The 142,478-nt window shown below is 42.4% G+C and overlaps 7 protein-coding genes across 10 annotated transcripts; 4 read left to right on the forward strand and 3 right to left on the reverse strand.

Moving 5' to 3' along the window:
• Positions 1–8,524: 8,524 nt before the first annotated feature.
• Positions 8,525–18,127, forward strand: LOC311103775 (interferon-induced protein 44-like). 2 transcript variants are annotated; one of them, XM_084145427.1, is made up of 8 exons: positions 8,525–8,574; positions 9,998–10,074; positions 12,176–12,209; positions 12,586–12,787; positions 14,622–14,774; positions 16,374–16,566; positions 17,016–17,116; positions 17,521–18,126. In XM_084145427.1, the coding sequence occupies exons 2-8, from the start codon at positions 10,023–10,025 to the stop codon at positions 17,686–17,688; spliced, it is 903 nt and encodes a 300-aa protein (XP_084001553.1). In that variant the 5' UTR covers positions 8,525–8,574; positions 9,998–10,022; the 3' UTR covers positions 17,689–18,126. The 2 variants fall into 2 exon arrangements, with proteins under 2 accessions (XP_084001553.1, XP_084001552.1); XM_084145426.1 differs by lacking the exon at positions 8,525–8,574 and having other exon boundaries at positions 9,977–10,074; positions 17,521–18,127.
• A 25,076-nt stretch (positions 18,128–43,203) lies between these two features.
• LOC311103740 (lipid droplet assembly factor 1-like) lies at positions 43,204–56,088 on the forward strand. Of its 3 annotated transcripts, XM_084145380.1 has the most exons (7): positions 43,204–43,309; positions 50,949–51,031; positions 51,427–51,532; positions 53,787–53,955; positions 54,102–54,240; positions 54,349–54,414; positions 54,550–56,088. In XM_084145380.1, the coding sequence occupies exons 3-7, from the start codon at positions 51,437–51,439 to the stop codon at positions 54,620–54,622; spliced, it is 543 nt and encodes a 180-aa protein (XP_084001506.1). In that variant the 5' UTR covers positions 43,204–43,309; positions 50,949–51,031; positions 51,427–51,436; the 3' UTR covers positions 54,623–56,088. The 3 variants fall into 3 exon arrangements, with proteins under 3 accessions (XP_084001506.1, XP_084001504.1, XP_084001505.1); XM_084145378.1 differs by having other exon boundaries at positions 43,218–43,309; positions 54,102–54,414; XM_084145379.1 differs by lacking the exon at positions 43,204–43,309 and having other exon boundaries at positions 50,945–51,031; positions 54,102–54,414.
• A 1,956-nt stretch (positions 56,089–58,044) lies between these two features.
• Positions 58,045–62,388, reverse strand: LOC311103330 (ER lumen protein-retaining receptor 2-like). Its single transcript, XM_084144881.1, has 5 exons — positions 62,105–62,388; positions 60,415–60,515; positions 59,951–60,109; positions 59,560–59,812; positions 58,045–59,304 (listed from the first exon to the last, which is right to left on the reverse strand). The coding sequence occupies exons 1-5, from the start codon at positions 62,193–62,195 to the stop codon at positions 59,270–59,272; spliced, it is 639 nt and encodes a 212-aa protein (XP_084001007.1). The 5' UTR covers positions 62,196–62,388; the 3' UTR covers positions 58,045–59,269.
• A 1,381-nt stretch (positions 62,389–63,769) lies between these two features.
• LOC311103211 (immunoglobulin superfamily member 6-like) lies at positions 63,770–65,634 on the forward strand (the record flags this gene model as incomplete). The annotated part of the gene is made up of 6 exons (XM_084144754.1): positions 63,770–63,785; positions 64,024–64,365; positions 64,539–64,639; positions 64,796–64,846; positions 65,195–65,305; positions 65,550–65,634. Coding segments are annotated over 6 exons (672 nt in total), but the record flags the coding sequence as incomplete, so codon positions are not given.
• Positions 65,635–66,010: 376 nt separating this feature from the next.
• Positions 66,011–80,917, reverse strand: LOC311103329 (transmembrane protein 180-like). The gene is made up of 8 exons (XM_084144880.1): positions 80,358–80,917; positions 79,596–79,910; positions 79,167–79,463; positions 78,896–79,018; positions 78,532–78,686; positions 78,200–78,283; positions 77,335–77,478; positions 66,011–66,750 (listed from the first exon to the last, which is right to left on the reverse strand). The coding sequence occupies exons 1-8, from the start codon at positions 80,568–80,570 to the stop codon at positions 66,609–66,611; spliced, it is 1,473 nt and encodes a 490-aa protein (XP_084001006.1). The 5' UTR covers positions 80,571–80,917; the 3' UTR covers positions 66,011–66,608.
• A 212-nt stretch (positions 80,918–81,129) lies between these two features.
• On the forward strand, positions 81,130–92,852 carry LOC311103397 (cerebellar degeneration-related protein 2-like). Its single transcript, XM_084144962.1, has 7 exons — positions 81,130–81,299; positions 82,996–83,108; positions 88,733–88,881; positions 89,044–89,220; positions 91,661–91,966; positions 92,050–92,320; positions 92,556–92,852. Exons 1-7 carry the CDS (start codon positions 81,218–81,220, stop codon positions 92,823–92,825), a joined length of 1,368 nt encoding a protein of 455 aa, XP_084001088.1. The 5' UTR covers positions 81,130–81,217; the 3' UTR covers positions 92,826–92,852.
• A 30,388-nt stretch (positions 92,853–123,240) lies between these two features.
• Positions 123,241–138,639, reverse strand: LOC311103377 (putative short-chain dehydrogenase/reductase family 42E member 2; the record flags this gene model as incomplete). The annotated part of the gene is made up of 11 exons (XM_084144939.1): positions 123,241–123,483; positions 130,097–130,170; positions 130,390–130,453; positions 130,548–130,613; positions 130,950–131,087; positions 131,726–131,808; positions 134,648–134,723; positions 135,822–135,940; positions 136,561–136,618; positions 137,222–137,317; positions 138,172–138,639. 11 exons carry the CDS (start codon positions 138,637–138,639, stop codon positions 123,241–123,243), a joined length of 1,485 nt encoding a protein of 494 aa, XP_084001065.1.
• Between the last annotated feature and the right edge of the window lie 3,839 nt (positions 138,640–142,478).

Genomic DNA, 142,478 nt, shown 5'->3' on the forward strand with positions numbered 1-142,478 from the left:
TACCCGCCAAAAACAAAATGCTAATTAGCTGCTAATGTGACTGTCATAAAAAACTACAAATGCCATGATGATCTGGATGAGACTGATAAATCGAGGTAAAGGTTAGAATCTCTGGATTAACGATCTAATGTTAGCTAAATGTAGTAATGAATAAATTGGCAACATTTCTGTAAATGGACAATTCTGTGAACTGCCACGTGCAAGTTTTTTAAATTGCAAAGGTGTCAGCTAGAGATGACGTGCAGGAGCTTGTAGGGATTTGTAGTTTTGTATTATGTCTACTTCGATGCTAATTAGCATTTTTCGAATCTGAGAGTAAATGGAGCTGAATATATTGATAAGTCACCTTGTCTTAGAGATTTACACGGTTGTCAAACCTCACACCAGGGTAAGCCTACATGAAACACAGACCTTATTTTAACCGTGTATTTCCCTGTTTGACCATTAGGTTTTATGGCTATTATGACACCTCCGCTGTGGGGCTCTATACTGCAGTCTCACTACCAAGAGAAGGGTGCAACAGAACTGTATAGCCAACTCACATCAGAAGTCCAGAGCAGTAAAGAGACCCCACAAAATGTGCTAACCCTTTCCTTAGATATGAGACAGAAAATCCTATTTGCCTTACAGAAAGCAGAGTCTGTCCTCACGTATGACCCAGCACTGGTCCAGAGCATGTTCATGCATACTGTCCTGACTGGTCTACAAAATGACAACATAAGAACATACATGCAGCCATATCTCCTAGACACAAAAACTACAGATGAGCTGCTACTAGAGAAACTGAACACTGCATGTGCTAATGAGACAGAGAAACAGAACAAAAGGAAAATGGCTATGCCACAGCGGTCCGTCACCTACAGAACATACCAAACCCCCCCCCCCCCCCCCCCCCCGACCTGGTATCAGAGCTAAAAGAACTGATGTCTGATATGATGATGTTAAAGAACTTGAAGTCTCACAAATCAGAGAATCCATTCAACAACCTGTGTTTATACCGCAGCAATATCCCCCACCACCAAGCAGAGAACAGGACGACATGACAACGCATCATCAAGCACAAGGCCCACCGCAGCAGCCCTGGCCAGCTCGTGGCCTAGGACGGATGAGAGAAACAGCGATATGAACCACAGGTGAGAGAAATAACCCAGCAATATGAACCACAGGTGAGAGAAATAACCCAGCGATATGAACCACAGGTGAGAGAAATAACCCAGCGATATGAACCACAGGTGAGAGAAATAACCCAGCGATATGAACCACAGGTGAGAGAAATAACCCAGCGATATGAACCACAGGTGAGAGAAATAACCCAGTGATATGAACCACAGGTGAGAGAAATAACCCAGTTCAAGCAGAGATACGAACCACCGGTGAGGGAAACAGCACAGTTCCAGCAGAGATAAGCACCACAGCGATACTATGCACCCCCAAACCGTGCCCGTATGAGAAGGTGTTTCCACTGTCAACAGAGTGGATCAGAGGAGTACAGATGTGGCAGCAGCGACCACTTCCTGGCAGGCTGCCGGTTCAGATGGACAAAGCCAACCAGAGAGGTTCCTTTAAACGAAGACAGGTTGCCCCCGTGGGACAGGGAGTAACCAGCCACACAGACACGTTCCAACACTGTACAAATTGTGGAATGAGAGAAAAGGGCCATGGACTAAAATAGTGCTCTTCCTGTAAGAAAACACTGTACGGTTCGAGAGCACGTCAAAATGAACACTGTGCTGAAAATACTGCACACAGAGACCATACTTCTGCATGAAGACGAATGTAATGAAGAAGAACTCTAAGGCAGGGCTCTCCAACCCTGTTCCTGGAGAGCTACCCTCCTGTAGATTTTCAATCCAACCCCAGTTGTAACTAACATGATTCAGCTTATCAACCAACCAATTATTAGAATCAGGTGTGCTACGTTAGGGTTAGAGCAAAAACCTACAGGATATCTCCAGGAACAGGGTTGGAGACCACTGCACTAAGGTAAACCAGCCTTCTACTGTAACTGCCTTAGTAGGAAAACAATGCCTTGTTGAATGCTATTTACAGGATCAGAGAACTCAGGCCTTGTGGGACACTGGCTCTCAGGTGTGTATCATTGATGCACTGTGAAAGATAAAAACGTACTTGGTGTTAGGCTGAGAAATGTTTCAGATCTAATTGACTCACCTGACTCACTACAGATAGTATCTACCAATGGAATGAACATGCCTTATGTAGGTTGGATAGAAGTGACTTTAAAGCTGGCCTCGAGGCAACTGACATTAAATAATTAGTCATCCCAGTGCTCATGATGAAGGGCAGACATCTATCTCATCCCATTATTGGCTTTAATGCGATTGAGCAAATTGTCTACAACAGTGAACCGTCAGGAGGCACATGCATAGAGCAGATAAAAGAGACAGTGAGAATGGCCTTTCCTAGCCTAAAGAAAAACAATGTCCAGGATTTCATAGACCTCGTGAGTGCCTACCAGTCATATGAGTACCCTGGTGAAAACGACAAAAGAGAAGATCAACATACCAAAATGCTGCACCTCTGTTCAGGTTCAATGTCGAGTGCAGACAAGGCCTGTTAAGGTCAAAGGTGATGTTATCGGGACAAGTGTGTGATAGAATGAAATGTGCCTTAATAATAACAAAATAATACAACATCATAATATGTACCAGTAAGCAATATGCTGTTCATTTATCTGAATGTTGAAAATATGATCTGTGTGCTATGCTCTATTGATGTCCGTTTGATCTGAATTTAATTGGTTATACCTAGGAATTAAAAGGGTCTATTAGTCAACTACAACATTTTCAGTCTAGATAGACCTGCCAAAGGGGGCGGAGTTGCAATCTACTGTAGAGATAGCCTGCAGAGCTCTATCATACTATCCAGGTCTGTGCCCAAACAGTTTGAGCTTCTACTTCTAAAAATCCACCTTTCCAGAAATAAGTCTATCACTGTTGCCGCTTGATACAGACCCCCCTCAGCCCCTAGCTGTGCCCTGGACACCATATGTGAATTGATTGCCCCCCATCTATCCTCAGAGTTCGTACTGCTTGGTGACCTAAACTGGGATATGCTTAATACCCTGGCCGTCCTATAATCTAAACTAGATGCCCTCAATCTCACACAAATTATCAAGGAACCTACCAGGTACAACCCTAAATCCGTAAACATGGGCACCCTCATAGATATCATCCTGACTAATTTACCCTCTAAATACACCTCCGCTGTCTTCAGATATAGCCCCTGGTTCACCCCAGACTTGAATGCCCTTGACTAGCACAAAAACATCCTGTGGCGTACTGCATTAGCATCGAACAGCCCCCGCGATGTGCAACTTTTCAGGGAAGTCAGGAACCAATATACACAATCAGTTAGGAAAGCAAAGGCTAGCTTTTTCAAACAGAAATTTGCATCCTGTAGCACTAACTTCAAAAAGTTTTGGGACATTGTAAAGTCCATGGAGAATAAGAGCACCTCCTCCCAGCTGCCCAATGCACTGAGGCTAAATCTACAATAATAGAGAATTTCAATAAGCATTTTGCTACGGCTGGCCATGCTTTCCAACTGGCTACCCCTACCCCGGCCACCAGCACTGCACCCTCCACTGCAACTTGCTCATGCCCCCCCCCTGAAAGAGCTGCAAAATCTGGACCCCTACAAATCAGCTGAGCTAGACAATCTGGACCCTTTCTTTCTAAAATTATAATAATATAATATGATATGATAATATGCCATTTAGCAGACGCTTTTATCCAAAGCGACTTACAGTCATGTGCGCATACATTTTTACGTATGGGTGGTCCCGGGGATCGAACCCACTACCCTGGCGTTACAAGCGCCATGCTCTACCAATTGAGCTACAGAGGACAACGGGACCTTGCTACAATTATTCACCGAAATTGTAGCAACCCCTATTACTAGCCTGTTCAACCTCTCTTTCGTATCATCTGAGATCCCCAGAGATTGGAAAGCTGCCGCGGTCATCCTCTTCAAAAGGGGTGACACTCTAGATCCAAACTGTTACAGACCTATATCCATCCTGCCCTGCCTTTCGAAAGTATTTGAAAGCCAAGTTAATAATAATAATAATAATAATAATATGCCATTTAGCAGACGCTTTTATCCAAAGCGACTTACAGTCATGCGTGCATACATTTTTTTTTGTGTATGGGTGGTCCCGGGGATCGAACCCACTACCTTGGCGTTACAAGCGCCGTGCTCTACCAGCTGAGCTACAGAGGACCACAAACAGATCACCGATCATTTCGAATCCCACCGTACCTTCTCCGCTATGCAATCTGGTTTCCGAGCTGGTCATGGGTGCACCTCAGCCACGCTCAAGGTTCTAAACGATATTATAACCGAGATCGATAAAAGACAGTACTGTGCAGCCGTCTTCATCGACCTGGCCAAGGCTTTCGACTCTGTCAATCACCGCATTGTTATTGGCAGACTAAATAGCCTTGGTTTCTGAAATGACTGCCTCGTCTGGTTCAACAACTTCTCAGATAGAGTTCAATGTGTCAAATCGGAGGGCTTGTTGTCTGGATCTCTGGCAGTCTTTATGGGGGTGCCACAGGGTTAAATTCTCGGGCCGACTCTATTCTCTGTGTATATCAATGATGTTGCTCTTGCTGCTGGTGACTCTCAGATCCACCTCTATGCAGACAACACCATTTTGTATACATCTGGCCCTTCATTGGACACTGTGTTAACAAACCTCCAAATGAGCTTCAATGCCATACAAGGATGTAGTCTATTACAGTGCCATCCGTTTTGTCACCAAAGCCCCATATACTACCCACCATTGTGACCTGTACGCTCTCGTTGGCTGGCCCTCACTACATATTTCTCGCCAAACCCACTGGCTCCAGGTCATCTATAAATCACTGCTAGGCAAATCCCTGCCTTATCTTAGCTCATTGGTCACCATAGCAACACCCACCCGTAGTATGCGCTCCAGCAGGTATATCTCACTGGTCATCCCCAAAGCCAACACCTCCTTTGGCCGCCATTCCTTCCAGTTCTCTGCTGCTAATGACTGGAACAAACTGCAAAAATCTCTGAAGCTGGAGACTCTTATCTCCCTCACTAACTTTAAGCATCAGTTGTCAGAGCAGCTTACCGATCACTGCACCTGTACACAGCCCATCTGTAATTAGCCCAACCAACTACCTCATCCCCATATTGTTATTTATTTTCCTCATTTGCACCCAAGTACAGTGAGGGGAAAAAATAATTTGATCCCCTGCTGATTTTGTATGTTTTCCCACTGACAAAGACATGATCAGTCTATAATTTTAATGGTAGGTTTATTTGAACAGTGAGAGACAGAATAACAACAAAAAAATCCAGAAAAGCACATGTCAAAAATGTTATAAATTGATTTGCATTTTAATGAGGGAAATAAGTATTTGACCCCTCTGCAAAACATGACTTAGTACTTGGTCGCAAAACCCTTGTTGGCAATCAGAGGTCAGACGTTTCTTGTAGTTGGCCACCAGGTTTGCACACATCTCAGGAGGGATTTTGTCCCACTCCTCTTTGCAGATCTTCTCCAAGTCATTAAGGTTTCGAGCCTGACGTTTGGCAACTCGAACCTTCAGCTCCCTCCACAGGTTTTCTATGGGATTAAGGTCTGGAGACTGGCTAGGCCACTCCAGGACCTTAATGTGCTTCTTCTTGAGCCACTCCTTTGTTGCCTTGGCCGTGTGTTTTGGGTCATTGTCATGCTGGAATACCCATCCATGACCCATTTTCAATGCCCTGGCTGAGGGAAGGAGGTTCTCACCCAAGATTTGACGGTACATGGACCTGTCCATCGTCCCTTTGATGCGGTGAAGTTGTCCTGTCCCCTTAGCAGAAAAACACCCCCAAAGCATAATGTTTCCACCTCCATGTTTGATGGTGGGGATGGTGTTCTTGGGGTCATAGGCAGCATTCCTCCTCCTCCAAACAGTAAACTGAGATTAGGAGCATTCCCTTTAAGAGTGTGCCCCTAATCTCAGCTCGTTACCTGTATAAAAGACACCTGGGAGCCAGAAATCTTTCTGATTGAGAGGGGGTCAAATACTTATTTCCCTCATGAAAATGCAAATCAATTTCTAACATTTTTGACATGCGTTTTTCAGGATTCTTTTGTTGTTATTCTGTCTCTCACTGTTCAAATAACCTACCATTAAAATTATAGACTGATCATTTCTTTGTCAGTGGGCAAACGTACAAAATCAGCAGGGGATCAATTATTTTTCCCCTCACTATCTGTTTTTGCACATCATCTTCTGCACATCTATCACTCCAGTGTTAATACTAAATTGTAATTATTTTGCACTATGGCCTATTTATTGCCTCCATAACTTACTACATTTGCACACACGGTATATATATTTTCTATTGTGTTATTGACTGTATGTTTTGTTTATCCCATGTGTAACTCTGTGTTGTTGTTGTTTTTATCGCACCGCTTTGCTTTATCTTGGCCAGGTCGCAGTTGTAATTGAGAACTTGTTCTCAACTGGCCTACCTGGTTAAATAAAGGTGAAATAAATAAATAAAAACATGTACAGGGTTCAAATCAAATTGTATTTGTCACATGCTCCGAATACAGCAGGTGTAGACCTTACCGTAAAATGCTTACTTACAAGCCCTTAACCAACAATGCAGAGTTAAGAAAAATAAGAGTAAGTCAAAAATAAAAGAGCAACAATAAAATAACAATAACGAGGCAATATACAGGGGATACCGGTACCGAGTCAATGTGCTCCGGTACCGCGTGCTGTGCGGTAGCAGAGAGAACAGTCTATGACTAGGGTGGCTGGAGTCTTTGGCAATTCTTAGGGCCTTCCTCTGACACCGCCTGGTGTAGAGGTCTTGGATGGCAGGAAGCTTGGTTAGTTGAGGTAATTGAGGTAATGTGTACATGTAAGTAGGGGTAAAGTGAATATCAATAGATAATAAACAACGAGTAGCAGTAACGGGGGAAAAAGGGGGGTGGGGGTCAATGCAAATAGTCCGGATAGCCATTTGATTAGGGGGGGGTATACAGAAGATAGCCCTATTTGGTAAAAGACCAAGTCCATATTATGGCAAGAACAGCTCAAATATGCAAAGAGAAACGACAGTCCATCATTACTTTAAGACATGGTCAGTCAATCCGGAAAATGTCAAGACCTTTGAATGTTTCTTCAATGCAGTCGCAAAAACCATCAAGCGCTATGATGGAACTGGGTCTCATGAGGACCGCCACAGGAAAGGAAGACCCAGAGTTACCTCTGCTGCAGAGGATAAGTTCATTAGAGTTACCAGCCTCAGAAATTGCAGCCCAAATAAATGCTTCACAGAGTTCAAGTAACAGACACATCTCAACATCAACTATTCAGAGGAGACTGCATGAATCAGGCCTTCATGGTCGAATTGCTGCAAAGAAACCACTACTAAAGGACACCAATAAGAAGAACAGACCTGCTTGGGCCAAGAAACACGAGCAATGAACATTAGACTGGTTCCAACCGCCATGTCTTTGTGAGACGCAGAGTAGGTGAACGGATGATCTCCGCATGTGTGGTTCCCACCGTGAAGCATGGAGGAGGAGGTGTGATGGTGTGGGGGTGCTTTGCTGGTGACACCGGCTGTGATTTATTTAAAATTCAAGGCACACTTAACCAAACATGGCTACCACAGCATTCTGCAGCGATACGCCATCCCATCTGGTTTGTGCTTAGTGGGACTATCACGTGATGTTCAACAGGGCAATGACCCAACACACCTCCAGGCTGTGTAAGGGCTATTTGACCAAGAAGGAGAGTGATGGAGTGCTGCATCAGATGACCTGGCCTCAACAATCCCCCGACCTCCACCAAATTGAGATGGTTTGGGATGAGTCGGACCGCAGAGTGAAGGAATAGCAGCCAACATGTGCCCAGCATATGTGGGAACTCCTTCAAGACTGTTGGAAAAGCATTCCAGGTGAAGCTGGTTGAGAGAATGCCAAGAGTATGCAAAGCTGTCATCAAGGCAAACGGTGGCTATTTGAAGAATCTCAAATATAAAATATATTTTGATTTGTTCAACACTTTTTTGGTTACTACATGATTCCATATGTGTTATTTCATAGTTTTGATGTCTTCACTATTATTCTACAATGTAGAAAATAGTAAAAATAAAGAAAACCCCTTGAATTAGTAGGTGTTCTAAAACGTTTGACAGGTAGTGTATGTTTTTAAAACCATATTTTTTATTTGTTCTCATAAATTACATATTGCCTTTGCTTGTTGGCACAATAAAAGTGGCCCTTTTTAAAAATGTATTATCAGCTAGTGATATTGCAATGTGTTGAAATGTGGGATTGTATTTAGAAGGTTTCCTCATTACCATATGAATGTGATGTCATCAATTGTGCTGCTGGCAGAATAGAACTGGGTGTGACATTCTTGATGCAGATAATACCAAAACAGAAACCAAAACCAAACAAAAACGATCCTCAGAGAGTTATAAAAAGGAGTGTCAGACTTAACCGTGACACTTATTTGGAACTTCATCGAATTATTGACACATCTTATCACTGGAAGACTTGAGGTAGGCTATAGACAATGTCTATCTATTTTTTTAATTTATTTTTATCATTGATGCAATGTTCAGAAATTAAGCATAAATAAGATGGTGGACTTTGCAGATAGGTTCAAGCTACCACAAGCTGACTGATGGATGTACAGTACTGTATCTACAGCCTGTCACTGTATAAAAGCTCCATCTAAAAAAGCCCTGTTCACACCTTGTGTTTACACCTGATTTTTGTGATTCAATCACCATGATCAGATTACTCTCCAACTATGGTTCAGGGGGTCCACACCAGGGTTTGCGTCAGTTCTGAATTGAACTGAGAATACATTTTAAATTCCAATTCACATCTTGAGTTTGAATGATAAATTGTCTGTACCGTAAAATCAACTTTTACCCAATCTACTTACCTATGTGCCTTTACTCTGGGAATGGTAGGTTGAAGTCTGTCTGCTATTTATTGTTGTTAGGGCATTCATTAAACAATAGGGTCAGTCCTCTTTTAACTTTCATAAGGTTCAAAGTTAACTTGTTGCTGTATGAAAGGACTAAGTACCTATGTCTACGTATGCTCATATATATATTTTAAGTGACCCAATTGTTGAAATTGCTGTTATTTGTAGTCCTGGATAATGTTCTGTACATTTACAGACTATACATAAAGACATTCTAGAAAATCAGCATTCCAATGACATGAGTACTGCATGTATTTCCTAAATTAAGTGTAAACTCAATTGCAGATATGGTGGTGTGCAGAACACCTCTGAGGACACAGAAACAGACCATTTGAAAAAGTATTTTAGAAATTGTGTTTTCAAATAGTGATTTCAATAGAAAGTGTTTACACTAAGACATGTGGAACACCAAAAAATTTATGGATTTGGGGGTATGTTTTGCTATTGTTTGTTCAATAGTTGCCTTGTTTACACCTTGAGCTAACATGTTTGTTTTGTGATCTGATTGATATGATCATATCAATATCTGATGAAGGTTTGTCGTCTTTACACATGGTATTAAAATGTGTCTCTTATCCATCCACTGTGTTGCATTGGGACCAGATTTCCTGGTTACACCAACTATTGATGCCATAAGTCAATGGTGCTACCTGTCAATGATTTTAGAAGGCGGTATGAATATGATTTGAATGGTTTGACCATCCAGATCTGTTTACGCTTGATTGATATCCAGATGCAATTGGTCCCTGATTACCTCTGGGGGTGGTCTGGCAGATCTGATCACGATCAGATCACAATGCGTCTTTTAATTGTCTACCCTGTCAAAAAATGTGGGCACAATTATAATGTGGACAAGATGAAGACAAAGGATGCATGTTAGCACCAGGTATAAATGAGGCTAGTGAATCAGCAAATCTCATTGATAATTTTTGTTATTGTGTGTGTGTGTGTTTTTGTTTGTGTAGAGTATTTATTTTGTATTTCAGTTAAGAATAATTTGAGGAGAAAGGCATGGGGTTGTTTAAATCCAAACCTAGCCCTCCACCTCCACGTCCACTACCAGGTAATTAGTATGTTTATACAGTGGGGAAAAAAAGTATTTAGTCAGCCACCAATTGTGCAAGTTCTCCCACTTAAAAAGATGAGAGAGGCCTGTAATTTTCATCATAGGTACACGTCAACTATGACAGACAAATTGAGAAAAGAAAATCCAGAAAATCACATTGTAGGATTTTTTATGAATTTATTTGCAAATTATGGTGGAAAATAAGTATTTGGTCACCTACAAACAAGCAAGATTTCTGGCTCTCACAGACCTGTAACTTCTTCTTTAAGAGGCTCCTCTGTCCTCCACTCGTTACCTGTATTAATGGCACCTGTTTGAACTTGTTATCAGTATAAAAGACACCTGTCCACAACCTCAAACAGTCACACTCCAAACTCCACTATGGCCAAGACCAAAGAGCTGTCAAAGGACACCAGAAACAAAATTGTAGACCTGCACCAGGCTGGGAAGACTGAATCTGCAATAGGTAAGCAGCTTGGTTTGAAGAAATCAACTGTGGGAGCAATTTTTAGGAAATGGAAGACATACAAGACCACTGATAATCTCCCTCGATCTGGGGCTCCACGCAAGATCTCACCCCGTGGGGTCAAAATGATCACAAAAACGGTGAGCAAAAATCACAGAACCACACGGGGGGACCTAGTGAATGACCTGCAGAGAGCTGGGACCAAAGTAACAAAGCCTACCATCAGTAACACACTACGCCGCCAGGGACTCAAATCCTGCAGTGCCAGACGTGTCCCCCTGCTTAAGCCAGTACATGTCCAGGCCCGTCTGAAGTTTGCTAGAGTGCATTTGGATGATCCAGAAGAGGATTGGGAGAATGTCATATGGTCAGATGAAACCAAAATAGAACTTTTTGGTAAAAACTCAACTTGTCGTGTTTGGAGGACAAAGAATGCTGAGTTGCATCCAAAGAACACCATACCTACTGTGGCATGGGGGTGGAAACATCATGCTTTGGGGCTGTTTTTCTGCAAAGGGACCAGGACGACTGATCCGTGTAAAGGAAAGAATGAATGGGGCCATGTATCGTGAGATTTTGAGTGAAAACCTCCTTCCATCAGCAAGGGCATTGAAGATGAAACGTGGCTGGGTCTTTCAGCATGACAATGATCCCAAACACACCGCCCGGGCAACGAAGGAGTGGCTTCGTAAGAAGCATTTCAAGGTCCTGGAGTGGCCTAGCCAGTCTCCAGATCTCAACCCCATATAAAATCTTTGGAGGGAGTTGAAAGTCCGTGTTGCCCAGCGACAGCCCCAAAACATCACTGCTCTAGAGGAGATCTGCATGGAGGAATGGGCCAAAATACCAGCAACAGTGTGTGAAAACCTTGTGAAGACTTACAGAAAACGTTTGACCTGTGTCATTGCCAACAAAGGGTATATAACAAAGTATTGAGAAACTTTTGTTATTGACCAAATACTTATTTTCCACCATAATTTGCAAATAAATTCATTAAAAATCCTCATTTTGTCTGTCATAGTTGACTTGTACCTATGATGAAAATTACAGGCCTCTCTCATCTATTTAAGTGGGTGAACTTGCACAATTGGTGGCTGACTAAATACTTTTTTTCCCCACTGTATGTACGCAGGTGTTTAATCAAAATGTGTCATAAAAAATAGTTCCAGAAAATGTATTAAACTTCCATTGAAAAAAAATAAATAAATCAAATCAGTGATTTAAAGGGATCAGACCTTTAACCTTACCTTGGCTGCTTTCAACTGACCCAGAAAGATCCCCCCCAAAAACATCAGCTACGATATTGTTTCATGCTGTATGTAGGCATAAAACTTCTTAAGGTTCTTTTTTAAAAACTTTGAGTTTGAGGACATTGTCATGCTTTATAGAGCCTCATGTTATGAATATGCCCATTTAGCTTGCATTAAGTTTAGGATCTACTCCAAGGAGGCTAAATGGTGTTGTAAATGGAGTAATGTTGTGGAGGGTCATGCCTTTTCAATTTCAGTCCCGGGAGAGTTTAGTCCAGGGGAGGGTCATGTAATTTGTAATTGATGAAATTTAAATATTTCATGAAATATATTTCATGAGTAGTTGTTTATCAGAATATGTACTGACTCTTTTGTTTAACAGCTTTTGACAAAGAATGGAGACACACATCTTGGGGGTAAGTACAGCATACCCACAGGGGGTATGAAAAATAAAAATGTATGCACTAACTGTAAGTCGCTCTGGATAAGAGCGTCTGCTAAATGACTAAAATGTAATGTAATGTAGATGCACAAAAATATATGGAAATCTGAGAAAAGTGTAAGATTGATCGTAAGTCTAATTTGTTTGGTCTCAGGTCACTACAACTCCAATGTGGATGTTTATGTTGTAAACTACCCTAATACCCCTACTTATATTTGATAATGAACCAGGGAGAGACATATTTTTAAGTAGGTGTGGTGGATTGTTGAATTACGTGCTTCAGAACTTAATCAAGATTTAGCCTAACCCTTTCTCTAACCCTTTCTCTGGTTTTTACTGCCATCTAACAGTCATAAAGAGGAAATGCTGCAGAAACTGAAAGACTATGTGCCTGAAAACCCTCAAGTGAAGACAATCAGAATCCTCCTCCATGGACCAGCTGGAGCGGGCAAGTCCAGCTTCATCAACTCCATCAACAATATCTTTCAGGACAAATGTATGAGCGTTGCCTTAGCTGATAATGCTTCTGCAGGTGCAAGCTTCACAAAAAAGGTACATTCTTAGGTATTACAGTGGATTGCGAAAGTATTCATCCCCCTTGGCATTTTACCTATATTGTTGCCTTACAACCTGGAATTAAAATAGATTTTTTGGGGGTTTGTATCATTTGATTTACACAACATGCCTACCACTTTGAAGATGCAAAATATTTATTTGTGTGAATGAAACAAGAAATAAGACAAAAAAACAGAAAACTTGAGCGTGCATAACTATCACCCCTCCAGAGTCAATACTTTGTAGAGCCACCTTTTGCAGCAATTACAGCTGCAAGTCTCTTGGGGTATGTCTCTATAAGCTTGGCACATCTAGCCACTGGGATTTTTGCCCATTCTTCAAGGCAAAACTGCTCCAGCTCCTTCAAGTTGGATGGGTTCCGCTGGTGTACAGCAATCTTTAAGTCCCACAAATTCTCAATTGGATTGAGGTCTGGGCTTTGACCAGGCCATTCCAAGACATTTAAATGTTTCCCCTTAAACCACTCAAGTGTTTCTTTAGCAGTATGCTTAGGGTCATTGTCCTGCTGGAAGGTGAACCAGTCTCAAATCTCTGGAAGACTGAAACAGGTTTCCCTCAAGACTTTCCCTGTATTTAGCGGCATCCATCACTCCTTCAATTCTGACCAGTTTCCCAGTCCCTGCCGATGAAAAAATATCCCCACAGCATGATGCTGCCACCACCATGCTTCACTGCAGGGATGGTGTTCTCGGGGTGATGAGAGGTGTTGGGTTTGCGCCAGACATAGCGTTTTCCTTGATGGCCAAAAAGCTCAATTTGAGTCTCATCTGACCAGAGTACCTTATTCCATATGTTTGGGGAGTCTCCCACATGCCTTTTGGCAAACACCAAACGTGTTTACTTATTTTTTTATTTAAGCAATGTTTTTTTTCTGGCCACTCTTCTGTAAAGCCCAGCTCTGTGGAGTGTAAGGCTTAAAGTGGTCCTATGGACAGATACTCCAATCTCCGCTGTGGAGCTTTGCAACTCCTTCAGGGTTTTCTTTGGTCTCTTTGTTGCCTCTCTGATTTATGCCCTTCTTGCCTGGTCCGTGAGTTTTGGTGGACGGCCCTCTCTTGGCAGGTTTGTTGTGGTGCCATATTCTTTCCATTTTTTAATAATGGATTTAATGGTGCTCCGTGGGATGTTCAAAGTTTTTGATATTTTTTTATAACCCAACCCTGATCTGTACTTCTCCAAAACTTTGTCCCTGACCAGTTTGGAGAGCTCCTTGGTCTTCATGGTGCCGCTTGCTTGGTGGTGCCCCTTGCTTAGTGGTGTTGCAGACTCTGGGGCCTTTCAGAAAAGGTGTATATATACTGAGATCATGTGGCAGATCATGTGACACTTAGATTGCACACAGATGGACTTTATTTAACTAATTATGTGACTTCTGAATTTAATTGGTTGCACCAGATCTTATTTAGGGGCTTCGTAGCAAAGGGGGTGAATACATATGCACACACCACATTTCCGTTATTTATTTGTTTATAATTATTTGAAACAAGTTATTTTTTTCATTTCACTTCACCAATTTTGACTATTTTGTGTATGTCCATCACATGAAATCTAAATAAAAATCAGTTTAAATTACAGGTTGTAATGCAACAAAATAGGAAAAATGGCAAGGGGGATGAATACTTTTGCAAGGCACTGTATGTGACACATTCAAAGTAGCAATTGTTCACAACAATATATATATATATATATATATATATATATATATCCTATATCTAACATATTCATTACATGAAATCTAAATAAAAATGGAATTAATGCAGTATGATTTTTATACAGTACGTAGTTGTAATTTTGCAATGTATTTTTACAGTATGAAACCCACAAAATTGTGAAAGAAAAACCTGGAACCTACTACCCCTTCCAATTCTATGATGTCATGGGCCTGGAGAATGGTATTGACAAAGGAGTTGATGAGGCGGACATTATCAAGGCCCTGAAGGGGCATATAAAAGAGGGTTACACGGTAAGAACTGAACACAGCAACCTCTCAGTCTGTAAATATGTTTGCTGTATACAGTACCAGTCAAAAGTTTGGACACACCTACTCATTCAAGGGTTTTTCTTTATTTTTACTATTTTCTACATTGTAGAATAATAGTGAAGACATCAAAACTATGAAATAACACATATGGAATCATGTAGTAACCCAAAAAGTGTTAAACAAATCGAAATATATTTATATTTGAGATTCTTCAAATAGCCACCCTTTGCCTTGATGACAGCTTTGCACACTCTTGGCATTCTCTCAACCAGGTTCACCTGGAAGGCTTTTTCCAACAGTCTTGAAGGAGTTCCCACATATGCTTAGCACTTGTTGGCTGCTTTTCCTTCACTCTAACATCCAACTCATCCCAAACCATCTCAATTGGGTTGAGGTCGGGGGATTGTGGAGGCCAGGTCACCTGATGCAGCACTCCATCACTCTCCTTCTTGGTAAAATAGCACTTACACAGCCTGGAGGTGTGTCATTGTCCTGTTGAAAAACAAATGATAGTCCTAATAAGCCCAAACCAGATGGGATGGCGTATCGCTGCAGAATGCTGTGGTAGCCATGCTGGTTAAGTTTGCCTTGAATTCTAAATAAATCACAGACAGTGTCAACAGCAAAGTACCCCCACACCATAACACCTCCTACATGCTTTACGGTGGTAAATACACATGCGGAGATCATCCGTTCACTCACACTGCGTCTCACAAAGACACGGCGGTTGGAACCAAAAATCTCAAATTTGGACACCAGACCAAAGGACAAATTTCCACCGGTCTAATGTCCATTGCTCGTGTTTCTTGGCCCAAGCCGGTCTCTTCTTCTTATTGGTGTCCTGGTTTCTTTGCAGCAATTAGACCATGAAGGCCTGATTCACACAGTCCCCTCTGAACAGTTAATGTTGAGATTTGTCTGTGACTTGAACTCTGTGAAGCATTTATTTGGCTAGTAACTCTAATGAACTTATCCTCTACAGCAGAGGTAACTCTGGGACATCCATTCCTGTGGTGGTCCTCATGAGAGCCAGTTTCATCATAGCGCTTGATGGTTTTTGCTACTGCACTTGAAGAAACGTTAAAAGTTATTGAAATGTTCCGTATTGACTGACCTTCATGTCTTAAAGTAATGATGGACTGTTGTTTCTCTTTGCTTATTTGAGCTGTTCTTGCCATAATATGGACTTGGTCTTTTACCAAATAGGGCTGATTGGCTCAAATGCATTAAGAAGGAAAGAAATTCCACAAATTAACTTTTAAGAATGCATACCTGTTAGTTGAAATGCATTCCAGGTGACTACCTCATGAAGCTGGTTGAGAGAATGCCAACAGTGTGCAAAGCTGTCATCAAGGCAAATGGTGGCTATTTGAAGAATCTCAAATCTCAAATATATTTTGATTTGTTTAACACTTCTTAGGTTACTACATGATTCCATATGTTTTATTTCATAGTTTTGATGTCTTCACTATTATTCTACAATGTAAAAATAAAGAAAAACCCTTGAATGAGTTGGTGTGTCCAAACTTTTTACTGGTAGTTTATAATAAACATTATTGTTTTTCACTATTTTTTCACCAGTTTAATCCCATATCACCTTTAACCGAGGAGAATAAGTACTATGTGAAGGCCCCCACTCTATCTGACACAGTTCACTGCCTAGTTAGTGCAATACCAGCTGATAAACTGCCTATGATGAATGCCAACAAGAATGATGAGAATACTGATGTCTTCAAGAAGATGAGAGCCATCAGACTAGCAGCAAGTTACATAGGTAACACGTTTTTATGGAACATTGTTTATAATATATAATGTTGGTGGCAGGGTCTCATCATACAATTGACTAGTCGGTGCATATCAGCCCATATCAGAGCAGCGTTTGAACCCTTGGGCGCCTTCAGCAGGACACAACGTTTTGGAATGTTCAGATAGAAATATGTAGTGTAGAACAAACATGCCTCTCCGACCTATAGACCATGTAATCATGTCCGCTCTATTCATGGCTATTCTATCTGCAACATTCAACAACGTTTGGAAAATGAATGTTGCCCTGGTCTTGAACCCAGTTTTAAATATGTGTTTTTTCACTAATAATACAGTATATTTTCATGTACAATAAAAAAATTACTTAATACATACACAAACTGACATGATACTTTAGACCTTTAGTAGTAATAAGATGGAAGAGACACAAGATTCAATTGGTTTCCATGTATTTGGCAGGGATTCCCCAAATGGTTATTCTCACCAAAGTGGATTTAGCCTGTCCATTGGTGAGGGAAGACCTGAGAAAGGTCTATCTGAGCAAGTATATAAAGGAGAAGGTAAGTGAATTATATTTTTTAAGTTTACCTAGAAATGCAAGTATTTGCAGATTCGGCGCTCCATAGTCTCACTTGATGAGGAAAACATTTACATGTTATATCTGTCGGGAGACTGTGTAATATGACTGATAATGTGGAACAATTATATTGGTGCGCTGGTTTTGTGTTACTGACTATTTGGATTAATCATGTACGATTTCGCAGTTTTCATTAGTTTCATATCCTGGACTGGTTCTGGGTTGCCAAGATATGCACTCCTGGACCATAGGCCCTGGCCTACAGTATGAAATAAATGGTTTGAGGGAGCACTTTAATTTATGCTTTTTCGTCTCCCTGGGAGATACATGTCCAAATGTATTATTCTACTCATCTGATTGAATTCCAACCATATTCTTTCATTGCAGATGGAGCAGTGTAGTAATGAACTGGGAGTACCAGTAGGCTGCATTATGCCTGTGAAGAACTACCACGAGGAAATCGACTTGGATGATGACATGGATGTGCTGCTATTGAGATCACTGAAGCAGATGGTGAACTTTGCAGAGGGCTTCAAGCTACCACAAGCTGACTGATGTATATACAGTACTCCATCTATAGCGTGTCACTGTATAATACCTCCATCTAAAGAAGCCCTGTTCACACCTGGTATTTACACCTGACTTTTGTGATCCAATCACCATGATCTGATTACTCTCCAACTATGGTCCAGTGCGTCCACAAAAGGGATGGCATCATTTCTCAATTGAACTGAGAATACATTTAGAATTTCATTCAAATCTTGAGTTTGAATTATAATTGTCTGTACCGTAAAATCAACTGCTACCCAATCTACTTAGCTCTACTCTGGGAAAGGTCTGTTGAAGTCTGTCTGTTATTTAGTGTTGGTAGGGCATTCATTAAACAATAGTGTCAGTCCTCCTTTACCTATAATAAGGTTCAAAGTGAACTTGTTACTGTATGAAAGGAGTAAGTATCCATGTCTATGCTCATATTTTATAAAGTGAGTATTATAATTGTTGAAATTCCTGTTATTTGTAGTCCTGGATGATTTACTGTACATTTACAGACCATAGATTAAGATTAAGATCTCTTTGTTGGTCAATTGCACACAAGGTCCAACCAAAATGTTACTTCCGCTTCTAACCCAACCCCTCCGAAAGACACACATACATACACATACAGGTTATGGAGAGGCGTGGGAGCCGGCCACACTGGGTGCCCTGGGAGCTGTTGCTGTGTGTGGGGGGGGGGGGTTAAGTGACTTGCTCTAGGGCACAACGGGAGGCAATGGCATCTGGGAATTGACACCAGCAACCCTCCGGTTGCCAGCTCACTTCCCCCCAGATTTTTCCCGTCGGACCCTGGACTCGAACTGGCAACCCTTAGGTTGCTGGCTCGCCTCTCCACCCTGACATCGTTGAAAATTAGCATTCCAGTGGCATGACTCCTATATATGGGTTTCCTAAATTAAGTGTCAATTAACTCTCTCTATTGCAGATATGGTGCTGTGCAACGTCAACACACCTCTGAGGACACAGAAACAGACCAGTTTTAAATAGTGTGTCTAGAAATTGTGTTTTCAAATAGTGATTTCAACTAAGACAATACACTAAGACAACATGGTCACGTGGAACACAAAAAAATTGATGGATTGTTTGGTACTTTCAAAAAGGACATAACCTGTTCTTACTAATTCTAACTAAGTTTCTCTGGATAAGAGCGTCTGCTAAATGACTAAAACGTAAAAAACGTAAACTAATTAGATCAATCAATTTCCCTACCAGCTACAGGCATGACATACAGTGAGGGAAAAAAGTATTTGATCCCCTGCTAATTTTGTACGTTTGCCCACTGACAAAGACATGATCAGTCTATAATTTTAATGGTAGGTTTATTTGAACAGTGAGAGACAGAATAACAACAAAAAAATCCAGAAAAACGCATGTCAAAAATGACCCCTCTGCAAAACATGACTTAGTACTTGGTGGCAAAACCCTTGTTGGCAATCACAGAGGTCAGACGTTTCTTGTAGTTGGCCACCAGGTTTGCACACATCTCAGGAGGGATTTTGTCCCACTCCTCTTTGCAGATCTTCTCCAAGTCATTAAGGTTTCGAGCCTGACGTTTGGCAACTCGAACCTTCAGCTCCCTCCACAGATTTGTCTATGGGATTAAGGTCTGGAGACTGGCTAGGCCACTCCCAGACCTTAATGTGCTTCTTCTTGAGCCACTCCTTTGTTGCCTTGGCCATGTGTTTTGGGTCACTGTCATGCTGGAATACCCATCCACGATCCATTTTCAATGCCTTGGCTGAAGGAAGGAGGTTCTCACCCAAGATTTGACGGTACATGGCGCCGACCATCGTCCCTTTGATGCGGTGAAGTTGTCCGGTACCCTTAGCAGAAAAACACCATCAAAGCATAATGTTTCCACCTCCATATTTGACGGTGGGGATGGTGTTCTTCGGGTCATAGGCAGCGTTCCTCCTCCTCCAAACACGGCGAGTTGAGTTGATGCCAAAGACCTCGATTTTGGTCTCATCTGACCACAACACTTTCACCCAGTTCTCCTCTGAATCATTCAGATGTTCATTGGCAAACTTCAGACGGGCCTGTATATGTGCTTTCTTGAGCAGGGGGAACTTGCGGGCGCTGCATGATTTCAGTCCTTCACGGCGTAGTGTGTTACCAATTGTTTTCTTATTGACTATGGTCCCAGCTGCCTTGAGATCATTAACAAGATCCTCCCGTGTAGTTCTGGGCTGATTCCTCACCGTTCTCATGATCATTGCAACTCCACGAGGTGAGATCTTGCATGGAGCCCCAGGCCGAGGGAGACTGACAGTTATTTTGTGTTTCTTCCATTTGCAAATAATCGCACCAACTGTTGTCACCTTCTCACCAAGCTGCTTGGCGATGGTCTTGTAGCCCATTCCAGCCTTGTGTAGGTCTACAATCTTGTCCCTGACATCCTTGGAGAGCTCTTTGGTCTTGGCCATGGTGGAGAGTTTGGAATCTGATTGATTGATTGCTTCTGTGGACAGGTGTCTTTTATACAGGTAACAAGCTGAGATTAGGAGCACTCCCTTTAAGAGTGTGCTCCTAATCTCAGCTCGTTACCTGTATAAAAGACACCTGGGAGCCAGAAATCTTTCTGATTGAGAGGGGGTCAAATACGTATTTCCCTCATTAAAATGCAAATCAATTTATAACATTTTTGCAGAGGTGGGTAGAGTAGCCAAAAATTGTACTCAAGTAAAAGTACTGTTACTTCAGAATAATATGACTCAAGTAAAAGTAAAAAGTAGTCATCCAAATAATTACTTGAGTAAGAGTAAAAAAGTACTTGGTGAAAAAACTACTAAAGTACTGAGTAACTGTTGAGTAACGTCTGATTTATTTTTTAACACAAGACAACAATCAGACAGACAAAAATACAAAATAATCATCTTTAATGAATTACAAAATAGCTTAAATTAAAATAATTCAGGTAAATTCAAGTATAAAAAAATTAAATAATAATAAATAAAAAATAAATAAATAAGCACAAGTAACACACATTTCCAAACCTTTATACTTTTTTTTACCAGGCAGAACTAGAATGAGGCAGCCCATAAACTCTCATAAACTGTGTGTGTGTCTCCACAGTGACAGAACAACAGAAGGAAACACACAAACATTTTATACCAGGCATGCTGAACAGAAAACTGCACACCAGAAGGAAGCGGTCAACGTAAAATAATCAATAGGTGTTGATTAGGCCTACTCAGTACCTTTGTATTGCATGGCAAGCAACAGCCCTTTTTCTGTGTGCCTAGAAATGAATACTCTGACCTGTGATTAGGCCACACTGCACATCTCACTGAGCAGAGGAAAAGAGCAGCAGTACACATCAACTGAAAAAGCACCAGTCCATGATAGATGGCCAAATAAAACAATATTGCAGGCCTAGTATCCCAGAACACAAATTAAGCTGAATGCATGTTCTCTAGAAGGCATCAGAGGAGAGTGATGTAGTTGTAGATCGGGCATTATGTTTACTTCCAGTTCCAATATCTAACAAGAAAAGTCAGCAAAAAAAAGTCACTAACTATATTGCCACCCTGTGGTTTGTCACTGACACACTATAATCCTAAATGACAGTAACATTATACAGAGTTATATAGGTCAAGGTCTACTGGTTCACATTTGAATTGATAAACAAGTATATTTACCAGCATTTAAGATGTTCTCCTCTGTGGTCCAGGATGTTCTGAATCTTGGTAGGAGTATTGCTGCTGCAATCAGCTCAGGCTCTTTCATGACGTCTCCAAAACATTTCTGGATCCCTTGCTGCAGGGCGTGAACAAGAGGTGTACACATTTTGCAAGTTGACTCCAACTTCTTCAGCTTGTCCCGCAACTGGTAAAGTGTTGGCAGCAGGAGGCCATATGCACAGATGATTCCCCTTGGAGGATATTAAGGGCCATGGCAACAGGCTTCATCACAGCAGCATACTCGACCAAAAACCCATTTTCAGCTGGATTGAACCTATAAAAGATGTAACGATAAAACAATGACTTATAGCTATTTCTGGTACAATGTCTTTATTATGCATTGTACATGTTAAATACAAAAAATATATATATATATTTCATTCAAGTCATCCACAATTGTCACACCACCATGCAAAGAAAACTTAGTTACTTGAGACAAGTGGATTCACCCATTAATCAGCAAGGCTTATTTACTTTTATTATTCTTTAAAAACAAAATATACATTTTGTCAACTTACATCTTTATCTTTAATGCTGTGCAGACATTGCGAATTGCTTGTTCTCCTTGCTCTCGGTGAATGCGCACAATCCTTTCTACAGCGAGGAACAGGGAGCTCCAGCGTGTCTGATTGGGTCGGAGAAACTGCAGCTTGCATTCACGTTCCACTGTTTCATGAGCCATGGTTGAGCTGCTGGTTTTATTCCAAAGAGCATGACATTTTGCAAAAGCAGACCGAGACAGCCTCTTGTAGGTTTCGTTAGCAGCTCCTCCTGCAGCAGTGGCATCAACTGTGGATATAAGATTGAGGAGATGGCATGCACACTTTTGGTGCCTTGGAAGTTGGTACTCAAGGCCTGTGTTGTCATCCAGAATTGCAGACATCTTGATACTCCACCTCTGACTCACTCTGATCTTCTGTTGCATCATCAAGGGTGGAGTCACTCTCCTCTTGTACATTGATGGCTTCCTCCTCTTTCTCCTCACCATATAATCGAAAGGAAGTTTGAGCCACTGTCTGTTGTCGTCCTGGTCACTTTTTCCCTGATGTGGTACTCAGTATGTATTTCCTCTAATGCAGCAGCAAGGACATCAAACGTGTGCGAGCCTTTGACAGGTCTACAAGCCAATGTGGAGTGCCTCTCCAGTGAGGTGTTGTCTATCCAGTGACAGGTGACACCTAAGTAGCTACGTTAGCAAAAGAGTTCACAGCACTCAGCTTTTTGATGATTATGCTCTTCTTGTGTTTTGCAGCTTCTTGTATTCTTGTGCATAACGTTTTCCTTGTCATTACTGTATGAGGTTGCAAGGTTTCTATCAAAGTATTGAAGGATGGCGTCTCAACCACAGAAAATGGTTGGTTGGCCTCACATACAAAATTTAGCATCAGCTTGTCAAGCGTTGCTTGTGTTACCCGCCCTGGGGCAGCAAAGGCTGTGATTTTTGCATTTTTCACAAGAGTATCACTGGAAGAGGAGGACTTACGCTTTCTGTGGTTCTCTAGTAAGTCTGTGTACTTTGCCAGTTTGTTGGGGTGAATCCTCTGTGGACAAAAATAAAATATGTGAGGCTACAGGGAGATCAAGACATTAAAAGAGACTTATTATCACATCAAATTAGGATATATATATATATATATATATATATATATATATATAGAAAATGTTTAAAACATATGTAACCTAAAAGACAAACATTCGCCTATCCACAGCAAAAAAAAACGAATTTAGGAAACTTACAGTTACATGTTTCCTCAAGTTAGATGTTGAGTTCTTGAATGCTGAAATGTCCGTTTGTTTTGGTAGACACAGAAGACACCACATAATGTAGCTGTTCTTTCGCACTTTTACTAAGGTAAACATGCTTTCAATATGAGGCCAGGGGTGCGGGTGTTCCTCCTCGTCTGTGTCTGCATTGCCGACGGCTAATTCTGACATTTTTGTGTTGCTATGACTGTAAAGCCAACCCGTCCCGCCGCTGAGATTGAGTATGGTAAAGTGACGAGACTGCACAACTACGTTTGATTGGTGAAACACAGTCACGTGGTAGAGCCTTAGCGGAAGTCTCTCTCTCTCTGTCAAAATAAAACATTAAAATAAGGCATATGCGGGGGGATAAAGACAATGACGCGTAGAATACCAAAGAGGTAAAAAGAAAAGTAACGACCTCATTGTAGCCTAATGTAGCGGAGAACGAAGTGCTGCTGGATATGTATAACAAAGCCACCCTCAAAAACGAAACCTATTTGATTAGTAGAGACCCTACTGAGCATTTCCCACCCCACTTTAGCTGAGACAGGTAGAATAGTTATCTCTCTACAACCCAATATGTATCCCATGTACAGTATTGCATTGGGGGCTATGGAGGGGTGGAGAACGAAGTGCTGCTGATTCACTTTCAGTGAAGAAACTCTGGTACAACAAAGCTATGGGGATTGCGCTCTAGCGCCCTCTACTGAAGAATTTTAGAATCATGCCTGACAAGGCTAGAACAACCATGTGCCTCACCGGATGCCCCTCCTTCCATATAATATAACCTGAGGCATGGATGAGGTCGTTCCTTCAATTCTTCTGTTCTTAACCTTGTGCTGATCGGAACGCGAAGTATATCAACCTTTACGCTGATTTAACTGTCCCACTTAAGGGGAGCGTGCTCACCCTTTTGGACTTTGTATGTTAAAGTTGGGTAGTTTCCAAACAAATTAGGTTTGCTAGTTATTCTTCTACCTGTTACGCTGAGCTAACTGTAAGTAAGATGGCTATTAGCCTACGAGTGATTCAACAAAGGCTGGCAAGCCGGGTTAGGGTTCAAGACCATGCCCAAATAAAATAAAGATGCTCACGTTTTGACGTGTATGGCGTCGTGTGGGCGAGCGGTTTGCTGATGTCAACGTTGTGAACAGAGTGCCCCATGGTGGCTGTGGGGTTATGGTATGGGCAGGCATAAACTACGGACAATGAACACAATTGCATTTTATCAATGGCAATTTGAATACACAGAAATACTGTGACGAGATTTTTTTAAGGTATCTGTGACTAACGGATGCATATCTGCATTCCCAGTCTTGTGAAATCCATGGATTGGGGCCTAATTAATTAATTTTAATCAACTGATTTCCTCATATGAAATGTAACTCAGTAAAATCTTTGAAATTGTTGCATGTTGCATTTATATTTTTGTTCAGTATAGTTACAGTGGGGGGAAAAAGTATTTAGTCAGCCACCAATTGTGCAAGTTCTCCCACTTAAAAAGATGAGAGAGGCCTGTAATTTTCATCATAGGTACACGTCAACTATGACAGACAAAATGAGATTTTTTTTCTCCAGAAAATCACATTTTTAATGAATTTATTTGCAAATTATGGTGGAAAATAAGTATTTGGTCAATAACAAAAGTTTCTCAATACTTTGTTATATACCCTTTGTTGGCAATGACTCAGGTCAAACGTTATCTATAAGTCTTCACAAGGTTTTCACACACTGTTGCTGGTATTTTGGCCCATTCCTCCATGCAGATCTCCTCTAGAGCAGTGATGTTTTGGGGCTGTCGCTGGGCAACACGGACTTTCAACTCCCTCCAAAGATTTTCTATGGAGTTGAGATCTGGAGACTGGCTAAGCCACTCCAGGACCTTGAAATGCTTCTTATGAAGCCACTCCTTCGTTGCCCGGGCGGTGTGTTGGGGATCATTGTCATGCTGAAAGACCCAGCCACGTTTAATCTTCAATGCCCTTGCTGATGGAAGGAGGTTTTCACTCAAAATCTCACGATACATGGCCCCATTCATTCTTTCCTTTACACGGATCAGTCGTCCTGGTCCCTTTGCAGAAAAACAGCCCCAAAGCATGATGTTTCCACCCCCATGCTTCACAGTAGGTATGGTGTTCTTTGGATGCAACTCAGCATTCTTTGTCCTCCAAACACGACGAGTTGAGTTTTTACCAAAAAGTTATATTTCGGTTTCATCTGACATTCTCCCAATCCTCTTCTGGATCATCCAAATGCACTCTAGCAAACTTCAGACGGGCCTGGACATGTACTGGCTTAAGCAGGGGGACACGTCTGGCACTGCAGGATTTGAGTCCCTGGCGGCGTAGTGTGTTACTGATTACATTACATTACATTTACATTTGTCATTTAGCAGACGCTCTTATCCAGAGCGACTTACAGTTAGTGCATACATTATCATACTAATCTCTTCAAATTGCATTCAATACAATATTCAGGGTTTCGCGAATGAGCTGCTTAGTTTGATACACCGACCACACGGTTAACAGCTATAGGCAGTAACCTGCCTACCTGATGGTAGGCTTTGTTACTTTGGTCCCAGCTCTCTGCAGGTCATTCACTAGGTCCCCCCGTGTGGTTCTGGGATTGTGATCATTTTGACCCCAAAGGGTGAGATCTTGCAAGGGAGATTATCAGTGGTCTTGTATGTCTTCCATTTCCTAATAATTGCTCCCACAGTTGATTTCTTCAAACCAAGCTGCTTACCTATTGCAGATTCAGTCTTCCCAGCCTGGTGCAGGTCTACAATTTTGTTTCTGGTGTCCTTTGACAGCTCTTTGGTCTTGGCCATAGTGTGACTGTTTGAGGTTGTGGACAGGTGTATTTTATACTGATAACAAGTTCAAACAGGTGCCATTAATACAGGTAACGAGTGGAGGACAGAGGAGCCTCTTAAAGAAGAAGTTACAGGTCTGTGAGAGCCAGAAATCTTGCTTGTTTGTAGGTGACCAAATACTTATTTTCCACCATAATCTGCAAATAAATTCATAAAAAATGTGATTTTCTGGAGAAAAAAAATCTAAATTTGTCTGTCATAGTTGACGTGTACCTATGATGAAAATTACAGGCCTCTCTCATCTTTTTAAGTGGGAGAACTTGCACAATTGGTGGCTGACTAAATACTTTTTTCCCCACTGTACTTCCCTCCCTGAGAAACCCTCGGAGAGTGGGGTCACGGCCAGGGTCTGCCATTATCAACGGCGACCCTGGAGCAATTACGGTTAAGTGCCTTGCTCAACGGCACATCGACAAATGTTTCACCTTGACAGCTGTGGGATTCAGCCTAGCGAGCTTTCGGTTACTGGTCCAACGCTCTAACTGCTAGGCTACCTACCACTTTTGAGTGCGGACACACCACACTTTTTTACTTATCTGGATTCACAGGTTTTATGCACCAATTGAACTTCTGGGAGAGGGCCATGGTCCATTTTAGATGTTTGAATTACAGGTGTGCCAGTGTACAGTATGTGTCAATGGGTGTTGGAACACTAATAACACATCAGGACATATTCTTATTAGCAGCAGTATTATTAATACTATCACTATGCCCTTTTAGATAGTTAATAAATACTCTGAACTGGAAATCTTGTCTTCAACTCCTCCTCATTGCAATATCACTCCTCAACCTAGCCTAAGATACAGTCGACCCTAGTCCTTTTCTTTAACATCACAGACACATTTTACTGCAGCTTTGTTTTGCAAATTATTTCACAGCCATGTGGGAGATAAGGACTGACTTTGCAATTGTCGACTCAAAGGCACTCCAAGAGCAGCAGTGACAAACGACAGTAGGCTGTGGCACAGGATGTGGCTTTTCTGTGAATTTGGATACGGAGGCCGATAGATCAGCATCTTATCATCTGTAATAGAGGAGCTGTTCTTGAAGTGTTCTTCTGCCAAGGCCTAGCTGTCCCTGTTCTCTAGGAACATGGGGGAAGCCTACATGAGCCATGATGATTATGTAATAGAACAGAATTAGTGGGGGATAATGAGGCGATGCACAGCTGTGGGAAGTGAGGATAGCCCACATTTAATATACTTTGGACTGCATTGCTACTGTTTACAAAAACATATCCTCCATTCCAGTGGGGGCTCCTCAGAGGAGGAAGGGGAGGACCATCCTCAGTGAAATGTCATAAAAATAAAAATAGTGGAACATTAAAAAGGTTATCCTTTTTAGATCAAACTATACTAAATATATTCATATGTCACCAAATAATTGATTAAAATACACTGTTTTGCAATGAAGGTCTACCGTAACTTCAACAGGGGGGTAGCACCATGGTGTAGCCGGAGGACAGTTATCTTCCGTCCTCCTCTGGATACATTGACTTCAATACAAAACCTAGGAGGCTCGTAGGCCTCACCCCATTCCATAGACATACTGTACATGGTAATTATGATCACTTCCGGAGGACATCCTCCAACCAATCAAAGCTTTTGCAGTATGAACTGAGATGTTGTCCATCCAATCATAGAATTAGGATCAGAGAATTAACCTAGTGTATTGTATTGGGATTGTGCCACAGAGCATTATGGGGGTTGTATGTGTGAAGAGTGATAGTTGAGCATTTATTTGATATTATTCAATTCAAATTAGTTTTTTTCAAATTACGGGAGACAGAGGAGGTATATTATAAATTGTTTTCTTGGTTTTAGAACTTTATTTTTGTGTCCAGTTAGTGCAATTTCTTTCAATTTGATACCAGCGCAAGTGTGCAGAAACACAGTAGGTTCCTCTTACTGGTATTTTCATGGCTAACTCTGGGCGTGGAAGTGAGTATGAATGTGTGAGACAGGACTGTAACCAGATGTTCTTCGATGTGGGCCCCTGTGGCCCCCAATCCAGCAGTATCTTCTCTCTTCAACTGTTGACCTTGTCTCCAGTTGAGTTCTACATCCCTCATGGTCCTGGTTCTGCAGCAACGGGCCTGCCTTATCAAGAACTGAAACTAGACTGTTGCCCTTTGCCTCCCTCCTTAGCAACATTCATATTCAACAATAATATATTTGAACAGAATATGAACTTTCTGCACTTCCCCTTTTCTCACTCAGTAACTTTCCATATCACTCGGTAACTTTCTACACACCAAGTTCCTCTTTACCCTTCCTTGACCCCTAACATATACATTCCTTATGCATATACAGTAATCAATAAGTTATAGTATGGTAACATGAATAAGTTACCATAATAAGCTAGAATCCAACAATAGTAAACCTATATCCGGGACACTCAAATTGGTTTGATATGTTACGTTTGGTATGGTTACATAACACAGGTGGTTACTTAAGACAAAAACAAAAGTAGGGTGGTTGGGTGATGTATAATGTGAATGTCTAGCAACCCAGCCCAAAGGTTGCGAGTTCAAATCTCATCACGGACAACTTTAGCATTTTAGCTAATTAGCAACTGTAGCTCTCTTCACGACAATAGACACAGGTTGGTTCCTTGAAACTGGCGTTTATTGCCTTGCACGTCTTTTTCTCCGATGCATCCACGTCACGCCATGAGAACTCGTTGGCTGCTTGTCCTGAAAAGAGGTTCTTGAATCCTTAAAGTCTCTTGAAAGTCCCTTTACTGTCTTTCTTGGCCTCTGCCATCAACAATTATAACTCAGACTAAGATCTGCTTAAGTTAGATTGCACACAGTCAATCAACAAATTCCGTAGCAGTAACACAACAGAGAACGTTAGTTCTGGGATGGAACATAAAAACACAAACAATGGCCTAACGTTAATTTTACCTGTTACATCACATTTAAATTCTTACCTATACATCAATAAATCATTTATTTATTTACTACATCAAATAAACCATGAATTATGTATTAATCATGCATCGTGAACACAGCATCTATGTAACACCACTTACACTCCCACCAAATCACTCATTAACTTGGAATGTGGGATTTTCTTTTAAACAAAAATTATGAAAATAATTAATAAAATGTTTTAAGTCTGAATGAACGTGATGAACGTATGTAGCCTCTAGTAAGGTAACTACCGTGTGAATAGGCCTTTCAAGGTAAACTGATCTAGTGTGTGGGTTTCCTTTACCAAGTGTAGTGTCACTGACTAGTAGCTTCAGCTTTCGCACCATGCCGTCTGCACTAGGATGAGCTTCTACAACCCTGACAAGCTTCCACTCGTTTCTTGGTGAGCTGTCAACTTGTAGAATCACAATATCATCTACTTGTGAGTTTTGTGATTTTCTTTGCCATTTCTGTCATTGTTGGAGGTTTAGCAGGTATTTTCGTTTCCATCTTCGCCAGAATTCATTGGCTAGGAACTGCACTCTTCTCCACCTTTTGCACAGATAGAGGTCTTCTTTGCAGAATTGTCCAGGAGGGGGCAGAATAATTGAAGATTTCATAGTTAGTATGTGGTTAGGAGTGAGAGGTTCTGGACCGGTGGGATCGTGAAGATGCTCAACACTTAGTGGCCTGCTGTTGATTATAGCCATTGTTTCGTAAAGGAATGTTCTCAGAGTTGTGGTGTCGAGTCTGCTTGCGGACTTGTCGAGCATGGTAGTCAGAATGCTCAGAATCATTCGAATTTGGCGCTCCCAGACTCCACCCATGTGACTTGCTGATGGGACGTTCATAACGAATTCACAACCGATTGCTCGTTGACGTTCTTGATCCATTCCCTTGAGCAACTCAAAAAACACTCTGTTATCACCCATGAAATTTGATTCCCGATCGCATCTCAATTGGCGTACAAGTTCTCTGATAGCTACAAAACATTCGAAGTGCATTTATGAATGCGTCTGTTGTCAAGTTGTCTAGTGTTTCAATATGCACTGCTCTGGAGCATAGGCAGGTAAACAACAATCCATATCGTTTTAATTCCTTTCTTCCTTCCTTTACGATGAAGGGGACAAAACAATCAAGACCGCAGTAAGTAAAGGGAGGGGATGTCTCTGTTCTCTCACCCGGCAGATCCGCCATTTCTTGAACTTCTGTAGTTCTTCTGTATCTCCTACATTGTACGCACTTGTAAATGTGTGAGGAGACCACATTTCCGCATCCCAAGATCCATATTCCGTTTGCACGCAACTCGTTCATAGTCATGCCTCTTCCTTGGTGGCGCACATGATGATGTTTGATGAGCAGGGCTGACACATGAGATTTCTTCGGAAGTATTGCGGGATGTTTTACGTCATGGTGCAATACTGATTGGGATAGCCGTCCTCCCACCCTGAGGACATTGTTCTTGTCCAAGAAGGCATTCAACTGGTGTAACTTGTTGCGCTTGTTCATGGTGTGTTCTTTCTGGAGCTTGATTTTATGGATGTCTTCAGCGAAGGCTTCTTCTTGCACCAGCTTGATAATGAAGATTTCCGCTTTTCTTCTTTCTTCAAGGCTAGTTGCTTCATTCATTCTTGGTTGAAGTCCTTTGAATTCCCTGACCAATTTCTGTAGCCTGGCGATGGCTCTCACTGCTCTGGACCAGTCAGAAAACTTAATGAAGCGATTCGCTATTGAATTCACTTCTTTCGTCTTGACTGCGTGGACATGGGCCTTGCGAAGCTCAGGGTCGGTTGTTTCTACTTCTCCCACCATTTCCTCTTCACCTGGAAGACTCCGCTGCCAAAGAAAGTCGGTTCCTTTCAGCCAGTTAGACTCTTTCAGCTGAACTGCACTCAGCCCTCTTGAGGCGTAGTCGGCTGGGTTATTTTCAGAGCTGACATATCGCCATTGTTCAGGGTTTGTGCTTGATCTTATGTGTTGGATCCGGTTTGCTACAAATGTGTGAAACCTCTTGGCGTCGTTGTTCACGTAGCCAAGGACCACCTTTGAGTCCGTCCAGTAACACTCTTGCAGGTTTTCAATCTTGAGCTCTCTTTTGACGACATCACCATTACGGACTGAAGTCACAGCTGACGACAATTCAAGTCTTGGGATAGTCGTTAGTTTGGTAGGGGCTACTCTTGCCTTCCCCATGACAAGTGAACTGATGTGTCCTGTTTCACTTATAGCTCGGAGATACGAACATGCACCATATCCATTGAGACTTGCATCTGAAAAGTTGTGAAGCTCGTATCGCTTGACCTCGCCAAAGCTTGATGAAAGGTAGCTTCTTGGAATCTTCAGGGCTGCAAGGTGAGGCAAATCCTTAAGCCATGACTCCCATTGTGGCAGAATGTGCTCGGGGAGTTCTTCGTCCCAACTTACTTTGTCTCTGCATAGTATCTGAAGGATCTGTTTGCCAACTAGTATTAAGGGAGCCACAAACCCCAGCGGATCATAGACGGAAGCGACGGTTGAGAGAACACCTCTCCTTGTCAGTGGATTTTCCTTAACTACGACCCTGAATTGGAATTCATCTGTTTCGACGCACCACTGAACTCCAAGTGCTCGCTCGATGTGAAGTTCTCCTAGGGCCATGTCTAGATCCTTGGTTTGGGAACGTTCTGCAAGTGGTATAGCGGCAATCACTTCTTTGTCGTTGGACACGAACTTGTGCAGCCGAAGGTTTCCTGTTTTGCACAAGGCTCTTGACTCTTCCACCAAATGTATGGCTTCAGCAGGTGACTTTACGCTTATTAAGCCATCGTCGACGTAAAAGCTTCTCTGGATGAACTTGATGGACTCTTCACTGAACCTTCCATGACCCTGTGATGCCAGATAATTGAGTCCAAAGTTGGAGCAGCCAGGGAATGAAGCTGCCCCAAACAAGTGCACCTTCATTCTGTACACAGAGGGTTTGGAGTCTAGATCGCCTTTGTCCCACCAGAGGAACCTTAGGTAGTCTTGGTGTTCCTTTGCAACGTGAAACTGATTAAACATCTTTTCAGCATCACACATTATGGCGACTGGACCTTTTCTAAATCGACATAGCACTCCAACTAATGTGTTAGTCAGGTCTGGCCCGTTCAAGAGATGATCGTTTAGGGAGGTTTCTTGACAGCGTGCCGAACAGTCGAAAACCACACAGCTCTTCCCAGGTTTGTGGGGGTGGTAGACTCTGTGGTGCGGAATGTACCATGCTGGTTGGTTATCGAGTTCAGGCTGTGGAACCTTCTCAGCATCTCCTCAGGTTATTATGTAATTCATGAAATGGACATAATCCTCATAATACTGCTTATTTCTCCTCAGTCGTCGCTCTAATGAGGTGAGCCTATGAACTCCACATTGTTTATTGTCTGGGAGATTATGTTTGTCTGTCTTCAAAGGAAGTGGGAGTTCATAGTGGCCATCTTCCTTCTGCCTTATACTTTCTTTCCCTTTAAACAAGAAGAGAAGGTCTTACTGAGAAACTGGGTTGTCATCTGCAGTGTGATCTGTGAAATCAGATTCGAGGACCTTGATTATGTCTGTTGGATTGATCTCTTTGACTTGAGTTTTGCACACAAAGTGTACTTCTCTCTTCAGCTCAACTGATGGCTGCACGGCAGGTGTCACTTGTCGCACTATGATTCTGTGACTGGTTCCTATTGCATCACCGTAGTCACTTGCTTGAGTCGAGCAGCCAACAATGCTCCAGCCGAGATCAGTTCGCTGTGCATATGGATGATTTTCTTCACTGGACAGGATCTCCCTTGAAAGAAGGGCTTGTTGACAGTTATAGCCGATCAGAAGGCCTACTTCGCAATCCAGTGGTGGTGGAATCTTGTCTGCCAATTGTTCCAGATGAGGCTATTTTAGAGCTGTTTCAGCAGTTGGAATGTGCGACCTGTCTGCTGGAATGAATTCTTGTGTGAAAAGTGGTGGCAATGGGATCCTTTTCTCTAAGTTGTACCCTCTCACTTGTAGACTTGTCTGTTTCTGGCAGGGTATGACTGTTGACCTTGTAGACATTGTGGACAGCCGCAAACTGACATTCTCTTTGTTTGTGTTGAGGTCTTGGGCCACTTCATCTAGGATGAAAGTCGTATCGCTTTGCGTGTCGAAGAGCGCGTAGACGAGAACTTCTTGATCTGGCTGTTTTGTGGACGAGACCCAGACTGGTATGATTGAGGACTTTTGTGTGCTTAGGCCTTCTTGTATGACTCTGTTGGTAATTGCTGCTGCAGCTATTTCTTTGGTGTCTGCTCTGTGCTTTGAGTAGTCGTCTACCTTTGGAGGTGTTGACCTTTGATGTTCCTTGAACTTGTCATCATGCAAACATGTCGGGTGTCTCTTCTGACATGTTATCACACATTCTTGAGTGATGACCAGTCTTCAAACATCCAAAGCAAAGCATTTCTGCTTGCACAAACTTGACACCATCTTGAACCGTCTGTTCACTGAACTTTCTGCACTTGACGAGGACATGTCCTGTTCTTTTGCAAAAAATGCATGATGGGATGTTGCTCTGTGTTGTGTTTGTGGACAGTGTCTTTGCTTGAATGGTTTGACTTCGTGGATGCTTTGGTTTCTCGCTTTCCACACTCTTGAGCGCTTGTATTGAGGATATAGGATTGCAAGCGAGATCTGCTTCCTTCGATAGAAAGTCTACAAACACTTTGAATGGTGGGTTCCCAGCGTTTGCTTGTCTGACTTCCATCGTTTTGCGGATCCAACTGGATACCAGCCGATCTGGCAACTTCAGCAGAATCTTTTGACTCTCATTACAGTCATTGAGAACTTCCAATGTCTTAATGTGGGGCATTGCAGCCTCGCAGCTCTTGAGGAAGTCTGCAAAGTCTCTTAGTTCACAACCATCCTTAGAGCTTATCTTTGGCCATTCATGCAGCTTGTCTCTGAAGGACTTCCCATTTATGAATGGGTCTCCGAAACGTTTTTGCAACAGCTGCCAAGCTGAGTCGTATGCTGCTTCAGTGCCTAGTAGGAAAAATCTTCAACAGCTTTCTTTGCGGCACCACCTAAGTACTTTCTTAGGTAATACAGTTTTTCATTCGTTGGAATGTTTTTCCTGTCTATTAATGTTTCGAAAGATAGCTGCCAGTCTTTGAATTTCTAAGGATCTCCAGTGAATAATGCAGGCTCTGGTGTTGGGAGACAATTGGCACTTATAGCTTCTGCTAGCATGTTGACTAGATCAGAGCTGTTCTGCACTTGATGCATGGACACTGAAGTTGGTGGAGCTTGAGTTACCAATTGTGGACTTTGGGGACTAGGAGCTTGACTTGTAACTGGTAGAGGTTGAGTAATGAATGAGGGACTTGAGGCATAGAGGGCTTGCGTTGTGACTGGTAGAGATTGAGGGCGGTCTGGAGGAACTGTGAGGTTAAGAATTTGAAGTTCTCCTGCTGGTTCAACATCATGCAGAAAGTCAGTTGTCTCAAAATTGTCTTCGACTTGATCGTAGACCTTTACTCGAGCTCTTGCAGCGTTCAACTTCTTCACTTCCTCTAGACGTTCAAGCTTTCTACGCTTGTCTTGCATTGCCTGTTGTCTGGCTAGATTCTCAGATTCAAATTGTGTCAGCCGCTGTTTTCCTTCTGCCTCTAGCCTTTGAAGTTCTATCGCTTCCCTTTCTTGTACATCTAACACTGCCAAAATCTTCTTGGATGCGGCAGCTTCAGCTGCAGCCTCATTTCTTTTGACTGAGTGGATGCTAGAGTGGATAGAACCACATTTTGATCGACGAGACGGTGGCCTTGATAGAGAACCTGTTGAGTCTAGGATCGAGCCAACATCAGGCCAAGGTTCTTCCTCCTCATCTGCTGTATGCCCTTTAAGTTGCCATTCTGCCTTTTGAATGATAAAATCCTGAAAGCGAAATGCACGTGTCAACTCTGCGTCGCAGGTTTGGTTCAGGAGTTTGCATTCTACGTAACTCTTCATAAATGACCTGTACATCAGAACAGGTGCTTTTCATGTTCTCAATCAGCTCATTTAATTCGTCCTCGGAGGCCGAATCAGTCAATATTTCCTTGCCTATTCTTGCATGATACTTCTACTTCTCATGGATGATCCTGTACCGACGTTGTACACTCTTCAGCCTTTCTTCTTGAAGTTATTTTCCTTTCTCTGTTAGGGATCGGGTTCTTTCACTTCTTCGTAGCCTTTCCACTTCTTCTGCAGACTCTGTGTCTGTCGCGTCGGGTTGAGCAGGTGATTTGGTAATTTCACGGCATGTCTCAGTGCTTGTGTCTGACATTTTGAGATGGATGTGGTATATGTGTCTCAACTATTGAGCTTGAATTTGATTTATATTAGGCTATGGGTGAATGTAAGCTACAGTAGGCCTAAATGTGATTAGCCAGGAAGGTTAATAACTGTATGAATTCCTTAACTGTGTGAAGACTAGGTGGGTAGCCTAACTTCTAAATATAAACTTCAATATTGCATCAAGTTAACTATCAGCATTTAAACTTAGCTAGACTTCAAGTTGACTTCAATTTCAAAATAAGATTGAAAATTACTTTGGTACAAATAAATTTAGTATAAATCACAGAATGAATATGCGTATAATGCATTAAATCACGTATCACTTCACATAATAAAATAATTTCACATCAGTGGAGGTACCCTTTAAACTTTGCTTAAATTGCCCTTTAAGCTTGGCTAACACCACTTTTCATAAAAAACTAATCTTAATTTCAATGTATGATTATCTTTTATCTTTACTCAAAACGGATTCACTTGCTTATGGAGTTAAGTTTCCCTTTAAATCTCGTAACATGTAACAACCACAAACACCAGCACATTTGATTTATCCCCAAAACATGTAGGCTAAGCACAGTATGTAAGATTCATAGAGCTGAGTCCTTAGTTGCAATTTCCAAATTGAACCACTTCTCATCCCACCTTAACTTGAATGTTGTGGTAGAGTGCTTTTGGCCTGAAAAGTTGCGCTTTCAACACAGTCCAATCACTGTTGCTTGCAGTCGCTATGCCGACAATGTCATGGGCTTTGCTTATCTGATCTGCTGGATCTTCGTTGCGTCATTACCCGCGGCAGTCTTGTTGTCTCTCCTACCCGTGTTGAGCAGGCGAGTTCTCACTGTAGCTCTCTTCACGACAACAGACACAGGTTGGTTCCTTGAAACGGGTGTTTATGTCCTTGCACATCTTTTTCTCCGATGCATTCACGCCGTGAGAACTCGTTGGCTGCTTGTCCTGAAGAGAGGTTCTTGAATCCTTAAAATCCCTTGAAAGTCCCTTTACTGTCTTTCTTGGCCTCTGCCATCAACAATTATAACTCAGACTAAGATCTGTTTAAGTTAGATTGCACACAGTCAATTAACAAATTCCGTAGCAGTAACACAACAGAGAACGTTAGTTCCGGGATGGAACATAAAAACACAAACAATGGCCTAATGTTAATATTACCTGTTACATCACATATACATTCTTACCTATACATCAATAAATCATTTATTTATTTACTACATCAAATAAACCATGAATTATGTATTAATCATGCATTGTGAACACAGCATCTATGTAACACCACTTACAGCAACTTTTCAACTACTTACTACTTTTTAGCTTTGCAACTACTTAGCATGTTAGCTAACGCTTCCCCTAACCCTAACCTTAACCCTTTTAGCTAATCCTTCCCCTAACCCTATCCTTAACCCTTAAACCTAACTCGTAAACTTAACCCTAACCGCTAGCCTAGCTAACTTTAGCCAGCTAGCTAACATTAGCCACCTAGCTAGAATTCAGCTCATGAAACATGGGACCAACACTTTACATGTTGTGTTTACTGTATATTTTTGTTCAGTGTAGTTTCAAAGACAATTAGTAACAAGCTCTCAAACTACACATTTTACTACACACATGATATTCTGCACGTGTCCAGGCTACCCTCATTCTCACTCTGAAGGTGAACAATTACACAGTAAACACAAGCAAATAGTTATATTTCAAATGCTTGTTTCAATGTATCACATTGTGATTCGTTCAACGGATTACTAGGCTCGAAGAACCAATCACACAACGTCTGTTGGAGACAGACAGGTCGAGTGGCGAATGAATCCTACTGAACTGTTCTCAAGCGAACCGTGAGATTAATGTTGCCGAACGTAGGACTTCAGCTCCTATCGGTAGTGTTGAGTACTGACCGAAAGGAAAGTTTTGCTTAGAGTATAATACATTTTCTACTCCTCAGTCTCCATTTGTAGCTAGCTTCACAAGCCTAGCTATTGAGAATTGGTTAGCCCTCGCTGCAAGGAAGGATGGAAGGCTAGCTAACCACACAAAGAGATAAAGAAAGAATGTGCTTTCTCTGGCTAGCAGTGTGCTAACTAGCTAGTCTATTAACTGTGAGGCAAACTCTACCCCTACACAGGGAGAAACGAGCAGCGTGGCCATGTGGGGCTATGATATTAGGCAAGGATACACACCCCATGTGCATCGTCTGCTTGGGGTTCGAGCATGCTAAGGCACCGCTCGCTAACCCTGAGTACTGTGTGCATTGTAGGGCACTGCCTTCAAACTCCGTCTATCGTCGAGTGCGCAGAGCAGCCCCAAAACAAGACTCGTCTTGAGGCTACTCCACAAACCCTACACTGCTGGGAGGAGGTTATGGAATACGGGGTCCTCAATATGCTGTATCAAGATGAAACAGCGGGCAAGGAGGATGAGAAATACTACAAATCACAGATGAGCAAGAGTCATCAGACTTGTGGGCGACTCGCCGCAAGAGCAGGGAACTGGTGCACATGCACAGTCCAGCCCTGGGTCTTGTCCACAGTCACAAAGGGGTACAGACTGCAGTTCTCTATGAAGCCACCCGTTTTCAACTGAGTTCTGGTTTCGATAGCGAATGGCGACTCAGCCTGCGTGCTAGAGCAGGAAATCTCCTCTCTATTAAGCAAAGGGGCTATCAGAGTAATACCAGTGGCAGAGAGCCATCTAGGCTTCTTCTTCCGGTACTTCCTGATTCTCTTTTGGACCTACAGGTCCTCAACAGCTTCCTGAGGAAGTTCACGTTCCATATGCTTACGCTCAATGTGCTGTCTTGCTCTATTCGTCGAGGCGACTGGTTTACTTCAGTTGACCTCAGGACGCTTATTTTCACATAAGTATTCTGCCAGCACAGGAAGTTTGTTAGGTTCGCCTTTGAAGGCACAGCCTACGAATACCTCGCTGTTCCCTTCGGGCTAGCCCTAGCTTCCCGTACGTTCAGCAAGTGTGTGAAGGGGGCTATAGCACCCAAGCAAACGGTACGAGACACGACTTCCCTTGTAACCCACATCAAAGAGTTAGGGTTCAAGATCAACCAGAAAAATAGCTGTTTGATGCCCACACAGAGAATATAATACTTAGGCATCAAGCTGGATTCTCTCGCTTATCGGGCTACACTATCGGACGGCCGCATCATGTTGTTTCGACAGTGCCTTTCCCTGTTCAACCCTATCCTTAACTCTTACCCATTGGAATGACTGAGACTCTGGATCAGAAGGTTGCGTGTCTTATCCCAGTTGTGGACACTGGTTTTTTATTTTGGGTTTTAACCCTATCCCAAACCTTAACCCTTAAGTTAACCATTCGTAATGAGTGCCTAAACTTAACCCATCACGTCGAAATTTGATGTTTGGAGAAATGGAACAATACAGAACAGCAGGAGCAACAAAAACACTTCGAAATTTGACGTTTGGAGCAACTTCGAAATTGGACATTTGGAGAACGTGGATGAACGTTTAATTCTCCAGTGAGACTGTAAGAGGTTGTTGGGACAGACAATATGACTGTGGTGGCATACATAAACTGGCAGGATGGCACTCACTCTCTGCATCTACACAGACCAGCTGTCAATTATTTTGTGAAGCAGGGCACACCTACTTTCACTACGTGTGACTCATGTCCCAGGCGTACTGAATGTGAGAGCATGTCCAGACGGACAACAAGGCTCCATCCCCAGGTGGTGAACCAAGACTGGGAGAGATACGGTCTAGCCGCCGTAGATCTTTTCGCGTCACACAAAGACACGCACTGCCCGTTGTTCTTTGCGATAGCGGGAGATGTACCACTGAGATGCACTGGCACACCTTTGGCCAAAGGTAATGCTCTATGCCAGGAAATGGGTAACTGGCGGCCCAGCCCGCAAATCACTTTGCAAAAATTAGGAATTCAGTCGGGGTCTCAACTTACTGTTGAGAGTTAGAATAGTAGAATACACAAGGTGCAATTTCGAAATGTGGTTGTGCATCAGCATATTTTCTCTTGTTATGTCTGCCACTGACAGTCACTAATTTAGCCCATGTCAGCAAGTTAGTCTAGCCAGCTCTGGTAAGTAACTCTCACTCAGATATCATATTAACATACCATAAGTCAAGGCAAAATGTGTAGAATTTTGTGCTACATTTTCTCTCCGCCCCATGGCAGAATTAGTAGATTTGCATGAAATGAGTTCTAAATTTGCAAAATCTTCTCTCTGCCCCATGGCTAAATTTGTAGAATTGCATCAAACTTGCTTTAAAACTGCAACATTTTCTCTATGCCCCATGGCAAAATGTGTATAATAGCAGGAAATGAACGCTAAAACATATTTTAGGGCCCCCAAAAGGCTATGGCCAGGACTCTGACTGCATGTATGGGTATAGATGTGGGTAGGATTACTTCTCATTTTGGTAGCCCCTTGATGGCCAGGGAAGCTCTGGTTAGTGGAGATGATTCTCCTCCTTTACAACGAGCCCTGGAAACTAGCGCTATGCAGGGATCTCTTGACCCAGTAAATAGAGAGATTTTCCACCCTCACACAGAAACCATGGCCCTCTGGGCCTGGCTCGTGAGAGGTTAAATGTGACAGGCTTGCCTCTCGGAGTCATTGAGACTATCCAGAGTGCCAGAGCCCTTTCTATAGGCTTACTGTATGGAAACAAGTGGTGCATTTTTGAGAAGTGGTGTGACCTAAAACAGATAATTCCTTACCAATTCAAATCAAATCAAATTTTATTGGCCACATGCGCCAAATACAACAGGTGCAGACATTACAGTGAAATGATTACTTACAGCCCTTAACCAACAGTGCATTTATTTTTAATAAAAAAGTAGAATAAAACAACAAAAAAGTGTTGAGAAAAAAAGAGCAGAAGTAAAATAAAATAACAGTTTTATACAGGGGGGTACCGGTGCAGAGTCAATGTGCGGGGGCACCGGCTAGCTGAGGTAGTTGAAGTAATATGTACATGTGGGTAGAGTTAAAGTGACTATGCATAAATAATTAACAGAGTAGCAGCAGCGTAAAAAGATGGGGTGAGGGGGCAGTGCAAATAGTCTGGGTAGCCATGATTAGCTATTCAGGAGTCTTATGGCTTGGGGGTAGAAGCTGTTGAGAAGTCTTTTGGACCTAGACTTGGCACTCCGGTTCCGCTTGCCGTGCGGTAGCAGAGAGAACAGTCTATGACTAGGGTGGCTGGAGTCTTTGACAATTTTGAGGGCCTTCCTCTGACACCGCCTGGTATAGAGGTCCTGGATGGCAGGAAGCTTGGCCCCAGTGATGTACTGGGCCATACGCACTACCCTCTGTAGTGCCTTGCGGTCGGAGGCCAAGCAGTTGCCATACCAGGCGGTGATGCAACCAGTTAGGATGCTCTCGATGGTGCAGCTGTATAATTTTTTGAGGATCTGAGGACCCATGCCAAATCTTTTCAGTCTCCTGAGGGGGAATAGGCTTTGTCGTGCCCTCTTCACGACTGTCTTGGTGTGTTTGGACCATGATAGTTCGTTGGTGATGTGGACACCAAGGAACTTGAAGCTCTCAACCTGTTCCACTACAGCCCTGTCGATGAGAATGGGGGCGTGCTCAGTCCTCTTTTTTTATCTGTAGTCCACAATCATCTCCTTTGTCTTGGTCACGTTGAGGGAGAGGTTGTTATCCTGGTACCACACGGCCAGGTCTCTGACCTCCTCCCTATAGGCTGTCTCATCGTTGTCGGTGATCAGGCCTACCACTGTTGTGTCGTCGGCAAACTTAATGATGGTGTTGGAGTCGTGCCTGGCCATGCAGTCATGGGTGAACAGGGAGTACAGGAGGGGACTGAGCACGCACCCCTGAGGGGCCCCCATGTTGAGGATCAGTGTGGCAGATGTGTTGTTACCTACCCTTACCACCTGGGGGCGACCCGTCAGGAAGTCCAGGATCCAGTTGCAGAGGGAGGTGTTTAGTCCCAGGATCCTTAGCTTAGTGATGAGCTTTGAGGGCACTATGGTGTTGAATGCTGAGCTGTAGTCAATTAATAGAATTCTCACGTAGGTGTTCCTCTCTGTATCCAAGGTTTAATGCTTCTTTCAGGACCTTTTGGACAGAGGGAAGGCTTTCTCCACTGTTAAGGTCTATCTAGCCGGCCTGTCGATAGGGTTCAACAACAACACAGTAGGGAAACACACTCTGTTATGTCGTTTCATGAAGGGAGTGCATCGCTTACGCCCAGTCTCCAAGCCTTTAGCCCCATCTTGGGATATGTCTATTGTGCTTGAGGTGATTTCACAGCAACCTTTTGAGCCACTGAAAAGCGTGGAGTTGAAATATCGCTCCTTCAAGATGGCTTTGCTGAAATAAACGAATGAGTGAGCTCCACGCACTGTCAGTCCACCATTCGTGCCTACAGTTTGCCCTGGGGTTATCCAAGGTAACGTTGTTACCCAACCCAGCATTTATGCCTAAGGTCAGCTGCAATTACAATTGTATCGCCGTAGAGCTTATGGCTTTCCACCTGCTTCCCTTCACTTCTACAGAGGAAGAGTGTCTCCACTGTTTATGTCCAGTATGTGCTTTGCGCATGATGTAAGAGTGACCAACTCTTTGTGTCTTGGGTGCCCTCCTGTAAGGGGGGTCCTCTTGTCAACTCTGTTCAAAGGCATCTCTTTACAAGAGATTTGTGAGGTGGCATGTTGGGCCACCACTCATTGGCACATACTGTTCTCAGTGTCGGAGCCTTTGAGGGGTGATACTGTTGGGACTACTCTGGCTTCAGAAAGCATGTCTGCGATATGGGAGTTGGCCATATCCCAATGTGAGACATCGAAACAAGTATTTGAAATAGAACAGGGCTACTTGCATAACCCCGGTTCTTTGATAATAGGAGTGAGATGTCTCACTGCGTTTCCCTGCTCACAAGAGTGCAAGGAAGAGAGGCATGCTTGAGAATGACCAGTGGGCGGGCGAGTGGCACCTTATAGGGAGGAGAGGGGCTCATCTCATTTACCACTCGACCTGTCTGGATCCAACAGACGTTGTGTGATTGGTTCTTCGTGCCCAGTGATACGCTGAGCAAATCCCAATGTGAGACATCTCACTCCTATTATCATAGAACCGGGGTTACGCAAGTAGCCATACATTTTCCTTTGTTGTTATGTATTGGCTGCCTATGCTCTTAAATAACTTTCATATTACTTCATATATGATTTCCCAGAAACAGCCGCAGTTCTCATCAACAGTTATGTAATATGATCTGTGACACCATGCACTTCGACCTTTGATGCTATTACCTGGTGTATGGTCTCTGCCAAGAGGTCTGAAGCTTATGGTCCAAGGGATTTGCCTTGAGACTGCAGGGTTGCCGGTCCATGCCTTGATTCTGACTGTTGTCCTTTACTGAATAGAAAAACACCCATGCTTCGTATTAGTATTCAAATAACGTGAAATAGGCTATTGGTAGATGACTGACCCAGCTTCAAACGTTTCAGTTTATGTGGTGACAACAGTTCACGTGCTATCTAGCTCACTGCACTTTAAGTCTTTCAGGACTAGGCCCGGGTAGTGTCCCAGTTGTCTACCCTTCTCCATGGATTTAAGAGCATTGCATTGATGCAAGCATGAGCTGAGGGAGTTTCCACCATTATTTACAGTTCATTCCCTTTCTTTTTAAAAATGTATTAAACAAGATCAGCTTTAAAATCATAACTCTCTGTATAAGTTATTTTTCATAATCTTGTTTTGTTGCTTTTCTGTTTTAGTTTTTCATGACCAGTAAGCATATATGTTTTAGACTGACCACTGCCTATTTGTCTCTGTGTACACTTGAGGGGAAGAGTAGATCATTTGGATGCAACCTTCTTGAATGGGGTTGTCTGTTCTATAGATTCTATTTCTATGTATCAGTCAGATGTGCTTTTCAGTTCTAGTAATTTTAGTTCTATGCATCTCACACCTTTTTGTTAACCTCGCGATAGTTCACACGCAGCTTCAAACCAGTCGGCACACTTTCTGACAGGTAGGTAACGAACAGACTAGTACAGGATTAGATAGGAGGGTTTAGCTTCACTTAATGTTTGGTTCTTTAGTTTGTAAACTGTGATTGACTAGATGTGACAGGTTAAAGGACATATTCATAGCCTGTTATACACTAAAAAGTATTAGTAAGTTCATGGTATGTAAGGATCTTAAAATATCTAAGGTTAAAAAGATCATGCATCCAATACTAGTTCATAGAGATTGATAAAATTCATAAATGTGTTAAAATCCGTCAAGTGTAAAAGGGTAAAATATTGTAAGAGGAATGTGTAAACTTTATATTGACTACTTTATTTTGTGGTGCCTAATTTAAGGGTAAAAGTGTTAATCTGTGATCTACTAAATGCTCTTAATCTATGAGCCTGAGATCGATTGCTCTGGTCTCCACCCAACTTTCTGGGGAAATCGCGGTCTTTTTCTCATTACACTAAAGTTTTCAGTGAGGAAACAACTGCGTCACTTTCGTGATTATTTCTCCCCTTTTTCAGGGGCGTAACATTTTGGAGGCTCCGCTGAGATTGCTGCTCAGATGTCCGGCTTCCACATCCTGGTCGCTGAATTCTGAGCCAGCTAAATCCCTACATAACAACCCAGGCAGGCTGCAGTGAGGAAAGTGTTGCTGTTCGAGGGGAGCTGGAAGTTGGTGGTTAAGTACGTGTCAACTGAGGCCGTTGAGAGACCATCAGAGACAGTAAGGACCATCTAATTCAGAGTCAACTCCTGCACAGTAAAGGTTCCTCCTGACCTGTCAACATGACAACCGCCTTGGAAGAACTACAGGAAGAGGTAGTAGGAGAATTGCAAACCCTGACTAAAGACAAGTTACTAGACGTATGTGATTTCCTTGACATATCAGGCGAACAGAGAAGAGTTATTCAAGACAAATCCCGCATATCATTGATGACTCACATTATGATGTTCCTTGAAAGAGAGGAAGTTGCAGAGTTAGAAGATGGCGGCATGTCGGAATTATTGTTACTTAAAGACAAAATGACAGAGATGATCAGTGGCATAGATAGCAAGACAGGGCAAACTGACCATGATATTGAAACAGCCAGAACACATCACATAATAGAGGGACTGAGAACTGTAACCCCACAACAAGGGGTGGGAAATGAGCAGAGTACTGCAGACAAAGCCAGTGATTCCCCTGCCCATCTTCAGAGGAGCATGCAGCTCTCACCCAGTGCACAGCCCGGCTCATACTGGCGCAAAGAGTTAAAAATTTCTGGTCAGATAGGTGAACCGGGCCAGAAAGATAAACTGACTTTTTCCAGCCTTGCCCATCAGATTGAGAATGGACTTAACAGAGACTATCCTGAGGTAGAAATAGTAGACGCAGTAATCAGGGCTATTTCTCCAGGCTCACAGCTACGCAGCTACTTGGAAGGTAAACCCCAGCTAACTCTTCCCACACTTAGATGCATCCTGCGTTCCCACTTCCAAGAGAAGAGTGCAACAGAGCTTTACAAACAGCTAGCTTCAGAAGCACAGCATAGCAAGGAGACCCCTCAAAGCTTCCTGATGCGCGTCTTAGATTTGAGGCAGAAAGTACTATTTGCTTCCCAGGAGTCAGAATCAGGGCTTAAGTATGACCCTTCCCTAGTCCAGCGCATGTGTTTACACACAGTCCTTACAGGTCTCCAGAGTGACAGTATCAGGATAGACATGCAGCCTCTACTGCTTGATAGCGAAACATCAGATGAGGTTTTGCTAGAGAAGCTTAACATTGCTTGTGCTAATGAGTTAGAAAGACGAAACAAAAAGCGTTTTAATGCCCCACAGCCTGCTACAACTGTAAGTGTAGTCCAGTTAGAAGATACGCCATCTGCAAAGTGTCCTGTGAAGGAAGCCAAAGCTAAGATACCCGCAGAACTGTTAACAGAGTTAGCTGAACTTAAGACAGGTGTAGCTTCCCTAAAAGGTCTCAGTGCAGAGATTGCTCAGATTAAGGAGACATTACAGCAGCCTATGTTTCAGTCATCGCCTTATGCCCATGCCCCGCTTCCAGTTAGGAGGCCAGATAGGGACCCCCAGCCACCTGTTTCCCAGCAGCAGTATTACAGCAACTACAGTCAGCCCCAAGCACCTGACCCTGCGCAGTATCAATATGCACCTAACCTGTATACCAACCGCTCTGCTCAAGCTCCAAGGAGGTGTTTTGTCTGCCAGCAGGCCAAAACAGATGCACGCTGCACACACTGCTTCCGATGTGGGAGTGGAGAACATTTTCAAGCTGGATGTAAAATCCGGGGAGTCAGACCATCCAAAGAGGCCCCTTTAAACGGGGAAGGGTTACCGCTGAGGGACAAGTGTTAACCGTAGCTACCAAAAAGTCCCAGAAATGTGCAAATTGTGCCAGAGAAGAGTCATTTGAGAACCTGAAACAATGTTCATCATGTAAAGAGACACTGTACTGTTCCAAAGGATGTCAAAACCAACATTGGACTAAACATAAGGAAAAATGCACTCACCTGAAAATTGACTCTACCTGTGAAAAGCTTTCCTGTACAGAAGAAAATGCCCACTCTTTACCATCCCTAGCTCAAGGTTGCCACCCCCATAAGGTCACCTCGCTAGTCGGTAGACAGTGCCTTGTTGAGTGTCACCTGAATCGCCACCACCTCCAAGCTCTATGGGACACAGGCTCTCAGGTATCGGTCATTGACGAACGATGGAAAGCGGAATCTCTCCCAAACGCAAGGCTGAGGGATGTTTCAGAAATTCTGGACTCACCTGATGATCTAAGATTGACGGCAGCAAATGGGACTGAAATGCCGTACCTGGGATGGATCGAAACAACTTTTCGGCTAGCCTCTGAAACTGACCAAACGAAGGAACTGATCATCCCAGTGCTGGTAATGAAAGGCTGTCACCTATCTCATCCCATCATAGGTTTCAATGTTATTGAGCACATCCTGACAAGGACCGAAAAGACTAAACGGTACAGTACAGTAAAAAAAGCTTTCCCAAGCCTCAAAAGAAATAAGGTGAGGGCTTTTATACAGGCTGTTAGCGCAGAACAGACAGATGAATACGCAGTGAAAACCAAGAAAGAGAAGGTTGCTGTACCAAAACACAGTAGCATTCAGATTGAGTGCCGGGTAGCTTCCCAGCCTTTCAAAGATGACATGACAATGCTTTTCCAGCCAGACCTGAACCCGCAGTGGCCAGATGAACTTGAGTTCTTTGACACACTAGTCAGAGTTAAGAAAGGTGTTTTTCCAGTTGTCATGCTTGATGTCTCTAACCCCACTGACCACGACATTGCCCTGCTAGGACGCACCATAATCGGTACAGTACAAACCATTATGACTGTGTTACCTGCCCAAGTCTTTGAAAAAGCTGTCACCCCAGCCACAGTGAATCACACCAGTGTTCAAACCCCATGTACTGCTACTGAACAGTGGGATCCACCAGTAGGTTTAAGTCACCTAACCGAAGAACAGAGAGAGGTTGTTAGGAAAATGCTTAGAGAAGAGTGTCACTCCTTCTCCAGATCAGACAATGACATTGGCTGCATTGAACGATTGAAAATGACTATTTCTCTAAAGGACTCTGAACCAGTCAAGCGCACATACATGTCAGTGCCCAGGCCACTGTATCAGGAGATGAAGGGTTACCTTCATGACCTCATAGCCCAGGGTTGGGTTAGGAAGTCAAACTCTTCATATTCTTCACCTGTCGTTTGCGTTAGGAAGAAGGACGGGACCCTCCGGTTGTGTATAGATTACAGAGACCTGAACAGAAAGACACATCCCGACCGCCAGCCCATCCCTCGGGTCCAGGACATCATGGACAGTTTAGGTGGTAATTCCTGGTTCTCTCTTTTAGATCAGGGAAAAGCATATCACCAAGGGTTCATCTCTGAAGAAAGCAGATCACTGACAGCATTTGTGACCCCATGGGGACTCTATGAGTGGATACGTATGCCATTCGGCCTCATGAACGCTCCTGCAGCTTTTCAGCGTTGTATGGAGGAATGTTTGGAAGGGCTCCGGGACAACATCTGCATTCCTTATCTGGACGACACGCTAGTTTTCAGTAAAACTTTCGACAGCCATGTGAATGATGTGCAAAAGGTTTTGCAGCGTCTCAGAGAGTATGGCATCAAACTCAAGCCAAGTAAGTGTGATCTCTTTAAACCCCAGGTCCGTTATTTGGGCAGAATAGTGTCTGCAGACGGCAGCAAAGTTGACCCAGCCGATTTTGAAGCAGTAAGAGCATTGAAAGAGATCAGACCACAGACTGTGGGCCAGCTCAGAAAAATGCTTGGTTTACTCACTTACTACAGACAGTACATCAAAGACTTTTCTAGGAGGGCCAGCTGTCTGTATGACCTCCTGAAAACAGATTCAGAGAAAATACCTGACCACCCACGGAAAGCAAAAACAAAGAAAGTAAGTCATGTGGTGCCCTCAAACAAGCCAATCCTGTGGACTGACCAGCATCAACAGGCACTTGAACAGCTGATTGAGTGTCTGCTTCACCCACCAGTCTTAGGTTTCCCTGACTTCACTCAGCCATTTGTTGTACACACTGATGCGTCACACCAAGGCTTGGGAGCAGTTCTTTATCAAGAGCAAGATGGGAAGCTTAGGGTCATTGCTTATGGCTCTCGAACCTTAACAGCAGCTGAGAAGAACTATCACTACCACTCTGGCAAGCTAGAATTTCTAGCTCTAAAATGGGCAATCACTGATAAATTCCATGATTATTTGTACTATGCTCCGACCTTCACTGTATACAGTGATAACAACCCGCTCAGCTACATTCTGTCTACTGCAAAACTGAACGCAACCACTTCCAGGTGGGTTGCAGAATTGGCTGATTTCCACTTTACAATAAAGTACAGGCCAGGCAGAGAGAACGGTGATGCAGATGCTTTGTCGAGGATGCCACTGGATGTAGAGTCACTGATGAGAGAATGTTCTGAGGAGCTTCCACCAGACACCATTGCCGCCACGATACAAGCAGTAGAGGTACAGAAAGAGCCTTTTGTGCCTTGGTCAATTTCAGCTGCATCTATGTCAGTATCAGCTGAAGGTGAGACAACTACAGTAACAATCAGCTCGATCCCAAAAGAGGGGATAAGAGAGGCACAAGAGTCTGATCCGGTCATCCGTCCTGTGCTCGATTTCAAGCTGTCTGGTTCCAAACCGCCAGTTAAAGAGCAAAAGGAATTCAGTCCAAAGACAAAATGCCTATTCAGAGAATGGGACAAATTGACAATCGACAGTGATGGTATTCTTTACAGAATCACTACAGCCCGCAAGCAGTTAGTTCTACCAGAGCAGTACAAAGGTAAAGTGATGGAAGAGTTGCACAATAACATGGGACACCAAGGTACTGACCGCACTGTATCCCTAGTACGTGACCGCTTCTTCTGGCCTTATATGCAATCTGACATCGAGCACTATGTGACTAAAACTTGTAGCTGTGTCAAGCAGAAAAAGCCAGGCCATGAAACAAGAGCTCCTCTGACAAACATTGTGACAACACAGCCATTTGAACTAGTATGTATAGATTTCCTCCATCTCGACAGATGTAAAGGGGGATATGAGTACATCCTTGTGATTGTTGATCATTTTACACGGTTCACTCAAGCCTACGCCACCACATCAAAGTCAGGAAAAACTGCTGCAAATCTCATCTTCAATGACTTTGCCCTGAAGTTTGGGTTCCCCTCCCGCATCCACCATGACCAAGGGGGAGAATTCGAAAATCAGTTGTTCCATCAGTTAAAGAAACTCAGTGGCATGGCGGGGTCCAGAACAACACCCTACCACCCGATGGGGAACGGTCAAGTGGAACGAATGAACAGAACATTGTTGCAAATGCTAAAGACACTAACTGAGACACAAAAGTCAAACTGGAAGGAGTCTCTAAACAAACTGGTTTATGCCTATAACTGCACCCGTTGCGAAGTGACTGGCTATTCACCATTTTATCTTCTGTTTGGGAGATCACCCAGGCTTCCAGTTGATATGTTCTTTGGATTGTGCACAGAGGCAGGTTCCAGTAACCAGCGAGACTACGTGGAGAACTGGAAACGAGGAATGGAAGAAGCATACGCCATTGCAAATGAAAATGCTCAGAAAGCTGCTGAAAAAAGTAAGAAGTACTATGACACTAAAGTTAGGAGTTCAGTGCTACAGCCTGGCGAGCGAGTTCTGATTAAAAACCTGACACCAAGAGGAGGACCAGGCAAACTCCGTAACTATTGGGAAGATCAAATTCACACAGTAGTGAGACAAATGGGTTCAGACCTGCCGATTTATGAGTTGAGACCAGAAAAGGGTAGGGGACGCTCCAGGGTCCTGCACAGAAACCTGCTCATGTCCTGTGACCACTTACCTTTTGAGAGACAACCAGAAATGACTAAAGATGACAAAAGTAAGAAAAAGAGACATCAGCCTGGATCACAGCCTCTAGATTCTGATGAAGACAGCGGGGATGAATATGACCTTCATCATGAGCCGCTACAGGTCCCCACATCTCCTACAGTACCTGAGAGGTATGCTGAACCAGCGAGAGAGTCGGAAAACAGGCCCCCACCAGTGAAACAAACAGTGGCGGTGCCAGTTCCTGATATGCTACCAGCACAGCCGCTTGTTGAAAATCAGCTGGAGGAGAAAACAACAGTTAAAGAACTGCCTGCTGAGGAGATGAACTTGCCTGCTGAAAATGTGCCTGATGATCGTCCACTAAGTGCCTTTCCTTCATTAACTGCTGCTGCTGAACCTGAGGAACCAGCTTACCAGCTGCCACAAAGAGAGAGACACCCTCCAAGACGTACCACCTATGATCAGCTTGGTATCCCTTCCTGCTACAGTATCCAGCCACAGCCACAGTTGTTCCCTGTCTACCCTGCACCAGGACTGGTTCCATGGCTGCCATCACTACAGCGATATTACCTTCAGCCACCCTACATGTATGGACTTCAGCAAACTTGAGGCCACAGACAGAGTTGACATGTTTGACCATGGACTACTGACTGATTTCACAGACTTTCACGAGACAATTAGCAGACTATGCATATAAATCATTAAAACTGATGGACTGTTGACAATAGTATGAGAAAAGACTGCTTATGGACTGTTTATACAGCTGGTCAACAGATATGGACTGTGAATATAACTTCTTGGTTCTATTTGAACTGTGAACTTTGACCTCTGCTCAAGGACTATCTTACAGAAGAGGATTTTCTACGTCCAGTGCTTATAGACTGTTTAAGAAGACAATGTTGGTAATGTTGGGACAACATTTATTTTGTCGGGGAGAGTGTGACAGGTTAAAGGACACATTCATAGCCTGTTATACACTAAAAAGTATTAGTAAGTTCATGGTATGTAAGGATCTTAAAATATCTAAGGTTAAAAATATCATGCATCCAATACTAGTTCATAGAGATTGATAAAATTCATAAATGTGTTAAAATCCGTCAAGTGTAAAAGGGTAAAATATTGTAAGAGGAATGTGTAAACTTTATATTGACTACTTTATTTTGTGGTGCCTAATTTAAGGGTAAAAGTGTTAATCTGTGATCTACTAAATGCTCTTAATCTATGAGCCTGAGATCGATTGCTCTGGTCTCCACCCAACTTTCTGGGGAAATCTCGGTCTTTTTCTCATTACACTAAAGTTTTCAGTGAGGAAACAACTGCGTCACTTACGTGATTATTTCTCCCCTTTTTCAGGGGCGTAACATAGACACTTCAGTACAGTAGGTGGAGGCATTCACCGACAACGTTTGTTTGAGGACCGCCATAATATTATACAAGAAGAAGAAGAAGGTAACGAACAGTTTTGCGAAACTTTTGGATTAGTAGCTAACTACATGGTTTGCTGTGATAAAATTAAAGCCGTGTAGATTGAGGAGTAAAGTAACTCAATGTGTTGCTTGTTTTTTTATCTAGCAAGTCGTTGGAAATAGTTTGAGCTATTCAGCTAGGCTAACGTTAGTGAAAGTAAACAAACCAAGAAACCCAGCTACTACTAGCTGATGTGTCATCAGGGCGCTTTGCTGAAATAGACTTATAAGTGAGTTAGCTAGATACCCGGTATTCATATGTTTGTCTCCATTAGAGGTAGCTAAACTATGTGACATAGCTACATTTTTTTATTTGTCAATGTAACCCTCACCCCCTCCCCTTATCTCCTCTTCTTCCACTTATTCTGTGCATGACAGAAACCAAACAATGCAGTGCAACAATGTGACAACTATCCCCAAAGGGCTACTGCAGCTTCAGGGCAGTTTGAGTAGCATGATGGACAGCCTGTACTATGACCCCAAGGTAACAGTGCACCCAGTCTCCTCTTCAGCAACACTGTTACAAACTCTTGGCATCAAATTCTGCTTGACAACACCTTTCACAAGTGACCCCACTTCCCAATTTCAGAAAACTATCTTTACTGTCCTAGATGGGTATTTAAGTTCTGGTCAAATGACCCAAAAAGAACACGATTTTTTGGCTATTCAACACCCTAAAATTGCAACTTTCTATACTTTGCCGAAATTACACAAGGACGTTACAAAACCTCCAGGGCGCCCTATTGTAGCAGGCATTGATGCAGTAATAGCCCCTTTATCGACCTTTGTTGACTTTTTTGTTAGACCTCTCGCTGAACAGCTCCCCCCCCCCCTTTTTTTTAAAGGACACCAGCAGTATGATCTCTATTATTGAATCTCTTGATCCTCTCACTGATAATACCTTGTTAGTTACTTTTGATGTTGAGTCGTTATACGAATATTCCACACGAGGGCGGTATTGAAGCCATGGAACATTTTCTTCTGCAACGTGACCCAAATGAACTACCTACCAGTGCATGCATTATAACATTGGCTGAAATAGTACTCACACACAACTACTTCATGTTTCTAAATGATTTCTTCATTCAGACGAAGGGTACTGCTATGGGATCCCCTATGGCTCCTAACTATGCTAATTTGTATGTGGGTTACATTGAGAAACAGTCAATTTTCAATAATCTCAAAATGTTTTCTTGCCTAACATTATTATATGGAAACGGTACATTGATGATCTTTTTGTTCTATGTAGGGGTGATTTAAAACAGCTCCAGTCATTCCATGCTTTTCTTAACTCTTGTTCTGAGCACCTGAGATTTACTATGCAATCTGACACACGTCAAATCAGCTTCCTTGATCTTCTGATTTTGTGAGGATAATGTTCTATACACTGATCTTTACAGGAAACCTACTGATCGTAACAGTTTGAGGGCTGATAGTTGTCACCCGCTTCCCTTGAAAAACAGTTTGCCCTACAGCCAATTCTGTCTAATCAAAATAAATTGTAAAAAACAATCAGATTTCGACCGAAATATGGCTGAGACGCAAAGAAAATTCAAGGAGAGGGGGTACAAAAATTCTCAAATTAATAATGCCATTGAGAGAAAAAAAATAATAATCTAGACTTGACCTCTTTCAGGGACAGTCTCGCAAAAAGAAGCATTCTTGCGTTCTAACTACACACTATTCAAAGTGCTCTGAACAAATTTAGGGAATCGTTCACAAACATTGGCACATTCTAAGATCCGATGACAGTATTGGTAATGTGTTTTCGGACCCTCCCTTGGTTGTATTCTCGCGGGGCAGAAACCTCAGAGATCAATTGGTAAACTCGGATTTACCACCCCTAAATATCCCTGCACAACGTCTATTTTCGCCTCTACCGGATGGAAACTACAAGTGTAACGGTTGCACTCAATGCAATGGCACTTACAAATGTAGATCCTTTAAACACCCCCAAACAGGGAAACAGGTCCCAATCAAAGGTGTTATTACGTGCTCCACTAAGGCAGTTATTTATCTTATAACTTGTCCTTGTGGTAAAAAATTATGTGGGTAAAACAAAGCGCAAATTAAAAGTATGAATCTCGGAGCATCGTAGCACTATTAGGTGCAAAATCTCGACATACCCAGTCGCTGCCCACTTTTTGGAAGCGAACCACTCGATTTCGTCCCTACGTTATATCGGCATCGAACATGTCACCATCCCTAGGAGAGGGGGTGACCTCGACAACTTATTGTTAAAACGAGAGGCTGCCTGGATCTTTAATTTAAAGACCCTTGCTCCCTTCGGTTTCAACGTAGACTTTGATTTGAAGCCATTCTTGTGATTACTGTGATTTTGCTATTCATTGTACATGTTTGACGGCCTATGTAGCCAAGTTGTATATATGATCGTATGCTATCCATGTTTTTTGTATGTTCTGTTTATCTGTGAATTAACCAATGGTATTAGGCCACACCCGGCCATGATTACAGACACCTGCGTGTGTCCTTTGACACTATATAAACTAGTGACCTGCTGTGTTTGTCATTAAACCCTGATGAAGACAGCTTGTCTGTCAAAACGTTGGTTATTAGGTTATTAAATGATTGCATCTGAGCTCCTAGAGTGTGCGGCTTTCCTTTGCTTTTACAAACTCTTGGTCTAACAGTAACAGGCATGTAGGGACCTATTACTTCTTAATAGGACAAGAGGTAATGTGAAGCATGTTCACTTCCCTTCTCTCTCCTTTCGCTAGGTGGCAGAGCTGATGAACACATCAATGGGGCAGTACCTCAATGGCCACCCGTTCTTAGCCCTGGCTGTGTTAGTATTTGGCGCCATGGCCACTGTACCCATTGGGCTTTTCCTGGCCTTTGCCACCGTTACATTCATTGGTGCCACTGTGGGTTTCATTTTATTGGAGGGTAAGTCCCTACACTACCTTTACTATACCCAGCTGTGTAGTATAACAACTAGCCTGAATGCCTGTCTATCAAGGACAATGAAGGTGGCTAATACTGAAACCCCTTCTCGCTCTTGTTTTTCTCATTCTTCCTGCCTCTCCCTCCAGTGTTCCTGCTGTCCCTGGGAGGGGTCAGTCTGCTGTGTGTGCTCTCTGCTCTGGCCATCCTCGCCATCCTGGTCTCCTTGGTCCTCGGTGCCTGTTACATTACCTCTTCCAATGTGCTCAACTTCTACTACAGCCAGCGGTATCAAAACACGCAGCCTGGAGTGAACACACACACAAACATAGGCCCTTCATTGGAGATTCTCATTCTCTCCCTCTCTCACCCGCTTCCTTTCTCTCTTTCACCCAGTGTCAGTAGGTACCGAGTCACTAGGTTGGCGCCTGCGACAAATATAACAGTCATGGAACAAGATAGGTGTGTTCAACATAACACATAATTTGGTTGATGAACAAATACTGCTTTCTAGATACATCATACAATGTTTTCTCATAAATGTAGTGTCCCTTTAATATAATACTCAAGTTGTTTGTTCTCTCCCCTACTTTAAAGTCTGACAGAGAAGAAGATGATGATGAAGAAGCCTAAGGGAAGCCCAAGGTTTAAGAAGCTGCAGCGTCAGTGATGGAGATGGCCTTCTACAGACACAATCATATACTGATCACTGCACTGCAGTCCTCTCACTGGCAGATAGGGGTTCCTCTAGACTCGAGAACTAGAGGAAAACCTCAGCTTGACTTTTCATTAAAGGCCCAATGCAGCTATTTTTATCTCAATATCAAACAAAAATAGCTTCTTAGCAAAGAGCAATTTCTCAAGCAATACTTTTTTTGGTCTGAGTGGGGAAGGGAAAATGGAAAACTAGCGGTTATTGGCAGTCACGTTTGGAACTCTCTGCCACCAGGCAGGCCACATTTTCAGCCCACCAAAACAGGCTGAAATTTCAGGAGGTCTTTTCAAAAAGCTCAGTATTATTCCAACCTCAGTGTGGAAATATTTATAAAACACAGAAAAATCACATCTTTGACTGCCCTGGACCTTTAACTAGAAAAATCTATTATCCAAACAGTCCAATGGAATCATCACCATTTGATACAAGTATTAATATTTCTTTATATGATTCTGGAGGTTGTATGATTTCACCTGACTGAATGTAGACAAGTTGATTGTTGATTTGTTCTTTTATTGCACTATAGCATTTGCACTAACATCTCAATTTTCTTGATCTTTCTAAGGGTTAAGAGAACAAAGATGATAAACACAGTTGAAATTCAAGCTGCTATCGGTTGCTAGTCTGCATGTCAGAAGTTACATGCAATGAATGTACCTTGGTTTTTATTTGTCCTCATCATTTGCAATGGAGGGGATTTAGCACCTGTAATGGTAGAAATGATTTGTTGTTACACAAAGCCCATTTAAAACATAACAAATGACCAGGTAGCAGTGCAAATAATATACCTGACTGTTACATTGTATTTGAGAATAATCAGCTTTGTTTTTTAAACAATGTGTGCAGTATGCTATAATCCATATTGTACATTTGCCAAATATTTTATTAAATGTGTTCCTCTAGTTTTGATCCACAGAGGATTAATAACAGGTCAGTCTTTTGATTAAGTTTAAAATCTGTGGTCCATTTGAACAGTGGGAGCTAGTTTCTGTGACTAAGGTCATGTCAGTTTGTGTAAACCAGAAACACTCCAGATATACAGAATGTAAAGTATGCACTAACAGAGATGATAGTGACTAATGATTTTTATCAAAAATTAAAAATCTGTGTTTTTATATCTGAAGATTAATGGCGATATGTTACTTTGATGGAATGTTACAAGTAAATCACTTCAACTGCACTACTAAATTGATTTGCTCTTGAAAGCCAGTGTCTCAATATTGTGTATTTGTAAGACATTTTCTAATACATTTACCAAAGTGTGCCCATTTGTAATGACTGACCCTTCACCACAGATTTGTAGTTCTGGCCTTGAGCTGTTCTTGTTTAATGTTCTGTATTATGTAATGTTTAATGTGGACCCCAGGAAGAGTAGCAACAGCTAATGGGGATTCTAATAAAATACCAATAGAATACAAGTACTTACAATTTTTTTGCGGAGCTTTTTCTAGCTGTCTGTACCTACATTTACATCATTTAGCAGACGCTCTTATCCAGAGCGACTTACAAATTGATGCATTCAACTTATGATAGCCAGTGGGACAACCACTTTAAAAAAAAAAAATTGTGGGGGAAGAAGGATTACTTTATACTATTCCAGGTATTCCTTAAAGAGGTAGGGTTTCAAGTGTCTCAGGAAGGTGGTCAGTGACTCCGCTGTCCTGGCGTCGTGGGGGAACTTGTTCCACCATTGGGGTGCCAGAGCAGCGAATAGCTTTGACTGGGCTGAGCGGGAACTGTGTTTCCGTAGAGGTAGGGGAGCTAGCAGGCCAGAGGTGGATGAACGTAGTGCCCTCGTTTGGGTGTAGGGTCTGATCAGAGCCTGAAGGTAAGGAGGTGCCGTTCCCCTCACAGCTCCGTAGGCAAGCACCATGGTCTTGTAGTAGATGCGAGCCTCAACTGGAAGCCAGTGGAGTGTGCGGAGGAGCGGGGTGACATGAGAGAACTTGGGAAGGTTGAACACCAGACGGGCTGCAGCGTTCTGGATAAATTGTATGGGTTTAATGGCACAGGCAGGGAGTCCAGCCAACAGCGAGTTGCAGTAATCAAGACGGGAGATGACAAGTGCCTGGATTAGGACCTGTGCCGCTTTCTGTGTAAGGTAGGGTCGTACTCTGCGAATGTTGTAGAGCATGAACCTGCAGGATCGGGTCACCGCTTTGATGTTAGCGGAGAACGACAGGGTGTTGTCCAGGGTCACGCCAAGGTTCTTTGCACTCTGGGAGGAGGACACAATGGAGTTGTCAACCGTGATGGCGAGATCATGGAGCGGGCAGTCCTTCCCCGGGAGGAAGAGCAGCTCCGTCTTGCCAAGGTTCAGCTTGAGGTGGTGATCCGACATCCACACTGATATGTCTGCCAGACATGCAGAGATGCGATTCGCCACCTGGTTATCAGAAGGGGGAAAGGAGAAAAGTAATTGTGTGTCGTCTGCGTAGCAATGATTGGAGAGACCATGTGAGGATATGACAGAGCCAAGAGACTTGGTGTATAGAGAGAATAGGAGAGGGCCTAGAACTGAGCCCTGGGGGACACCAGTGGTGAGAGCACGTGGTGCGGAGACAGATTCTCGCCACGCCACCTGGTAGGAGCGACCTGTCAGGTAGGACGCAATCCAAGAGTGAGCAGTGCCGGAGATGCCCAACTCGGAGAGGGTGGAGAGGAGGATCTGATGGTTCACAGTATCAAAGGCAGCGGATAGGTCTAGAAGGATAAGAGCAGAGGAGAGAGAGTTAGCTTTAGCAGTGTGGAGAGCCTTCGTGACACAGAGAAGAGCAGTCTCAGTTGAATGACCAGTCTTGAAACCTGATTGGTTTGGATCAAGAAGGTCATTCTGAGAGAGATAGCAGGAGAGTTGGCTAGAGACGGCACGCTCAATATTTTTGAAGAGAAAAGAAAGAAGGGATACTGGTCTGTAGTTGTTGACATTGGCGAGTGTAGGTTTTTTGAGGAGGGGTGCAACTCTTAAAGCTCTCTTAAAGACGGAAGGGACATGGCCAGCGGTCAAGGATGAGTTGATGAGCGAGGTGAGGTAAGGGAGAAGGTCTCCGGAAATGGTCTGGAGAAGAGAGGAGGGGATAGGGTCAAGCGGGCAGTTTGTTGGGCGGCCGGCCATCACAAGTCGCAAGATTTCATCTGGAGAGAGAGGGGAGAAAGAAGTCAAAGCATAGGGTAGGGCAGTGTGAGCAGGACCAGCGGTGTCATTTGACTTAATAAATGAGGATCGGATGTCGTCAACCTTCTTTTCAAAATGGTTGACGAAATCATCCACAGAGAGGGAGGAGGAGAAAATAGAGGTGACAATCACAGTAACATAAGGTAAGAGGTGCCCTCCATCCACATAGCCTGAAAATCTAATGAAGATGCATAAAACTGAGTGTTTTTTCATAAAACGTTTATTGGAGGTGAGGTGGTATCCAGGTATCATGCAACTTTTAAAAAGGAAGCTATAGGAATGACTCAAATGAAAAGGCTATGGGGGTGTACTTAGCTGGGATAATGGGTCAAATCTCAACATTTAACTCAAATGCATCCATACCAAACACCATATATCACACACATTCCCCAACCCTGTTCTAGAATATCATTTACATTTCAATGGGTGTTTTATCTCTGTGACAAATGACTGCATCTTTATTTAAACAGCTAAACAGACAACTGACCATTTAAGGCGATTACAGTATTCAATCAATACCAAATTAACCTTAGTCTAGGACTGCGTTGAAAACAAACCAAATAGCCCTATCAGGAAGCACATTTACTGATACGGACGCCTAAATTACTTACAATCATCCATTGTTGAACAAGCTGAGGCTAGGCCGAAGTAATGCAATAAACTCTTCTTTTGGTTGGTGATGTGAAAGGTGATATTTATCATGTTAAGATGGGAACTTCATCTTAGAATGGCAAGTACGTACATAACGGAGGACACCAAGATGAAGAAGGTCAACTGAAAAAAATAATTGGGCAAAGGGATCTATGAACACAAGAACCAGGAAGTGGGCTTTGCAGGATAACTTTTTCAAGACAGGAGTACAAACTGGGATCTCCAAAGGAAAGAGCACCTACAAAACAGATAAGTAAATGTACTTGTGAATAATAAATTGGCCAAGGGGGTAGTCATGTAAAAACAACAATGTAATAGTAAGACATAAAATCATCATTACCTAACACTCCTAGACACATCGCTTCCATCTTAATCATAAAGACTACATTTGTGCATTTCATTAAGAAGTTTGGCATGGTACTTTGCATTGAGTCAACCCTAATCGATACAATGCATGTTGAGCCATCATAAAGAGCACACCTCACATGTCGAAAAAAATATGGTTTCTTTCTATTTTGAACAGCAATGAGAAAAGGTAAGGCAAGATGCTAAACACAGATATCCGAAGACCGCGTGAAGACCTGGGATGACCTCTCATTCAGTTCTGGAGCTGTTTGTTGTTTACAAGTTCAAAGTTACTCATGAAGAAGACTAGTGTTTTTTCCCTTGAGTTGCTCTGTCTCTCAGGCATCTTGTGCTCGCTCGGCGGGGTTCCGTGATGTCATCTCCACGCACCCTGAGTCTGCTGGGAGACACGGGGTCTCCGTCTGAACCTCTCATGCTGGCAGGCTCAGCTTCTTTCCTTTCAGCACTGAGGATTATAGAGATACATGTCAGAGGGCCCAATATTTTTTTTCCAAATGTATTTCCATTGCAATGTGCTGACTCCTGTGCACTACAACATTCAAACTGTATATAGATGGATTATAACTCATTTAGGATATGATGTAGTCCTACAAACTCAACCATCAATTACACACGCATACATAAAATACCAGAAGGTCAAACAGCGAATACACATATGGCAGAACAGAAATCAGAGATGGACATTTAGGTGGACACTCACCTTTAGTGACATAAAGGTAGAAGAAGTCGCAGTAGAGGATGGTCTGCACCACGCCGGCCACAATGGCGATCATGTCAAAGAAACCCTCGAAGTAAAAGCGCCAGATCCAGTTGAAGAGGTACAGGGCCCGGTAGAGACCCAGGAAGAACAGGTAGTGGGTGGTGATGGTCTCCGCCTCGCCCGTCTTACTGATCATGAAGAGCTGTGGCAGGATGGTCACCGACTCCAGGTAGATGGAGAATGTCCACAGGATCTGATAGAAAGACAAACACACAACACTGTATATTAGCCATTAATCTCATCCGCCAGCTCTCTCACAACTGACCATGCGGAATAGGTTAAGTAGCCAACTAGGGGTCTCTCGTTCATATGTAACGTAAATGTCTGTAACCTCTAGGAAAGAGAAGTCATGGTTGACCAGGCAGGCGAGGCCCCCTACAGGAACCACCAGGAACTCCATCCGGAAGCTGTCGTGGTTCCCATCGTAGGTGGCCTTGAACTTCATGTAGATCAGGTAGACAGTGGCGTAGGCACAACCGATGTAAATCACCTGCAGGGAAGAGGAGAGGGAGAAAATGAGTGTATCCCATGATAATGGTGCTGTGAAGAAAATAGTAGCACAGTCTAGACCGTCTCTCCTAAGGACTAGGGCCAGATGAAATCTACAGAGAGATTACTTATCTGAAGCCCTGAAAGATTTGGTGATGACTGTCAAGTGCTTATGCAGACAACTCTGTAAGAGGTTCCACAGATTCCGCCTGGCCCAACTCATAACACTTAATCAATACTATCAGTGGTTTGGAGGTATGGAGAAGGAAAGGAAGGCTCAGTATTAAGGCCCAGCCATCCTCTTACCTTCATGGTGGTGTTGTAGAGGGAGATGAAGGAGGTGAGTAGGTCCAGGTAGCGAGTAGTGAAGACCAAAGCAAACAGGATCTGGCTCTTCCCGGAGATACCTGGAAGAGACAACCAGTTTTACAACAACAGTAGGACGGATAATATCGGGAAGGAAATTATTAAGAAATGATTCTTCTAGTTTTGCATCACTTCAAGAACAAGTTCAGGAAGAAAGGCAAGGTCTTCACAACTTCTAAAATAGTCTTCCTTTGCAAGCCCCTGCCCTGTCAGGGCTGCAAGTGTGATAGTACCTTACTGACTGCAGTTGGAAATGTGAGTGAGTCAAACCTGTCTGACTAGAGGGTAAATAAACTGCATCTGTTTGCTGAAACTACATCAAGAAATGCAGCAGCATCTCAAGACTAGGGTGATCACCTAGCAACTAATTTATCTCCATGTAGGCCTAATCGTAATGTTCACAAGAAATCGTATTTATTCCATATATTAGAGTGACTGGTATTAGAAAAAGACACACCCCTCACAAGACGTTATGAATTTTAAGTTGGAGCTATCAGGATCAGACCAACATGCACTTGCTTCTGTAATAGAATATGTTCACAAAACCCCAGGGTCTCAATCTTACACTGTCCCATCCATAAACTGAATGGGAAGATGCTATAAACCTGAAGATTCTAATGCCTCAAAGGGGCGCCATGCCAATGCATCCGATGCATGCAAGGTCGATGAGAGAAACGTGTGTGAGTGTTTAGAATATAGGATGTGTTCAGCAAATTTGAGACAAATGTAGCAGTGTCGACTACTTTTGAGTGAGAATGCATTGATTCCTTGCCACCTAACCAGTTAATTTCTGGGACTTTGAATGCCACGTCAGAGTCCAGACCAAACAATCAAACGCCAGGCTACATTGAGTGTACTCACATGCCAGACTGTTGCAGAAAACAAAGTTGACACTAGACAGAATGTTTAAACAGTAGTTATTCATAAATACCTCACCTGACAACAAGGTACAGTGTCCAAACTTGCATCACTTTATGATCAATCGATTTTTTATATTTTTATCATCGACTATTTTGGCTGTTACAAGTAGCTAGCTAGTTAGATACCGTAGCTAACATGTTTTGCATAACAAGTTAGCTAGCTAACAGTTACATAGCCTATGTCATAGGTGGAAAACAGATACTCAAGGAAGGCTTTGATTAAACATTAATCCGTTTAGCTAGCTAGTTAACGTCAAATCCAAGCAATCCAAGTTGCCGCGCTAGAAAAGACAGCTAGCAAGTTGACATGCTACTGTGGTTAAGTAGCTAACGTTCAACCAATTCAAGCTAACTAGCTAGCGAACATTTCAGTGCACACATGATCTGCATATACTTTTGTTTCATGATGCATTATATATTGATCAGCACTTAAATGCCATTCGTTGCATGTTTGTTCTGTAGCTAGCAGCTACATAGCTAGCTAGTAGTAGGTTAGGAATATAACGCTAGTTAGCTAACGCGTTAACTATCCATGTTAGCTAGCTAGCGGTCTACAGGGATCTAAACTACAGCCAGCTAACTAGATAGGTTGGAATATGGACAGACGGCTAACTAACTACATATGTAGACAGTACATAGCCAATAACAGTCATTGGAAGAAATATAAAACTTTCAAGTTACATTTTAGTAGGTAATATAACGTTACTCACCAGCACACGACCTGGTTTTCCATATTTTGAGCAGGAGAATGATGATAGCTGCCAAGTGAGAGAGGTCTCCCGTAAACCTGAAGATGTTCATTACTAGAGCTGATGCCTTCTTTTGACACCGGTGAAAATGACTTTTAAGACCCTAAAGTCTACTGTTGAGAACTTTTTCTGGTTTAAACTAGCTTTCTAGCTAACTTATTTAACCGGCTTCACTATCCCTTTCTTGAGGCAACGAGTTGAAATATGGCGATAGGGCAAGTCGACGTGGAAGGGGGCGTAAGAAAAACTTAAATTACAAAGCAAATTGGGTTCGGATTGGATACAGCAGTTTGAGTGACACCAGTACTAAACACGCCCACCAGCATCCATTGGTAAGAATGTCCAGTTTCTTCTTCATTTCAGCCTCAACTAAAATGCTTTACCTGTCTTCCAATTCTCACAGATTTATATTGACAAATCATTGATTTTGAGATTGAGCACCATAGAATATACAGTACCAGTCAAAAGTTTGGACACACCTACTCATTCAAGGGGTTTTTACTGTTTTCTACATTGTAGAATAATAGTGAAGACATCAAAGCTATGAAATAACACATATGGAATCATGTAGTACCCAAAAAAGTGTTAAACAAATCAAAATATATTTTATATTTGAGATTCTTCAAATAGCCACCCTTTCCCTTGATGACAGCTTTGCACACTCTTTGAACGTTTCTTCAAGTGCAGTCGCAAAAACCATCAAGCGCTATGATGAAACTGGCTCTCATGAGGACCGCCACAGGAAAGGAAGACCCAGAGTTACCTCTGCTGCAGAGGATAAGTTCATTAGAGTTACCAGCCTCAGAAATTGCAGCCCAAATAAATGCTATTTTACCATGAAGGAGAGTGATGGAGTGCTGCATCAGATGACCTGGCCTCCACAAAAAAGCAGCCAAAGTAAAAGCAGCCAACAAGTGCTCAACATATGTGGGAACTCCTTCAAGACTGTTGGGAAAGCATTCCAGGTGAAGCTGGTTGAGAGAATGCCAAGAGTATGCAAAGCTGTCATCAAGGCAAAGGGTGGCTACTTTAAAGAATCTAAAATATTACATATATTTTGATTTGTTTAACACTTTCTTGGTTACTACATGATTCCATATGTGTTATTTCATAGTTTTGATGTCTTCACTATTATTCTACAATGTAGAAAATAGTACAAATAAAGAAAAACCCTTGAATGAGTAGGTGTGTCCAAACTTGTGACTGGTACTGTATATAGTTTGGTTTAGTTGTATTCTCATTTATAATATCTCGGTTAGTTATTAGAACAATAATATACGCAATGTGACTGTCATGCCAGGGCCTTGAACTTGAAGAAAGGCGAACAGATTGATTCTCACAACATTTCTCTGATGCTGCAACATTACTATCAGAATACAGTTTGAGTGACAACTGTGCGACCGTGAGTAAAATAGTTTGGGATTACAACACCAAACACATAATGATGAGATACTTGGTAAACAGGTTGGAAAAGTAAGAGAAGTGAAAACATCCATCTTCCTGTTCTGTCTATTACACACTTAGTCATGAGATCATAGCGCGCGCACGCTCTACACACACCCAACTGGTGTCAACGTAATGTTTTCATCAGAACGGACTTATCAGTGTTCTCCTCTACCACGCTAATTCATCTCGACAGCCAGTAAGGACACCAACTTCACTAAATGTGAATGTTTTTTAAACCAGTAAAGCTAAGTTAAATGTCTCTTTATGTCAGTATAATTACTGTAACTTTTAATCAGTTTTAATCTGATATTTTCTCAAAGCACACAATGCTCCTCTTATTCCTTGGTGTAAACTATTTTGATTCCATATTAGTTATACTTATAACGATTGAAAGTACAACTTTATGATTGTACTTGTATCTCTTTTTCCTCCAGACATCATAGGGATCAAGACCGACTGCCACCCAGGGTTATCGTTACACCAGCCAGACGAGGTCATTTGGCAGATAGGGGGTCAGTCAGCCTCTCTCCCCTGTAACATCGCTTATGATACCAATATGGAAATTGACTTAATCTGGTTCGTCTTCAAGGAGGACGCTCACCACTCGGTCGATCTGATGGCCCAGCAACACAAATACAGCCTGGAGAGAAACGCCCTGAATATCAACTCACTCCAGGCCAATGACAGCGGGGTGTACTACTGTGCTGCCTTGTTTAAAAACGTGGTATGCAGCGGGGCACATGAGATAGGACAGGGCACCACGCTGGTGGTGAGAGGTAAGAGCATAGAATTAAATAGAACACGCATCATTTGAAATTATTACTCACCATTTGATGTATCTCTATGGGTAAGAGTGTTTGGGGTAGCAAGGGGGCCTTTTCAATTCTACTCAAGTTTTGCCTTTACAACCATATGAAAACCAAGTGACAGTTCTCCTGTGTGCTTTCAGAGAGGGGCATGCAGATGGCCTGGCATGTTTTGCTGTGGCTGCTGTTTGTCCTGTTGGGCCTGTACAGTCTGGCGGTACTGATTCTGATCATTTGTAAGAAGGAAAGATATTGTATTACACTAGATACATACATATAATGATCATTATGAATTGGATGTTGTTTGAGACGTAACAATGGATAAAATATATTGACCAATCATGCAACCACCATAATCATCTAGTCTACATTGGATTCTAACCCGCTCATTCTACACTAGACTGGGAAAGACATTGCCGTTTGCAGAGGCACACAGAAGAGTGACATCCAGGTGAAGTCTTCTCTTTTGTACTGCCTCACTGAAGTTGTTCATGATGTCTTAAAGAATACTTGATGCCACCACAATGTGCAATGTGTTCACAATATTTAGTTTCACAAAGTTGTGGAAAGCCCGATGTCTTAAACAAGGAACAGTTCTATTTCTAAGCCCTTGCAATCATGGTTTTGTAAGAGGGGGTATTCCTCTTCAGTAAATTCCTAGTATAATCCTCAGTCTCACAATATTGAGACTTCAATGTATGTTTACATTCCAGAAAGACAAGGAAATACAACACTTTTTTGTTGTTATTTACCACTGCGATGTAACCAATTTGTTTGCAGTTCGTTCTATCTCTTACAGAAGAATACAGTTCGAGCACAGTTTGGTGCTGTTGTGCAAGAGCTGTACGGCAAGAGGAACTTACAAAGTAACAAGAAGAACCCCAACCACAGTGGCCCTGCTCAAAACAAGGTACAGGATGGTCAGATTGCATTTTCCTAATATGGCTTATTGGCTTTCCTAATAAATAAGAGAGAGGCTGGGAAAGTGCTTAGATGTTGTGTTATGTTTATGTGTTATGACTCAGTTATATCAACCAGTTTTCAATTTACTAAATTATCATACCTTGTTCTTGAGCAAACTCTTCTCAAACAACACATCTAATCTACACCATGTTGACTCTACATCTGATAAACTCAACTGAATCGTCTTGCAGGTTGAAAGCCCCCACTCCAACCATCCAGAGGACATTTACCAAAACCAGTGACTCAACAAAAAGGAGAACAGCTATTGACAGCTACTTCCCTACACATCTTCAGGCGGGAGAGACTATAAGGACACTGCTGACCTGCAAAACGACTAACCAAAATCTAAAACTGACCCTTACCTTAACCAAACCCTTAACCCTGACCTAAATTTAACAAATTCGGAATATCGGTTTGCAGGTTAGGAGTGTCCGTATAGCCTTTTCCTCTTCAGGCAGCTTAAAATGGAAAACATGCTATATGGAGAGAGTAACAAGACAAAAATAATCCCAATTTGATTAACTTTAAATGAATCAGAAAGAAAAACGGAAATCCCTGTACTGAATCTGAAGTCCGCCTATTTGAATATCAGATTTTTTTGGTTCATGTTTCAGTTTAAAAAGTCAACGTAAATAACATGTGCAAGTTATTTGAATGAAGGCTTATTGTTTTTAATTAAAATGGAAACAGTGTAAAAAGACTTGTAGAAAACATTCCCCAACAAATTAATGCAAATAATTTGAATGAAAAGTAATAGCATATTTGATTGGTATTAACTATTTAGACAAAGGCACAACATCACAATGGTTCAGGTCCCATGATACCAGTATGTAGTATACACAATGTATACACTATGTCAAAGAAAATATCTGTTTTACATTCAATTTGTTTGGAGAACAAAGTCTGCAAACTAATAACCTATTTGAAAGTAATCTGATGCTACAATATATCCCTCAATAAACTTGGTTAAGTCATACAGTTTTCACAGTAACTAACATCATATTATTACATAGTGCATAGAGTAATAGCAGGCTCAGGTAGTGTGCTCCTGATACCAGAGTTAGGGTCAGTACCGTTCCCTTCATCACCACCAGACAAGTTCACCGACAAACATAATAAACACATACAGATGGAGAGTTTTCTTCTGCAGTACCCTCCTGCCATTACACCACCATGTTCCCTTTAGGAGTGCTGCAGCAGCCTGTCAAGTCTTAAAAGTCAGCATAGACAGAGAGATTAAGTTGAGTGACTCAGCCGTCGATATACTTGGTGTCCACGGTGTGACTGTTGCGTATTGAGAAGGGCCTCCAGGCGAAGACTTGCAGGGCGGCGACACACATGGGCACCACACACACCAGGTAGAACATGGTGGTGTGGAGGGCCTCCAAGTCACTGCAGGGGAGGAGTAGGACATTATTCAGACAGTACAGGATATGTTACAAGACATAGAGGAGCTACTGGAAATATGTTGTCATGAATTCAACCAGTATGTCTGTGTATCAAGACAATTTATAAAAAATTACATCTAATAATACTACGATAGAGACACATTAAAGTAGCGTATAATTAACTACCATGTCGTACATTGGTTCACTGACACAATTAATGTAACATGTCAATGCGGTTATTTCACCACTAGGGGAAGTAAGCAGTCATCTCAGTAAGCGTAACAGTAGAGTTCAAGATATAACCCCAGCAAGTTGTCAAACACTACAACTACGGATAACAATGTGTGACATCTGCACCTGAAATGAATCAAATGCTACTTTAATTCAGCAGGTGACTCGCTGGCAGTGAACCAATCCTAGATCATTCCTACTCCTACTCTCATTCCTACTCCTACAGCCCCAAAATACACAAGGCCGTAACAGTAAGACTGGTTTGGTCAGGCTAAAGTTAATTTGCATGCTGCTCCAAACATGGATTATTGCTAATAATGCAAAACACTGAACAGGATTTTAAATGGTCGTTCTTGATAATCTAAAGTGCCTTCCTCTCCTCACTTATCTGAAGACAGGTCAGATACAAGCAAAATGGATGTCTATAGGGACTTCACTTTCACCTGTTCAGTTCTCACCACAATAATACAATTAGTATGGTAGAATGAAACACCTATATACCTTAAATGTTTATGGATTGAGAACCAGTTGAAGGGTTAATACAGAGCAGAGACATTTATGTGTTTTTCATAACTCCCTGCAGCTGGTCTGGGTATGTCAATGACATGTGATGGAGATACAACTCCTCGTGGTGGCTGTGTGGAGATTGGAGTAACAATGGAACTAGTGTTATCATTTGTTTGTGCTTATGACCTGACACATGGCCACATGCACATAATCTCAAGGGCCAGGGAGGATGGTAAATGATAAATGCTTAAATGTATGTGGTTGAGAATGGGTTACGGATGACATGTTTAAACCATGTTTAAATATTAATTGATATGTTTTATAATGTGTTATGAAATAATAAAGGTAAAACAGAATGAACATGATTAATACTTTGTACTTCAGATATATGTCTGGATAGTGAATATAGTCAATACAGAGTGTGATTGTTCTTTAATGTACGTATGTACATAATTTTTTGAGTCACGCCACTAATAAGATACAGAGGCCCCATTTAGAGAAGCGCAAGTAGCCCCCGTGAGTAGCCAACATGTGATAATGAAAATATGTTATTCATTTACATAGAGAGGAGTAACTATGTATGTTGACTATGCATTTGTGTCTGTATAAAAGGAGAGCTCCGGTTCAGGGCAAGCAGTTGCTCCATGGAGCAAGCTCGGCTTTGTTATGCAAATAATAAAAGTCAAAAAAATGTATTCACATGCTCCAGTCTCTTGAGAAATATTTTTAAGTTGACTACTTTTGAGTCAAATATTTCTACGACATAATTGGCGAGCTTGCCAGGAGTTGACAACAGGGGCCAGAGATGGTGTACATCTGCAGTTATGAAATGGCTTGGACGGACCATACAAACAAAAGCGGCCGCTTTTAATAGGTAAGCCAAGTTCTTACTTATATAGTATAAAGTTTGTGTGGTTCGATCCGGGGCACGGCCTCAGCTGCAGAAAACCAAGTAGGTCTCTCCAAATTTAAGAACCAGAAAATTAGAGACTGGGAGCTTTTGAATTTAAGAATACATGTCGATGTCACTCAGTTGTTCGTCTGAACCGTCTGTTCAATTCATTTGATTCATCCTGCTGATCGCTTTGTCTGGGTCATTTCGGCACGGGCGGTTGTCCATCTGGTTGAGCGATCAGACAATAACATGTTAGAAAGTCCTGCGAATACCGCTATAAACGTGTCGAGGAAGTGTATCATTTATAGGCTGCTTAGGTAGGCAGAAATCCTGTGCAATACTGCTTATTTTCTGTGTCGAGGAAGTGTATCAGAAAAAAAAAGGGCAGAATTTACAGGTTGCTTAGGAAAGCGTAGTAGAAGTCCAGGTGTGTCGAGGAAGTGTATCACCTAGGGGGCTAAATAAATAAGAATCCTGTATAAAATCGTCTTTCTTGTGTCGGGGAAGTGAATCAGAAAGGGTTGATCAGGTAAAAAGATAGGTAATCCTCAGTAGGTGACATAAATTGGAGTTAACACCAGTCATCCTGAGTAGGTGAACGGGATAAACAGTCACTAAGGCTTCAAAATATAGAGAAAGTGTTAAATAGAGTAGGTCTGATCATGTGGATGAGTGGTTTGCTTGGGCTACTGTGAGTCATTAAACTGTCTGATTCATTTGGGTACAAGTGGCTGCTCATCTGTGTGAGTGAGAAATCCTGCAAGTAAATAGCCTTTCTGTAAGGAAAGGAAATATATTTGAGGTCGTTTGAAGCTTCTGTCTGATGGAGAAAGGGCGTGCCCAATCTCACATTAGGAAAGAGAAGAATAAATGGTGCGTGGATATTCATTGACCAACTGAGTGTATAAAATTCACGTTACCAGGAGGGGTAGAATAAATCCTGTTGGAGGAACAGGTCACGTGTACCGGTGTGATCATATGACGTCTATGCATTGTATTTTGATCAATCTTTTAGGGTATGTTTCTGACATTATATTTGGAAACTTTAGAGGTGATGTAGTATTATGATAAATTGACTACAGTAAAATAATAACTGGGATAGGGTTAACATTCCAAATTTGGGCTCTTTGGTAGAATAAAATATTCCTGTAGGTTATACAAATAGTAATTAAGCGCGTTTGAGAACAACATTGTATAAATATGGAATAAGAGTGGTATAATGGTGTAAATGAGTCGCACTCTAAAGTTTGAATGATGAGATATAGAGGTGTGTATGATAATTATATATATATACACGTTGGAATAATAAGCTTTTCTTGTAAATTATATCTTGGAGTTTCGTACAACAATGCCTGTCATGGAATTTTGTAAGATCAGTGAATAGTGACCAGCATATACGATTCTGGGAGGATTCTATGACTGGGGAAGGATTTGGGTAATTTGTTGTTCGTTCCGCTGAGACTAGATTGTGATTAATTGATTTGTGGCAATAAAGAATCATTAGAAACATGAATGGTTTGGTAGATGTGAATATATTAGAATATAATGAATTTTATGGGAGTGTAATTTATTACGAGGGATTGGATAACATTATAGGTGTTGACTTGCACGTAGACGTACGTGGGGATGGGAGAAAGTACATAGAGCATGTGGTGGAATTAAGCATTATAATAAACTATCTATTATTTCAGAAGCAGAGGTGATATAGTCAAGGAATTGTAGTATATTAGGGGAAAATATAATTCATTTGGTTAGGTCGTTAGATCTGTTTCCAAATCAATGAATGTGGGGTTTGACTTGTTGACTGCTAAGTTATTTACGTTGAGCGTGTGAGATCTGTGTCCTTCAAAGCTATTTTCTGATAAAGTGTGGTATGTGCCAGATACTAAAACGACTGACCATTATCATTGAAATAAAGGAGGATTAACTTGTCTTTTCAATAAAGCATAGATTCTGCATCGCTGATCAGAGTCTAGGTTTTCTAAGTATAGTTCAACTATGGTTGTGGGTTGTTTAGATTGACGGAGCAGTCAGGATAAGACTGGACGATTTAGCAGCCTGCGTCTTTTCAGACTGAAGGACTCACTTATTCAACGGGAAAGAGGGAGGAGTGTCTATAGTCTGATCAGAAAGGACAGTTACATACATTTGAATAGCGGACTGGCAATTGCGATAGTTATGGCCATAATTTGAATTGTTTAGGTAGACTGGAATGAAAGTAAGGTCTTTTAATAATATGAATATACATATATTAGTAGTTATTGTTGGGATGTGAATAGACTTTACTAATGCCATGAACTAGTTTCCAGGTAAAAGAGAGTCGTACTTGCTTGACTGTATCAAGCTGAAAGAGATATTTGAAGCAAGTTTGAATAGTTGGATGGAAAACATTTATTTGACAAATTCTAATTGTTATTACTTTATTCTATAGTTTGCGTGACACCAGTGATGTATGCGAATAGTTGGTGAATTCTAGAATTATAATTTATTTTCGTTATGTGAACCAGGGGATGCAAGGAGCTTTGGCTATTATGCTGAGGGAATAGCACCAATTTATAGTGGGTTCTAGATTTGTTGAATAAACAAACTTATATTTTAAACTAAAGTAATGCAATAGGCTACAATTATAACATTATCAGAAAAATGCACTATACGCTCATCTGTGGTCCTCTGTAGCTCAGTTGGTAGAGCACGGTGCTTGCAACGCCAGGGTTGCGTGTTCCATTCCCAAGGGGGGCTAGTATAAGTATAAAAATGTATGAGCTCACTAATTGTGGGTCGCTTGGGATAAGAGCATCAGCTAAATGACTAACATGTGAAAATGTTAACGGGTATGGAGAGAAGAGTGCGTGGTAGTAATTTTTTTGGACATTGAATAAGGTTTTGCTGATTAAACGAGTGACAATGGTGGAATATGTCTATAAATAAATTGGATCGTGATAAATGGATGATTTCAATATATGATGGTAAACTACAGCAAGTGTTTGGTGTTACTTGTAGCTTACTTAGAAAGGATAGTTGAATAGATCTCATTCATTCTGATAATGGCGGAGTGATGGTTTAATTGCGTGGCTATGATTTTAGTTGATTACAAGAGAAATAGGATATAGTTTACGACGCATGGAGAAGTGAATGTCTTATATGGTAATAGATAAACTGAACCAAACATGACGTTACTACGGCAATTTAGGATGGTTAATGTTGTTAAGTTCGTTTTTAAACCATATGATAGAGGTAAATGCAGAACGCTGTTTGAAAGTGTGTTTTATTAGGTCTGCTAGCAAAAATTGAAGAATTTCCATTTTTGTCTGCAGGTGTTAACCATTGGGGCTTGCTGAAACGTGAGAGCGCTATAAGGGACATTATGGGTTACATTAGGTGTACAAGGATCGCATTTTTTGTAGGAAGTCGTAGGAGGTTGAATATTATCGGCAGGAAATTGCTAGCTAGTTAGCGGTGAGAGCTAGTGCAGTTTTCGTTGGGTGACGTCACTTGCTCTATGAACTGGAAGTAGTTGCTTTGCGGGGGCCGCGGCTTTTGTGGAGCGACGGGTGGCGGTGCTTCGATGGTGAGTGTTGTCGATGTGTGCAGAGGGTCCCTGGTTCGAATCCAGTAAGGGACAGAAAGCAAATCTTTTACATTGATGCTATTGACGTGAATTACTGGTTTCATTGATAACATTATAGGAAATATGTTGTCCTACCAATCCATGTCGGATAGGATAACATATTAATTAAAATTGCATATCGGTGAATTTGATGTTTTATTGGTTTTTACTATAAATGTAAAATAATTTGTCATCTGTTGAGGTACCGTTATGAGGAAAATTAGCAGTAGAGTATGATAGATATTGTAGAGGGTTTAAAAAATAAGTAAGTTAATTGGGTGATGAGACAGGTTGACTTGATGTTGAATGGGATTGTTTAATATAAGTAATTATTTATATTTAGGAGAATGAGGATATGTTATTAGGTAGTATTGCTTTGTGGAGACGATTTACTAATGAAGAACATGTCTCGATAGTTGAATAAGGAACGATATTTGATCATTGATCATTTTATTATGACATTATATAGTTTGTTTAAACAGCGGTGAGTTATGACGATGGTTCATTACTTCAGATAACGATCATTTGTTTATGGTACATTGAACGATGGGAGGTAGTTGTTGCTGTTGACCTAATGGATTAAGTAGACATCTTTTTATGGGTTTTGGATTATGAAACAATAGGTTTATATTTTTAAAAACATCAATGCAACAGTTTGCGATGTTTAAATTACAAAAAATGGGTTATAGGTTTATAGTGGAAGGTGTAGTTAACTTAATAAAACGTGTTATTATCTAGTGTCTTCTAAGTGGGATAAAAAATTTTTTTTCCAGGATTGATGGGAGTCTCCTATAATATTATGTTAGGGGTAAAGTAGGACACGACGTATCAAACAATTTAAAATCGATGCTGGGGTTAACATATCTAGTCTTACTTAAGCGGTGTACGTGATTGTATTGGAGGGAAGACATTTAGAGGGAAGTTAGGAACAATAAAAGGGGTTACTGATATTTCCTAGGTTGTTGATAATGTAAACGATAATGCTTTATTTGATATGGGATCACAAGGAGCAGATGTAGGGGTTCAATAATCATGATGGGATTTAAAGAGGATATAATCATTGTAAACTCAGAGGAATTTTGAGTGGTTTTAATTTTTCAAAGGTTTGATATAATCTTTTTATGGAGTAGTTCTGAGGAGTGAGATTGATACGAATGATTGTTGATGAGATAGGACTGGGGATATATGTATGATGTTTTGTGTGTAATTACTATCTTTGGATTGTTGATTATATGTTAACGACATGTATACTTTCTCTTCCAGGAACATGGGGATTTCTTTATATCTCATTAGGATGTTAAAAAAGTCTGTAGGTTAGGGTGGAACTAGTTAGTAAAATTAAGTACTTTTATTTTTAGGTTGTCATTAGGGAGCTACCAAAATAAATAAGGCCTGGCCATTTTTTGTTTGTTTATTGTTTTACTATATGGTGTTCGAATAACCACAAACAAACTACTTAGTATGAAATGTTAGCTGTATAGGATTTTTATTTCTATTTTGGGTTTTTTGACGGGATGGAAGTGAAATATCTTAAAAGGGGCATACACATGTAATTGGGGTTTTATTTACTGAGGGATAAGTAAATGTGTGTGATTTATTTTGAAAAGCGCTGTACTAAGGACTTACTGTACACTCGGGATACAACATTTATGAAATGTCTTGATGGTTATTAATGAGTAGTATACTATTGGATGAAACAATTCATTGAATGATTTCAATGACCTCTGAAATCTGTCCTGTCTTTATAGTGTGACCTGATCATCCACACTGTAAATTCTAGAGGCATGCTGAATTAGGGGGTTAGATATAATAAGGATAATTGTGAAGAAGTTTATAATTTGGACAAATTCATATATATATATATATATATATATATATATATATATATATATATATATATATATTAGTCCAAACAGGACAAGGATGAAGTGAGAGAGTTAGTCCTGAAGGAGAGGTATTCCTTGAATAGTGTTATGGGATACAGTTAAGTAAAGATATGCTCAAGGGTTGTCATTTTAAGTTTAGTTATTATTTTTGGTTTAATAGGCAATATTGTTGTTCTTTTGTTTTTTTAACACATGAATCACGATGTGATGCATGTGTCCAAGGGGGGAAGTTGGGCTTACAGAGGTTTTAATGTTTTATAATGGTTTTGTGGGGAAATATGCAAGGTGTATTAAGGATATGAGCAGTAGTAATAATGTGTTATTGGTTAGGTTAAATCTTTTTTGTTTTTGTGATAGGAGGCATGAAATAAGTGGACTACAACAAGCTGGTAGCAGGTGTGCTTCATCATTTCAAGGCTTCTCTTGATGGATGAGAGGACATAAGAAGCATACTGTGTCTCACCTAACCTAACAATGTTCTTCAGATTTTCTTTTCATGGGTGAAGATAACTCTGCCCAACTGAGTAGGAGAATCTGAGTATTTTCTGTGCCCTGGAGACTATGTGATGGCAAAAGACTACAGAAGAAAGAGCTGGAAAGACCCTATGTGGAGGGGCCTGTACCAGGTGTTGTTGGCTACCTTAATGATGGTAAAAGTGGTGGAGACAGATACTTAGATCCATGTTTCCCACTATAGGAGTGTTCCAACCTCAGCCATTGGGTAGCATTGTTGTCTTTTGTGTGTGTCTGTGCTTGTGTCTTTGCAGCAGTAACTCCAAGCTTCCCTATGGGTAAGCTGATAGAAGGACACTCTTCGCAGACTGATGTCGATAGATTGAGAGGGACTCTGGCTGATCTGGAGACCCTAGTGATGGGGAAGGTTAACAGCTAATGTGACCATACATCGTCATCCAGGTTACACCAACGGCGGTACGGATAGAGGGGAGCGTGATCGGGTATCATCTAAACCATTGTACCAGAGTGAGGGAACTGATGACTAGGAGACCACCGAGACTTCCAAGACCTTCCAGACCGCCGAGAGATTCCAGACCACCGAGAGATTCCAGACATTCAAGATGTTATTACGGATGGTGTCATAATGCATAGTAGAAATAATTCGGTCCAGAGCGGTGTGAACCTCAATAAAAACAAAAAACCCTCTACCCGGCTGAAGAGGAACAACAAAGGCGGTGAAGACGCTCCTGTCCGACACCACCTCTGCCAGGAGACCTGAATCCAGCATCAAATCAAAGCAATCAATTGCCTTCTCTTTTGTGCCTTTTCTCTCAAGAATGTGACAGGAGTCCATGTGGAGTGAGCAGGAGGAGAGAGGTCTATGCAAATGCAACGTTCTTCGTAGTTTGGGTATACTGGTTTGCAAATGGACAAAACAGAATGATGGTGGAGGTGGGGCGGCTCAGGTGTGACATTGGAATTGGGACATGGGCAATCCAAGATGAACTATGAAGCTATCTGAAGAACATAATGAAGACGCCAGAAGATTGAGTGCCGGTAGAGTAAGGGAGTATGTTGATTAAGGAGGTATTATACACTGCTAAATTTATAGTAATTTAGACTAGGAATGCATTAAGATAATGATCTGTTGTAATTCTCGTTATGAGGAAGTTAATGCTAGAATTATGATAGTATAAATATACATTCTGCCAGTGTCAATATGTGCCAAGGTGAGAGATTTAACTTTGAATGATGGAACCAAAGTGAATAACTAAGAATTGTCATTCTAAATTTGTTTTGGGTAATTAATCTGATAATGACTATGAATTATAAGGTGACTGATTGATTTGAATAAGTTATTAATGTTAATAACTAATGATGTTGACATTGCAATTAATTGATTAGATATTGATATTGATTCTTTTGATTGTTATAATAATTGTGATATGGGTAAAAAAGGTTATGTAAGCTAAAGATGTTGACACTATTCTTAACATGTCCTAGATGTTATGGTTAAAACAAAGTTGCATTTATTTCTTATATATTTTGATGTGTTAGGATACTACCACGTATATTGGAAATGCTACAACAAAACAAAAAGGGGAGCAATGGTTACAAAGCTCAATAGAACAATTTGGAGGTTAATTTAGAGGAAAACCTTCCAGACTCGTAACCAATACCTGACTGGGCTCTGGGTCCTCATCAGGATGGGTCAGACAATGAGGAAGATACATTGGTCTGAATATATATTCTTATAAACATGTAACCACAGATGGCAAGGCTAAGAATAAGTATATGCACATGCTTACACTCATTTTATGTTAACTTTTGTTTTATTGGTTGGGACTTATAGAGTCCCAACAGGGGGGAATATATGGTAGAATGAAACACCTATATACCTTAAATGTTTATGGATTGAGAACCAGTTGAAGGGTTAATACAGAGCAGAGACATTTATGTGTTTTTCATAACTCCCTGCAGCTGGTCTGGGTATGTCAATGACGTGATGGAGATACAACTCCTCATGGTGGCTGTGTGAAGATTAGAGTAACAATGGAACTAGTGTTATCATTTGTTCGTGCTTATGACCTGACACATAGCCACATGCACATAATCTCAAGGGCCAGGGAGGATGGTAAATGATAAATGCTTAAATGTATGTGGTTGAGAATGGGTTACGGATGACATGTTTAAACCATGTTTAAGTATTAATTGATATGTTTTATAATGTGTTATGAAATGATAAAGGTAAAACAGAATGAACATGATTAATACTTTGTACTTCAGATATATGTCTGGATAGTGAATATAGTCAATACAGAGTGTGATTGTTCTTTAATGTACGTATGTACATAATTCAGTCACGCCACTAATAAGATACAGTGGCCCCATTTAGAGAAGCGCAAGTAGCCCCCGTGAGTAGCCAACATGTGATAATGAAAATATGTTATTCATTTACATAGAGAGAAGTAACTATGTATGTTGACTATGCATTTGTGTCTGTATAAAAGGAGAGCTCCGGTTCAGGGCAAGCAGTTGCTCCATGGAGCAAGCTCGGCTTTGTTATGCAAATAATAAAAGTCTAATTTTTTTATTCACAAGCTCCAGTCTCTTGAGAAATATTTTTAAGTTGACTACTTTTGAGTCAAATATTTCTACGACATTAGCAAAAAGGAGATAAGGAGAGGCCATTTTAGACTATTGAGATGCAGCCCTTACCTGGGGTTTGCATTCCTCCCAGCAGCCCTTATCTGAGGTTTGCATCCCTCCCAGCAGCCCTTACCTGGGGTTTGCATCCCTCCCAGCAGCCCTTATCTGGGTTTTGCATCCATCCCAGCAGCCCTTACCTGGGGTTTGCATCTGTCCCAGCAGCCCTTACCTGGGTTTTGCATCCCTCCCAGCAGCCCTTACCTGGGGTTTGCAACCCTCCCAGCAGCCCTTACCTGGGGTTTGCATCCCTCCCAGCAGCCCTTTCCTGGGGTTTGCAACCCTCCCAGCAGCCCTTACCTGGGGTTTGCATCCCTCCCAGCGTCCTTGAGGTTCTCGTAGCCAAACTGGTTTAGGATGGAGACCACCAGCATAGGAGCCAGAGACTGGGCTGGTTTAGTGAACAGAGCATTGGTCCCAAACACCATGGAGGAGAGGGGGGAGCTGTAGAGGACACAGAGGGAAAGGACACAACAAGGCTTTAATACTTGATCCACTTACATTGATGTCATAAGGAGGATATAACAATGACAATACTAATCATGGATTAGAATGATTGGATTTATATTTTCCATCAAGGGCTCAAGGCATTTTTAGTCATACCCTTGCTAGTGTTTACATCCATCACTGTGTTTACGTGACTTAGAGATGCACATTCATTGTAACATTTTACAATTGAAGTCCAAATAGCATACCTCTTCCACACTTACTTTGGTGGGTTAATATCAATACATACTTAATGTGCCCTACAAAGTACATACAGCCTCAGTTACTTTTGTAATGTTAGGTAGGTGCCCTTACAAGGGAGGCTGTTAGGTACTGTAGCACTGCCTATGAAGCTCAGTGTTAGCCTACAGAACATTTTACATTTACATTTTAGTCATTTAGCAGACGCTCTTATCCAGAGTGACTTACAGGAGCAATTAGGGTTAAGTGCCTTGCTCAAGGGCCCATCGACAGATTTTTCACCTAGTCGGCTCGGGGATTAGAACCAGCGACCTTTCGGTTACTGGCACAACGCTCTTAACCACTAAGCTACCTGCCGACACCCCTGAGGGAGTAGTGTTCTATTACTGTCTGTCTATAATGGATGGCTGGGCGGGTGGAGTTCACTGTGTGCTGATGTGGCACTATTATAACTGTGACACAGCAGACCTGGGTTTACCTGCGCTTGTGTCTCTGAAGGTCTGAGTCGATAATGTCAGCCAGAGGCAGGTTAAACAGACTGAAGGCTGCCTGGACAAGGACCCTTAATGGCGACAAAGATATTTTTGTAATTAATTTTTTTTTACAATTAAAGTGTTTGTGTGATAAAGCAAACAGTTGTAAAATGGCGCTGTTGTATATCCAACTCATGGAGCAAATCATGTTACTGAATTACATAACTGACACTGATATATGTGGACAATCACTGTCATTAATGACAGTGACTACAATAACATATAAATAGATGATATAATAACATTACAATGACAATTCGATAACATAACTTCTTACATGTTAGCGGTCAGGAAGAATGCCAGAATGTAGTAGTGATGTGGCCCCAGCACCAGCATGACGGCAGCCATGCCAGCCTCTACGTAGAAGGTGAGCAGGATGATCTTGTAGTAGCCCAGGCCGTGGAGCAGGCTCTGACTGCTCAGCACCACCAACTGAGAGAGACACACCACAGAGATGACAGTAAGGTACAGTACAGTAAGTAACACCATGGGAATAAATCAACAAGGCAATGCTAGAAAATAGGTGGTCTAATGTGTGGTCAGCACTTGGCAAGGCACTCCATGCAATACACTGGTGGTGCTGAGTGAGGTTAGTGACTCCCTCCACTCAGTATAAAGGGTTTTGAGCTGCGGTATGTTACCTGAGGACAGATAAAGCCAGCTCCATACATGAAGCTCTTGGCCAGTGATGGCAGCACGTTGGGGGGTATCAGATGCTCGGCGAAGATCATAGTGAAGTTATTATAGAATGCCACCATGAAGACCTGGAAAAAGTGCAATGGATAGGAAATATAAATGTAATGGTCAGATGTGGTACACACTCATATATCCCCATTAACAGAACAAACCAAGTGATATGTGCCCACATTCTGTGGCCCCATTGAGCGGCTTTATCCCAGTCTTTTTTCTGACCTGGAAGAAGTTCATGAGCACAAAGAGCTGGAAGTCCCTATTGGTAATGATCTGCAAGGTCATAGAGGTCACCAAGGAGAAGGAGAGAGTTGACTGGCCAGAACCCTGGTCGTTTGACCCCGGTGCTGACTCTTTGGTGTCGAAGCGGCTCTCACTGTGTAGGCCTGTGTAGATCATGCAGCCACAGGCCAGAACAGCCACCAGGACAGTGAAGCCCTGGAAGGATGGGAAGTCATCCATGTTCTGGGAGAGGAGGCCGCAGAATAGAACACTGGAGGAACCTATAAGGGACGCCACCTGGGGAGAGGAGGGGGAAGAGGAGATAAACGTGAGAACACTTTACTGACTTCAGACAACAAAATAAATACCTTATACAGCTAAAATGAAACTTGTAAAAGAAACACTTCACAAAACACCTCCCTTTTCTACCTGGTTGTACTTGATGAGTCTCAGTCTGCTCTGGTGGTGGCCTGATATCTCTGCAAAGAGGGCGCACTGTGCCAGCAACACAAACGTCAGCATCCCATCGAACGCACACAACGCCACCATTAGGTGGACGCCGCTCATCCAGTCGCCGGGGGCGTACTCTCGCCATGGGAACCAGGCGAGCAGGAAGGCGAGTGCGTAGAAGGGAGCACCATACAAGATGGAGAGACGACGTTGAGAGCAGCATGGTACGCGGGAGTTATCCTGCAGGTAGCCGAACAGAGGGTCGTTCACTGCGTTCCACACCATGTACACCACCTGTCAGGATGAAGAGATGACAAAGAAGGATGACATAATAATTGTCTTGTTTGCATAGAAATGTGTATCTCGAAGTTGCTAATATTGCACAATTGCCCAAATTACATGTCTAAGGACTGTATATGCTGTCATGTGTGGTTCGTTCCACTTAATAAAAGTGTGAGCAAGCTGCATGGCCAAGAATACCATTGTGCATACTTTCCTCACTACCATTGAGCATTGACATATCAAGCCAGTTATTCCCATTTTGAATTGACATACTATTATTGGGCAGTGTACAATGTAGGCCTACTATTATGCAAGTACATAATAGTCATAGGGCCCTACGGCTACAGTTGCTGTTTAATAAATAATAATTTGGTTCAGTTACTGGCCCAACGCTCTAACCACTAGGCTACCTAATGCCCATAAAGTTTACAGTATCTGTTACTGTAGTACAGTACTCACTTGTGACTGATGGAAAGCTCCCTCTGATATGTTGTACTTGTTGAGGAACAGCTTGACATAGTAGAAGCTAAATATACTGTTCATCATGCCTGCTCCCAGGGTGGTCATGGAGTAAGCCACTGCGGGAGGGTGAGCCCCCAGACTCGCCAGGTGCCCCAGGATGTTAAGGCCGCCGAAGGTGCGAACACTTGCGGCTGGTTTCTCCACGGTCATGCCTGGTGGTGGTTTAATTTCTCCAGGCTACTCACTTTGATCTCATTTAATTACCACATATTTGCAAAGTGAGTCGAGTGTCATTTGAGTGAAAAATCTATATGACTACACAGCAGGTGAGTTAAAGAAACTGAGTTTACAGCTATTCATATTCCATGGCAAAAGTACTGGAGTCGCGTGCAGGATTTCTACTATTTCGGCTTGGTCAGCAAACAGACTTTACAAATTAAGATAACATCACTGATGAATACACAATTAGAAATATGTGTTAATATAAAATAACAAATTATATGCTCCTCTCCTCGCTTGCAGATATCAAACCTGTTTCTGTAAATGCGGAAATGGGCGGGGCAATAACCCATGTGACCGAACCATAGCAAACAAACATTGGACAAAAAGGTGCTCTGGTCCAACCTACTTTCTAATTATTGGTTAATGAACTGTCATTAAAAAAGTAGTGTCGCTTTTTCCTTAGTGGCTGAGTTCGTTCTCGGGCTGCACAGATTGCCACGTTGCCGCAAACAGACACCGGACTACGCCACTGGAGGATATTGTCCGGTCACTCCAGGCTGTTTATCACACCGGTGTTTTAGGATTCTGCCGGGTGGAGCGCGCACTCTCTATTGGAATACAATTGTCAGGGGAAAATGCTGACTGATATGATAGTGGAGGAAGAGTTTGAGCTCAAGGACGAGGAGCCATGGTATGGCAAACAGGACCTTGAGCACGGTAAGAGACTTGTGTTGCGGGCGTTGAAGGGAGGGATAGCTCGGTTGCGCCCTAAACAGCCGCAACTGGGAGAGAACAACCCCCAGCCTCTTATTGCAATACGATTCCACTATTCTACAGTCTGGATTGATACATCAGATCATCTGAGATTACAGATTAGAAAATCATTACAATTTAATTTTAAAATGTCCTAGACAAAATCAGTGAATAGCCTCACAGTTATTGCTGATGACATGCAATTGCCAACATTGCAACCACAAGCCTCATGATACCCTTTCATAGACCCACATCCATTCCATTAAAAAAAACATATTTTGTTAGAATTTAAACAAATAATCGGAGTGATTTGTATCGCACACATATCTTATTGTAAAGGGTAACACTCTTGTGACACTCACACATAGTCAGTAGTAGTGGGGTCTACATTGAGAATTACTGAGAGCCTTCTTGTTGCCAGGATATCCTAAGGCTGTCACTTCCCATGTGTTGATTATTGTGTCCTGTATGTGTCTTGTGTAGTATGTGTGTGTAGGCTACAGCTTTTGTAGTTTGTTTGGGCACTATTTGCATGTATTTGTGTACTGCATTATTATTGTGCACCTGTATGTTGTTGCAGGCATACATACTGTTAGACCTTGATCATGTCTCGCAGTTCCATTACATTAGCTGGCTGGCTGACTGCAACCTGGTCTCAGAGCTTTTTGTATAATTCTGTATGTAAATCCGATACACTACATTCAGTATGATTCATTACGTTTCGTATGTTATGTATTAATTTGTGGATGTCCATCACCCATTTCGTATGATATGTTACGAATTACAATTTGTAATATATGTTACAAATGCTCAAAACGTACAATATGTTACGTATTCGCAAAACGTATGATATATTACAAATTCTAGGTAGGTGGCTAGGATGCTAACATTAGCTATCTGGCTAACGTTAGCTAGGCTAGGGGTTAGGTTAAAGGTTAAGGTTAGGGGAAGGGTTAGCTAAAAGGGTTAAGGGAAGGGTTAGCTAACATGCTAAGTAGTTGCAAAGTAGCTAAAAAAAAGTAGTAAGTAGTTGAAAAGTTGCTAAAATGCTAAAGTTGTCCGTGATGAGATTCGAACTCGTAACCTTTGGGTTGATAGACGTTTGCGTTATACAAAACAAAAGGTTAAATTGATACACCTTTATTTGGTTAGTGTTCCCACACGGCCATATTTCCATGTTACAGCACTTATTTATGGAAAACAGACGGAAGACAGAGTGGACTACCTGTGCTAATTAGCTATCTCCGTCTCCGAACACCTGTGTGTAAACAGAAGTCAGATGCCACAAACATGTTGTCACTGAAAAATACTGTCGTCTGCAACTGTGTTAAAACCGCTTAAAACGGTGTTCAGTGAGTGTGTATTTTGCATTTTTAAAATCATTTTGATGTGATATGAAAGTAGAGGGATTTATTTATTTTTCTAGAACCATAGCGCAATTGAGAATCAATTCACATTTAGATGTAGTATTTGGTTGTTTTGGCTTCCAGAGCCAATTCACTTTTAAACAAAACATGTAAGGTCCTTGGACTATAAGGAGTAATGTTAGGTTCCTTTAGCCCAATATTGGGCTAACATACTGTGTGTGAAAGTGTTAACTGATCCATGTTTAGTGTATATACAATGAATATGTGTTTTGTTTGCGTGTATGTGTTTACAGATCTCCATTTGGCGGCTCAGCTGGGTAAGACCCTGCTGGACCGGAACCATGAGTTGGAGCAGGGGCTGCAGCAGATGTACTCCACCAACCAGGAGCAGCTGCAGGAGGTTGAGGTAGCTAGCCTAAATATGATCATACTAAGCCGCTGAGAGCAAATACAAACACGCACACCACCACATTGTAGGTTTAAAAAAAATTCCACTGATCAGTCGGAAACATATTGAACGGCTGCAAGATGTGTCATATGAATGAATCACTTTTTAAACCTTGCTCTGAAGGTCACTATGGCTGGAATATTGCTTGTTAATAAATTATCATTTTGCAGATACTGTACCACTGGAGTAGGCCAACATTCATTCAACAAATTGACTTAGTCTTAGCTAACCTGTCCTTAGCTAACCTGTCCTTCGGAAAGTATTCAGTCCCCATGACTTTTTACACATTTTGTTAGGTTACAGCCTTATTCAAACATTGATAACATTTCCCCCCCCCCCCCTCATCAATCTACACACAATACCCCATAATGACAAAGCAAAAACAGTTTTTGAAATTTTTGCTAATTTATATACAGTACCAGTCAAAAGTTTGGACACACCTACTCATTCAAGGGTTTTAATTAATTTTTACTATTTTCTACATTGTAGAATAATAGTGAAGACATCAAACTATGAAATAACACATTTGGAATCATGTATTAACCCAAAAAGTGTTAAACAAATCAAAATATATTTATATTTGAGATTCTTCAAATAGCCACCCTTTGCCTTGATGACAGCTTTGCACACTCTTGGCATTCTCTCAACCAGCTTCACCTGGAATGCTTTTCCAACAGTCTTGAAGGAGTTCCCACATATGCTGAGTACTTGTTGGCTGCGTTTCCTTCACTCTAACGTCCGACTCATCCCATACCATCTCAATTGGGTTGAGGTCGGGGGATTGTGGAGGCCAGGTCATCTGATGCAGCACTCCATCACTCTCCTTCTTGGTAAAATAGCCCTTACACAGCCTGGAGGTGTGTTGGGTCATTGCCCTGTTGAAAAACAAATGATTGTCCGACTAAGCCCAAACCAGATGGGATGGCGTATCGCTGCAGAATGCTGTGGTAGCCATGCTGGTTAAGTGTGCCTTGAATTCTAAATAAGTGTCAACAGGAAAGCACCCCCACACCATAATACCCCCTCCTCCATGCTTTACGGTGGGAACTACACATGCAGCGAACATCCATTCACCCACACCGCGTCTCACAAAGACACAGTGGTTGGAACCAAAAATCTCAAATTTGGACTCCAGACCAAAGGACACATTTCCACCAGTCTAATGTCCATTGCTTGTGTTTCTTGGCCCAAGCAGGTCTCTTCTTCTTATTGGTGTCCTTTAGTAGTGGTTTCTTTGTAGCAATTCGACCATGAAGGCCTGATTCACACAGTCCCCTCTAAACAGTTGATGTTGAGATGTGTCTGTTACTTGAACTCTGTGAAGCATTTATTTGGGCTGCAATTTCTGAGGCTGGTAACTCTAATGAACTTATCCTCTGCAGAAGAGGTAACTCTGGTTCTTCCATTCCTGTGGCAGTCCTCATGAGAGCCAGTTTCATCATAGCGCTTGATGGTTTTTGAGACTGCACTTGAAGAAACGTTCAGTTCTTGAAATGTTCTGTGTTGACTGACCTTCATGTCTTAAAGTAATGATGGACTGTCGTTTCTCTTTGCTTATTTGAGCTGTTCTTGCCATAATATGTACTTGGTCTTTTACCAAATAGTGATATCTTCTGTATGTAGATGTGTCCAAACTTTTGACTGGTAGTGTATATTAAACATTTTAAAATCACATTTACATAAGTATTCAGACACTTTACTCAGGACTTTGTTGAAGCACCTTTGACAGCAATTACAGCCTTGAGTCTTCTTGGGCATGACGCTACAAACTTGGCACACCTGTATTTGGGGAGTTTCTTCCATTCTTCTCTGCAGATCCTCTCAAGCTCTGTCAGGTTGGATGGGAAGTGTTGCTTTACAGCTATTTTCAGGTCTCTCCAGAGATGTTCGATCGGGTTAAAGTCCGGGCTCTGGCTGGGCCACTCAAGGATATTCAGAGACTTGTCCCGAAGCCATTCCTGCGTTGTCTTGGCTGTGTGCTTAGGGTTGTTGTTCTGTTGGAAGGTGAACCTTCGCCCCAGTCTGAGGTCTTGAGCGCTCTGGAGCAGGTTTTCATCAAGGTTCTCTCTGTACTTTGCTCCGTTCATCTTTGCCTCGATCCTGACTAGTCTCCCAGTCCCTGCAGCTGAAAACACCCCCACAGCATAATGCTCCCACCACCATGCTTCACCGTAGGGATGGTGCCAAGCTTCCTCCAGATGTGACGCTTGGCATTAAGGCCAAAGAGTTGAATCTTGGTTTCATCAGACCAGAGAATCTTGTTTCTCATGGTCTGGGAGTCTTTAGGTGCCTTTTGGCAAACTCCAAGCAGGCTGTCATGTGCCTTTTACTGAGGAGTGGCTTCCGTCTGGCCACGCTACCATAAAGGCCTGATTGGTGGAGTGCTGCGGAGATGGTTGTCCTTCTGGAAGGTTCTCCCATCTCCACAGAGGAACTCCAGAGCTCTGTCAGAGTGACCATCTGGTTCTTGGTCACCTCCCTGTCCAAGGCCATTCTCCCCCGATTGCTTAGTTTGGCCGGGCGGCCAGCTCTAGGAAGAGTCTTGGTGGTTCCAAACTTCTTCCATTTAAGAATGATGGAGGCCACTGTGTTCTTGGGGACCTTCAATGCTGCAGAATCTTTTTGGTACCCTTCCCCAGATCTGTGCCTCGACACAATCCGGTCTCTGAGCTCTACGGACAATTCCTTTGACCTCATGGCTTTGTTTTTGCTCTGACATGCACTGTCAACTGTGGGACCTTTATATAGACAGATGTGTGCCTTTCCAAATCATGTCCAATCAATTGAATTTACCACAGGTGGACTTCAATCAAGTTGTTGAAACATCTCAAGGATGATCAACAGAAACAGGATGCATCTGAGCTCAATTTCGAGTCTCATAGCAAACGGTCTGAATACTTATGTAAATAAGGTATCAGTTTTTTTATTTTAATACATTTGCTAACATTTCTAAAAACCTGTTTTCGTTTTGTCATTATGGGGTATTGTGTGCAGATTGCTGAGGATTATTTATTTGTTTAATCCATTTTAGAATAAGGGTTTAACATAACAAAGTGGAAATTGTCAAGGGGTCTGAATACTTTCCGAAGGCACTGTACCTGTCCTGTCTGTAAACAAAAACAGGACTTCAGGTGTTCAGAAGCAATAAGAAGCTTAGCTCAAATGTATGACGTCATTAGGAAACAACCCTACGCACAGACCAACATGTCCATCAATGGGAGCCGAAAGTCCACATTGAGAAATCTCTGCTCCAAATCAATTTTCTTGTCAGGCTCTTCCAATCGTTAGTTTCCTCTCGTTAAATGGGATCAAGTGAAAGCCCGTCTGGATTAGCTCATGACTTAATTGGTCCTTGGCATGGTGCATTGCATGGACAGGTATTTGTCTTCCTATCTTTAAGGCACCTTTAGGACACCTTTCACCTCCTCTCTGTAAGGAGGGCAGTGGCCAATGGCTTTATGCTCCCTTCAGTAGCCAAAGGCTTAGTCAAGGTAGTGAACTTTCACATAGTTACTACTGATGTTATCCTGCCTCTCAACACAGGGTGTCTAAGGCTGTGTTTAGACAGGCAGCCCAATTCTGATATTTTGTTTCACTAATTGGTCTTTTGACCAATCAGATCAGCTCTGAAAAAGATCTGATGTGAAAAGATCTGATGTGATTGGTCAAAAGACCAATTAGTGGAAACAATATCATAATTGTGCTGCCTGTGTAAACGTAGCCTAAGAGAACTTGGTGTGCAAATACTCTTTCCTGCCTTGCACCGCATGATATATGATGGTGTGTTTAACAACCAATATTTTGGGGTTGCCTAATAGTACCCTCACTATATTCACAGGATGTATACTCACACACGTTCTTTGTACCACTAACTGAGAACATTACATTTTTGTATCGGACCTTTCGGCCTTTCTTCCATCTTCCTGACTAGTGACCACTTCTTCAGTATGAACTCCTTGCTTGTTCACAAGGGTCGACTGGAGCTATAGGTGCGGGCATGCCGCACAGATCTGATTTGTACAGTAAATCACTTCTTTTCCAAACAAATAAGCATGAACAACAGATCTGTACAAAGATCAGCGTATATGTGCACTGCGCAGGTGCTAGCTCTGGGCGACCATGGTGGAACAAGCAGTATGTGTTCGGTGAGCAATCTCAACAAGTTCAAACAAACAGGTGATACATTCAAAGGGTGTTCAGGCGCAACGTGTTCGTTCAGCACACAACCAACCACAGGGGATTTCAGCCCTCTAGTCTAAGACCTATGTATCGACGTTTAACCCCAGGATGTCCGACTATTACTGACCGTACCAACTGTCCCGTTCTATTTTAATTACTGGAGAGACCATCTAATTGACAGCAGGTCAACAAAGATAAGGACCTTACATTATTTACAGTGCTGATTATGAGGCCAGTGCCTTCAGTGCTTATTGAGTTGTAATCCCATGTATCTGACCATCTCTATATGTGGTGTCTGTACCTGGTCTTAGGCTACTCTTGGGCTATTCCACGTAACAGAATTATGCAAAGTTTGGTAACAGAATGACGGTCTGTGCTGTTTGTGCCGTCATTCTGTTACCAAACTTTGCATCTGCACTGCTCTTCAAGTAAATGTGTTTTTGTAACATTTTCTGTGGAAATTGTTAAAAGTAGTCCTTGTGCATGAAGTTGTATGTTAATATTTTATTTTTCTACTTTGCAATCATTGGTTTTTGTTTTACATACATTTTAAAGTGGAAAATCTGGAGTCTCGGCATCATTCTGTTATTGTGGAATTCCCCTATTTCCTTGTAATGTTAAGAGGCATATAACCTCTATTTTCAGGTAATGGTTAGCTAGATATGTCAAGTTCAAGGTAATATCGTCACCTATGCAACTACTGTGACAGTGTTACTCATCTGTCAGTATTGTGACCCTGCTATTTTTTTCACTTTGGACTAAGATCTTTGTACACTTTTGACTGCAAGATCAGTAAAGTATATTTCACACGTAATTGAACCAGTTCAAAGTTCCATTGACATATTTTTTAACTGAAGCGTGTCTCTCTGAAGGAGCTCACTGAGTGATGTGGGTTAGGGCTTTATCCTAAGCCTTGTCTGACAGTCAGTTAATATCAAAACCTAATGATTTGAATGAGTCATGATGGTTAAGCCTAAATTCGAGGGCACATAGGGGGATCACTTAGGAGTCCTTTAACAAGTGGCAGTGAACCATCCTGATAATGCTAAGTGGTATATGCCCCAGCTCCATGCAAATGTCTTTCAAATACTCTTGCATAGAGTATTCCTGTCACAAAGCCACAGTGTTTTGCCAGTCCAAAAGGGTGTTTGGTGCTTCTGGTCCTCTTCAGAGGACGCACTGAGCTGTTTCGTAATGTATCATTGTTCTGAGAATTGAATTGAGAGAATAATGAGAGAACTCTCATACTGTAGCAGTCATAATGGAACCATAATTAAATGCTTGATCAATACTTACAATACAGTATAAACTCCGTATCACCTGACAAACGCTGGACCCTTTTAGTGTTCTATTCTATCCATCCTAATTCAATGGCCCTTACCTTTGACCTACTCTCCTCCCAGTACCTGACCAAGCAGGTGGATCTGCTGAGGCAGATGAATGACCAGCATGCTAAGGTATACGAGCAGCTAGATGTGGCCGCCAGAGACCTGGAGCAGGGCAACCACAGGCTGATTCTGGACAACCGCGTCGCCCAGCAGAGGATCAACTGGTGAGACTCATGACTTTATCTGATTCCTTTCTGAAAATAGTAGCTGCAACCATTTTTTCCCAGCATAAATACTTAGTAAAGTAAGTGGCAAGGTTTTGGCAAAATGAATTTTCTCCACAAAGCTCAGTAATTCGAACCACTTCTATGCTCGTCCTCTCCCAGCCTGACAGAGAATATCGACAGTCTTGAGACCCACATGGAGGACCTGCAGACCCAGGTGGAGGAGCTGAGTGCAGCCCAGTCTGACCGCAGCAGGAGAGAACTGGCCGAACAGAGACGCAACCTTGGAGCACAGAGTGTGTCCTGCCTCAAGGAGCTGTATGACCTGCAGAAAGACAAGTGAGTGTGTGTGTGCATGTCTGTGTCCTGCAGCTGTGCAATTGAATCTGGTGCCAACAAACTGTTAATGTTATTTTTACTCTAAAACGCAGCCATTCCACCACAGAACCAGATGTGTTCAGCTTTATTCAGCTCAAATCAATGTTGATCAGTTACAGGTCTTTCTGCAAGTTTATAGAAACTGCACTACCAATCATCAATGGTGTCCAACTAGCAGTCACAGAGCCTCTTCTCATCACTACCCCTTACAGTGATCTGCGTTCTGTGTATTCCCTTTCAGTGCATATTAAGTAAACGAGACAGAGAAAGACACTTTTGACTATTGAGATGGGCCCATAGTCTAATGACCTGTTTATCCGGCCTCCTACGACCCCTGACCCTCCTCTGGTGTATTACCAACATTATCAGCCGTGTGCTGACTGGATGTCCCTAGGTCACACAGACCCACTGGGCCAAGGCTTTTCAGATACAATCCCCTGCAGATAAATCTTTCCGTGGGGGTTAAGTCTAGCCTGTATACACACACACACACACACACACAATATTAGTAGCCTGTCTTAGCATGCAATACAAAACAACTGATAAAGCACATACAGTTGAAGTCGGAAGTTTACATACACTTAGGTTGGAGTCATTAAAACTAGTTTTTCAACCACTCCACAAATTTCTTGTTAACAAACTATAGTTTTGGCAAGTCGGTTAGGACATCTACTTTGTGCATGACACAAGTCATTTTTCCATCAATTGTTTACAGACAGATTATTTCACTTATAATTCACTGTATCACAATTCCAGTGGGTCGGAAGTTTACATACCCTAAGTTGACTGTGACTTTAAACAGCTTGGAAAATTCCAGAAAATGATGTCATGGCTTTAGAAGCTTCTGATAGGCTAATTGACATCATTTGAGTCAATTGGAGGTGTACCTGTGGATGTATTTCAAGGCCTACCTTCAAACTCAGTGCCTCTGCTTGACATCATGGGAAAATCAAAAGAAATCAGCCAAAATTGTAGACCTCCACAAGTTTGGTTCATCCTTGGGAGCAATTTCGAAACGCCTGAAGGTACCACGTTCATCTGTACAAACAATAGTACGCAATTATAAACACCATGAGACCACGCAGCTGTCATACTGCTCAGGAAGGAGACGCGTTCTGTCTCCTAGAGATGAACGACTTTGGTGCGAAAAGTGCAAATCAATCCCAGAACAACAGCAAAGGACCTTGTGAAGATGCTGGAGGAAACGGGTACAAAAATATCTATATCCACAGTAAAATGAGACCTATATCGACATAACCTGAAAGGCCGCTCAGCAAGGAAGAAGCCACTGCTCCAAAACCGCCATAAAAAAGCCAAACTACGGTTTGCAACTGCACATGGGGACAAAGATCGTACTTTTTGGAGAAATGTCCTCTGGTGTGATGAAACCATCGTTATGTTTGGAGGAGAAAGGGGGTTGCTTGCAAGCCGAAGAACACCATCCCAACCGTGAAGCACGGGGGTGGCAGCATTATGCTGTGGGGGTGCTTTGCTGCAGGAGGGACTGGTGCACTTCACAAAATAGATGGCATCATGAGGAAGGAAAATTATGTGGATATATTGAAGCAACATCTCAAGACATCAGTCAGGAAGTTAAAGCTTGGTTGCAAATGGGTCTTCAAAATGGACAATGACCCCAAGCATACTTCCAAAGTTGTGGCAAAATGGCTTAAGGACAACAAAGTCAAGGTATTGGAGTGGCCATCACAAAACCCTGACCTCAATCCTAAAGATAATTTGTGGGCAGAACTGAAAAAGCATGTGCGAGCAAGGAGGCCTACAAACCTGACTCAGTTACACCAGCTCTGTCAGAAGGAATGGGCCAAAATTCACACAACTTATTGTGGGAAGCTTGTGGAAGGCTACCCGAAACGTTTGACCCAAGTTAAACAATTTAAAGGCAATGCTACCAAATACTAATTGAGTGTATGTAAACTTCTGACCCACTGGGAATGTGATGAAAGAAATAAAAGCTGAAATAAATCATTCTCTCTATTATTATTCTGACATTTCACATTCTTTAAAATAAAGTGGTGATCCTAACTGACCTAAGACAGGGAATTGTTACTAGGATTAAATGTCAGGAATTGTGAAAAACTGATTTTGAAGAGTGTGCAAAGCTGTCATCAAGGCAAAGGGTGGCTATTTGAAGAATCTCAAATATAAAATATATTTTGATTTGTTTAACACTTTTTTGGGGGTTACTACATGATTCCATATGTGTTATTTCATAGTTTTGATGTCTTCACTATTATTCTACAATGTAGAAAATAGTACACATAAAGAAACCCTGGAATGAAAAGGTGTCCAAAATTTAGACGGGTACTGTACATGATAAAAAACAGACGTCTATAACCACTTTCACCATCTTGTTGACCCTTACTCCTTTTCCCTGTCCCAGGTATGTGGCCTATGAGAGCCTGCGTGTGGAGCGTTCCTGGCCAGCAAGGGAGCAGTCCTGTCAGGACCCAAACCCAGAGGAGGAGAACTTTGCGCTCCAGCGCTCCATCCAGACCCTGCAGGCTGTTCTGGCCTCTGAGCGGGGGAAGCGGGAGGCAGCGGAACAGGAGACTGAGCTGACGGCCAGGGAGAACGGGGTTCTGGAGCAGCGGCTGGCCCTGCTGGAAGGCTGCCGGGCCAGGCAAAGGGAGCTGGAGGCAGAGGTGGAGGAGCTCCGGCAGCTGTGGCAGGCCGACTACGCCAACAGGTACGATCATGACACTATTTCTATTCATACTTGGTACATGTTGTTTGTATGTGTATAATGAAGACAATACCCTACTCCACTAGCGTCAGGAGACCTGACCGGCTACTGCTGCCCGACTCGGTCTTCTTCGCCCCAGAGGAGAAGCCCAGTCTGGTCCAAAGTGAGGAGAAGGAGGTGGGGGAGCAGGGGAGGCGCAGCCTGCAGAGGTGTAACAGCGAAAGTGTTCTGAGGGAGACACTAGCAGACGACATCCGGCGGGGACACGAGCGTACATGTATCAGACGAGCGGAGGCGGTGAAGCAGAGAGGAATCTCCCTGCTCAATGAGGTGGACGCCCAGTATAGTGCACTGCAGGTAAAGGATTTCATTAAAGTTTTTGTTATTAACAGTTTATCATTATTGCATAATAAACACAAAGACAAACAGAGGGTGAAACTATTTCCATTTGTCCACGATGTGCCCTATGAATAAGAATGACAAACAAAAGGTCTAGGAGGTGAAGCCAATGAAATTGTTATGCAGTAATTTATGAGTTTGTTATACAGTGTGGAAAGTTGCCAATGAGTGACTGAACGTTTGCCTCCTGCAGGTCAAATACGAGGAGCTTCTGCGGCGCTGCCAGCTGGGGGCAGACGGGCTCAGTCACAAGGCTGTGCAGACACCCCACAGTTCCCACGGCACTGTCAGTTACCCCCGACGGCGCCTCTCAAGCTCGGCCATCTCCATCGGGCTCCCAGCTGTCCCCGAAGACAACGGGCCGCAGCCGGAGTACAAGGCCCTATTCCAGGAGATCTTCACCTGCATCCAGAAGACCAAAGAGGATCTAAGTGAGAACAAGTGGCCGAGTCAGGGTCATTGATTCTGGGGACAGTGATGGCAGTATTGGTTCTTTCTGCACCTTTGAATGGGGTTTGCACTCCTTTTTTGTTTTGTCATGATATTGAGTTTGACAAAAGACTGCTCAAGAGGATATTGCTATAGGAGAGGGCCTAACATAGCAGAGATCCCAAAGGGTGCTGTCTGTGGGCGCATGTGCATTGCGTCTACTGTAACACCTGTACCTTTTACACAACATGTACCCTGTTGTCTCCTTCAATCCTGTCAACACTATCACCTCGAGACGCTCCAATGGTTTCATCAATAAGCACTTTTTAAAAATCTACCGTACATCCCTTTGACTATTTTCCATCCTTATCTAAAAGTTTGTGTTTGGCGCAAACATTTCCAGGTCAGATGTTGATAAATGGGTTGTTAAATGGATTGTTTGAGTCCTGATGCTATCACCTCTTAACATCCGACTGCTCTTATGCCACATTTAGCTTGATTAGATGGCAGCCCCTCTTCGCTTGAAGTCAATGGGTGCAATAATATTAACAACCAGGTTTTTTCTATTATTTTGTTTTCTACTAAATTCAAGCAATCATAGCAATTAGAATGGTATGTGTATGTACCATAGATTTGGTCTTGCAGCTTAATGAGTAGGCCTATGCTGCAATAGGTAGATGGGCTCAAAGTGTTTGTTTGTACGCTGATACCACGTACAGAACCACCATTGTACAGATCTTGAACTTGCTTAGACTATCTAGCAGTCTGTGTTCAATCCGATCCATTTAGTGTTAAGTCTGTCGCAATTATTTTATTTTATTTTATTTTTGGGGGGGGTAGGGGGAGCCATACATTTTGCGCATACTGTACATATTGCCAGATTATAGATTTAACTACATTTGTGTACCTTATCATGCCAACGAAAAAGTACTGGACTAGATGGAGTACTTTATAGACTCAATAAGTACTTTATAGATGCACTATATATCAAAAGTATGTGGATACCCCTTCAAATTAGTGGATTCGGCTATTTCAACCACACCCGTTGCTGACAGGTGTATAAAACCAAGCACACAGCCATGCGATCTCCATAGACAAACATTGGCAGTAGAATGGCCTTACTGAAGAGCTCAGTGACTTTCAACGTGGCACCGTCATAGGATGCCACCTTTCCAACAAGTCAGTTCGTCAAATTTCTGCCCTGCTAGAGCTGCCCCGGTCAACTGTAAGTGCTGTTATTCTGAAGTGGAAACGTCTAGGAGCAACAACGGCTCATCCGCGAAGTGGTAGGCCACACAAGCTCACAGAACGGAACTGCCGAGTGCTGAAGCAAGTAAAAATAGTCTATCCTTGCTTACAACACTCACTACCGAGTTCCAAACTGCCTCTGGAAGCAACGTCCGCACAATAACTGTTCGTCGGGAGCTTCATGAAATGGGTTTCCATGGCCGAGCGTAAGATCACCATGCGCAATGCCAAGCGTCGGCTGTAGTTGTGTAAAGCTCGCCGCCATTGGACTCTGGCGCAGTGGAAATGCGTTCTCTGGAGTGATGAATCACGCTTCACCATCTGGCAGTCCGACAGACTAATCTGGGTTTGCGGATGCCAGGAGAACGCTACCTGCCCCAATGCATAGTGCCAACTGTAGTTTGGAGGAGGAATAATGGTCTGGGGCTGTTTTTCATGGTTCGGGCTAGGCCCTTTAGTTTCAGTGAAGGGAAATCTTAACACAAATCTTGCAGCATACAATTACATTGTAGACGATACTGTGTTTCCAACTTTGTGGCAACAGTTTGGGGAATGCCCTTTCCTGTTTCAGCATGACAATGCCCCGTGCACAAAGCAAGGTCTATACAGAAATGGTTTGTCGAGATCAGTCTGGAAGAACTTGACTGGCCTGCACAGAGCCCTGCCCTCAACCCCATCGAACACCTTTGGGATGAATTGGAACGCAGACTGCGAACCAGGCCTAATCGCCCAACATCAGTGCACGACCCCACTACTGCTCTTGTGGCTGAATGGAAGCAAGTCCCCGCAGCAATGTTCGAACATCTAGTGGAAAGCCTTCCCAGAAGAGTGGAGGCTGTTATAGCAGCAAAGTGGGGAGCAACTCCATATGAATGCCCATGATTTTGGAATGAGATGTTAGATGAGCATGTGTCCACATACTTTTGGCCATGTCGTGTATTTATGGAGGTTAGGCCTATAGTAGTCAACGTTGATAGATAGATTGGCCTGTAATACCAGAGAACCATAAGTGGACACTGGAAAAGGCCCAGTCTGTTCTCTCTGTTTCTATGATCATTTGTGTGATGTGTGTCCCTATATCTAGGCCTATAGCTATCTATGCCAACAGGACACATCGCAGCTTTGCACTTTCCACTGACCGACAGACATGTTTTATTTTTTGGGGGGGACGATGAGATGGTATTTATTTTCCTATGCTAATATTTGTCATTTGTCACTGTATTACAGATCTATAATGTGAATGTTGTTGTAGCTAATGCTGATTCAGAGGAGTACAGTGGCTTTGAGTTTGACTGACACTGAGGTTCAAAGTATGTTAAGGTGCTTCTTAATTGAATATGTGAAACTTATGTTTTGAAAGCGGAAGTGTTAAGAAAAAGATATGATTAAGGTTGCGGCGAGTTGTTGTCTTTTTAACTTGTGGATCCCTCAGCAAAATGTGCTTAATCTCAAAGCCCTTAAAGACTGGTAGATTCTCTGCTCAGCAATATCCTGCCAAAGACCACAACAAACGGGAGGGTAGGGCCAGTATATCTTGCAGTCGGTCAAACAGACACTGAGACACTTCAGATAACCAAGAACAAGAGTTCAGATCAATACATCGGTGTCTTTTCCATCCGAAGTCCAAAGCTTCTCAGCGTCTGTGGTTTGGCGGATAGGTTTACTGTTTCTTACTTGTGATGGACTGTAAAATGAGTAGAAACACAAAGCCTGTCAATATCGGCTTCCTTTTTGATGCTTTCAAAATACTTGGCGTCTCAGGGCAGACCTAGGAATATAAATACATTATATTTTGACAAGGAGATACATAAAAGCAGCAGGACTAGAGCCTTTAAGGACTGGAGTTGTGTGTATTAGATGAATATACAATCTGGATTAGATGATCAGTAGCCAAATGGTCAGCTGAGGAATTACCTGTTATAGCCTACTTTGATTCAGGAGCTTATTCAGAACAGTGGAAGCTAGCTTATATGTTCTAACTGATTCCCTGTTCTATGTTGTGTAGATTTGCATTAGCTCCATGACTGTTCTATTTCAATAAGCCCCGTAACAGTCTCTGGGCTCAAAATGCAGCTGTACATCCACATTGGTGAACTTCAAGCCGCCCTTTCTTCCTCTACTACCAGGGTCCATTATGACGTTACTCATCCTGGACCTAGACTCAAACTTGATGTCCATTTTGTGTTTTACATCAAATCAGAACTTGAAATTATATTATTTTTCTGAACTATTTATTAATGCTATACTTGATATAATGAAAATGAGAAATATTACAAATGGCAATCATTTCATAGTAATATACAACTGTAATTAATATATAGATGCTGCCTATAGTAAGGTGGGTCATAGATCACCAGCACCCATCTCAACTGTTAACAGCTGAAGGTGATTGGAACGGCATTACAAGTGTTCTTCATTATGACTAACACATGCTTTCGCTTACAGTGAACCATTAAAAAAAGAATTGTGCAAGAGATGATGAGTCTTTCCTGAGTCCCATACAAGAGCCTCGTGGAGAACATGCCCAGGCAAACGTGGGTTATACAGTGGGGGAAAAAAAGTATTTAGTCAGCCACCAATTGTGCAAGTTCTCCCACTTAAAAAGATGAGAGAGGCCTGTAATTTTCATCATAGGTACACGTCAACTATGACAGACAAAATGAGGAAAAAAAATCCAGAAAATCACATTGTAGGATTTTTAATGAATTTATTTGCAAATTATGGTGGAAAATAAGTATTTGGTCAATAACAAAAGTTTCTCAATACTTTGTTATATACCCTTTGTTGGCAATGACACAGGTCAAACGTTTTCTGTAAGTCTTCACAAGGTTTTCACACACTGTTGCTGGTATTTTGGCCCATTCCTCCATGCAGATCTCCTCTAGAGCAGTGATGTTTTGGGGCTGTCGCTGGGCAACACAGACTTTCAACTCCCTCCAAAGATTTTCTATGGGGTTGAGATCTGGAGACTGGCTAGGCCACTCCAGGACCTTGAAATGCTTCTTACGAAGCCACTCCTTCGTTGCCCGGTCGGTGTGTTTGGGATCATTGTCATGCTGAAAGACCCAGCCACGTTTCATCTTCAATGCCCTTGCTGATGGAAGGAGGTTTTCACTCAAAATCTCACGATACATGGCCCCATTCATTCTTTCCTTTACACGGATCAGTCGACCTGGTCCCTTTGCAGAAAAACAGCCCCAAAGCATGATGTTTCCACCCCCATGCTTCACAGTAGGTATGGTGTTCTTTGGATGCAACTCAGCATTCTTTGTCCTCCAAACACGACGAGTTGAGTTTTTACCAAAAAGTTCTATTTTGGTTTCATCTGACCATATGACATTCTCCCAATCCTCTTCTGGATCATCCAAATGCACTCTAGCAAACTTCAGACGGGCCTGGACATGTACTGGCTTAAGCAGGGGGACACGTCTGGCACTGCAGGATTTGAGTCCCTGGCGGCGTAGTGTGTTACTGATGGTAGGCTTTGTTACTTTGGTCCCAGCTCTCTGCAGGTCATTCACTAGGTCCCCCCGTGTGGTTCTGGGATTTTTGCTCACCGTTCTTGTGATCATTTTGACCCCACGGTGTGAGATCTTGCGTGGAGCCCCAGATCGAGGGAGATTATCAGTGGTCTTGTATGTCTTCCATTTCCTAATAATTGCTCCCACAGTTGATTTCTTCAAACCAAGCTGCTTACCTATTGCAGATTCAGTCTTCCCAGCCTGGTGCAGGTCTACAATTTTGTTTCTGGTGTCCTTTGACAGCTCTTTGGTCTTGGCCATAGTGGAGTTTGGAGTGTGACTGTTTGAGGTTGTGGACAGGTGTCTTTTATACTGATAACAAGTTCAAACAGGTGCCATTAATACAGGTAACGAGTGGAGGACAGAGGAGCCTCTTAAAGAAGAAGTTACAGGTCTGTGAGAGCCAGAAATCTTGCTTGTTTGTAGGTGACCAAATACTTATTTTCCACCATAATTTGCAAATAAATTCATTAAAAATCCTACAATGTGATTTTCTGGATTTTTTTTCTTCAATTTGTCTGTCATAGTTGACGTGTACCTATGATGAAAATTACAGGCCTCTCATCTTTTTAAGTGGGAGAACTTGCACAATTGGTGGCTGACTAAATACTTTTTTTCCCCACTGTATGTTGGCTAGATAAAGTAGGCTTCATAGATTGAAACCATTGTGTCCCTGCATAGTTTATTGGAGGGCTGTCTCAGCCTGCCCTCCTTCCCTGTTTTAATCTCTGTAGTATCAAATACGGCATGTTAATCTCTCAATATTCATGTGAACTGACAAACTATAGTGAGAAAGTGGTGAGAGAATCCATCCGAATGTGTAGAAAGTAGACAACAGTCATACACGTAGACCTACTTTTAAAATGTCCTCTTAAAGGAAATATTCGCCCATTTTGAATGTTATGTTTTCATGTGTATCTGAGCTATTCGCTGTTCAATCAGGCAGAAACATAGCCGGTAGGACGACTTTTGCGTCATGCAGTATATTACATATTCTACTTTACATCATGTATTATAGAACAAATTGTTATTTCTGATCAAGGGGCAAATCTGAACGAGCAGCTCAGTCACCAAATGTACTCAGTGATCGCCTCTCGAGCCAATAATAGGGCTTTGTCTTCCAGACCGCTAATAGCTTTTACATAACGGCTAGTTTCCTGCACTACTCCCAACAACCCCCAAATCCACTAACCCTCCACAAAAGGGGATTACATGCTAAACTCGGCCATAAAGAGACTGTCTTACAAAGGCTCTGGAAGCTGCACTCTGGACTCTGGAAACCGAGAGAACTTAGTGTTGGCTTTCAAATCAATCTGCAATTGAGACCTATGTTTGGTTGGCAGACCGTATGCAATGGATTTCTGATGAAAAATTGTAATGGAAAAGCGACACATTTTGGGGACAGTTACAACACATTCAGTATGTTCTCTGTAGTCCTGTAACAACTTCAATGCACATTTTCCTGCAACACAAACGAAGAAGAGACTGAAATGTAGGCTAGGCTATAGCCTATCAATGGCGCTCCTATACACAGTACCAGTCAAAAGTTTGACACACCTACTCACTCCAGGGTTTTTCTTTATTTTTACTATTTTCTAAATTGTAGAATAATAGTGAAGACAACAAAAATATGAAATAACAGATATGGAATCAGTACAAGTCAAAAGGGTTCACAGTGTCCATTATTTGATTTGATCAGGGCAGGCAGGGCAGCACATACAAAACTGCATTTAGTCCAATAAAAATACATGATATTATTAGGGTGATAAATAAAAGGTAGTTGCTCCATGACACGAGTACACTCTACTGGGACAAAATGCTTACAGCACCTGGTATTCCCAGGCGGTCTCCCATCCAAGTAAGTCACTCTGGATAAGAGCGTCTGCTAAATGACGAAAATGTAAATGTAAGTACTAACCAGGCCTGACCCTGCTTAGCTTCCGAGATCGGGCGTATTCAGGCTGGTATGGCCGTAAGCGAGGGAACAACTCTTGGTACACTATATAAATTCAATGTGTCACTCACTCTGAAAGGGAGACAGACTGAAGAAGCTCAAACCTTACTTACATTTCCACGCTATATTTTTGAGTCTTGTGGGGGGAAAAAAGAGGGCATATCCTATGTTGACTTATGACAAGTTCATGGACTAGGGCCCTATAAAATAGGCGTTGCGGACGGAATCCAGACATTAAACCGAAATTCAACAATATTCAAAAATGTATTGAACTTAGTAGGAAATCAACTACATCTATTCAACTTGTTAGAAAACGCATTCATTTGCCCAAGTGAATCGTAAGACATGAACAAAATGCATCAGTGATTCCTATTTCCATGCAACTTTGTGAAACAGACATTGACAGTCTCCTAGACTAAAAACAAAGGCTGAATGTACTGCCTACATTTTGAGGGAAACGCACTGTCCATTATTTAATTTGATCAGGGCAGGGCAGCTCATACAAACTGCATGTAGTCCAATAAAAATACATGATATTATTAGGGTGATAAATAAAAGGCAGTTGCTCCATGACACAAGGGTACCCCCTACTGGAACAAAATGCTTACAGCACCTGGTATTCCCAGGCGGTCTCCCATCCAAGTACTAACCAGGCCCGACCCTGCTTAGCTTCCGAGATCGGGCGTATTCAGGCTGGTATGGCCGTAAGCGAAGGATCCACTCTTGGTACACTATTTAAAGTCAATGTGTCACTCACCCTGAAAGAGACACAAACAAGTATCCACTTTGTGACACAGACTGAAGAAGCTCAAACCTTACTTACATTTCCACGCTATATTTTTCAGTCTTGTGGGGGGGAAAAAGAGGGCATGTCATATGTTGACTTATGACAAGTTCATGGACTAGGGCCCTATAAAATAGGCGTTGCGGACGGAATCCAGACATTAAACCGAAATTCAACAATATTCAAAAATGTATTGAATTTAGTAGGAAATCAACTAAATCTATTCAACTTGTTAGAAAACGCATTCATTTGCCTAAGTGAATCATAAGACATGAACAAAATGCATCAGTGATTCGTATTTCCATAAAACTTTCTGAAACCGCACAGGAATGCCACTGTCTGTGTGCATGTGTGCGGTGCGCGCGTATGTCTACACTTTGTGTAGCCGTTAGCGATGATGCTAATGATAACCTTCTTCTGGTAGGGAAGGAATGGCTTTCCCCAAAACCTTCTCAAGTAAATGTTAACTTGAAAGTAGCATATGCCTGCCTGGCAGAATTATACCGTGATAATTTGCATCAATCCAGTGGCCATTCGTTTGGCAAACTCTGCAATCACATTAGCGCTCCAGCAACACCGCTTAACCAAACAAAAGTCTCTTCTGCTTCTTCATCTTCTTCATCTTCTTCTTCAATGAGGTTTAACTGCGGTTGGCATCCAATTTGTTGCATTACCGCCACCTACTAGACTGGATTACAACTCCCTTATCTTTTTCTTGAAAGATAAAATAACCTACCATCTAACACTACACTCACGAATTCAAAATTATTACTAATAATTAACCCCACCCTTCTCCACTATTTAAATATATTTTCTCCTACTTCATGCCCTCAACCTGAAATGATGGGACATCACCACTTAACACTCCCTGTAACTCTTCTGATGTCAAGTCTCGCACACCCAAATACCTCTCTGCAGCTGCCACCACAACCTCCATTTTCTTCAACTTGCGTTCCATCCCTGCAGTACAATTAATAACCATTTCTATAAACGCTAAAAAATCAAATCTTACAGAAACATATATATCACTTTCTTGCCTATCCCTCTGTACTGGTACAGTGGGGGAAAAAAGTATTTAGTCAGCCACCAGTTGTGCAAGGTCTCCCACTTAAAAAGATGAGAGAGGCCTGTAATTTTCATCATAGGTACACGTCAACTATGACAGACAAAATGAGGAAAAAAAATCAAGAAAATCACATTGTAGGATTTTTAATGAATTTATTTGCAAATTATTGTGGAAAATAAGTATTTGGTCAATAACAAAAGTTTCTCAATACTTTGTTATATACCCTTTGTTGGCAATGACACAGGTCAAACATTTTCTGTAAGTCTTCACAAGGTTTTCACACACTGTTGCTGGTATGTTGGCCCATTCCTCCATGCAGATCTCCTCTAGAGCAGTGATGTTTTGGGGCTGTCGCTGGGCAACACGGACTTTCAACTCCCTCCAAAGATTTTCTATGGGGTTGAGATCTGGAGACTGGCTAGGCCACTCCAGGACCTTGAAATGCTTCTTACGAAGCCACTCCTTCGTTGCCCGGGCGGTGTGTTTGGGATCATTGTCATGCTGAAAGACCCAGCCACGTTTCATCTTCAATGCCCTTGCTGATGGAAGGAGGTTTTCACTCAAAATCTCACGATACATGGCCACATTCATTCTTTCCTTTACACGGATCAGTCGTCCTGGTCCCTTTGCAGAAAAACAGCCCCAAAGCATGATGTTTCCACCCCCATGCTTCACAGTAGGTATGGTGTTCTTTGGATGCAACTCAGCATTCTTTGTCCTCCAAACACGACGAGTTGAGTTTTTACCAAAAAGTTCTATTTTGGTTTCATCTGACCATATGACATTCTCCCAATCCTCTTCTGGATCATCCAAATGCACTCTAGCAAACTTCAGACGGGCCTGGACATGCAGGGGGACACGTCTGGCACTGTAGGATTTGAGTCCCTGGCGGCGTAGTGTGTTACTGATGGTAGGCTTTGTTACTTTGGTCCCAGCTCTCTGCAGGTCATTCACTAGGTCCCCCCGTGTGGTTCTGGCATTTTTGCTCACCGTTCTTGTGATCATTTTGACCCCACGGTGTGAGATCTTGCGTGGAGCCCCAGATCGAGGGAGATTATCAGTGGTCTTGTATGTCTTCCATTTCCTAATAATTGCTCCCACAGTTGATTTCTTCAAACCAAGCTGCTTACCTATTGCAGATTCAGTCTTCCCAGCCTGGTGCAGGTCTACAATTTTGTTTCTGGTGTCCTTTGACAGCTCTTTGGTCTTGGCCATAGTGGAGTTTGGAGTGTGACTGTTTGAGGTTGTGGACAGGTGTCTTTTATACTGATAACAAGTTCAAACAGGTGCCATTAATACAGGTAACGAGTGGAGGACAGAGGAGCCTCTTAAAGAAGAAGTTACAGGTCTGTGAGAGCCAGAAATCTTGCTTGTTTGTAGGTGACCAAATACTTATTTTCCACCATAATTTGCAAATAAATTCATTAAAAATCCTACATTGTGATTTTCTGGATTTTTTTTTCTCAATTCGTCTGTCATAGTTGACGTGTACATATCTCCTACTCTCACCACTCCCCCCCCCCCCCCCCCTTCCTCTACTTTCTTCACTGCCTCCGCATATTAAAGGTCTCTTCCTGGTGCACGGTTGCATTTAAAGGTAACTACACCCGAAAATCTAAATGTCTTCATTTTTTCCCAGACCTCAAAAATGGTCTCCTGATAGGGTTTAAACATTGTTGTGGACATAGAACATCCAATTGTGCTGTTTTTCTATTAAAAAGGTGTACTTTTGAGAGCGAAAACCTGCAAAAACAGGAAAAAACGGTCAACGGGGAAATCTAAAAGGAGAAAAGGGAACTTGGGAAAAAACGGAATCAGGCAAAACATCAAAGGGATTTTATAGTGCCCTAATGGACTACAGACATAGACAGTCTCCTAGACTAAAAACAAAGGCTGAATGTACTGCCTACATTTTGAGGGAAACGCACTGTCCATTATTTAATTTGATCAGGGCAGGGCAGCTCATACAAACTGCATGTAGTCCAATAAAAATACATGATATTATTAGGGTGATAAATAAAAGGCAGTTGCTCCATGACACAAGGGTACCCCCTACTGGAACAAAATGCTTACAGCACCTGGTATTCCCAGGCGGTCTCCCATCCAAGTACTAACCAGGCCCGACCCTGCTTAGCTTCCGAAATCGGACGAGATCGGGCGTATTTATTTTATTTTATTTTATTATGAAAACCAGACAATTTTACATCATTTCAATCATTATTAAAGGGTGAACAATTCACCCTTTTATAAAATCAGAAAGAAAATACAATACATTAACAATTAAAACACTCACCTAATCCAATTAATAATTAAACACAAGTTTTCCATTTGATGAAATTCTAATAAATGTACTCCCCCACACAAATTCTTTTTCAAAGTTGCCCCCACCATATCTCTGCATTATCTCTATATTTTTCTCCAACATACTCTTAAAAAGTACCTCCACACTCACACATTTCCCTTCATAATGTCCCAAGTTCCTTCTTAGTCTTACAGCATATCGAGCATGACTTAAAACATAATTAACCAAATTATAATTCAAAACTTTACTTTTCCCATTAATACCAAAAAGAATAAATCTCCTCCATTCCACCCCATTCAAAATCTCCTCCCCCCAATGTTTTACTAAAAGCTCCTTTAAAAACTCATGAAAACCTCTTATTCTACTGCATTCAATGAAAAAGTGCATAAAGTTTTCCACCTCTATATGACAAATGTCACATGCTCTATTAATATTTCTGTTGATTTGATGTAAAACCACATTAGTAAAAATCCTATTATGTTTTATTTTAAAATCATTGTCTTCACATTCTATGGAATTCCCCTTTACATTAACATTCCTCCATAATGACTTCACATCCAAATCTACAAAAACCTCCGACCACACTTTCTCCGAAGCAGGCACTCTTATCTCTTTTAAAATACATTTACTATAGACTGTTTTAACTTTCAAGCCTGACAAATCACGTTTCACTCCACCACTTTCATAAAATAAAACCGGCAAACCCCTGGCTCTCTTAACCGCCCCTGTATTTATTAAAACAACCCACTCCTCCGGAATGCACCCTAAAATTCTCTTATACATATTTTCTACTGTAGTTTTGCTTATTTCATCTTTGACCTCAACAACATTGTCATAAATAGCTTGTACCGGTAGAAACCCCGGCCTGACCTCATATAGAATATCACCAATCTGTCTCATCCCAGCTCTCATAAAATATTTACAATACAACATTGTATTATTATATTTGATCTTTGGATTCAAAAAGATTGGCTGATTTAAAATATTTTCCTAAATGTTACATTCATAAGAAATGTGTGGTAAAACCTGCCCCCAAGCCTTGAAAACTTCCTTATAAAACAAAGGTATATTTCCCAACATTTCTTGTTTTACACTCATTAATAAACCATTATCCCCTATCCTCCCAACCTCCTGCAAATACTCTGCAAAAAACTTTTTCCACCCGTAATCTAATTCCCCATATATATACTTCCGAACCATTTTCACTCTTATTGCTATTTTCCTCACCCTTAGATCCACTAACTTCAAGCCCCCCTCCTCATAACCCGCAATCAATGTTTTAAAAGCGATTTTCGCCCCCTTCCCATCCCATAAAAATTCAACCAAAATCGTATTCATTTCAGTTAAAACCCATTCTGGCACATCTAAGACATTCATGACGTGAATAAAAATTGACATCAGTAAAGAATTTATAACAATAACCTTCCCCTTTAATTTTAACAACTTCCCCTTCCACATATTTACAACCTTTCTGACTTTATTTATCACCCCACTCCATGTCAAATCCCTAGCTTCTTTTTCTTTTACACCTAAAAAAACTCCTAACACCTTCAAATATTCTTTGACCTCTTTAAAAGGAAAATTCCCCTCATTTACCTTCCCAATATACATTACAACAGACTTTTCCATATTAACTTTAGCTCCTGATGCTCTTCCATATACTTTAAAACCTTCTATTACCCTTTTTACACTGTCCTCATCTCTAACTGTTATAGTTGTGTCATCTGCATATTGGTGAATCAAACTAAATCCCCCCTGTGGCGTCTGTACACAATTAATAAAATTATCCTTCTTAAGAAAAGCCACTAAAGGTTCAGCTGATAAAACATACAATAAAGCAGATAAAGGACATCCCTGTCTCACCGATCTCTCCAGAGTAAAATAATCAGTTAAAACCCCATTGCATTTCACCCTACTTTTTGCATTTCTATATAATAATTTAATCCACCCTATTATTTTATTACCAAAGCCAAATCTTTCCAAGACCCTAAACATAAAATCATGTTCTACTCTATCAAAAGCCTTATTTAAATCTATGCTTAAAACAATACCTCCTATCTTATCCCCATTCATTTTGTGTATCACGTCTCTAATCGTATTAATTGTGGCAGCTATATCTCTCCCAGGAACACTATAATTCTGTGTTGATGCTATAATATCATGTAAAACTCTCTTCATCCTATTCGCAAAAATTTTGGCTAAAATCTTGTAATCCACATTTAATAAACTAATTGGCCTATAATTTTCCAATTTCACCTTACTCCCTTTGTTTTTATATAAAATAGTTATCATTCCTGTCACCATTGATTCTGATACACAATCATTCTCCTCCATATAGTGATAAACCTCCAATAAAATAGGTGCTAAAAGACTTTCATAAATTTTATAAAACTCTGCAATGATACCATCTACACCAGGGCTCTTATTCACCTGTAAACCCTTTATCGCATCCATCACTTCATTTACTGTAATCTTCCCATCACACATCAACTTATCTTCTCCATTAATTTTCACCTCCACACTACCTAAAATCTCCTGTACACACCCCTCATCCACCTCCCCTTTTTTAAATAAGTCCTTATAAAAAATCTGCACTGTCTCTAAAATCTATACATAATCATCTACTACTTCCCCCTTTACATTTTCAATCTGTCTAAGATATGTTCTTCTTTGAGTACTCTTCTCTAATCCAAGAAAAAAAGAAGTGCATTTCTCCCCCTCCAAAAAATACTTTGCTTTGCTTCTTATAATGGCCCCCATACACTTATCCATGTCATATTTACTCAATTTTGCTTTCAACTCTAAAAACTTTTCTATATTATAATTAGGTTCACTGTCACACTTCCCCATCCAATTTGGCTCTCAACTCATTTTCTTTTCTTTTCATCCTGCCTCTCTTTTTCCTTGCATATCTTATACTAAAAACTTTAATTTTTTCCTTAACCTTGTCCCACCATAAACACTTATCCTCCCCTTTCTGCTTCTCCTCCATTTCACATGTTATCAAAGATTTAAGTTGTTTACAATAATCCTCATCCCCCAAATAACTCGCATTCATACACCATGTACCACCTCCTATTCTTTCCTTGTCTAAACCCACCGAGAAATTTAAACATGCATGATCACTGAATGTTGTAAAAACATACTTAACATCTTTCATACAATCCCTTAAATCTTCTTTAACTAAAATCAAATCTATTCTGGTTTGTTTTAATTCCCCTAAAACCACCTGCCTTCTAGAAAATTCTCGTTTATCGGGATTGTCATCTCTCCATATGTCAATAAGTTTTTTCTCAACCATCATTTTCTTTAAAACCCCTCTAGATGCATCATTTCTAAAAGCAGCTCCCCTTGTCATATCTAATCTGTCCAATTTCACATTAAAATCCCCCACCACGATGCAATTTCCCACACTCCATCGTCCCACTTCAACAAATAAAACCTTGCGCTCTATTTCATTATTTGGCGCATAAACATTTATAATTCTAAACTTCATATCCATATACTCAAAATCTAAAATCCTCCCATTATTATCATCATGTACATGTACCACTTTATCCACCACATCCTTTCTCACTAGAATAGCAACCCCACTAGAATTCCCTCTACCATTATTAACAAAAATAAAATCCCTCCATATTTGTTTTACTTTCAATACACAATCATTGTCCCAATGCGTCTCTTGTAGACATAAGATATCCACATTCTTCATTTGAACTATATTTTGAAATGTATCCATTGTCCTTAAACCATTTACATTTAGGGACACAAACTTAACCATTTCAAAAAATAATAAAATGAAAAGAAATACCTTCATTGTCCTCTACTTTTTGTCCTGTTTCTTTCCACTTCTATCCTTCTTCTCCCCCCCCCCCCCCCCCCCCCCCCCGTCGCTTTCCTCATCCTGTATCTTTCCCTTCGTTTTTCCACCTTTACCCCTTCGTCCGTATCAGATATCTCCCCCAAGTCCATTTCGTCCAACCAACTCAAATTCTTTACTCCCACATCCGTTGTGCTCCCCGTATCTCTCTCAGTCTCTGGTATTGTCGTCAAAATCAAACTCCCCTCCATATCTTCACCCCCGGAGGTACTCGCAGGGCCTGAGCTTTCCCCCAAAATCTGTGCGTCCCCAGTGCCTCCACCCAGCCCGACCCCCCCCTCCTCCTGTAAACTCCCTCTTCTCATCTCTGAGTCCAAGCTGCTCCCTATTTCGTCTGCCTTTTGCTCTATCTTCTCCCCTCTTTCTTTCTCCATCTCTCCACCTTCCTCCACGTCCTCTTTCCCATCCTCTTCTTCTCCTCCCGGTGATACATCAGCTTCCATTAAGAGGTCCTGGCTCTCCTCCTCACTTACGACCTCTTCACAGTTGCTCTCATCGGTTCCCTTCCGACATCCTGCGCAAACTGCCCTATCCCTCGCTCCAGCACATTCCCTCGCATAGTGTCCCTGGTTTCCGCACTTAAAACAACCTAAAGTCAGGGCAGTCCTTTAAAATATGTCCAGGTTGAATACACAGGCGACATACCCTAACCTGCTTGTCATGAATCACCCTGAAATATTCACCACCCTCCATTGTCTCGAACTTAGTGGAATACGGCAAGGACTGCACGGTGTCCGTGAACTTTACCTTACAGTATCTCGTCCCATCCACGATTTCCGTCCCCGGCCAGACTCTCCTTCTGATTTCTGAGACGGCAGCTACACCCCAGCTCCGCAGTTTTTCCAGTATAGCTCCGTCCTCGATATAAACTGGCAAATTCATAAACGAGACTATGAGTTCGTTTGCCATCATGTCTCTCGCCATTACCTTCGTGTTCTTAATCATGAACCCATCCATTAAACACTCTTTTCCATTTTCCTCCCCCATCGTGACTTCATATTTCCTTTCTCCTTTTATTCTTCACCCCACCACCTTTCCGCACACATCTTTAATTGATCTTAGTAATTCCATCGTCGTTATCTTGTCTTCTCCCATCAATTCCACTGCCACTGTTCGTTCCTTGCCGTATTTTGAGCCACCTTCAGGTCCATGTTTTGTCCGTTGTGCATTGCCTTTGTCTTTATCCGTTCCATTATTCGTTGCCATGTTGTCCGTCATTAAACAATCAGAAAAAAAAGTCTAGAAAAACTCACCCCCAAGCAGCAGAACTGCAAGGGGGGGAAAAAACGAACTAACCTTAAACTTATTTGAATTCAAAATCAAACAATTGTCCGTCAATAAACTAAGAAAATCAAGCAAATAGCTCTCGTGCAAACACTCATTTACAGTGTAATCACCTGCACCTGTCTTACTCTCCTCACCGGAAGCGCGTATTCAGGCTGGTATGGCCGTAAGCAACTCTTGGTACACTATATAAAGTCAATGTGACACTCACTCTGAAAGAGCCACAAACAAGTATCCACTTTGTGACACAGACTGAAGAAGCTCAAACCTTACTTACATTTCCACGCTATATTTTTCAGTCTTGTGGGGGGAAAAAAGAGGGCATATCCTATGTTGACTTATGACAAGTTCATGGACTAGGGCCCTATAAAATAGGCGTTGCGGACGGAATCCAGACATTAAACCAAATTCAACAATATTCAAAAATGTATTGAATTTAGTAGGAAATCAACTAAATCTATTCAACTTGTTAGAAAACGCATTCATTTGCCTAAGTGAATCATAAGACATGAACAAAATGCATCAGTGATTCGTATTTCCATAAAACTTTCTGAAACCGCACAGGAATGCCACTGTCTGTGTGCATGTGTGCGGTGAGCGCGTATGTCTACACTTTGTGTAGCCGTTAGCGATGATGCTAATGATAACCTTCTTCTGGTAGGGATGGAATGGCTTTCCCCTAAAACCTTCTCAAGTAAATGTTAACTTCAAAGTAGCCTATGCCTGCCTGGCAGAATTATACCGTGATAATTTGCATCAATCCAGTGGCCATTCGTTTGGCAAACTCTGCAATCACATTAGCGCTACAGCAACACCGCTTAACCAAACAAAAGTCTCTTCTGCTTCTTCATCTTCTTCTTCTTCTTCTTCTTCTTCTTCAATGAGGTTTAACTGTGGTTGGCATCCAATTTGTTGCATTACCGCCACCTACTAGACTGGATTACAACTCCCTTATCTTTTTCTTGAAAGATAAAATAACCTACCATCTAACACTACACTCACGAATTCAAAATTATTACTAATAATTAACCCCACCCTTCTCCACTATTTAAATATATTTTCTCCTACTTCATGCCCTCAACCTGAAATGATGGGACATCACCACTTAACACTCCCTGTAACTCTTCTGATGTCAAGTCTCGCACACCCAAATACCTCTCTGCAGCTGCCACCACAACCTCCATTTTCTTCAACTTGCGTTCCATCCCTGCAGTACAATTAATAACCATTTCTATAAACGCTAAAAAATCAAATCTTACAGAAACATATATATCACTTTCTTGCCTATCCCTTTGTACTGGTACATATTTCCTACTCTCACCACTCACAGAAAAGGGAACTTGGGAAAAATCGGAATCAGGCAAAACATCAAAGGGATTTTATAGTGCCCTAATGGACTACAGACATTGACAGCTCATACAAACTGCATGTAGTCCAATAAAAATACATGATATTATTAGGGTGATAAATAAAAGGCAGTTGCTCCATGACACAAGGGTACCCCCTACTGGAACAAAATGCTTACAGCACCTGGTATTCCCAGGCGGTCTCCCATCCAAGTACTAACCAGGCCCGTCCCTGCTTAGCTTCCGAGATCAGGCGTAATTTTTATTTTAAAGGTTATCAAGTCACAGTTTATAACACACAGATTCTTATTACATGTCATAGCTTCTTATATCACGTCATAGCTTCTTATAACACGTCACAGCTTCTAACACAGATTCTTATTACATGTCATAGCTTCTTATATCACGTCATAGCTCCTTTATAACACGTCACATCTTATAATCATTGCTTCTTATAACACGTCATAGCTTCACAGCTTGTAACACAGATTATTTTTACATATCATAGCTTCTTATAACTGTCACGTTCGTTCATCGACGGGTCAGACCAAGGCGCAGCGTGATATGCATACATGTTTACTTAAACGAATATACACACGACAAAACAACCAACGACACGTGACAGAAGATCCCACCAAACGAGGACCAAGCAGCGTGCCCAGGAAGAGCGAATTGCCATGTCACAGGTGGGCAAATGGTCGTCATGGGAGGAGATATTTGCGGGGAAAGGGCCATGGACAAAGGTAGATGCCCAGGCAGGAGAGGAGCAACAGCAGCACAGAGGAAGCCGGTCGAGGAAGAAGCCAGAGAGACAGCCCCAAGAACATTTTGGGTGGGGGGCTAAGAGGGTGGTTGGCGGAGCCTAGGGTTAGAGCAGAGCCAACTCCCCGTACTCACGCGAGAAGGCGTATGACTGGGAAAGCTCCATGTTATGCAGAGCTACGTACTGTATCGCCAGTGTGCCGGCACAGTCCTGTACGTCCTGTGCTTGCACCACCCACGTGCCGTGCGAAGATGGGCATCCAGCCAGGACGGGGTGTGCCGGTTCAACGCTCCTGGTCTCCAGTACGCCTCCTCGGTCCCATATCCTGCGCCAGTTCTACGAGCTGTATCGCCAGTGCGCGTGCACAGCCCAGTGCGTCCTGTGCCAGCGCCCCGCACGTGTAGTGCGAAAGTGGGCAGCCAGCCAGGACGGGTTGTGCCAGCTCTCCGCTCCAGACCTCCAGTCTGCCTTCGCAGCCCGGCCCGGCCCGTTCCTGCTCCTCGCATCAAGCCAGTGGTGCGCGTCGCCAGTCCGGCCCGGCCTGTTCCTGCGCCTCGCACCAAGCCAGTGGTGCGCGTCACCAGCCCGGCCCGGCCCGTTCCTGCTCCTCGCATCAAGCCAGTGGTGCGTGTTCCTAGTCCGGTCCGGCTCGTGCCTGTTCCACCGGTGCCTGGTCCGGCACCGGTCAGCTGCTCCACTCCGGAGCCAGAGCAGTCCGCTCCACCGGTGCCAGATCCAGCTCCGGTTAGCTGCTCCACTCCGGAGCCAGAGCAATCCGCTCCACCGGGGTCCAGTCCAGCTCCAGTCAGCGGATCCACTCCGGAGCCAGAGCAGTCCGCTCCACCGGGGTCAAGTCCAGCTCCGGTCAGCGGCTCCACTCCGGAGCCAGAGCAGTCCGCTCCACCGGTGCCTGATCCAGCTCCGGTCAGCGGCTCTACTCCGGAGCCAGAGCAGTTCGCTCCACCGTCGTCGGGTTCAGCTCCAGTCAGCGGTTCCAGTCCAGACCCAGACGTCAGCCCCTCTCCAGGTTCGGGGTCTCCCACACCAGGGTCCAGACAGGGCTTGGTACTTCGTGGGAGGAAGGAGAGGGCAAGCAGCGCGCCGAGGTCCAGACCAGACCAGGGGCGCAACAGGGAGGCGGAGAATAGGTGGTGGTCACACCCGGAGCCGGATCCGCCTCCGAGGCGGAATGCCCACCCGGCCCCTACCCTGTTATGTTTATGTTGCGCGGTCGGAGTCCGCACCTTTGGGGGGGGGGGTACTGTCATGCCCTGACTCAGGGGAGGCTTATATGTTGAGTCAGGGTGTGTGTATTCCTTGTTGTGTTGTTCTATGTTATAGGTTCTAGTATGGGTATTTCTATGTTGGCCGGTGCACTATATAAAGTCAATGTGTCACTCACTCTGAAAGGGACACAGACAAGTATCCACTTTGTGACACAGACTGAAGAAGCTCAAACCTTGCTTACATTTCCACGCTATATTTTTGAGTCTTGTGGGGGGAAAAAAGAGGGCATATCCTATGTTGACTTATGACAAGTTCATGGACTAGGGCCCTATAAAATAGGCGTTGCGGACGGAATCCAGACATTAAACCGAAATTCAACAATATTCAAAAATGTATTGAACTTAGTAGGAAATCAACTACATCTATTCAACTTGTTAGAAAACACATTCATTTGACCAAGTGAATCATAAGACATGAACAAAATGCATCAGTGATTCATATTTCCATGCAACTTTCTGAAACAGACATTGACAGTCTCCTAGACTAAAAACAAAGGCTGAATGTACTGCCTACATTTTGAGGGAAACGCACTGTCCATTATTTGATTTGATCAGGGCAGGGCAGGGAAGCACATACAAACTGCATTTAGTCCAATAAAAATACATGATATTATTAGGGTGATAAATAAAAGGCAGTTGCTCCATGACACAAGAGTACACTCTACTGGGACAAAATGCTTACAGCACCTGGTATTCAAGGCGGTCTCCCATCCAAGTACTAACCAGGCCCGACCCTGCTTAGCTTCCGAGATCGGACGAGATGGGCATATTTAAAAATAAATAAAAATAAAAATCTTTATTGTATAAAAAACAATAATTTACTTAGCGTTTACAGTGTGGTGACATATTCAGTCAGACGAAATATACATAAATACAAATTTTTCCATTACAAATCAGTGCTTTCAAAAATTATAAGTAATTCCTCCACCATCCACCCTTGCAATTAACCCACTCCCCTCAACAAAATGTTCATCAAGATGTTCCATTCCATAACTATAAAACATCTCGGTGTGCTTCTTAAACAACGCTACAAAAATACCCCACACCCTTACCCTCCTCCCTTCAAAATAAGCATAATTCCTCCCACAAAAAATAGCATACCTAACAAAACTCAATACAACATTCAACAACCTCACATTAACACCATTACATCCATCACACACTCCAAATTAAACCAATTCCTCCCACGCATACTTTTCCAAAAAAACACTCCCCCAGTTTTTACATATAATTTCCTTGACTTTACAAAACAAATATTTTAATTCCTCACATTCTACAAATAAGTATAACACATTTTCCGGTACCTTACCACATCTATCGCATTCTCTTTTTATTTCTTTATTAATTTGATGCAACACTACTTTTGTGAATATACAATTTGGTCTTATTTTAAAATCATTATTTTCACATTCCAATTTATTTCCAGGTAAGTATACATTTTTCCATAATACATTAACATCCAACTTCGGAAACAGTTCTACCCACATCTTCTCGGCAGCAGGCCTGTCAGTAACCAGTAACATTTTATAAAAAAACATTTGTTCTGACACTAGACAATGCTTTCCATTTATCCCCATTGCCAATATATAGATTCGGTAATACATACCTTCCCTAACTTCATCTCCATTTATGACTGAAACCCAGTCTGCTGGAATGCTACTTTTCCCCCGTTCAAAACCATTCAATATAGTACCTTTCCAAACTGTATCAGCCACATCATTCACAGTGTCATAAATGGCCTGGTCTCTTAGAAAACCAGGAATAACTTCATATACAAAGTATTTAATAAGTCTCAGGCCAGCCCTCATAAAAAGGGGATTATACAACACTTTATCATTAAAAATAATTTTGGGATTTAAAAACACAGGTTGATTCAGTACTATATCCTTATGCTCACACACATACTGAACATGAGGAAGACATTCTCCCCATGCACAAAACACTTCCTGATAAAACAAAGGAACTTGTTCATACATAGGCTTTTTCCATACCATTAATAGCCCACTCTCTTCACATCCACCATAATCATACAAATAATTCAGAAAGAACCTCTTCCACCCATATTCTTCCTCCCCATATAAGTACTTCTGCATAATTTTAATTCTTAATGCTTTTCGTTTCGTGTCAATGTCCACTAATGTAAGACCCCCATCTTTATAATCTGCAGCAAGAGTAGACCTAGATATCCTCGCACCTTTGCCATCCCACAAGAAGTTGGAAACAATAGAATTCAGTTCTTTTAAAACCCACTCAGGCATCTGAAGCACACCCATGACATATAAACATTTAGATATCAGTAATGAATTTGTTACCACTACTTTCCCTTTAAATTTTAAATTTCTCAATCTCCAAAATGCCAGAGTTTGTTTGATTTTATTTAAGACACCTGTCCAAGTCCTATCACATGCCTCCTTTTCATCAATACCCAAAATAACTCCCAAGCGCTTTAATATAGCCATTAGCTCTTTTAAATTGATACCTACACCCATTATCATTAATTAGACCCACATACAAGTCCTCAATCTTTTCTACATTAATCTTAGTACCGGATGCTTTCCCAAAGAGCTCAAAACACTCCACCACTCTATTTACACTGTCAACATCTCTAACAGTAATTGTAGTGTCATCTGTATATTGCTGAACAATGCTGACACCACCGCCTGGAATGGAAACGCCTCGGATCTGGGCGTCTGCTTTAAGGAGAGCCACCAGAGGCTCAACCGACATACAATACAAAGCCGCAGACAACGGGCATCCTTGCCTCACCGACCTCTCCAATGGGAAAGCATCAGTAAGTAACCCGTTACATTTTACTCTACTAACAGCAGCACCGTATAGCAACTGTATCCAGGCCACCAGTTTGCTTCCAAAGCCAAAAGTTTGAAGCGTCTGCAGTAGAAAGGAATGTTCTACTCTATCAAAAGCCTTGTTTAAATCGAAGCTCAATACTACACCTCCCTCACCCTTCATATGTCTGATGACATCCCTTAAAGTGCATATAATGTCCGCTATGTCTCTACCAGGAACACTGTAAGCCTGTGTCTCTGAAATAATACTTCCCATTACTTTATTAATTCTGTTAGCCAGCACTTTAGTTAAAATCTTATAATCTGCATTTAGAATAGATAATGGCCTAACATTTTCAAATTTTTTCCTACTTCCCTTGTTTTTATATAGTATGGTTATTAAGCCAGTAGCCAACGACTCCGGGACTTCCTGAGATTGTTCCATATGTTGGTAAACATCTAATAAAACAGATGCCAATATATCCACAAAGGTTTTATTAAAACTCACTCGTCAGTCCATCAGAGCCAGGGCTCTTATTACTATGAGCAGACAAAATCGCCTCCCGTATCTCTGTGACCGCCAAGTCTGTGTCACACATGAGTCTTTCATCCTCTGATATTCTGGCATCTACATAGCTCAACACTTCTTCTATACAATCTTGATCAGTGCATTCTTTTTTTTAAAGATCACGATAAAACATTCTATTGTATCTAAAATACCAACCAGATCATTCACTGTCTCCCCCCTCCCATTCTCGATAACAGCTTACAGACGGTAGGCAATTAAGGTCACAGTTATGAAAACTTAGGACACTAAAGAGGCCTTTCTACTGACTCTGAAAATCACCAAAAGAAAGATGCCCAGGGTCCCTGCTCATCTGCGTGAACGTGCCTTAGGTATGCTGCAAGGAGGCATGAGGACTGCAGATGTGGCCAGGGCAATAAATTACAATGTCCGTACTGTGAGACGCCTAAGACAGCGCTAAAGGGAGACAGGACGGACAGCTGATCGTCCTCGCAGTGGCAGACCACGTGTAACAACACCTGCACAGGATCGGTACATCCGAACATCACACCTACGGGACAGGTACAGGATGGCAACAACAACTGCCCGAGTTACACCAGGAACGCACAATCCCTCCATCAGTGCTCAGACTGTCCGCAATAGGCTTGAGAGAGGCTGGACTGAGGGCTTCTAGGCCTGTTGTAAGTCAGGTCCTCACCAGACATCACTGGCAACAACGTCGCGTATTGGCACAAACCCACTGTCGCTGGACCACACAGAACTGGCAAAAAGTGCTCTTCACTGACGAGTCGCGGTTTTGTCTCACCAGGGGTGATGGTCGGATTCGCGTTTATCGTCGAAGGTATGAGCATTACACCAAGGCCTGTACTCTGGAGTGGGATCGATTTGGAGGTGGAGGGTCCGTCATGGTCTGGGGCGGTGTGTCACAGCATCATCGGACTAAGCTTGTTGTCATTGCAGGCAATCTCAACGCTGTGCGTTACAGGGAAGACATCCTCCTCCCTCATGTAGTACCCTTCCTGCAGGCTCATCCTGACATGACCCTCCAGCATGACAATGCCACCAGCTATACTGCTCGTTCTGTGCGTGATTACCTGCAAGACAGGAATGTCAGTGTTCTGCCATGGCCAGCGAAGAGCCCGGATCTCAATCCCATTGAGCACGTCTGGGACCTGTTGGATCTGAGGGTGAGGGCTAGGGCCATTCCCCCCAGAAATGTCTGGGAACTTGCAGGTGCCTTGGTGGAAGAGTGGGGTAACATCTCACAGCAAGAACTGGCAAATCTGGTGTAGTCCATGAGGAGGAGATGCACTGCAGTATTTAATGCAGCTGGTGGCCACACCAGATACTGACCGTTACTTTTGATTTTGACCCCCCCTTTGTTCAGGGACACATTATTCCATTTCTGTTAGTCACATGTCTGTGGAACTTGTTCAGTTTATGTCTCAGTTGTTGAATCTTGTTATGTTCATACAAATATTTACACATGTTAAGTTTGCTGAAAATAAACGCAGTTGACAGTGAGAGGATGTTTCTTTTTTTGCTGAGTTTACATTAATTAATGGAAGACATTTACCCTTCCAATCAATATCTACTATTAAAACCCTCTGTGTACTGCCGAAAAACGTCCCACTATTTTTAAAACCCTATTTCCACATAGAACACCAACCCCTGTACAATGCACCCCTCAGACACTCCACCTTGACTCTCCCTGACCCCATTCCCTCAAAAATCGCTCGACATCATTTGGATCTTTTAAATGTACTTCTCTCTAGTGAATGGGAGGTACGTTTTAGCCGGCGAACGAGCCGCTAAAGGTGCCTCCCATTTACATTTACATTTGAGTCATTTAGCAGATGCTCTTATCCAGAGCGACTTACAGGAGCAATTAGGGTTAAGTGCCTTGCTTAAGGGCACATCGACAGATTTTTCACCTAGTCGGCTCAGGGATTAGAACCAGCGACCTTTCGGTTACTGGCACAACGCTCTTACCCACTAAGGTACCTGCCGCCCCGTCCCATGAGCCCTCAACGTATTTCGCCAATGAAGGCATGGCAGGAGCTAGTGGCTCTGCCGCTCTTCTTGGCCTGGAATAAGGGCCGCCCTCCATTAAGTCAACCTCCGGTGCGGAGGGAATAGGGGGCAGCAGTATTTCCAGCCGTCTAGCAGCTCTCTCAATGAGACCCGGAAAGTCCGTTCTCAGAGACGCTGCGGTGAAGGACAGGGCTTCTGATTTCTCAGAGCCCGTGTCGTCATCACCATAGGAACTACAAGCCCTCTCGCTAACCAAAGGAAAGGGGGGCTTGAATGTATGAGGGACAGGGTCTGACTGTTCCATAGGAATGTCAGCCTCCTCCTCATAGTCCCCATCATCCCCTGAGTCTGCGCCGTCGGATGACGCCTCTGAAGCAGAGGCTAGTATCGACAATACGTCCTCTAGGGGGATATCCTCCCTAAAAAACGCCCAACGCTGCTTCCTCTCCTTTGTAGAAAGGAGGGCGCAGGAGGCGCAGTTAGGGGGACTGCAGACACCCTCTTTGGCATGCTGGGACCCTAGACACACGAAACATAAGTCGTGGGAGTCGCCGGCCGCCATGGAGGAGCATCTGCATTGAGCTCTGAAAAGAGCTTTTGGGGGTGGAAAATCTCCTGGTGTGCTCATTTTAGGACGACGTAGATGACTGGAAATTCGACGGCGTTCTCATTTTACATTACATTTTAGTCATTTAGCAGACGCTCTTATCCAGAGCGACTTACAGTTAGTGAATACATATTTTTTTAATACTGGCCCCCCGTGGGAATCGAACACACAACCCTGGCATTGCAAACGCCATGCTCTATCAACTGAGCTACATCCCTGCCGGCCATTCCCTCCCCTACCCTGGACGACGCTGGGCCAATTGTGCGCCGCCCATGAGTCTCCCGGTCGCGGCCGGCTGCGACAGAGCCTGGATTCGAACCAGGATCTAGTGGCACAGTTAGCACTGCGATGTTCTCGTTCTCGTTCTCGTCCTGATTCTTCTCTTCTTCTCTTCGTCTCTTCTTGGCTTCTTCAGTCTAGTCCAGTCGCTGAAGATAAAGGGAGGCTGATTGAGGGGAGGCATCCCCTCTTATAGGGACACCTGTACTCCTATTGGCTGCAGGTGTGTGCATAATTTTGTCTCAGGCTGATGCTGCCTTAGGGCAGTGGGTAAACCAATAGGAGCAGAGCTCCCCTATGGGGCGGAGCTCCACGATATAGAACACAGAGAAGCAAATGAAGGACAAATGGGGAAAGAACAATCGCCCTTTTAACTGGGTTCCTAAGCCCGCTAGCCTTTATGCTAGCTACATAAAAAAAATGGATGACATGGGAAAAGGAGGGAAGCGGACAAACTATCTAAATATTACATTAATTTCCAGACTCACTTTAACTACAGTTCCTTGTTATGAGGCCTGTCTGGGAAACGGTGGTCCCCAGCGGGAGGACTGTCCACAAAGATAGGGGTCGGGAAAACACTGTCCTCCTCAGAACGCTTCCCCTCAATCTGTGTGGGTGCAAGACTGCTCGCGCCTGACAGGGAAAGCAGTCTCCTCTGCGCTGCCCGGGTTTCCCTCGCTTTTCTCCTCAGACTCCCGGCTTGCAAAACAACTGCACGCTTGCAAAACTGAAACGATTCGCCCCCAGGGCGGACTTCTCCGGCGCCTCCATGCTGATGAGCGGCGAAACAGGGCTCATCTGCTTTCTCTTGACAGAGCACTTCCTCCTCTCTCAGGATGATACTTCTTTGGGAAGCGTAGTATTGCTTTCAGAAAGGTACACAGAAAGGGCTGGTCATTACAATTGATGAGATACGTTAATTAATTAGTCGAATATTTTATATAGATTTCATGATACTTGAATATCATTTAATATTGCATGAAATGTATGAAAGGTCCCTTAACACGTCATATACTGTTGCAAAAAGCAAAATGTATAGGCCATGAAATTTCATGAGTGCTCGTTAAGGTAGCGTGGCCGAGTGGTCTAAGGCGCTGGATTTAGGCTCCAGTCATTTCGATGGCGTGGGTTCGAATCCCACCGCTGCCAGTACGTTTTCTTTTACCTTGCCTTACATTCATTTTGAGAAATTACATTTACATTTTAGCCATTTAGCAGACGCTCTTATCCAGAGCGACTTACAGTTAGTGAGTGCATACATTTTTCATATAATGTACGTTCTGGCAAAACGTACATTATAGACCACTTGACCTTGACGTAATTTCAACTGCAATCTTTTATGGTGTTGCAGTATGAGATGCTCCCCAATGTGGTGCATGTATCATAGTACAGCCTGGCATTTGAAACAGGTTAACGCATCTTGTCGTTTATTGTCATGAGTCTTTTTTCTGGAGGCAGAACGATGTCCCCTTGTATAGGCCAGCTGCAAAGTCAACATTGTCTATATTGTAAATATACATTAAAAATATATATATTTTTGGTCTTTAATTTAAGATTAGGGTTAGGCGTTAGGGTTAGGCATTAGGGTTAGCAGTGTGGTTACGGTAAGGGTTCAAATCAAATCAAATCAAATTATATTTGTCACATACACGTGTTTAGCAGATGTTATTGCGGGTGTAGCGAAATGCTTGTGCTTCTTGCGCCAACAGTGCAGTAATATCTAACAAGTAATGTTGCGCCTTCTTCACCACACTGTCTGCGTGGGTGGACCATTTCAGTTTGTCAGTGACGTGTACGCCAAGGAACTTGAAGCTTTCCACCTTCTCCACTGCGGTCCCCGTCGATGTGGATAGGGGGGTGCACCCTCTGCTGTTTCCTGAAGGTTAGGGTTAGGTTTAAAATCAGATTTTATGACTTTCTGTCCCATTGTCACAAAACGACAAACAGTTGTGTTTAGTAAGGCTTTATTCCCTTCATGTCATTCAGCAAAACATATTATTTAATAACTGTTTTTTCATATTGCAATATTTGAATTGAAGAAAAATAGAAGAGCACTGGCAGCAATTAAATATTTCTCAGATACACACCATAAACATAAAAACTATTCTTAATACAAAATAGTCATTGGCATTCAACATGGAAAGGCTTTCTCTTTTTTTTCCAAAAGCTTATAAAATGACTATGACTGGTTGATTAAATCCTACAGACTAAATGTGAATCACAACAAATCCCTCACCAAAGTACAGTGGGGAAAAAAAGTATTTAGTCAGCCACCAATTGTGTAAGTTCTCCCACTTAAAAAGATGAGAGAGGCCTGTAATTTTCATCATAGGTACACGTCAACTATGACAGACAAAATGAGAATTTTTTTTCCAGAAAATCACATTGTAGGAGTTTTAATGAATTTATTTGCAAATTATGGTGGAAGATAAGTATTTGGTCAATAACAAAAGTTTCTCAATACTTTGTTATATACCCTTTGTTGGCAATGACACAGGTCAAATGTTTTCTGTAAGTCTTCACAAGGTTTTCACACACTGTTGCTGGTATTTTGGCCCATTCCTCCATGCAGATCTCCTCTAGAGCAGTGATGTTTTGGGGCTGTCGCTGGGCAACACGGACTTTCAACTCCCTCCAAAGATTTTCTATGGGGTTGAGATCTGGAGACTGGCTAGGCCACTCCAGGACCTTGAAATGCTTCTTACGAAGCCACTCCTTCGTTGCCCGGGCGGTGTGTTTGGGATCATTGTCATGCTGAAAGACCCAGCCACGTTTCATCTTCAATGCCCTTGCTGATGGAAGGAGGTTTTCACTCAAAATCTCACGATACATGGCCCCATTCATTCTTTCCTTTACACGGATCAGTCGTCCTGGTCCCTTTGCAGAAAAACAGCCCCAAAGCATGATGTTTCCACCCCCATGCTTCACAGTAGGTATGGTGTTCTTTGGATGCAACTCAGCATTCTTTGTCCTCCAAACACGACGAGTTGAGTTTTTACCAAAAAGTTCTATTTTGGTTTCATCTGACCATATGACATTCTCCCAATCCTCTTCTGGATCATCCAAATGCACTCTAGCAAACTTCAGACGGGCCTGGACATGTACTGGCTTAAGCAGGGGGACACGTCTGGCACTGCAGGATTTGAGTCCCTGGCGGCGTAGTGTGTTACTGATGGTAGGCTTTGTTACTTTGGTCCCAGCTCTCTGCAGGTCATTCACTAGGTCCCCCCGTGTGGTTCTGGGATTTTTGCTCACCGTTCTTGTGATCATTTTGACCCCACGGGGTGAGATCTTGCGTGGAGCCCCAGATCGAGGGAGATTATCAGTGGTCTTGTATGTCTTCCATTTCCTAATAATTGCTCCCACAGTTGATTTCTTCAAACCAAGCTGCTTACCTATTGCAGATTCAGTCTTCCCAGCCTGGTGCAGGTCTACAATTTTGTTTCTGGTGTCCTTTGACAGCTCTTTGGTCTTGGCCATAGTGGAGTTTGGAGTGTGACTGTTTGAGGTTGTGGACAGGTGTCTTTTATACTGATAACAAGTTCAAACAGGTGCCATTAATACAGGTAACGAGTGGAGGACAGAGGAGCCTCTTAAAGAAGAAGTTACAGGTCTGTGAGAGCCAGAAATCTTGCTTGTTTGTAGGTGACCAAATACTTATTTTCCACCATAATTTGCAAATAAATTCATTAAAAATCCTACAATGTGATTTTCTGGAGAGAAAAAAATTCTTAATTTGTCTGTCATAGTTGACGTGTACCTATGATGAAAATTACAGGCCTCTCTCATCTTTTTAAGTGGGAGAACTTGCACAATTGGTGGCTGACTAAATATTTTTTTTCCCCACTGTAGATGAGGAGGGAAGCATGCATTATGAATGACAATCAACATGTTTATATATATATATATATATTTTTTTAAAGGGTGGCTATTTAAAGAATCTCAAATATAAAATATATTTTGATTTGTGTAACACTTTTTTTGTTACTACATGATTCCATATGTGTTATTTCATAGTTTTGATGTCTTCACTATTATTCTACAACATAAAAAAATTGTAATGAGTAGGTGTGTCCAAACCTTTGACTGGTAGAGCACATATCAATCAATGCAAAGATGAATTCTTTTTACTAAAACCAGTTTTCACCTCAGTCCAACAAAATGTTTAATTTCTAATTTCACAGAAAGTCATACCATGTAGTAGCCTAATACTTTGGGAGTCTGGTATGACGTACACCTACACACACCTAAACAAAACTGCTTAAAAAATCAAAATATGTTTAAGGAATGGTCAATAGGTTTATGACCATATTAAAGCACTGTCCTGTATTCACATTATGATTCTCTGGTTCAATATAAGAACCTCTTTCTCAAGAAAATAAACCCAGATATATGATACACTCCACCCTATGGAAGGCAATTGGGTTTGAACAAAGCACCATATTATTTCAACATATTCTACAGACTACACATTTTATCATCATCCATCTACAGCCCTAGTTAACTGTACTACAACATGATATACCATGACAAACATTATAGAAGGACGGAGTTGCTAGCATTAGGTCAACCGTATGTGGTATATTAATGTGGTCTTCTATGTGTATCAGGATGTGCACTATGCATGCTTTCTATCATTGCTTTTAGCTTGGCGTAAGGCCAAGACCATAGGTGTCCAGAAAGGCGGATAACAAATCAAACGTATTAGTGAGTGTATTAGCTGTGTTAAGATTTAGGCTGGGTCTTAGTGGGCTGTTATTTGAGTTTTAGCCACAGTAGCTGCCTAGTGTTCCCAGAGACAGGAGCAAAGCAGGAGGACAGCCAGGCTGAACCCCAAAACCAGCAGAAGGACCAGGAGCAGGGGAACAGTCCGAGAGGGGCCTAGGAGGGAGGGCCTGGAGCGGGATGGTCGGGACCGTATGTACTGGTCCACTGAATCCCCCAGGCTGTAGCGTCTGGGGCAGTAGCCCAGGTCTCGACGGGCCTTCTCGATCTTGAAGGTGTGGCTCACTGCAATGTTCCTCACCTGGGAGGATGGAGAGAAGATTCAGGGAAATGGTAGCCAGGTACCTGACTGTTTCTGCATTCAACAAAGTTAATTGTCTTGGTTGTTAAGACAATGACCCGTTGGTTAAAGCAGAAACAGACTGCCACCCAACACCCATTTAAAGGAAATAGAGTTAAACAAGCTGTTTAGGAGAAGAGTGTTAGTGGTCTGTACTGTGCCCTTGTCTCTAGCCCCCACCTCCTTGCCAAGAAGGCAGCTTAAGAAACTCAACAGCACTACTCCACTCATGCCCAATTAGGGTGTACTGAGATGGGCATAGTGCTCAGTACTGCCTGGGAGGCAGGTTAGGAGCTCGGGAGCTTCAAGGGGGTTAGACTCCATGCTAATGGCTTTGAATAACCTCAGTTTACCAACATCCTGCCACCCCCTGTGTGACGGATGTCTCTCTGGTCCCTATATCCCCTTACCGCACAGAGGATACGATGTCTGCATGGAAAATACCTGTAGTGACAGAAGCTCTCAGACAAACCCGGTGGCTCAGTGTAACGTGTAACACAGAGATTCAGCAAATATACTATTGTCTCTTTGGGGAAAATCCATTTGAATTAAATCACTTTTTGACAGCACCCCTTTTGATGTGAATGAAACCTTCCATACATATTTGCCCATTGTAGAAGTGTTCAGAAAGGGACTTTTTGAACCTGAATGTCAAAACATTCAAGATATGAAAGTGCTCAAAGTTGACCCCTTTTGCATAGCCCACCATACCATGATACATCCATGTCTTCATCACTGGAAAATATAAATGGTTGAGATTGATACAGTGGGGAAAAAAAGTATTTAGTCAGCCACCGATTGTGCAAGTTCTCCCACTTAAAAAGATGAGAGAGGCCTGTAATTTTCATCATAGGTACACGTCAACTATGACAGACAAAATGAGAAAAATAAATCCAGAAAATCACATTGTAGGATTTTGAATGAATTTATTTGCAAATTATGGTGGAAAATAAGTATTTGGTCAATAACAAAAGTTTCTCAATACTTTGTTATATACCCTTTGTTGGCAATGACACAGGTCAAACGTTTTCTGTAAGTCTTCACAAGGTTTTCACACACTGTTGCTGTTATTTTGGCCCATTCCTCCATACAGATCTCCTCTAGAGCAGTGATGTTTTGGGGCTGTCGCTGGGCAACACGGACTTTCAACTCCCTCCAAAGATTTTCTATGGGGTTGAGATCTGGAGACTGGCTAGGCCACTCCAGGACCTTGAAATGCTTCTTACGAAGCCACTCCTTCGTTGCCCGGGCAGTGTGTTTGGGATCATTGTCATGCTGAAAGACCCAGCCACGTTTCATCTTCAATGCCCTTGCTGATGGAAGGAGGTTTTCACTCAAAATCTCACGATACATGGCCCCATTCATTCTTTCCTTTACACTGATCAGTCGTCCTGGTCCCTTTGCAGAAAAACAGCCCCAAAGCATGATGTTTCCACCCCCATGCTTCACAGTAGGTATGGTGTTCTTTGGATGCAACTCAGCATTCTTTGTCCTCCAAACACGACGAGTTGAGTTTTTACCAAAAAGTTATATTTTGGTTTCATCTGACCATATGACATTCTCCCAATCCTCTTCTGGATCATCCAAATGCACTCTAGCAAACTTCAGACGTGCCTGGACATGTACTGGCTTAAGCAGGGGGACACGTCTGGCACTGCAGGATTTGAGTCCCTGGCAGCGTAGTGTGTTACTGATGGTAGGCTTTGTTACTTTGGTCCCAGCTCTCTGCAGGTCATTCACTAGGTCCCCCCGTGTGGTTCTGGGATTTTTGCTCACCGTTCTTGTGATCATTTTGACCCCACGGGGTGAGATCTTGCGTGGAGCCCCAGATCGAGGGAGATCATCAGTGGTCTTGTATGTCTTCCATTTCCTAATAATTGCTCCCACAGTTGATTTCTTCAAACCAAGCTGCTTACCTATTGCAGATTCAGTCTTCCCAGCCTGGTGCAGGTCTACAATTTTGTTTCTGGTGTCCTTTGACAGCTCTTTGGTCTTGGCCATAGTGGAGTTTGGAGTGTGACTGTTTGAGGTTGTGGACAGGTGTCTTTTATACTGATAACAAGTTTAAACAGGTGCCATTAATACAGGTAACGAGTGGAGGACAGAGGAGCCTCTTAAACAAGAAGTTACAGGTCTGTGAGAGCCAGAAATCTTGCTTGTTTGTAGGTGACCAAATACTTATTTTCCACCATAATTTGCAAATAAATTCATTAAAAATCCTACAATGTGATTTTCTGGAAAAAAAATTCTCAATTTGTCTGTCATAGTTGACGTGTACCTATGATGAAAATTACAGGCATCTCTCATCTTTTTAAGTGGGAGAACTTGCACAATTGGTGGCTGACTAAATACTTTTTTTCCCCACTGTATAATTTAAAAGCTTATGAACAGGGTTTCAAACTATTTAATAATTTCTTGAAAAAATAGTTTTTTAATAAAGATGGTACTTTTTAACCATTAACGTAAATTGTCTAAGAATGCGTAAACTTCAATTATTTTTATATTTGCATATGTTGTGGTTTAGACCCTATTTTACATAATCTGAGGTTTTTGTGTTGTGCCCACTGTTGGTTGAGACACATGCTCGTGAATACAGGGTGGGTGTCATGTTTTGGCTGATAGATTTCAATTTTCAAATGGTACCACAAAGATGGTTGGAGGTCCAGACATAAGAGAATTTTCAATTTAATTGTCATTTCAATGGTGTACCAGATCAATTGCAGTGGTCCATTGCAAGGGATAGGTCCATTCTATGAATTCTATCTGAAGGGATAGGTCCATTCTATGAATTATATTTATATGATTGAAATGACACCCACCTTTTTATTCAAGAGTATATTGTGTCTTAACTGATGGTGGGCACAAGACTAAAACCTCAGATGAGGTTATAAATAGGGTCTAAGCTACAACATATGCAAATATGAAAAAATGATTTGTTTTGATTAAAAACTATATAAACCGTTTATATTTTCCAGTGATGAAGACATTGATGTCTCATGGTATGGTGGGGTATGCAAAAGGACTCAACTTTGAGCACTTTTACACTATATATACAAAGGTATGTGGACACCCCTTCAAATTAGTGGATTCGGCTATTTCAGCCACACCCGTTGCTGACAGGTGTATAAAATCGAGCACACAGCCTTGCAATCTCCATAGACAAACATTGGCAGTAGAATGGCCTTACTGAAGAGCTCAGTGACTTTCAACGTGGCACTGTCAAAGGATGCCACCTTTCCAATAAGTCAGTTCGTCAAATTTCTGCCCTGCTAGAGCTTCCCTGGTCAACTGTAAGTACTGTTAGTGTGAAGTGGAAACGTCTAGGAACAACAACGGCTCAGCCGCGAAGTGGTAGGCCACACAAGCTCACAGAACGGGATCACTGAGTGCTGAAGGGTGTAGCGCGTAAAAATTGTCTGTCCTCGGTTGCAACACTCACTATCGTGTTCCAAACTGCCTCTGGAAGCAACGTCAGCACTATAACTATTCGTCGGGAATTTCATGAAATGGGTTTCCATGGCCGAGCAGCCGCACACAAGCCTAAGATCACAATGCGCAATGCCAAGCGTCGGCTGGAGTGGTGTAAAGCTCGCCGCTATTGGACTCTGGGGCAGTGGAAACGCGTTCTCTGGAGTGATGAATCACGCTTCACCATCTGGCAGTCCAAAGGACGAATCTGGGTTTGGCGGATGCCAGAAGAACGCTACCTGCCCCAATGCATAGTGACAAATGTAAAGTTTGGTGGAGGAGGAATAATGGTCTGGGGCTGTTTTTCATGGTTTGGGCTAGGCCCCTTAGTTCCAGTGAAGGGAAATCTTAACGCTACAGCATACAATGACATTCTAGACGATTCTGTGCTTCCAACTTTGTGGCAACAGTTTGGGGAGGGGCCTTTCCTGTTTCAGCATGACAATGCCCCCGTGCACAAAGCAAGGTCCATACAGAAATGGTTTGTCGAGATCGGTGTGGAAGAACTTGACTGGCCTGCACAGAGCCCTGACCTCAATCCCATTGAACACCTTTGGGATGAATTGGAACGCCGACTGCGAGCCAGGCCTAATTGCCCAACATCAGCATCCAACCTCACTAATGCTCTTGTGGCTGAATGGAAGCAAGTCCCCACAGCAATGTTCCAATGTTACTTTTGGTCATGTCGTGTATCTCTTGAATATGTTGGCATTCAGGTCTAAAAAGTCACTTTCTGACCACTTCTTCCATGGGCAAACGTATGGAAAGTTTTGTTTAAAACAAAAGGAATGCTGTCAAAAAATGATTGAATTCAAATGGATTTACCCTTTAGAGACTTAGCATGTATGTCTCTCTGTACACCTGTCTGTCTCTGACGGACCACTGACTGCTGTCTCTTGTTAGCCCAGCAACAGGACCATTGAGCAGAGTAGTGATGTTGTCCAGTAATGGTTCAGGTTAGGAGATAACCCTAAAGCATGGGAGCCAGTTGGAATTGAGCCTGCACTGAGGTCAGTTCCTGTGTCCCCAGTGTTGAACTTCCACAGATCTAGGATCAGATTACCTTACCGTAAGTCACAGACAATCCTAGGTGGAGGAAAATAATGTCTGAGCCTGGTTCAGTGATTAGGGGGCAACTTCTCCCTACTCCATCCCACCCTTCCAAGAGAAATACACACAGCAGGCTAATATTTTTTTCACAGGACAATTATCGATCTCCCGGTGGCAGCCGCCAGAATGTCTGACTGAAGCAGCTCCTGGACCAGCAGCCCTGTGGGCACGGCTTTGGTTTCTGTCTCATCACACATTCATGAAGTAATGCCTTCCTGGGTACGACAGATAGCAGCTCCTACTACAAACAGCTCCTCGGGCCCTCCTCAGTGCCAGGGCAGCATGTATGCAATACTACTGCCATCAGTCACCTTCTCCATACATGGCTGCTTTCCATTCCAAAAACGTATCTCCTACCTTCATTTCTACCTCCTTTTATAGACCTTGAAAGGCCTGAGATGTGTGGCATCAGACCTGGGTTCAAATACTATTTCAACTATCTCAGTTACTTTCACATACATTCGAAGTAAGTATTCAGATATATTTTATTTGAAAAGACAGGTAATTTAACATTTTAATGTATTTGAAAATACACAAGTGTATAAAACATTAGGAACACCTTCCTAATTATTGCCCTTTTACCCTCAGAACAGCCTCAATTCATCGGGGCATGGACTACAAGGTGTCAAAAGCGTTCCACAGGAATGCTGGCCCATGTTGACTCCAATGCTTCCCACAGTTGTGTCAAGTTGGCTGGATGTCCTTTGGGTGGTGGACCATTCTTGGTACACACGGGAAACTATTGAGCGTGAAAAACCCAACAGTGTTGCAGTTCTTGACACACTTAAATCGGTGCGGCTGGCACCTACTACCATACCCCCCCGTTCAAATCTTTTGTCTTGCCCATTCACCCTCTGAACGGCATACATACACAATACATGTCTCAATTATCTCAAGGCTTTAAAATCCTTCTTTAACCTGTCACGCCCTGACTCTGGGGACTCTTATTTGTTGAGTCAGGGTGTGATTGTCTATGTTGTGTTGTTCTATGTTATAGGTTCTAGAATGGGTATTTCTATGTTGGCCGGTGTGGTTCCCAATCAGAGGCAGCTGTCGCTCGTTGTCTCTGATTGGGGACCATACTTAGGCAGCCTATTGGCACTAGCGGGTTGTGGGATCTTGTTCCGTGAAAGGTATGTTGTTTGTGTCTACCTTGGACTTCACGTTTCGTTTCGTTTATTGTTTTGTCGTTGTGTTTATTAAGTTTAAATAAACATGTATGCATATCACGCTGCGCCTTGGTCTGACCCGTCGATGAACGAACGTGACACATGTCCAAATGCAGAATTGTAGCACTTTAGCAAGTATTTATTAATATAAAAATTTATTGAATTTTCCATGTGGTCTATATTAAAGGGCACTTCATTTAATATAAAAGGAAGTCCAATTTGTGCACAATTTCTACTTAAAATATCAAAGGCACTCATTTTGTGGAACGACCTTGCCACCGTGGCCCAGTGGGGTTCTGACACCGTGGCCCAGTGGGGTTCTGACTGAGACATGTCACCATGACCCAGAATGCAACACTTCAGAACTTTAGAACTCAAACAGAGTGAAAGGTCTAAGTAAATGCTTGGGAAAATTCTAAATGTTCTCCCTTCCGTGTGTTTACTTTTTGTATCGAGCATGTGACAGGAAAGAGACTCTTAGACTGTTACACTTAATTAATACACTGAATATATGCAACACTGGAAAACATGGCATATTTCTCAACAACGTTTTCTTGCAAGTGTGGTGAGGAAGGTTGGTCCTCACATCAGTGCTTGGCTGCAATGTAAAACAGCTTAGGAGAAAGGAGGAAAGGAGAAGAAAGTGTAGAAAGGAGGAGTTAAAATGGGAAGTGAGAAGAGGGGTTAGGTGTAGAAAGTGCTATGAAGGTAGGTAGGTAAGTAGGTAGGTAGGCAGGCAGGTACATGTAGATAGGTAGGTAGATAGGTACAGTAGATACGTAGGTAAGTAGTAGATAGGTACTGTAGATACATAGCTGCATGCTTACCTCATTTCTGGTGAAGAGCAGAGGGATCTCCACTATTGGCCTCAGAGCCAGGTGTAAACATTCCATCAGAATGGCTGTGAAATACACACCTCGGATGAGGAAGGAAGACAGCAGTGTGGCAAGTCTGAGCTATGAGCAGCGTACTATTACAACAGTTTGACAAGTATGAAACTGGTGTGTATCCTGACAGAGTGTGGCTGGTGTTGGGCATGATCAGCGTACTGTTACAGCAGTGTGGGTATTTGTGTGCTTGCGTGTGTGTGTGTGCATGCGTGCCCGTTTGTGTCTCCTACCTGCTGTATAGACCAGTGAGACAGGCAGGTGTATCAACGGTCGGCTGTACCCCAGCTTCTCAAACTAGAGAGGAGGGGAAAGACAGAGAGGATATCAAAGACCAAGACAAGATCAACTATATGTGTTAATCACCCAAAGAATATATAGAGTTACTCACCAGTGGTGTTAACCATTCAAACAGGTTGACAGATTCCCCATCATTGATGAAGTAGGCCTGTCCACTCTGGGGGAGAAAGGTTGATATTACTATGTATACACACACCCTCTCCCATCCCCTCCAAACACACACACACACACACCCTCTACCCCAAACACACACACACACCCTCCCCCCAAACACACACACACACACACACCCTCCCCCCAAACACACACACACCCTCCCCCAAAACACACACACACACAGTCCTAAATATGTACAATGTGTACAAATGCCAACTGAAGGTAGAACAAAGAAGTGGTCTATAGTATAAATCAAATTATAGATCATGTAATAACAGTCCTTTGTAAAGTCTTCCTTTAGTGCTCCGATGGAGATGGTGAGTAGTAGTAAACTCACAGCCACACAGTTCCTCTTGGATGTGAGGCTTTCGGCAGCCAGTACGTGGGCCAACACCAGGTTGTCCACATGGACCCAGTTCATCTTGGCCTGGCGGTTCCCAAAGCTGAAACTGAACAACCGCCGCTCCACATTCACCTGGGGAGAGAGAGAAAGAGAAGTGGAGAGAGAGAGAGGGAGGGAGGGTGGGGGCGGGATAATCTGACTGAATTCAGGTTAGACTGTATTGTTGTGCTGAGAGTATGTCTGTTCTCATGTGAGTGTGTTTGTGGTTGTGTACGTGTGTCAGGGCATGCATGGGTTCGTGTGTGTACAATGGTCTGACAGTGAGTGAGGGGAGAGGTAAACTGTATTAGGGGAAGAAAGATTAAAGAGCCTCTAAGCAGCTTGCCCCATAGTGAACCGAGAACCGCAGCATCCCAGCCCTGTTCTACCCAGCCCAGCTTCCCTTCATTCTCCCCAGGGGAGAGAGAGAGGGGTGAAACAGGATACCTTAAGATGATCCATTAATAATATATCCTCACCAGGTACACATTCTGCCAGCCAAGGATCTAAACCCTAACAATGTACTGGCAGAGAACCCCTATACCCAATAGAAGGGCAATGAGACTGGGCTGTCATTTTATTGTGCCACCCACACAATTAAATAGTACACAGATATTTATCTCTATGGTGCCGCTATCTTGAATGGAAAGTGACAAATCAGGTGGAATGAAGGGCTATGTCAGTTATTTTCATTGTGATTCTATGTGGTAGTTAGGTGGACGTACACTCACCATAACCCTGTGTAGGTGTCGTCTCTCCTCTGGCCCGTAGATGCCTGAGGGTCTCAGGACACAGGTCCGCAAGAGACCCCCACCTTTACAGGAGAGAATGGCATTGAATAATGATTTTTTTGGGGCAACACTGAAAGTTTGTTACAAATGAGTTACTCCACTGTGTAATTACTTGTAATTGAGTGTAGAAATGTAAATTCCATGTCACTGCAAAATAGTGTACTGTGCAAATGTATGTAGGTTATTGTAATACTGTATGTAGGTAGTAGTAATAGCTCATCAACGTATATAATATGCTAACCTTTGCTTCAACCTGAACCAAGCTTCCAGTGTTAATATATTTCCTCTACATCCCCTCTTAATAAATGCATGAATGGTCCAGTAGGGTATATAATGACATAGCGCCATGCTCCTAGCTTAATTTAAAGTTGCACTATGCAGAAATCCACTCTGCCATTTCCTGGTTGCTAAAACTCGAATAGTTCGCGTAATTTCAGTTTATGTGACCAAATAAGATAGTGTAGTGTAGAGAATCATTGTACCATCTAAACCGCTGTGAAATATATTTTCCATAACCAAAAATATTGTTGTTTCAGCTGTTTGACCAAAGTAAAAGATGCAAAAACAAAACTTAAGAACAGGAAGCATAAAAATAGCGCACATAAAACAGCTCTAGAAATCACTGGAATCACACTAATGTAGTAAGATCATTCCTACACACCTTTGAGAGAGATGAACTGTACATGGGTTTACATTAATGGGTTCATTGTGTGTGTGTGTGTGTGTGTGTGTGTGTGTATATCAATGTCTCCTGTGATTCTGACTGTCAGTTTTACAGTAAGTATGTACACTACCAGTCAAAAGTTTGGACACACCTACTAATTCAAGGGTTTTTCTATATTTTTACTATTTTCTACATTGTAGAATAATAGTGAAGACATCAAAACTATGAAATAACACATATGGAATCATGTAGTAACCAAAAAAGTGTTAAACAAATATTATATTTGAGATTCTTCAAATAGCCACCCTTTGCCTTGATGACAGCTTTGCACACTCTTGGCATTCTCTCAATCAGCTTCATGGGGTAGTCACCTGGAATGCATTTCAATTAACAGGTGTGCCTTGTTAAAAGTTAATTTGTGGAATTTACTTCCATCTTAATGCGTTTGAGCCAATCAGTTGTGTTGTGACAAGGTAGGGGGGGTATACAGAAGATAGCCCTATTTGGTAAAAGACCAAGTCCATATTATGGCAAGAACAGCTCAAATAAGCAAAGAGAAACGACAGTCCATCATTACTTTAAGACATGAAGGTCAGTCAATACGGAACATTTCAAGAACTTTGAAAGTGTCTTCAAATGCAGTCGCAAAAAACATCAAGCGCTATGATGAAACTGTCTCTCATGAGGACCGCCACAGGAATGGAAGACCTAGAGTTACCTCTGCTGCAGTGGATAAGTTCATTAGAGTTACCAGCCTCAGAAATTGCAGCCCAAATAAATGCTTCACAGAGTTCAAGTAACATACACATCTCAACATCAACTGTTCAGAAGGGACTGTGTGAATCAGGCCTTCATGGTTGTATTGCTGCAAAGAAACCACTACTAAAGCACACCAATAAGAAGAAGAGACCAGTTTCTTGGGCCAAGAAACACGAGCAATGGACATTAGGCCAGTGGAAATGTGTCCTTTGGTCTGGAGTCCAAATTTGAGATTTTTGGTTAAAACTGCCATGTCTTTGTGAGACGCAGTGTGGGTGAACGGATGATCTCCACATGTGTATTTCCCACCTTAAAGCACGGAGGAGGAGCTTTTATGGTGTGGGGGTGCTTTGCTGGTGACATTGTCTGTGATTTATTTAGAAGTCAAGGCACACTTAACCAGCATGGCTACCACAGCATTCTGCAGCGATACGCCATCCCATTTGGTTTGGGCTTAGTGGGACTATCATTTGTTTTTCAACAGGACAATGACCCAACACACCTCCAGGCAGTGTAAGGGCTATTTTACCAAGAAGAAGAGTGATGGAGTGCTGCATCAGATGACCTGGCCTCGACAATCCCCCGACCTCAACCCAATTGAGATGGTTTGGAATGAGTCTGACGGCAGAGTGAAGGAAAAGCAGCCAACAATTGCTCAGCATATGTGGGAACTCCTTCAAGACTGAACTCCTTCAAGGTGAAGCTGGTTGAGAGAATGCCAAGAGTGTGCAAAGCTGTCATCAAGGCTCAAGGGTGACTATTTGAAGAATCTCAAATCTCAAATATATTTTGATTTGTTTAACACTTTTTTGGTAACTACATGATTCCATGTGTTATTTCATAGTTTTGATGTCTTCACTATTATTCTACAATGTAAAAAATTGTAAAAATAAATAAAAACCCTTGAATGAGTAGGTGTGTCCAAACTTTTGACTGGTACTATACGTGACGTGTGTCTGTGATGCATGTCTGTAGTGCATGTCTTGTACTGCTGCTACTAGCTGTGTTTGTCTGTGTGTGTAAGTACATCCCTATGTGTGTGTTTGAGACAAAACGGTGTCGGGTGAACACTGCTCTCCAGTCTCAAGTGGCATTGGGCTTTCCAGCTCTAAATGTAACTAGTGTCAGCAGGTCCAGTTGGATTAGGTTGCACGCACATGGAAAGCTTGGTTTCCATGCCAACCTCAGTCACACACACACACACACACACACACACAGCATCTATTCATACACACTGAGAACCATAAGACAATGTCAATTAACTGAACACTCAATTTCCATTTGAGGATATCATGGATGTCTTGATGCTATAAGTAACCCTCATCCTATCACCTCAAAACCATGCCAGACAAAGTCACAGTTTCTCTCCCATAGAAATATAATTATATTAATAGATCCAATACTGCATATCTTTATTCTATTTCTAGGGTCTCTCCTACCTTTGAGTGAGCGTCCATTGGCTGTTAGGACCATCTGGTCAGAGATAGATTTGGTCCTGGAGTAGTGGTCTATGTGCTGGGACAGGAGAACGCATCATATCCATTCATATCAATAAATGTTTTCTATTATTTCCTAAGAGAGAGCCATCAGAGGACCTATTTATTGTTACTGCTGCGGCTGAGGAAAGTACATGTAACTGTCAGAATAAAGGAAACACTTGAGTAAATGAGTTTTACAAAGTATATTGAAAGCAGGTGCTTCCATACAGGTATGGTTCCTGAGTTAATTAAGCTATTAACATCATGCTTAGGGTACTGTATAAAAATGCAGAGTTGTTTTTGATGGCACTCTCAGACTGAAGTATGTAGCGAATGATAGAGCAGAGGAAGAATTCAGTTTGAGTCATCAGGCAAGCGTTTTCCACCACCATCAACAAAACACCAAAAGATGGAATTTCTCGTGGAAGAATGGTGTCGCATCCCTCCAATAGAGTTCCAGACACTTGTAGAATCTATTCCAAGGCGCATTGAAGCTGTTCTGGCAGCTATTGATGGCCCAACGCCCTATTAATTAAGACATTTTTATGTTGGCGTTTCCTTTATTTGGGCAGTTACCTGTATGTCCTTCAGAAGGGGTTGCAAGATAGATGCATGTCAGAGGCGTGACACGCATACTGTACACAACACACACACTCACTCTCTCTCACACACACCACGCCAGTCTCAGGTTGACAGGCTTTGAGCCTCTAAGCTATCCTAAACTGTGTAACTCTATTCATGAGGGCCTTCTACAGTCATGCACAGCCAAGTAAGCTGGAAGGAGCAGCTCTGGTGGAAGATTACATTCATGAGCTTCCTTTATTATCCTGGTTTTGGATGTCATGTACACCATGTCAGCTTCAATCTCAAGGCTTACTGTAAAACATCACATTGCAAAGGTGCCCAGTCCTTTACCCAATAGTACCACATGAATATGAAAAGTCAACTATGAAAAAATATCATACATTCTATATGCACAGTAAGTTTAGTTTTCAGAGCAAACAATTATTCTAAACAGACACAGCAAAGCTAGCCTGGGTAAAGCAGACAGAATACTGCACTCACTAGCATTCAGTCTGGTTTACCCAGGCTACAGTAAAGCTGCTCCTCATGGGGACATCCTGTTCTTACTCACCATGTCCAGGGGCACACAGGGCAATGTGTCCTCGTCGCCCTCCTCTATGGGTTTGCCAGCAAACGTCACGTTGATCGTACTGGTGTAGACCAGCCTGGTGATACCCTTCTCCACACACACTGAAACCAGCACACACACAGACATGGTTATCATTGGGCCAAGTCGTTTCATTTTGAAGTCGTTGGATTGAAAGCACATTCTTATTTAGGAGTCTATTGAATTTTCTAAACCTGGGTCATCGGCATGACTCAAAAGCCTATTAGCCCACTGAGCTCAAGCCTAGTCAATAGCTCTGGGAGCTAATACAAGTCTTTAGGTCTCGGACAAAGAGACTGTTCTACACCACCTCCAACTACATTTAGCAGGCATTATATGGCTACTCATATATGGCTGTACCGTTACACTGCACCCCATTAGAAGCCCTTCAACAGGTCTCTTCCACTATTTCATCATAGGGGCCAAATGTTTACACATAATTTCGCAGGAGGGCCAAACATTTCCCACCTCCTAGAACGTCTTGGGCCTATATAAATTCAGTTACATACAGTATGTTGTGCAAAGATAATAATGTATGTAATGTAAAGAATGTGTTGTTAATCTAAATAATGATCTACCTGTCTGTGTGAGAGGGGAAGGTGATGAGTGTGACACACCGTGGTACAATAGTTGAAGAGTGAGGTGAGGAGGGAGGGGAGGAGGGAGGGGAGAAGGGAGGGGAGGAAGGCGGGGAGCTTGTTACCATTAATGACGTTATTCGTCCCTCCGACGTTGACCGACTCCACCTGCTCTTTCCTCAGCTGTGAGACACAGAACAGAATAACTTTTGAAAAGAACAATTTAACACTGTTTGTGTGGGAACTAATGTGTAATGACACCCTTTATAACGTCACTTCAAAAAGTTAGTAAATCTCCTGCTATATGACCACTACCTTCGGCCTGTCCTTACCCACCCAGCCAAACACCCAGACAAGCTTTCTAAGTTACATAATTATCTCCTAGCTGACTGTAAATATTTCAGAGCGAGGGAGAGAGACTCAGTATCAGGCAGTGTAGCCAGAGAGGGACTAGAGACACAGGTGATACTACAATGTGAACAGATGAGTTTCACTAACAAAGCCTGCATTCTATATGTTATGATTTATCCTACACTGGAATACATAGACAGGCATCAATTCCATCTCTGTCACACGCCACTCAAGTCGTTGCACTTAAGACAAAAAAATGTATATTCTCATGGCACATGTCTGGTGTGCGGTCCACATCCTTCATTCTTGGAACAGTGTTACGGGAGACCAGCAACTATGAGTGATAGTTTTTGAATTGTTTACATTCCCAGTCAGCTAAATTAATAAAGAAAGGAGAAGGGTTCAATTGTACCCTACATCTGTTCAGGCACTCACCTGCTCTGGGCCTGACATCCCATAGGAAGCGGTGTGGAATATACAGTCGACCCCCTCACAGATCTTATACAGAGAATCATAGTCCCGGATGTCGCTCTGCAAGGGGAGAAAATCAGTACTATGAAAGACAATAATATGCAGTGTTTATTCCTCTTCCCTATGACTGTACTTAACTGTTATACAGTATGTAATGTAACAGCATGATAAACCATCGGACTCAACTGTCTCATGTTAGAAACAATCAACCCTTTGTTTTATTCATATTAGAAAGAGCGGCTCTGATATGAGTGTCAGAAAACATTTGACACAATTCATCCAGTGTGCTATGGAGCTCTCCGCCTTCTTTTCACAGTGAACTATCTTGTTGGGTAAGATGACAGCTTGAACATATAATACATGGTATGTCCATAAATTAGCCAATGATTAGTAAGTACAATTAAGGTAAAGTGCCATGAAGGCTGCACCTGAAACCTGAATCAGAGCTCCGCCCCCTTCTGTCCTAGTCAACACCTGGTGCCCTCAACGAGATCACTTACCTGTGTCTTTATACCTGAGCCAAGTATACCCAACCTTATTAGCCCTGTCTACCCTGGGGTATATGAGGAAAAATACTACACTAAAGAGACTTGAATTTCAATGTATCCCCCTGATAACATACAGTGTTCTCTCTCTTTACTTTTTCAATTAAGATCTTAACAAACCAAGTGGGGGAATTTCAAGCTAGTAATCATTTAGGTACAATGATTGAAAACAAAAGGAAAGCAACAAAACCCTGCAAAATCCAGGACTGGAGTTGCGTACCCCAACACCATTCCCGGGGTGAATCTTAATTTCCACTTAAGGAAAATGTTTACTTGTCATGCATTGATGACAGTGGGAAACTAAGTAAACATTTGAAAGTTGAAAGTTAGGATTTGCCCCGAAGCGACTAGTGTGTCTAGTCTACCTACCTGATGGAAGACAGTGCCGTCTGGAGTATCCCACGGTGGCTTGTGAAGGTCCAGCAGCACCACAGACACTCCCTGGCTGGCCAGAGCACTCCCCAGCCTCAACCCGAAATACCCTGCTCCCCCGGTCACCAGCACCCTGCCTGCCCCCGTCCCTGCCCCTCTCAAGGCCTGATCAGTCACTTCATCCAGGCAGGAGGCTGCACACTCTGGGCTTCTGCACCGGGCACCCACTGCTCCGTTGGCCCTGTGTCGGGTGGCTGGAGTTGGGGTCGAGGTTAGGTCGGGGGCTGGTCGGCTCACCAAGGACTGGAGCTGATGGTTGAGGTGGTGGTTGTGGAGGTGTCCATTGGCCTGTATACGGCACCCAGCACTGCCTGGGTCGGGCAGGGGGACACAGGAGTAGGGCAGCTGCTCCACCTGGCACAGAGAGCCTCCGTTGTCCTTCATACTGGGGCCACACAACTCCATTCAGACTCCTCTTGGGATAGATGAATTCAGAACCCTGTGAGTGACAGGGGGTTCAAATGGTATCATACCTCATCATGACAGCTATTCTCCATAAGATACATGGTAGCCACCTTCATCGGCTATAACTGATAGCATTTTCTTTGCCAATTAATGACCAGACTATAAAAAAATGAACTAAGAAATACTAATTCATTTGACAGTGTAATCAATAGAGTAAACTACAGGACTAAAACAAGTTTGACAATGTGTTAGTCTGTACAATGAGTCCTCGCGGAAACGCACTGTTGCGCTCGGCGCAGACATCACAGATGCAGACAGACACCATGTGCCATTGTGTATTCGAATGTCAAACTCTAGTTATTTTATCTTAAAAGTCACATACACATGAATACTAGTTCCGTGGTACTATATCCTCCACTATACTACACTGATGATTTCCTACGACAAATGTGCGTTAAAAGTATGGTTTTCTAACATTTACGCAAAGCCAAAATGCGCAGATTGTAAATGGTTTTTTTCTGTGCAATTATATTGCATATTTTACAACGGTCCTAAAATATACATACAATATCCCATCAACCTTATGAATAAACCAAAAGATAGGCCTACCCAGTGATGCGCGGATCTGGTTGCCACACTACTTTCCATTGTAAATTATGTCACTAAAAACTTCTTTGGTAAATAGGCCTACTTTACCTTTCAACGTACTGCCATATCCCTGCTTATGTCCATTGAGTACATATTATTAAAATACCCCCCCTTTTCTATTTTGACACCCCTCAGGTCCCTGCGATCTTCGCTGACAACCTTCGCCTGACAATCACTTGTGGCTTCACCTGGGACTTACCGTAGGGTCTGGATGAAACGCGCATGCCTCTGACTAAGATCATGTTTCACTGCGGCACAGGTACAAAATCAGCAAATCTACAGAATACCTATTTGTCATTCCTCCTCCTCAGACCTCGCCCCTCCCCTAGTCCTGTCTCAACCCTGCACTTCTCAAACCTCTCTAACTCCCATCCAACTCCCCAGCATCCTTGGGCAATTGCTGGCTCAGCTGCTTGCTTCTTGATGAAACGTTAACACTTCAAAGCTGCAATCAGCAGTTGAAACAATAACAAAGATTTTCCCGGCTCCTGTTTCAGTAAAAAGCTGAGGTTCGGGGCTGGAGAAATGTAACCACTCTCAAATTCATAGACAGAGCTATGGATACAAGGACTGATATCAACATTATAGTTTGATTATGTTTTGAGGCTATATAGTATTTGTTTACATCTACTTTGTTTACAAACATTGGGGTAAAACAAGCGTATATTTTGGGTTCTGATGGGGTACGATAGTTGAACTAAGCTCATGGGCCTACTTTACCTTTCAACGTACAGAAGCCATGAATTACAGGCAACATCCGCACTGAGCTAAAGGGTAGAGCTGCCGCTTTCAAGGAGTGGGACTCTAACCCAGACGCTTATAAGAAATCCCGCTATGCCCTCTGATGAACCATCAAACAGGCAAAGCGTCAATACAGGACTAAGATTCCTACTACACCGGCTCCGACGCTCATCGGATGTGGCAGGGCTTGCAAACTATTACAGACTACAAAGGGAAGCACAGCCGCGAGCTGCCCAGTGACATGAGCCTACCAGACGAGCTAAATGACTTCTATGCACGCTTCGAGGCAAGCAACACTGAAGCACGTATGAGAGGACCAATGTGTGATCACGCTCTCCGTAGCCGATGTGAGTAAGACCTTTAAACAGGTCAACATTCACAAGGCCGCAGGGCCAGACGGATTGCCAGGACGTGTACTCTGAGCATGCGCTCACTAACTGGCAAGTGTCTTCACTGACATTTTCAACCTGTCCCTGACCAAGTCTGTAATACCAACATGTTTCAAGCAGACCACCATAGTTCCTGTGCCCAAGAACTCCAAGGTAACCTGCCTAAATGACTACCGACCCTTCTGTAGCCATGAAGTGCTTTGAAAGGCTGGTCATGGGTCACATCAACCCCATTATCCCAGAAACCCTAGACCCACTCCAATTTGCATACCGCCCCAACAGATCCACAGATGACGCAATCTCTATTGCACCCCACACTGCCCTTTCCCACCTGGACAAAAGGAACACCTACGTGAGAATGCTATTCATTGACTACAGCTCAGTGTTCAACACCATAGTGCCCTCAAAGCTCGTCACTAAGCTAAGGACCCTGGGACTAAACACCTCCCTCTGCAACTGGATCCTGGACTTCCTGATGGGCCGCCCCCAGGTGGTAAGGGTAGGTAACAACACATCTGCCACGCTGATCCTCAACACAGGTGCCCCTCAGGGGTGTGTGCTCAGTCCCCTCCTGTACTCCCTGTTCACCTATGACTGCATGGCCAAGCACGACTCCAACACCATCATTAAGTTTGCCGACGACACAACAACGGTAGGCCTGATCACCGACAACGATGAGACAGCCTATAGGGAGGAGGTCAGAGACCTGGCAGTGTGGTGCCAGGACAACAACCTCTCCCTCAACGTGAGCAAGACAAAGGAGCTGATCGTAGACTACAGGAAAAGGAGGGCCGAGCACGCCCCCATTCTCATCGACCGGGCTGTAGTGGACCAGGTTGAGAGCTTCAAGTTCCTTGGTGTCCACATCACGGTCCAAACACCAAGACAGTCGTGAAGAGGGCACGACAACGCCTATTCCCCCTCAGGAGACTGAAAATGGATGTAGCAACTGCACATTACCCCTTTAAAGGTCAACTTCACTGGGAAAGCTTTCCCAACCCTCATTCTTTCATTGTAATGTGTAATGTGCATCAACCCAGTGCTTGGGAAGTGAACAGTATGGAGCTGTGTTGACTTATCAAAAATGTCCTTTTGACAAAAAGATCCTGATGAAATGTGGGATGATTGGGTTTTCAGTGCAGTAAGTGGTGTCTGAAATTATTGCTGCTTTTTTGTGCTTCTATGTTTGTTTATTGCCTTCATTACACTTAATAAAGATGTATAACATGCTAGGCATGTTCATATTAGACATGTTCACATTAGGCATGTTCATATTAGACATGTTCACATTAGGCATGTTCATACTAGACATGTTCACATTAGGCATGTTGATATTAGACATGTTCATATTAGGCATGTTCATATTAGGCATGTTCATATTAGACATGTTCATATTAGGCATGTTCATATTAGGCATGTTCATATTAGACATGTTCATATTAGACATGTTCATATTAGACATGTTCATATTAGGGATGCTCATATTAGGCATGTTCATATTAGGCATGCTCATATTAGACATGTTCATATTAGGCATGTTCATATTAGGCATGTTCATATTAGACATGTTCATATTAGGCATGCTTATATCAGGCATGTTCATATTATTTATAACAGACATCATGGAATCATTTGTTTTCTTCATGCCGATATGTATAGTAGTACATAGAAACAATATAACACAATAAAACACAATAAGGTTAATAGCTGTTTTTAGTTCAAGCTAGAGAAACAATAACAAAGCGGTCAGCCCCGCCTCTGTTTTGGTAAAAAGCTGAGGGATGGGCCTGGAGAAATGTAACCACTCTCAAATAGACAGAGCTATGGATGCAAGGACTGACCATCCATGATATCTAATTATAGTTTTGAGGCTATACAGTGTTTGTTTACATTTACTTTGTTTACAAACATTGGAGTAAAACAAGCTTGGGTTCTGATGGGGTATGACAGTTAAAATAAGTTCATGAGGCATTTATAAGTTATATTCTTCAAGAATCAATGGGTATCAATAATTTCAAAGTCTATAAATGGATGTAGCAACTAAGGATTCTAGCTTTAAAT

Source organism: Coregonus lavaretus (assembly GCF_964263955.1).
Source record: "Coregonus lavaretus genome assembly, chromosome: 28".
NCBI classification, from domain to species: domain Eukaryota; kingdom Metazoa; phylum Chordata; class Actinopteri; order Salmoniformes; family Salmonidae; genus Coregonus; species Coregonus lavaretus.

What these genes read in the sequence shown, in the direction of transcription:
- LOC311103775 (XM_084145427.1), top strand. Translation starts at nt 10,023, where the DNA reads ATGGGGTTGTTTAAATCCAAACCTAGCCCTCCACCTCCACGTCCACTA. An exon ending in ACCTCCACGTCCACTACCAG is followed by an intron (nt 10,075 to 12,175) that starts GTAATTAGTATG and finishes TTTGTTTAACAG; the next exon opens with CTTTTGACAAAGAATGGAGA. An exon ending in GCAAGTATATAAAGGAGAAG is followed by an intron (nt 17,117 to 17,520) that starts GTAAGTGAATTA and finishes CTTTCATTGCAG; the next exon opens with ATGGAGCAGTGTAGTAATGA.
- LOC311103740 (XM_084145378.1), top strand. Translation starts at nt 51,437, where the DNA reads ATGCAGTGCAACAATGTGACAACTATCCCCAAAGGGCTACTGCAGCTT. An exon ending in GCCTGTACTATGACCCCAAG is followed by an intron (nt 51,533 to 53,786) that starts GTAACAGTGCAC and finishes TCCTTTCGCTAG; the next exon opens with GTGGCAGAGCTGATGAACAC. An exon ending in ACAGTCATGGAACAAGATAG is followed by an intron (nt 54,415 to 54,549) that starts GTGTGTTCAACA and finishes CCTACTTTAAAG; the next exon opens with TCTGACAGAGAAGAAGATGA.
- LOC311103330 (XM_084144881.1), bottom strand. Translation starts at nt 62,195, where the DNA reads ATGAACATCTTCAGGTTTACGGGAGACCTCTCTCACTTGGCAGCTATC. An exon ending in TCTACAACACCACCATGAAG is followed by an intron (nt 60,110 to 60,414) that starts GTAAGAGGATGG and finishes TCTTCCCTGCAG; the next exon opens with GTGATTTACATCGGTTGTGC. An exon ending in CTACCTTTATGTCACTAAAG is followed by an intron (nt 59,305 to 59,559) that starts GTGAGTGTCCAC and finishes TATAATCCTCAG; the next exon opens with TGCTGAAAGGAAAGAAGCTG.
- LOC311103329 (XM_084144880.1), bottom strand. Translation starts at nt 80,570, where the DNA reads ATGACCGTGGAGAAACCAGCCGCAAGTGTTCGCACCTTCGGCGGCCTT. An exon ending in GACTCATCAAGTACAACCAG is followed by an intron (nt 79,464 to 79,595) that starts GTAGAAAAGGGA and finishes TCCTCTCCCCAG; the next exon opens with GTGGCGTCCCTTATAGGTTC. An exon ending in TTCTTCCTGACCGCTAACAT is followed by an intron (nt 78,284 to 78,531) that starts GTAAGAAGTTAT and finishes GTCGCCATTAAG; the next exon opens with GGTCCTTGTCCAGGCAGCCT.
- LOC311103397 (XM_084144962.1), top strand. Translation starts at nt 81,218, where the DNA reads ATGCTGACTGATATGATAGTGGAGGAAGAGTTTGAGCTCAAGGACGAG. An exon ending in GCCCAGCAGAGGATCAACTG is followed by an intron (nt 88,882 to 89,043) that starts GTGAGACTCATG and finishes GTCCTCTCCCAG; the next exon opens with CCTGACAGAGAATATCGACA. An exon ending in CAGGCCGACTACGCCAACAG is followed by an intron (nt 91,967 to 92,049) that starts GTACGATCATGA and finishes CTACTCCACTAG; the next exon opens with CGTCAGGAGACCTGACCGGC.